The sequence below is a fragment of the Danio rerio genome, chromosome 7, assembly GCF_049306965.1.
Source record: "Danio rerio strain Tuebingen ecotype United States chromosome 7, GRCz12tu, whole genome shotgun sequence".
Lineage (NCBI taxonomy): Eukaryota > Metazoa > Chordata > Actinopteri > Cypriniformes > Danionidae > Danio > Danio rerio.
Window position 1 is genome coordinate 9,695,677 of NC_133182.1, and position 144,179 is coordinate 9,839,855.

Here is a 144,179-nt window from a genome sequence, read left to right on the forward strand (position 1 = left end):
TTGTAAGATTCTGGTGGCAGCTCTGGCACCCATTCAGGGAACTTTGGTGTATCTGACGCCTATTCAGGGATCTGTGGGTGATCTGACACCTTTTCTGAGAACTTGTTGGATCTGGTAACCATTTGGGAAACTCTGGTAAATCTGGCGCCTAGGATCTCAGGCTGGAGTAATGTAGACACATGCTGAAGTTGCTTGAACGCATATGGGAGTCAGAGTTGAGGAGGATAAATGCATCAAGTAAGCTTGGGGAGCTGTAGACAAGAAGCCATGTGGGTGAAGTGGTTTGGTGGTAATTCTATCCAGTCCCGCTCCTCGCGAGTCTCACTGTGACTTGCCTCCTCCCTAATACAATTTAGGAATCTCTTCCTTCTCAACTACTGCTACTGTGAATGGGTATCTGCAGAAATTTAAAACAAAGTCAATATATTGACCTTAAGACCAATAAAGGTTTTCCTCGGGCAGACTTTCTAATGTGAAAGTCAAATTCACTCCAAAGAAAGGTCTTTTATGGCTGTCTTGTCCAGAGGGACGGGAGGCTTAGTTCTTCAAATTTCTCCACATCTTTCTCCACTGGGCGTCTGTCACCATGCATTAGCATTTGGCCAGTTTTTCTGTTACGTCTAAACATGTAGTACTGTATGAATGAAGAGATGAAGAATCCAAATGTAGCAGGAAAAATACGACATTCATGAAATTGTACGAGTTTTCCATGGCTGTGAGATGCTTGAGTTCAGTCGATGAGGAGGTCGCGGTTAAGCCTCGTCAACCCGATCTGACCAATGATCATCTCCTCACTGTTTTGAAAACACTGAAACTTACAATAGTCAGCAGGAGGAAGAGCATAGTTTATTCAGCAGTGTGTTTGTGTTGTATCTGTTGCTACCGAGAGCTGCTTTTAACACATCGCTGCTCTGTTTGCACGCATCACATAATTATGTGTCCTGCATAAAATTATATAATCTGCCAAACCACTCTAAATGTGATATGACCATAACATATGCATGAGACTATTAAAAACATCACTTAGACTCATTAAGTCTTGATTTTTTTATACATATGGAGTCTCGCATTTCTTTTGTCATAACATTTTAGGAGATTTTAAACAGAGACAAAGTTGCTGAGGTGTCTGTTGAAACATATATTGTTTTGAACTGAGAGAGTGTGTCTGAGCCTTGGAGATTACCAGGAAAGCTATTACAGAGTTGAGGAGCCATATATAAGAAGGCTCGACCTCCTTTAGTGGACTTTGCTATGCTTGGTACAACAAGAAGTCCTAGGTTTTGAGATCCAAATTTAAGACACCGTTGGTTGTTTAATTTAATTGGTGATTCCAAAAATGAAATTGAATCCTGTCAGGAAACTTCCTGGATGTTCTTTATCCCTTACAAATGCATGTTGCAGCTGCACGTAGGACATGTCAGAATCCCTCTTTTGCTATTTAAAGGATGGGAATAAAGGTTGGTGGGCCCAGCGCATGGTTTTAAATTGGCTGTCATTATTCTCTTTTAAACTAAATTTAAGAGACTTGTTGTTGCTTAATTTTATTGGTGATTCCAAATATGAAATTTAATCGTACGTTAAGCAAACCGTTTCTGAGAATTGAATGTTTCCCCCTTCAAAAACAATGCCTGAGAGGCGTTTCAAAGATGGTCGCAGAGTAAAAGGACTTGCCTTAAAGAGACAAAAAGTGCCTGGTGTAATAAGACAGGAATAGTGTCCTACTGGTGGTTTGTCAAGCCTACTCACCTGTAGGGAACAAAATCATGCATCATAACATTATGTGATGTATTGAGCGTATGCTTTACTAAAAAGATAGGCCTTTAATCTTGTTTTGAACTGTGAGAGTGTGACTGAGCCTCAAACATTATCAGGAAGGCTATTCCAGAGTTTAGGAGCCATATATGAAAAGGCTCGACCTCCTTTAGTAGACTTTGCTATTATGGGTACTAGAAGAAGTCCTGAGTTTTGAGATCTAAATTTAAGAGACTGTTGTTGTTTAGTTTTATTGTTGATTCTAAAAACGAAATTGAATCGCGTCAGGCTGTTGATAAGCCTGTCGGGGTTTATTCTGCGATAACCCTTTGAATGCACTTTATCCTTTACAAACGCTTATCAGAGCTGCACTTGATGGACATGTCAGAATTTATGTTTTGCGATTTTAAGGATGGGGAAAAAAGGTTGGTGTGCCCAGTACATGCTCTAAAATAGCTGTCATGATTCTGTTTCAAATTAAACTTAAGAGACTTTTGTTGCTTAATTTTATTTGTGATTCCAAATATAAAATTTAACTGTAAATTTAGCAAACCGTTTTTAATAATTACATGTTTCCCCCTTCAAAAACAAAGCCCGAGAGGCGTTTCAAAGATGGCCGCAGAGTGCCTGGTGTAATAAGACAGGAACAGTGTCCTACTGGTGGTTTGTCAAGCCTACTCGCCTGTAGGGAACACAATCATGCCTTATACCGTTATGTGATGTATTGAGTGTATGGTTTACTAAAAAGATAGGCCTTTAATCTTGTTTTGAACTGCGAGAGTGTGTCTGAGCCTTGGACTTTATCAGGAAGGCTATTCCAGAGTGTAGGAGCCATATATGAGAAGGCTCGACCTCCTTTAGTGGACTTTGCTATGCTTAGTACTACAAGAGGTCCTGAGTTTTGAGATCTGAATTTAAGACATTGTTGTTTAGTTTTATGGGTGATTCCAATTCTGAAATTTAATCGTAAGCTTAGCAAACAGTGTCTGAGAATTTGATGTTTCCCCATTCAAAAACAATACCTGAGAGAAATTTCAAAGACGGCTACAGTGAAATGACTTGCCATAAAGAGATTTTAAAAGAACACAGAGTATGTCAACCCCCAGAACTATAGGAAACCAATCAGGCACACCTTAGCAACCAATCAGAAACACCCTAGCAACCAATCAGAAACAACCTGGCAAGCACCCAAACCCTGGCTAAGTAATTGATATCGGTTTGGAGTTATTGTAAATGTGTGTGTGTGTGTGTGTGTGTGTGTGTGAAAAGCTCTTCTTTTGTATCATCTACTCTTTGAAGTGAACTGTGATCCAGACTCTGCTGTCTCTCAGTCTCCAACAGCAGGTTTGCTCCATCACTGCTATAGTGAGAGAAGCGCTTTGTGCACAAGATCACAGCAATTTGCAAGCTCATTGAGGAAAACTGTCCAACAAAAGAACCTTAGATATAACGTCAGTCATCGGCGAGTTTCTCCACTCCAGGCTCGCGTTTCATACTTGATGAAACGACCTGCTTGTGGACGGTTTGCTGAAATTGCAGTATTAGCTTCTCTCTCACGTCTTTTTTACTGTCACAACGTAATAAAAAAAATTTGATGGAAGTTTATGTTATGTTTTGTAAAACTGCACAGCAGTATAATATGCGGTTCAAATCATTTATGATTGAATTGACTTTGTCGGAAGGGGTTTTTAGGGTTATGGTGCACTGACTTGGTCAAAAATAGAATCAGTTTATTAAGCTGATTGGATGTAGTCAAGTACATACCTGTCAACCCTCCCGTTTTTCCCGAGATTCTCCCGTATTTTACTGTTCTATCCCGCTATCATCCCGTAAAGGTATTTTCCCGTATTTCTCCCTCATTTTCAGTCTTTCTCTAAACAGCCGAGCCTCCCTATACGCAACCCATACCGCCAAACCAACAGGGGGCGCCCCATGCTCTAAAACGTGAGTCTTCTGTGCTTTCGCTTTGTTTAGGAATGAAAACACTTATAAATAAATACTAAAAACGGCGCGCTTCCATTTCCTTTTGATTACAGGTGCCGTCACCTCTCCTATACAATCCTCAAAACAGTCATATAATGGTGCGTGACTGTCAGCTGACGTGCTCCAAAGTGATAAACAGACGCTGTTTCCCAAACGGATTCTGTACACGCAATTTGAAGCGGAGAAGGTCTGGCTTTTGGGTGCTTGTTTAAACAGACATACACAAATTATAAATCATAATAATAACATATAAGGATGTCAATCTTGGTGGGTTTTTTTTCCTCAAACACAACTAATTTCATCTTAAATGAGCATAAAATGTAAGGAAAGCAGTCGAATTCTTTCAGTATAATGTTAGATGTGTGCATTTTTAAAGTGACACCTGTTATTTAATGTAATAAAAAAATCTCAATAAATGAGAGATTCATTCTTTTCTCTTTAATCAGAATGTGTAAGTTACAGTGGAGAAACGGCTAATGAGATGTGATAGCTTGATTCTATGTCATTGTAATAGCTATTAATTTTAATAAGCTGAACTGTTTGCTAATGTATTTGCTGCTAATGTATATATTTATTTTTCTTTTGTTAATAATAATTGTAAAACATATTACTGTCTATTTAACTGTTTATTTACTATGAAACAGCTCCAAATTAACATATTTAATAATTTGGGGATTTTTAGGGGGGGGGGGGGGGGGGTTAAATCCCTTATTATGGTGGGCATATTCCTTATTTTCGCATCCCAATGTTGACAGATATGGTCAAGTAGGCATTTCATTCAGAAATATCTGGAAAAGGGTTTGGGAAGAGTTACTAAAGCCTAACAAACTCCTCCTGCTCACCATTTCTGACAGCTGGAGGGGCGTGGCTTAGTATGTTGGCCACTCCCAATACCTCAGACAGACTTCATCTGGGAATTAAACTGAAAACAAACAGGAAGCGCATATTCAGATTTCAATTAAAGATCACAAGAGCAAACTGTTGTTTCTTTTCTTAATGACATGCACAGATGAATTGTTCACCAGAAAACTAGCAATGTGAGCTAACCAAATCAACATGGTTTTGATTTCATGTGTACTTTAACCCTAGTTCTGTGTTAACATCCCGCACCTTACTTTAGTGTTCCCAGTCAAATTTGACCGACTTGTTTTTACTGCTCTTATATTAGCACAAAAATCTATTTTTAACCAGCAATTTTTTTATTTAACATTCTTTAGCTGTGAACAATGTCTCAACATGGTGTTAGCATGAATTTAGAGGAACTAGACATAAAAAAAAACTGCAGGGGAAAAGTACAAACAGGCACTGATAATATATTACAAATAACCAATAGATGACAGAAATGAAAATACTTTGTTTCATTACTAATAGACAGCTCGCTTAAATAACTATCACAGGGTCTGACTAAAGAAATCGAAATTTCAATCCATCTAAATGATTTATGTCACTCCGCTGCTCATCCGTTTGCACTGGCTGCCAGTTGCTGCTCGCATCAAATTCAAAGCTCTGATGTTTGCCTACAAAGTGACTTCTGGCCTAGCACCTTCTTATCTGCTCTCACTTCTGCAGATCTATGTGCCCTCCAGAAACTTGCGTTCTGTGAATGAACGTCGCCTCGTGGTTCCATTCCAAAGAGGGAAGAAATCACTTTCGCGAACGCTCACGCTCAATCTGCCCAGTTGGTGGAATGAACTCCCTAACTGCATCAGAACAGCAGAGTCACTCGCTACTTTCAAGAAACGACTAAAAACTCAACTATTTAGTCTCCACTACACTTCCTAATCTGCAATTGCCTCTCTGAATATCACACTAACTGTACCCCAAAAAAAAAAAAAACTAATACTACTAATACTTCCCTTCTTAGACTTTACAGACCTGAAACTTGCCTATAGCACTTATTCATTGTTGCTCTTAGTTGTGTAAATTGCTTCCTTGTCCTCATTTGTAAGTCGCTTTGGATAAAAGCGTCTGCTAAATGACTAAATGTAAATTTATCAACCACCACACATAGACTGTAAAAGATATGGACGTTGTATCCGTGACGTCACCCATAGGTTTCTAAAGAGCGCAAAAGAAGCCACAAGTAGGCGTGACCAACTGTCGCCATTTTGTTCGCGCGTCATCACACCCACGGCGGGAAACCAAACAAGGGCAAAGAGGCGGAGAGTGAGTGGAGCTACAAACGCATGCTGGCATTTAGCTTGGACCTGGTTAAGACACACTTTACTTTGGGAGAAATGCTTAATACTTTATCACCTGTGACTCGTTTGTATTCTGACCACTTGTGCTTGGTATGTTACCCTGATGAAGGCAGACTTCTGCCGAAACTCGTAGGTTTTTAGAGATTTTGCCATGTGAATAAAGGCTTTTTAATTTTTTCACTTTACTCGAGTGCCTTGGACTGATTCTTGTTGCAATATCAATAAAGTATTTAGACTTGTAAAAACACTGCTGTAATACATTGAGCCACTAAACATTGTTCTTATGACATTTTTCAAAAGGAGGAAAACGTAAATTACTTCCAAACACTTCAGATATAGTCTGTGTTAGTTAATGTAAGACTATTAATGAAATCCAGCAAAACACTGCATGACAACGCTTCAGATGACTGTTCTAGAGCCTACAGCTAATCAATTCGTTTTATTCTGGAGTGCTTTAGCTCTAAATATAAATAGAAACGATAAATGATCTTAAATAAAACAAATACATGTATAGAGATGGTATATAAGTATATAACTTTACTCACATGGGAAACGGAGGCCACGTGAATGGTTTGTGAGCACAATTAAGTGCACTCAGCATGCCATCTAATAATAGTAGGAAACAAGTCCAAAAGGCAGTTGACTGTGTAAAGCCACACAAAACAACACAGAAATACGATAAATATGCCGAGTTCAGTGGCTAATCTGCAGGATTCAGCTGAGGTGACGTGACGGCGACCAACGAGACCAAGCACCTAGCACCTAGCACCTAACACCCTTAATTATGCAAACTTAATATAACTTAATATAAAGGAAACGGATGAGTTATAATAAAATTCACCCCCTCACAGTTGTCATGAAGGGTAATATTAGCTGTATTAACCAAAATCTTTTTTGTACCAGGCTGTAAACACCTTTTTTTCTGCTGTAAAGTTGGCCATTCTAACAGTGGGCTCAATTGAAATTTGCTCTGTTTTGGAGCCAGGAGTGGCCAGGACTAGCGGAATTTCGGATGAATTGCAGTTTTAGTTCCTTCCGTATTGGCTTTCTGAGGGAGAGCGGGAGGTTGCCACTTGCCACCACAGCACAAAACAAAATGATATCATGTGATCTGAGTGTTTAAATTTTCATTCAGTCCTTCAATTGGACTATATTAGTGGACTAATATACAGTAGCGGATAGTGGCGGAGGATATAGATAGTGAGTATGGACACAGAACTAGCACTAGTTATACTTCGGTCATTTTCAAGCGAGATGATATCGGTTTAAGAAAGAAAGACACACTGATGGGTTCACATAACAGACACCTAAAGAAAGACACACTGATGGGTTCACATAACAGACACCTGTTTGTACAACTAGATTGTTTTATCAGGGAGTTGATTCGCAATAGAGGATTCAACACTATCTCATGGCAATTCATAACTTATTGGTTTAGTGGCTAATCTGTATGAATTCGTAAGTTCTCATTCATACAATTTAGCACGATTTGCTTGGAGATGTGTACCTGCAAAAGACGTTGTTCAGTCTGAAATGTGTGTCTGAATGTGAATGTGTGGGTGTGAGTGAGTTGGTTGGTGTGTATAGGGATGTTTTCTGCTTGATGGATGAATGTAGTCTTGTTACCTATTCATTTCCTATGGCGGTCACTTTTGACCCGGAACACCACAGGTGTAACAAAATCGATTAAAACACTCAAATTTCAAAGAAAGAGTTGATCATCACTTTTATATATTCAAATGCATAGTGTGGAGGATACCATAAGGCCTTGAGGCAATCAGATGTAAAACACAATATTCATGAGTGTTTTAAGTTGTAAATCGGTCAGATTTGACCCGAACACGACAGGAAGTTTAAGGTGTTTTATGCGACCAGAGTGTGAAACGTGGCCCGGCTGATGGTGTGTCGCGAGTCAGACGACCTACTGCCTGAGCTGCTTTTGTGACTCCATTAGGACTCCTTGTCAAAAGCAGAAGATTGAATGACCGAACACTGTTTGCATCTCACTTTTGGCCTGTGAGCGAACGACCAAAGTTAGCTATTGTTCGCACGTGTCGTTGCACTTTGAGCTCAATGGTTCCCTGGAGCATAATGAACAGATGAAACTGCTTATTAAAGAGCGAGAGGTAAACAGTGAAAGGACTGCGGTTGCGGTGGATGAAACTCAAGCTCACTTTGGGGTTTTTTAATAAGACACGCAGGCGTTCAGCTAAATCACCTTTATACAGGTGCTGGGTGACAGTCAGACCGCAACACTATGTTTAAAGAAGCATATCGTAGGTTTAATATACAGGTTTGAGCTGACGAGACACTACAGTGTACAGAAGATGCATTATTATATAGTCATGAAGAATTAATTAACATATGTTTTACATATTAATGACAACAGGTGAGTTAAACTGACCTCAGCCAACCTTTAAAGGAATAATGTTGACATATACACTTACCGGCCACTTTATTAGGTACACCTGTCCAACTGCTCGTTAATGCAAATTTCTAACCAGCCAATCGCATGGCAGCAACTCAATGCATGTATGGTCAAGACGATCTGCTGAAGTTCAAACCGAGCATCAGAATTGGGAAGAACGGTGATTTAAGTGACTTTGAACGTGGCATGGTTGTTGGTGCCTGATTCATGTCCATCCCTTTATGACCACAGTGTACTCACCTTCTGGTGGCTACTTCCAGCAGGATAACGAGACATGTCATAAAGCCTGAATCATCTCAGACTGGTTTCCTGAACATGACAATGAGTTCACTGTACTTGAATGGCCTCCACAGTCACCACAGCTCAATCCGATAGAGCAGTGGTTCTCAAAGTGGGGGTCGGGACCCCTTGAGGGGTCGCGGAACAATGAAGGAGGGGCGCCTGGTGATTTCCAAAAATCTACTTATTATTATTATTAGGCCATAAGAATTACCATATTTTATCCATAACCAACTGAAGAGAAAAAAACAGCCGTTTATAGTTACTATAGTAGCTTATTTACTTGTTCTATTGGATTGTGACCCCTGGGGTAAATACATTATGTTAAAGACAGCAATAGCGTCAGATGCAGCAGATTGATTTTACAACACCAGGTTAAACTTCCTGGCCCATTTACAGCACATACATGAAAAAAACTAAACAAAGAATAGACTTTGGTCTATTGGTGTGTGTGTGCGCCATTGCATGCAAGTTTTCTGTATTTATAACCACCTCAGAGGATATTGGGGGTCGCGAGTCACTGGCATTGTTATTTTAGGGGTCGTGTGCTGAAAAGTTTGGGAACCCCTGCGATAGAGCACCTTTGGGATGTGGTGGAACAGGAGATTCACATCATGGATGTGCAAGTACTATTAGGCAAGGTACCAATTTTAAGGTATAGCGTGGTTTGGAAAAGTCAAAGTTTTAAAACTGTCAAAGTTTTCTGTCATACCTTTCCTATGGTATATGTACATTTTGTTTTTTAACAACTGCTTCATTCAGTTTTTTAGCCTTATAACCGCACATCGTTAAGTGATGCACAAACACAAATTGAGTTTTTATTACTTATTAGTTGTATTTTTTATTAATACAACCAAGAATATGAAGTATTTTTAGAAACAAGAGAATTTGCCCATACTTTGTAGCTGCCAGCTTCTTGCATCTGTGTTTTCTTATGCCTAGTTCAGACTGCGTGATTTTAGCCCCGATTTTGGCTCGCCGACAGGTTTTGAGAAATCGCAGACAAATGCCAGAAATCACAGGCAAATTGCTGCTCGTGCACGTGAGTGCCAATCACACAGTATGAACTTTCAAAGACGCGATCTGAGAGAATCGCCGATGAGTCGCCGATGCCTGTGAGATATTTGGCGTGCTGAATATCTGGAGCTGTCGGCGATTCAAATCATGCCGTGTGAATTGAGTTTTGACTGAAAATAACATCAGTGATCGCCTACAGCCAATGAGAGAGCAGCTTTCACTTGTGTGTGCGTGTGTGTATACCTGCTGCAGGCCAGCGGGAGGCTGGGGGAGAAGTTAAAAGCGCTCTTTTTCGGTTTATTTGGACCCACGAAATGGAGGAAAAACTAGTGGAGGTTTGACAGGACTCAGGAGCAACCGTGTCTGTTTGACGTTTCATAAAGAAAGAAATTAGCTTAATATCAACTTAAGTTGAGGCGAAATGGCTAATTCCCTTTAAACCCAGGTGAGCAAACATGTACATTTTCAACCCCATTAAAGGCTTCTTTCTCATTATGTAGTTAATAACAAAAGATATACTACATGTTTTTGGCTGTGAGACGTAGTTTGGACGAAGTTGTCGGCGATTCTTCCTATAGTAAAGTCATGCAATGTGAATGTCCATGTCGCCGAACCATCTTGCAGTGTAAACAAAGCAGCGACGAAACGCTAGCCCAGATAGTCATGCAGTGTGAAAACATCTGAGACACGACTACTTTGAAAATCATGGAGTCTGAACTCGGCATTAGGGTGCACTCACACTATGCTATCCGAACCGTGTCTAGGCCTGCTTCCCAGATCGTTTTAGAAGTGCTCTGAATAAGGCTCAGGCACAGTTCAGTTGGCCGGCCCTGGCCTGGTTGAAAGAGGTGTGCCATAGCGTGGTACGCTTGTAGTGAAAAAGCGTGCCTGACCTGAAACTGAACACGAGACATAACTTTTAAGGGATTGTTTCATATGGATTTATTAATCAATCTTACTGTTCAATGAACGCAAACTGTCGTAGATTATTAAAGACGCAAACCCTTCACTGCATGACAGCTGCACCTACAGCAGACCTCCTAATTCCTGCAGCACGAGGACTTCATGGTTGTTTATGAGTGTCAAAAGTGGCTGATCTGTTCGGCGAAATATTTGACTGTGTCACTGCATATCAAACGACTTAAACGATATAACTAAAGCAATCTCCACTGTGCTGAGCGAGAGCGCTTGAAAGAATTGAAAGGAGATAGAGCCTATGCAGTCGCTGCTCCTCGTTTGTGGAACCAGCTGCCACCGGATATTACGAGTGCTTCTTCTCTCTCTATTTTTAAGTCTAGACTTAAGACACATTTTTATTCTATTGCATTCCCAGGCTTTTAATCTTTATTGTGGTTGTCGCTGTAATAGTTTTATTCCTATTATTACTTTAATTGTTTTTTCTACTCTTTTAGAGTGTGTGCTATGGTTTTGTTCAGCACTTTGGTCAGTGCCAAACTGAAGTAAATGTGCTTTATAAATAAACTTTAATTACTTACTTCTTACTGAATAGCACATCATCAATGATGCAAGTGTGATCAGGTGCGAATGCAATGTGAGTGCGGGCCGTCTGGGGAGACAAGCGTGCTTGGGCCCAGTTCAAGGCAACTGTACATAGTGCGAGTACGCCTTTAGTCCAGGCAGAGAAATCCCTTTCCATGATTGGTCCTTTTTCGTGCTCATTTGTTTTACTGTATTTTGATGTACAGCAAATTAAAAAGACTGTATTTTAATGGCGCATGTTTACTGCTCCAAAATATTTTAAAATGTTTCTAAAAATAAAATATATTTGGTTCAATCAGAGATGGCAAAAGTACAAACATCCGCTAAGTAGAAGTACAGATACTCATGTTTAAAACAACTCTGGTGAAAGTAGAAGTACTGACTACACTTTGGTACTTAAGTAAAAGTAAAGAAGTACTGCCTCAGAAATGTACAAAAGTAAAAAGTACCCGTTTCAACCACAGCTCAAAGACATGCGGTGTAGGGGAATAAAAGGAAACTAAATCAGCAGTAGTGTATAAGTGTGCGTGTATAAGTGTGCACAGTACTGGGTTGCAGCTGGAAGAGTATCCCCTGTGTAAAACATATGCTGGAATATATGGTGGTTCATTCCACTGTGGAATTTAAAAAGTAGCCAAGCAGCATCACACCCTGCAACATTGCTCAAAAAGTTGGCTCATGTATCATCACGCAAACTCACAGCGTTCAGCATGTAGAATTGTAAACTTCAGCTGCCATTCATGTTTATACACTCTAGAAACAATTCTGTAGGCCAGCCTATCTTTATAAATAATGTGTTGCATTTTACACTGAAGCCTGTCCAAAATATATAGCTTTTTTCTTTTGCTAAGATAAATACTTATCATATTGGACAGCAATTTATTTATTTATTTATTTTTTTTTTGCATTAAGCTAAAGCTGCTAATGATTTTCAAAGAGTAGCCTAGCTCTCATACTTAACCCTTATTTCACTGTTTTTTAGGGTATTGTGGTTATTTTATTTAAAGGGTCACGAAACACCAAAAAACATTTTTTGAGCTGTTGACAGTCGTATATGTGTCCCACACTGCTAAAAACACTATTAGGACACCTATATTTCACTAAAAAGTGTAAATTGGTTGTTTTTGCGTTATTTCAAGCAAATTCGTTCTTCCGGTTTGAAATGAATTTTTGAAGCTGCGTCACGGTCATGACATAATAGCGTGTATTCCAGCGTGCAGACTGGACATCTGTGCCAGAGTGTGTCTTATTACGTCTTACAGTGAGCTGCATTAATGCATGAGTAAAGCTTGGTTTAAACCAATCAGCGCGCTCTATTGTGCAACTTCATTAATATTCATTACTGTCACAGTGTTTAGACGACAGAGACGCCACGTTGTGTTGGCAAAACAAGCGTGAAGTGTTGCTTTTATAGTTTGCTGCAGTTAAGTTTTGTTTTCATTTTCTCTCTGTGAGAGTGCAGCTGGAGTCACGTGTGGATTAACAGTGTACGCGACGCTCGACAACAATAACTTACGTGTCTAAGGAGGATTATTGTTTACCTGAGAGCTGTTCTCATCTGCAAACGCTGAGATCCGGATTCGCTTGTAGTCTCCTCTAAATAAAGACGCGGCTCTAGTTGCTGGTGATTGTCCTGTCTCTACAGATTTGGTAAGTGAGCGACCAGTGCTCTTTGTTTATTCAGTTTGTTCGTATCGAACTAAGTTAACTAGTTAACCACAACCAAACTTTAACCTCGTGTAGGATTTTCACCGCATTTTGTGACTGGAATAACACAGGCGGCTTTCTGACGCTACCTGCCGTGTGCATCTAAGTTTTTTTTTCTCTCATTCGCCGTGCGGTATCAAACATTGCATGAAAAATACACGCTTAGAGCAGTTCCTCGAATCAAATATCTCGTTTGTCGCGAGGGGCATGAATGAATTCCCTGAATGAAAGAGCCAAACTGCAGTTAAAGTCCACCATTTAATAATCTGGCAAATAATTCGACTACAGATGTCCATGTAAACACAGTCACTTTCTCCCGTTTGTGTGTGTGTGTGTGTGTGTGTGTGTGTGTATTTTGACTCTGAAACTCGCGCGTGCCCAAATAGACACTCCCACACCATCCCACTTTCCTCCGACACTCCCCCCTAAACAGAGCTGGACACGCCCACTTTTCTGACTTTTTCCAAAGTAGAGGTGTGAAAACACCCTGCTGAAACAAGGGTTTCATGGCCCTTTAATGGATAAACATGAATTCTGTTACAGTTTCAAATTCAAAACAGAATAAATTCTGTAATAGGAAATATGACTAATTAGAAATAAAGGAAATAAATTGCTATGCATACATTTTTTTTTATAAAGTGTTTGATTGTTTTAATGCTATATGTACAAATCTTTGCAAAAAGCACTATTTTTCGCAGTTTTAGGCTGAAAGACCAGAGAAAGCCCGTGCAGCATGATCAGAAGTGGACAAAAGGCTTGAGCATTTAAACGGCATGTTTTTGAACTGGAATGTGTCGCTCTTGTTTTCCTGTGATCCGATCGAGCAAAAGGTGTATTATTACCTTGTAAACAGGACAGCATGTTAAATTCGCCGTCTCCCTTGGTCTTATTTGCATAGTCATCCTCGCCTTTCTCAAAGTAATCTTTATAAAGTAGCCCACGTATGATGCGCAATAGTCTTAGTTGAAAAAGCAATGCGCTGCAGTACGCAGGCACACAAAGACGAAACAGATTGGATTGCAAGAAAAATGCGTTCATATTGCGCAATGACAAGAATTAATATGGATCGATTACGAAGTAACGAGTCCGATTTAAAAATGTAAGAAGTAGAAATGACAGAATGTGTGTAAAAATGTAAGAAGTAAAAGTAAAACGTCAGAAAAATAAGTAGTGGAGTAAAGTACTGATACCAGGTAAAACTACTTAAATACAGTGACAAAGTATTTGTACTTCGTTACTTCCCATCTCTGCGTTCAATAAGAGAAAAGAGAATAAGAGTTTTTTTTTTTTTTTTTTTTTACCCAGACAATTTAAAAAAGAACAGATTTTAGAGCAGTGATTACAATACCGTAAAACCGTGATATTTTTATCCAAGGTTATTATACCAACGCAATCTCATACCAGCCCATGCCTAAGTAATACATTACATATTAAATATCTATTAAATATAAGAATTATTATTATATAAGAATTATTATATATTAAATATAAGAATTAGATTAAATATATATATTTTCGTTAGTTTATTTTTTAGTTTTTGGTGTGGAAAATACAGATAACTTTTATTTATTTTTTTATACAGCAAAATTAAGCACAATGAGAGTTGACCACTGTTTTGTGCAACGAGGCAAGATTTCTACCGTAACGGTTGAATTCCGGCAATCATTGCTGCCTGATTTTTTTGTTTGTTTGTTTTCTTACTGTAATTATTTTAAATGTGAACAAATGGCTGCTCCCTCAAACAGTGCACTATTTAGGGTATGGGGGGCGGCGGGCGATTTGAGATGCAGTTGTAGTCAGAATTATCAGTCCTCCTGAACATTTTTCTCCAATTTCTGTTGAACGGAGATGAGATTTTTCTCAACACATTTCTGAGCAAATTTTTTTAAATAATTCATTCCTAATAGCTACTTTCTTTATCTTTGCCATGATGACGACATAATATTAGACTAGATATTTTTCAGAGATTCTAGTATTCAGCTTAGTATTCAGTAAGATTTAAAGGCTTAACTAGGTTAATTAGGCAAGTCATTGGATAACGATGGTTTGTTCTGTAGACAATTGCAAACTAATATCGCTAAAGGGGGCTAATATCGACCTTAACATGGTTTAAAAATGTTTTAACTGCTTTTATTCTAGCCAAAATAAAACAAATATGAAGAAAAAATATTATAGGAAATACTGTTAAAAATGTCTTGCTCTGTTAAGCATCATGTGGGAAATATTAGGAATTAAATTCACCGGAGGGTGAATCATTTTGACTTTAACTGTACATCAATTTCTTTTCATAGTGTACAAATGGCTGCTCCCTCAAGTAGTGCACTATTAAGGGTATAGAGGATGATTTCAGACACATCCCGAGTCTCCATCAGCCAGTGTTTAGATTGTCCTGTTCTTTCCCACTGAACACTAGCAGACCTCTCCAGCGTTTTATTGAATACTGATCAAATTATGGTGTCAGTGGATATGTTGTCAGCACGTCCTGCGGGACAAAACGCAACAGTGTTCGGGGAAGATGAGGAAACAATCGCTGCCCGTATATATATGCGAGTCTGGCATAAGTGTAATGGCATGCCAGCTCATGGGAAACGCTGGACGTGGGACGCTTTCCAATGGGAAATCATGGTAATTTGCAAAGCAAATGCTTTTAATGTCTGGCACATCAGTGACGAGTGGAAGGCCTTAAACTAAAACACATGCGCTCATCATAGTTTTACTGTTAACCTTGATGAGCTAAACGCTACGAGAGGCCTGGCCTTTTCTGACATAAAGCATTACAGCGAGATCTGTGATGATCTTCTGTATTCACTCTCTCTGTGTGCAAACAAACAGATAAAAAACACTGCTAATATTATTGAGTCACTTCATCATGTTTGGCACATCAGCAATTGCCATTATTGTCTTGGTTTGAAATTCTTGTATAGTTTTTTAGGTGTATAGTTTAGTTTGTGGCCCCTCATTAATCGCAGGAGATATGTTCTAAAAATAGCATGCAAAAGGCGAAATGCTAAGTAGTCAGGTTTATTTTGTCCAATTATTGTAGATGTTTTAAGGCTGTAAAACCGCTCTCTACACACTTTATACTTTCCTCTCTTGTTTAACCTCTTAAACTCCAGCTCTAATTTGGGATTTTCGCTTGGATTTTGCCTACCCAAATTTAAAAGCTTCCCAAATCCACATGCAGAGGCGTAAATGCAAAAATTTGGTATGATTTTAAAGAAAACCCTTTGGATTTCCACAAAACACTATTGAAAGTGTTTAAAATAACTGTACATGTCGTCTGTGTTGTAATAGACACCTAAAAAAAGAGGCGCTTTTTGTATTTTTTTTTTATAAACTCAAATTTGAAAGTGTACCTTTTAGGTTCTGTGTGGTCTAGGGTGCTGTTATTAATTTTGCAGGTTCCTGCACATGTCTGTAATCATAGGAGAAAATAAAAATGTCTCTATCATAATCTATGCAAAAGTTATTGCATTCCAACTGATGAGAGGTGCTGTACAAGCCACAGGGAGTGATCATTGTTTTCATATTTCACTATTCTTTTGTTTGATCAAACATAATTCACTGTGTTTGGACCACATCAGACATATAAAAGGATTACTTATGCACATCACCTCAAAAACAGAGGAGAAATGGCCCTGAAGCACACAGCATTAGGTAAGAGATGACAGCTGTCTGTGCTATCTGGGGCTGCTTATTGATCATAAATGTATTGTTTTCACTTCTGTGTCATGGAAACACCGCGATTCATTCGGCAACTGTTTGATATGTGAATATAATTCAGTAAAAAGAATGCTAGAACTGTATGAGCACCGGCAAGAGCTTTAATTTGAGCTATAACTTGTACATGTGTCATATGAAAAATATGAAAATGAACCAATGTAAAATACCCAGCTCGGGTATCCAAAATACTGTGTATTTAAGTGTAAATAATTTTTGTACAGCAGCATAAAAACCAAAATAATGCATATGTGCATAAAATAAAGATTCTACACTTTCAAACGACACCACTTACGGTGGTCTGGTGCAACGCTAGCCCTTTAAATCTGAAAAACGAATGTCGATGACATCATGGCCCGGTACCCAGTTTAACTGTTTTTAAACACTCTCAAAGTTCAAACTTTCATAGAAAAATAAGTCCAGTATTATAGAATGAAACCAAATATCTAAACCTGTTGTCAGACGTAAACATTCATCACTGTCAGCAATAGGTTCATTTTCCTGCAGTCAGTGATCCACAAAGCTGAAGCAGACTCCATCCTTAAAGGCTGGTTTATACTTCCGCATCAAAAGCATGCGTATGATCCGGCTCAGCCTTCGCGCAGTTGCATAGCCCTCGCTATAGTTGACGCGCACCTCTAAAAAAATTAAACTACACGTCGAAATGATGCGTAGCGCAAACTGTGATTGGCCAGCTTGCTGAGAGCTGCTAGCCTGATAGAGCGATTGTTTACAAGTGTCGAGTCCTGTGAAGGAGCTCCAGATGGAGACTTTTGTTTTGTGTTTACCTTATGATTAAAGTTGTTGCACATCCGCCGGTTCCCGCCTCTGAATGAGCAAGTTTTAGCTGTTTGTACATTAAGGTAGCGTTCAGAATAAAACGAAACACCAGGGAAGACAGAACACAGAGGAATAAAACATAACCCACATCCAGCTAGCGGAAGTGTTATTGCAGAGCAACACAAACAGCATGCAGAAGTATAAATGCATGGCTATGTGCAAGGCGAGCGCCATGGGTCACGCCAATCACTCAACGCAGAAGCATAAGGAGGGTCACACACTGGATGTGCAATGCACATGACAGTTGGAATTAACTCACACCGTACCATACGTTCACATTTAAAATGAAATTATTCAGATGGCGCTCTGCAGCATGGCAGAAATATGAAGTGTCCTGGGTCATGGCTGGACGTCGAAGACAGCCATCGACTTGCGGCACCGGTGTGCGTAACCTGATGTTTACAACTCAGAAATGCATGGCACATCGTGGTGTGGCGCATCTGCTGAGTGACCCCCTTCACGTTGCTCTCGCTGTGGACAGTTACAACCCTTTTTGCATCCTTGTTGGAACACACTGCTAACGATTGTAGATTTATTTAAATTTGGCAAGCTGAACACTTTCTGTGCTGTACAAGAGACACGGAGGAGATTGATTGACAATGGTCTACAATCAATCAGGACCACTGTATTACACAATTTGGAGTCAAATTAGATGTATAATAATTTCTAAAATCAAATTAACAAAAGAAAAAAAGAGATGATTTCTCTAAAATTAAACAAACAAAATTAAACAAACAAAAAAGCCTTACATTGTGTCAAAAAATATTATTTATAATAATAATAATGAAATTACTTTTAGGTTTTAGATTTATAAAAATATAAATAATTCAGTATTATTCAATAGCTGATCAAAACATAATAAGAATGTATTTTTTGTTATAATTAAAATTGCATTTATTTAAATAAGATATTAAAACAACATGGCATCATGGTGCAGCGGGAGTTTGCATGTTCTCCTTTTGTTCGCAAAAGTTCGGGTGCTCCAGTTTCCCCCAGAGTCATCTGGACAATGTGGTACAGGCAGGGGCAGACTTAGGGTGCTTTCACACCTACACTTTTGTTTCGGAACGTATCTTGTTTGCCCAGTTAGCGCGGTTCGATTGGCATATGTGAACAGGGCAATCACGCTCTGTTCCGCGCCAAAGTAATCGCTCCGAGATCGCTTGAATGAGGTGGTCTCGGCTCGATTGAAACGAACCCTGGAGCGGATCGATTGCAGTGAGAAAGCGATTCGATCCGAGCGTGGTTATATCACAGTGTTTTATGGATATGTAATAGGCTTACGGCTATATGAAGAGAGAATTATGAGTATGTCGGGAAGTTTCGCAAGTCTCCGGATGCCCGCAAATGAGTAATGATCTCCCGGTAATCTCGCGTCTCCCTCCCCGTCCTCAAATAGGCATCGTCGCGCACCCTTCTCACCCCTCCCCACCGTGTCTCTCCTCAGACACGTCACGCGCGCGCACCCTGTCAATCACCACCAAACCACCACCTCTCCTGACAGCTGAGCGGGACGCTGCAAAATAAACCCTGACATTCTGACCAATGTGAGGAGAGTTTACTCACACGTGACTTGTTTTAGCTCTTTTGGTCCGATTATAAACTTTGCAGTGTGAAAGCGAACCGCTCCAAGAGCAAGGAGCAACAATGTAACAATTGTAATCTCTGTTTCGGAACAACTGAATCGATTCACAGGTGTGAAAGCACCCTTAGTGATTTGGGGGCCATAAGCAATTCCAGGGATGTGGCCCTAGCATTTAAAAACAATAAACTGCATGTTAAAATGTGTGTATAAATATATACAGGGTTCAAAGCTAAAGATTTTTTCTACTGGTCCGATCGGGCCAGTGGTTCAGATTTTTACTTGCCCTGCTAAAATTTTCACTGGCCCCACCAAAAAAAAAAAAAAAAGGAAAAAAGAGAAGAGAAGTCAATAGCTATTTTTTACCCACATATTTTAAATAATTTGTCAAAAATAATGTCTGTGAATCTAGAGTTTAAATACTTTAAGTTTTGCTCATTATACATTTACTAACACTTTTATAGTGTTATGCTAACAGAAAAAGCAGTGTGGAAAATGTGCAGGTCTTTTATTGCAGTTCGAAATTATCTAACAAAAGGTGGTTGACTTGTCAAACTGACGGCAAATTGTGCAAAACATCACTTACGTATTGTTCCCACGTAAATGTCTGCTTCCAAGACATTAGATACGGACTTTTTCTTTTTAGCTTTATAATTTGATGTTGCCGCCCTGTTGCCGTTTTTCCGCTATACTGGTTGTTACCAGGTTATGGAAAAAAATAACATGATCAAAACATCAAATCAGATAAGAGGAACCGAAAAGCAAGTTGGTGTTTATGATATCACAGAGAAGGCAGCATTTAAAGACTTAAAAGCACAAACTCAAAATGCAAGCAATTGACAAATAGTCGCAAACAAATTAATCTTTAGTGACCCCCAATTGGGCCAGTAATGATTCTGTCTACTGTCCCAGTCCTTATTGTTGAGCCCTGAAATATATTTTTTATTATTACTATTTGCACGTTCTCCTGGTGATCGCGTGGGTTTCCTTCGGGGTGCTCCGGTTTCCGAAGTGCATCTGCTGCGTAAAACAAATGCTGGATAAGTTGGTGGTTCATTCGGCTGTGGCGACCTAAGATTAGTAAAGGGACTAAGCCGAAAAGAAAATGAATGAATGAATTTATGAATGATAATACAAAATAAAAAAAAATCTACACTAAATATTTCTGGGCCATCATAGCCCAAAGTTGGGTCAAGTATGAACAAACCCAACACTGCTTTTATATATTTATTTATATATTTCTTTAGTGCTGGGCAAATTAATAAGTGATTAATTGCAACCAAAATAAAAGTTTGTTTTGACATATTTGAGAAAAAATGTTGATTTTTAGATATACAATATTTGTGGATACGGAACAAACTATGCATAAATTTAAATATCTATAGAAACAAATTTTGTATAGTTTTGTTTTTATGTGTGTATAACATGGTCGCCCATTGAAGGTAAGCAGGGCTGTGCCTGGTCAGAACCTGGATGCGAGACCACATGGAAAAGCCAGGTTGCTGCCGGAAGTGGTGTTAGTAAGACCAGAAGGGGCCGCTCAATCTGGGGTCTGTGTGGGTCCTAATGCCCCAGTATAGTGATGGGCACTCTAAACACGGTCTTTCTAATTAGACATTAAATCGAGATCCTGACTCTCTGGTTGTTAAAAATCCCAGGATGTCATTTGAAAAGAGTAGGGGTTTATTATCATAATTGTTTTTATCACTTTGTCTCCTCTCCACCAATCAGCTGGTGTGTGGTCTGGTGCAATATGGCTGCCGTCATGTCATCCAGGTGGATGCTGCACACTGGTGGTGGATGAGGAGATTCCCTCCAAAAATGCGTAAAGCATTTTGAGTGTCCAGAAAATTGCTATGTAAATGTGAGAAATTGTTTTTATTATTATTATTTTGGATAGGTTAAGTGTGCCGACATTAAGCACCATGGTGCTCACGGTGTCCAAAGTTCGATTCCTGGCTTGAGATCCTATGCTGAACTTTCCCCTTTCTCCGCTCTCAGTGCTTTCCTGTCTGTTCTCCTCTATCCTATCCCAACAAAAGGTAAAACCCTATAAAATAATAGTAATACAAATTCTATTACTGTTTGATAGAATAACAGCTATACCTGAACTGGGCTATAAACCAGCTGGAAAGATTTTCTGAATAAAGAACGAGTCTCTTATCTGCTGAATCAGAGACACAATCGGCCGCATTATGCAAAACCACAAGAGCACAGGGCAGGTTATCTACAAGACAAGCACTGTCAATGTCAATGCAATCGCTGGTAGACTAAATCTGTTAAATAAGTGCCATCACACAATGAGTCGCTCAGCGAGAGCTGAAATAATAGCTGAGACTATAAAACAGCAGTGAGCGAGCCAAGCTTTTTGCATGTTGGGTCATCGGTCTGACTCTTTTATTGCGATTCATCACTGTCGTCTGCATATGCTCATACTTAATATGTCAAACAAGCACGTATTTGATTTTTCTGGGTCGTCTTTTGAGGGCAAAATGTGATTTTTCAAGTGGATCAAAGAGCCAGAGCTATTAAATCCGAACAAGTGTCTGCAAATCAACTTTACATTTTCTTATTCATACAATATGTAAATAATTGTCAAGAGAACTTAAAAGTCTTCTGTGCTCTTTGACTGTTTGTAACTTCATAAATGATTTCAAGGATTCATAAACATATGCAAATCACAATTTTTAATAATTATGTTGCGTGGGTGTTGAGATCCCGATCTTTTGATAATTAATCGTGCAGCTTATACTAAATGCATTAATGCAGGCTGAACAAGTAGTGACAGAAAACACCTTTAATAACCTAAGAAACCCACCACATCCTGAATAACCCACCATGACTTCTTCTGTCATCATACTTTACATTGAATGATGCGAGAGGCAATCTCTATGCGAGCATTACAAATTTAGGATTAATCTACCAGTAAAATAAAATATTAATCCATGCCAGGATACGTGCGTTCCGAACCATGGTTTGTGATCCGTACGAATACCGGATCAACTGTTATCCATTACACCCCTAACAAATATATTATGGAAATATTCAGGATACATTTTTTTTTCTTTTCAACTATTTAAGCATATACACACACCGGCCACTTTATTAGGTACACCTCACTGGTACTGGGTTGGACCCACTTTTGCCCTCAGAACTGCCCTAATCCTTCATGGCATAGATTTACCAAGGTGCTGGAAATATTACTCAGGGATTTTGCTCCATACTGAGATGATAGCATCACACAGTTGCTGCAGATTTGTCGGCTGCACATCCATGATGGGAATCTCCCGTTCCACCACATCCCAAAGCTGCTCTATAGGATTGACATATGATGACTGTGGAGGCCATTTGAGTACAGTGAACTCACTATCATGTTCAAGAAACCCGTCTGACATGATTCACGCTTTATGACATGGCGTGCTATCCTGCTGGAAGTAGCCATCAGAGGATGGGTACACTGTGGTCATAAAGGGATGGACATGGTCAGCAACAATACTCAGGTAGGCTGTGGGGTTGACACGATGCTCAGTTGGTACTAATGGACCCAAAGTGTGCCAAGAAAATATCCCCCCAAACCATTACACCCCCACCACCAGCCTGAACCGTTGATACAAGGCAGGATGGATCCATGCTTTCATGTTGGTGACGCCAAATTCTGACCCAACCATCCAAATGTCGCAGCAGAAATTGAGACTCATCAGATCAGGCAACATATCTCCAATCTTCTATTGTCCAATTTTGGTGAGCCTGTGTGAATTGTAGCCTCAGTTTCCTGTTCTTAGCTGACAGGAGTGGCACCCGGTGTGGTCTTCTGCTGCTGTAGCCCATCCGCCTCAAGGTTGGACGTGTTGTGTGTTCAGAGATGCTCTTCTGCAGACCTCGGATGTAACGAGTGCTTATTTGAGTTACTGTTGCCTTTCTATCAGCTGGAACCAGTCTCCTCTGACCACTGGCATCAACAAGGCATTTGCGCCCATAGAACTGCCGCTCACTGGATATTTTCTCTTTTTCGGACCATCCTCTGTTAACCCTAGATTTGGTTGTGCCTGAAAAATGTCCTCCCCATTGTGATGCTCGGTTTAAACTGCAGCAGATCGTCTTGACCACGTCTACATGCCTAAATGCATTGAGTTGCTGCCATGTGATTGGCTGATTAGAAATTTGCATTAACGAACAGTTGGAGAGGTGTACCTAATAAAGTGGCCGGTTACTGTATGCTTTATCATATATCAGCATGTCTTCAAAGGCATAACGCAGTTTTTTTTTTTTTTTTCATTGAATCTCATTGTGCTTCATGGCATCACACTGCTGTTATTAATCCTCCACATCTGCGGTCCCCTGTCGCCCCCCTCTTTTTTCCTCTCTCTGTTAATGAGAGTCGACCTTCTATAGTCTCATTCCCCCGATGCACCTGTACGCTGCTCTTAAAACGCAGGGCTTTACATTACACCGCTGCTCCAGCACAAAGGCCGGCAGTGTGTGGCGCGGGCGGGTCTCGAGCTCTCCGGTCGCGGCTTTTATTTGCACGGCCCGGAGGGAGGGAACGACTCTCTTCTGGCCTTTCACTCTGTTCTGCACCGCCACGTCCTGCATGAGCTGCAGTCTGGCCTTTCAGCGGCTAAATGAAGACCTGATAAAAAAAAACGGCACCGGAACAGACGGGTGCATGGAGGGGAAAGAAAAACGGGCTTTTGTGCTTCCATGGGCCGAGACGGAAGCACAAATTCGGTGGTGTGTGGCACAAATGCCAATGCTGGACGGTGTATAAGTGTAATCTTTTAACAACTGTATTAATCCTTGTGTATTGTTTAGATTGACTACACTTTCATTATGTTGGTGGCTGTTTTTGCCCCATTGACTTCCATTATAACGGCATGTTTTGATTGCCCGTATTCCTACAGGTGGTTTTGGTATTATTCACCAAGGTTTAGGTGTTCATGGAAAAGATGGGGTTTTAGTTGTCGTTTAAAGGATGCCAGTAAATCCGCAGTCCATATGGGAATGAGAAGATCATTCCACCGGCGAGGAACACGGAATGAAAAGGTTTTGGAAAGTGACTTACAGCCTCAAGTTGGTGCTCCAACCCTGATCAGAGGCTCCTGGAGAGGATGTTAGCCTTCAGGAGCAGGTGGAGGTAAGCAGGTGCAGTGCCAGTAGCTGTCCTGTAAGCAAGCATCAGTGATTTGAACGTGATCAGAGCTCCAACCTGTAACCAATGCAGAGAGATAAAGAGAGATGTTACATTGGCTCCAGTAGACGTATTTCAGCTGTCCCGCCAGTGTTAGAAAGGCTTTTACAGGGCCATGCCAACAGTCCAGAAGCTTGAGTAGTGAGGCCGAAATCATGTCGCATTTTCACTGTCAGGCTAATAGCTTGCAGAGCAGCACACTATCTCTGAACGTGCAAGCTTCATGCACAAACACACCTATTAAACTTGACAAAAACTATGGACAAGTGAAAGTTTGTGGCTGCTGTGTCTTTATTATAGTGTTAAAGATTGTTACGCGTGAAACATCAAGGAGAACACAGCAACGAATTAACACTTATTAAGTTAAATCTACTTTATTAGCCTTACATTTAAAAGGAAACATAAGGGCGATCTTATTCAAAAAAAAAAAAAAAAACGATTTACATATATTGATGACAAAAAAAGGCTTAAAACGTCAGTGTGACATATGCAGTGAGGTGCTCTCACAAGAGAGCATAAAACCTTCTAAACTAAAACGACATTTAGAAAACAAACATCCCAGTTACAAGGACAAACCTGTGGACTATTTTCAAAGACGACTCCAAAAGCTGAGGGCATCCCGAAAGTGCCTGACATCTTCATGTTCAAAACAAGAACAGACAGTCCACGCATCGTAATGTGTAGCTCACCGTTTAGCAAAGGCCAAGAAAGCCCACACAATAGCAGAAGAGCAAATAACTGGTGATTATTATAAAAATGGTTATGATTATTTTAATCTTTTTACTTTCATTTGCTGGTTTGTTCTGTTCAACAGGATCAGTGTTAATGTTTTATTAACAGTTCAGTTTAGTTAATGGTAACTCAACTTTTCCTTACCCTAACCACTGTTTACAGTATTTGACGTTTTTCCTATAATTTTTCTATAATTTGATACATTTTGTTAAATGACAGAGATAAAGTATTGTTTATTTGTAAGTCTTGGTAAATGTCTTATGTTTTATCTGTCACTACTTGTGTATGTTAACAAATAAATACAAATGAATTATAATTCCTAAAAAATTGTATTATAGTTCCTAAAAATTTGGGTCGCGGCATGATGACCAGGTAAAAATGTGGGTCCCATGGCTAAACCAGTTGAGAACCCCTGTTTTACAGCATTGATAATATAGTCGCTTAAATAGAACTGTGCATTCGTTTAGTTGTTCAAGTGAAAAAGGAGCTGAAAACAAGCAATGTACGAGGATCAGAGAGCACAAGTGAAAATGAAAAGTCACACGTTGTTTTGGTTACGTAAAGTGTAATGTAAACAGATGACAGGATATTTCTGTTTTTAGCACTGCTTTATTCTGATCTGATTTTTGTTTAGTTCAATAACGCAACATAAGTAAAGGTGCTCTACCACCTAACCAGCTTTACTGAGGTGCAGTTTGGTTAATATTTAGGGGCCAAGCAACGTAGGTGCGGAGGCACCTATTGGTTTCGTTAGTGTTCCTATTATTATTATTATTCTTCCGCCGGATTTGAATGGCAGCCCATATAGGCATATGCGGGAAAGTTGTAATAACTTGGCACAATGGTAAAGGACTGTGTTAACATTAATCAGACCAAATATGAAGTCTCAAAATCAAACTCTCTATGAGAGTCATGAATTTTTTCGCGCTATTTAAAATTTTTCTAAAAACCTATTTGATCGAACTAGTCCTAGGCCGTTTCTCCAATTTTCACCAAAATTAAATCACATGATCTACAGACCATGTCAACCAAAAGTTATGGAATTCAAGTTGATTAGACCAACCATTTTCGTTTAACTTACGATCAAATTTAACATAGAACTTGCAAAAATGGACTTGAGGCGATATCTCTGTAACGCATTTACCGATTCACACCAAACTTGGTGTGTGTTATGACAACTAGGGTCTGAGGTTATATGCGGAGTTTCGGCGCACTGCCCCCTAGTGGTCCGGAGATACAAAAAAAACATGCTTTTTTTGGTTTATAACGTCTCAACCTTTTGTCTGAAACTCATAAAACTGGTCTTATTACATCTGGCAGAGCATGTCGAGTCAAATGATGTCTGATTTTCACAGGTCAGCCATTTTGGGTGTTGCCCATTTCGATTTTTGGCCAAAAACGCTATATTTTACCAACATATCCACATATCATTACAAAACATGGTATGATTCAACCCCATGCCCTGAAAGTACTCAAAAACTTCTGGAACAGCGCCACCTTGTGGCCAAAAGTGCTTGGCCCCCTTAATTGCTGCTTGCAGCTATATTTACACATTTGTTCATTTTTGAACAGTGACAGTTTGTCTGAGAAAATGTCTTACCGAAATGTGAATATTCCATACAAGCTACAGCTGATCGGTCAATTCTTGTCACGTGACTTGCGGTGCGCTTGCACTAAAGAACCCCGGGCTGCGAGCGCACCGCAAATCACGGCGCGCACCTCCATTGGAAATAGCAAACTTGTGCAAACTCCTGAAATACGCGATATGCGAACGCCCCCTAAAAAGCCGTCATCATTTGAAATCTTTGTTGACAAGTGGGTTGCGGATCTTTTACAGCATTTCGTTGCATTGTACTTGTACATTTGTAATGACAATAAAACTGAATCCATTCCTTGGCAGTTCGCGGGTCGTTCACTCAGCCTTTTCCCCTTAGCAAAGAAACTTTCTAAAGACGTCCTTTTCTTACTCATTTTGCTGCTTGTGGGTAAATTTTTTTTGCGTGCAAGTGACCGAGACGCAAGCAAGATAATATGGTCATTTTTCAAAATAAAAGATCATTCAGACTCAAATAATAATTAAAACGGAAATAATTAATGATTTCTTCTGCGGCCCGGTACCAATTGATCCACGAAGCGGTGGTTAAGGACCACTGAGCTAGGGGATAAAATTAACCAAGGCGACATGATCATTCTCCTAATAGTCCACTGCTAAGATTTTATTTTAATATGACGCGACCCCCTACAAAGCTCGCTGAGGCCCCCGGAGACCCCCCTGTTGGGAAACGCGTTTTTACAGCATTCATAATATAGTCGCTTAAATAGATCTGGGCATTCATAAGGAGCTGAAAACAAGCGATGCACGAGGATCAGTGAACACAATTAAAAATGAGAAGTCACTCGTTTTGGTAACGTAAATGTAAGTGTAATCTAAAAAGATGACCCAATATTTCTGTTTTTAGCTCTGCTTTTTATTCTGATCTGATTTCTATTTAGTTTAATAACACAACTCTTCCGCCTAACCAGCTTTTCTGAGGTGAAATTTGTTTATATTTACACATTGAACAGTGACAGCCTGTGACACAGTTTTGGGAAACTAATTCCTGCACCCGCTGGCCTATCAACAACTATGCTTGATAAAGTGCATGTCTCCATAGAGTTTTCTAACTAGTGAATGACATGATCTAGGGCAGTGATTCTCAAACTGTGGTACGTGTACCACTAGTGGTACGCGGATTTCCTTCTAGTGGTACACGGAGGAATGAAATATGTCATGTACATGCTAGATACATTTCAAAAATTATCAAAAATGATGTATATAATATGCCATATATGACAAATAGCCTATATTTCTGAGGTAATCTGCCACATTTTTTAACTGTGCAGAGTTGTAGCTGCTTTACTGTGCCTACTACGCTTCTGTATTTCAATACTGCTCATTTTGGTGGTACTTGGAGAGAGAATTTTTTTCTGAGACGGTATTTGATGAAAAAAGTTTGAGAACCACTAATCTAGGGTTATATCTAATCGGTGCGCGTTCGCGAGTTCATAACTTAGAGAGGCGTTGCTTTGGACAGAAGGGGAGGGTCGTACAATTTCTAAGCTGTTATGCTAATGCTAGCATTCTGGCAGATCACCTACAGCACCTTTAAGGGGGGGTAATAATATTGACCTGAAAATAGTTTTAAAAAAAATTAAAACTGCTTTTATTCTAGCAAATAAGACTTTCTCCAGAAGAAAAAAATATTAAAGGAAATACTGTTAAACAATTCCTTGCTCGCAACATCATTTGGGATCACAGGAGGGCTAATAATTTTGACTTCAACTGTAATGACACTTATCAGTCTTTGTTCAAATGGCCTTTAGACATCAGCAATGAACTTTACAGTAATCCTACACACTTAGCGATAACGCCAATGGCAGATCAGAGCTGAATTCGCCTTTTGCATACATTTCCCTGTGTCTGTCCATCCGACCCGCACATTCAAATGTCCATCTCTTCCGCCCAGATTGAAACCCACAGACGCGGAGTTTCCCTCAAGGAAGAGCCCAGGACACCAGCCATCCAACAATACACCCATTGTTCTGCGTGTCTGCAAGGAAACGCGGCCTACAGAGAGATGCCATTGTTTTATTGTGTAATGTTACCTGTGATTCGATAAATGATAGCGGCCCTGTGTTTCTTTTTTTTTGTGTGTCGTAGGAATGCACAAATATATCAGTCGCCGGCGCTTTCTTAGGTCAGCGTTCTGGCACAGGCTTCGCTCACACGGGTTCACGAGAAGCAGGAAAGCAGAAACCATCTTATTGAAGGATGACATTCCTGGGAAAGCAGAGAAAGAAAGAGAGAGAGAGAGAGAGAGATCACTTTTCAGCAAAACATCAGCCTTCCTTAAGTAAATAATACATGTGGAATAAGTCGCGAGACGCTGCCAGGTGTTGTCATGTAAGGTGGTGCCGTGTGGAGAAATCTACTGAGGTGATCATGTGCCACTGGATGAGCTTCTCTCTCGGGATTTGCAAGGGCTTGGATTGAATATAGAGAGAAAAAAAAGTGAGCGCAAAGGGGAAATGTAAACCGATAGCCTTGCGGTCATGTGTTTTGCTAACTTTTTACAATAAGCTTGATATTAGTTCATGTATTTAACATTTATTGCAGTATTTCATCATCTTTTTTTCAGCTTAAAGAAATTAACTAAGGATTTTAATAAAGCATTAGTGACTGTTGAACCATGATTAATAAGTGCTGTATGAGTATTCATGATTAGCTTTTCTTACCGATTGAATATACACTCACCGGCCACTTTATTAGGTACAACTATCCAACTGCTCATTAACACAAATTTCTAATCAGCCAATCACATTGCGGCAACTCAATGCATTTAGGCATGTAGACATGCTCAAGACGATCTGCTGCAGTTCAAACCGAGCATCAGAATGGGGAGGAAAGGGGATTTAAGTGACTTTGAATGTGGCATGGTTGTTTGCGCCAGACGGGCTGGTCAGAGTATTTCAGAAACTGCTGATCTACTGGGATTTTCACGCACAACCATCTCTAGGTTTATATTCAGAAATATCCAAATATTAAATGTGTAATCATTAAAATAGTTCAAGTTCTATTTATTTATATAGCACGTTTCCAACTGCCACAGGGCTGCACACAGTGCTTTACAGAGAGAAAATAAACACGATACGAGCATAAAACTGTAAAAACAGCAATAAGCAGATAATAGGGAGGAACCTAGAAAAATTATCAATAAAAGAGCAAAAATAAAAATAAAAAATAGTAATAATAATAATCAAATATTTTTTCCTAATTAAAAGATGCTACAACAGTTGACCAACACTAAACACGATAGAGAAACATGACCGTTTTGATCTCCCTCCCCACTCTCCCCCCCTTCTGAAAGGGAAGGACTTATGCTTCAAAAATACCTAGAAAATAAAAGCGTCTTTAATTAGGACTTAAAAATAGGCAGCGGCGAAGCCTTTTTTTTTTTTAGCTCTAATGGCAGAGAGTTCCAGAGGCGAGGACCTGCTATGGCAAAAGCACGTTCGCCCCTACTTTTGAGGTGGGCCTTTGGAACTATTAATAAAAATAGCCAACTTCACACTATGGAAAGTTGAATAAGCTGGTCAGCTTGTGGTTTGCCTAATAAATGACAGCAGGCAGGCGCAGTTTTTTTAATTTAAAACTTTAACAGATTCCTTTTTTTTCATGATGTATGTGATACATTTGTATTTTAAAAAATATTAAGTATAAATGAGTATATATTTTGTATATTTCTTCATTCTTAATCTTTAGGAAATGTTTTGGTGCATTAAAATTGTAGCTATGATGATCACACAAGCTAATCCAGAAAAAATAGTGCTTAAAATTTCCCCAAAATGCTGCATTTAAAGCTCAAATGAAAAGAAAATGAGGCGAATATCTGCAAAAAGGTCCACTTTTTGAAAAACAAGAACCACCTTTTTCACCAGGCTGGCTATGGGCCTGTAAATATAAAAAACAACCTGTTTAAATCATAAAAAATGTCATTACATACCTGAATAGAAAGTGAGCGTCCATAGCGTCAAGTAATATCAAAGTATTTATGATGACAGCTGAAAAAGAAAAACATTTCAAACACGCAACAAAAAAAAAAGTATGTTACAAAAATTCGAAAGCTTTTATTAAACGTTGCATCTTACCTGAAGAAGAAACCTTTAATAAAAAAAACCCTGAAGCATGTTATTTATTTTTAAACAGCAAGTTTCTTGCATTAGAAGTAAAGACAAAGCAAAACCACGAGTCAATAACAAACAACCAATTCAGCATATTTAGCATACATTTTATTACAAAGTCATCAAACTCTAGAAAAAATGGATGCGAATCGACGAACACGGCACAATTACTGCTTAAAGTACAGCAATAATAAGACTGTGGAAAAATAAAAATAACAAACAGGGACATTATGAGGTCCGTTTATTCGCACAAATGTACATGTGAAACTCGGCAAACAGCAGATTATATACATTCAGTAGTTGAAGCTGTGGAAGACTTCAGTTTAGTGAAGACAGATCTCCAATCAGTCCTGCTTTCTGAATACATTACGGTAACGCGCAGCCATTCGGAGTCTCCCAAAACACAGCAAACGTAACCTGAATCAAAGCTAAATGATGCTGTGGTCGCTTTAATGCACTTGAGTTGTGTTCATGATGTGGTGAAATGCTAGAGTCACGGACGGCAAAATACAGCCTGCTAGTGTTCAACAGTCGAGTTTAGTCTCTCCTACAAAACTGGCTGGAGCTTTCCAGGGGAAAACAATGGATAAAAAAAGGCTGAAAAATGTATAAACTAAGCAAAGTGGTAGATTAAATAGCTAATTTAAAGGGACAGTTCACCCAAAATAGTTCCTACATTATTTATTTTTAAACCTTTTTTGTCTGTTTGAGAAAGAAGACAGTTTAAAAAATGTTGGAAATCTGCAAACATTGACTTCCATAGTATTTTATTATTATTATAGAAATCAATGGTACTAATATTAAGACTGCAAATGTATAAACTGAACAGTGTTAAAGTAACTCATTAATTTAAAGAGATAGTTCACCCACATTATTTAATAACCTATGAGTTTTTCTTCATCTGTTGGACAAAAAAAAAAAAAGATTGTTTGAAAAATGCTGGAAACATGTAACCATTGAATTCCATAGCATTTTTTTATTACAGAAATCAACGGTTCTAATATTAGTATAGTCATTTGTCCTAATAATTTAAAGGGATAGTTGCAAATTCTGTCATTTTTTACTGCACTATTTTCAAACCGCTGAGTTTTGATTTATTCTGCTGGACCAAAAAGAAGATTGTTTGAAGAATGTTGGAATCCTGTAACGATTGACTTCCATAGTATTTGTTTTTATTATAGATATCAGTGGTTTTAATACTTTACAAATATATAGTTGTAAAATCAGTCTCCCCAACAAAACAGGATGGAAAAATGTAGAAATCTAAATGTTATTTGACTGAAAAAACATAAAATAAATAAAGTGGTAAATTAAGTAATTTATTTAAAGGTATAGTTCGCCCAAAGCAGAAATTCAATCATTATTTACTACACTACTTTCAATCTTATGAGTTCTTTTTTATTCTGTTGGACAAAAAAGAGGATTGTTTGAATAATGTTGGAAACCTGTAACCATTGACTTCCATAGTACTTTTTTATGATAGAAATTAATGATTCTAATGTTTTTCCAAATATACTGTGTGTATATATATTCAGACTCCACTACAAAACTGGATTGGCTTCCATAGCATTATTTTTTTAATTATAGCAATCAATAGTTGTGATATTTGACAAATATATAGTTGTGAGTTCAGTCTCTCTTACAAAACTCAATGGAAAAAAGTAAAGATCAAAATGTTATCTGACTGAAAAATTTACAAACTAAAGAAATTGTTAAATTAACTAATTAATTTAAAGGGATAGTTCAGCCATATTATTTACTACATAATTTTGAAAACTATTAAGTTGTTTTTCCTTTTGTTAAAAGAACAAAAAAAAAAAAAAAAAAACAGATTGTTTGAAAAATGTTGGAAATCTGCAACCATTGACTTCCATAGTATTTCTTTAGTTATAGAAGTCATAGTTCTAATGTTTTTCAAAATAAATAAATAAATAAATCAAATGTAAGTGGTAGATTATCTCCCAAAGTTGAAAAGTTTTTTTTTACTTTTTTTTTTTCCTGTTGGACGAAAAAAAATTTTTTTTTTAAATGTTGGAAACCTGTAACCATTGGCTTCCATACTATTTATTTATGTTTTTAATTGCAGAAGTCAATGGTTATAATATATGCATATATACACACATTCTTGTGATTTCAGTATCTCCTGCTAAGATGGATGAAAAGTGTAAAAATTAAGATGTCACCTGACTTAAAAATGTATAAACCGAATAAAGTGTTATATCAGCATTGACTAATATAATGACATTTATATTTTTAAAATTATTTATTCACCCTTTACTTGTTTTAAACCTGGAGTTTTCTTTGTTTGTTAGACATAAGATATTTTAAAGAATGTTGGAAAACTGTGTTTGCTACATTATTTACAAACCTATGAGTTTTTTCCTTCTGTTGAACAAAACGAAGATTGTTTGAAAAACGTTTAAAACCTGTAATCATTGACTTTCATAATATTATTATTTTTTTAAATAAAGAATTTAATGGTTCTAATATTTTTCCAAACATATATTTTAGTGTCCAACAGTATAAACAAACTCATAAAGGGTTGAAACTATTTGAATGTCAGAAAATTTTCTTTTTGGGGGGGGGGGGGGGGGTGGGGGGGGGGAGATTGAGCTTTCCCCTTTAATGCTATGCAGAAGTATTTATCAAATGTTCACATTTTGCAAAAGAAATTAAGTGCATTTCAACTCAACATAAATAAAAAAACAAAAGAAAAAAATATGAAGTTGCTGCTTTTAAGAGATTTTCCATGCCCAAAACTAACAATGTTCTTTCTGTATAATTGAAACAAATGATGTTCAATTAAAATAGCTGTTGTATATACTTATCTGGACGCTGTTTCCACATCAAAGCCCTTGACAGTCACATGAAAAACACAAAACCACTCAACCAAAACACTTTCATAACACAAGCTTGTGGCTTAAATAGTCTAAAAATATCTGCTGTACATATAACACATTATTTACATAAAGTTTAATGATCTCCTGCGTGTGTGTACACCTATGTCTAGAACATTTTAATTTACCTTTTATCATGAAACCTAAAGGTGAGCACCTGTGATACTGAATCTCAACTTTAAAAAAAAAAAAAAAAAGTAGTGTCCAAAACAAATATTTAGTTATTAACTAAGGACAAAATGTTTGCTTTAAAAACAGAGAGCCAGCGGGGATTATTTTTTTTTGGTACGTTTTTTGTTTCTTTTATTTAGGGTTGTCATGTTACTGGAATTCGGTACCAATCAATACTGGAATTTTAAAAACGTCCATTTCCCGCAAACATTTGAGCACGTTCTTAACCATCGCTGATTTGCCATTGTGTTCACATGCTCAACAGAAATGACTGTGATTGGCCTTGAAGGTCATCAGTTCACCAAACTCACCGCATTTTAGGAAGTGTAAACACAGATACAGGGACACTGGAGTGTTTCAAAGTCACGTTGATGAGCTGATTTGTCTATAAGCTGACATACGAGCGATCCTCTGATGAATCCCGGCTTTAAACGCTCCAGTTTTTCCCTCTATCTGTGTTTACACTCAGTAAGCAGCGGTGAGTTTGGTGAACTGATGACCTTCAAGCCCAATCACAGTCATTTCTGTTGAGCATGTGAACTCAACGGCAAATCGGTGTTAAAGAACGCGCTCAACATGTTAGTGGGAAATGGACATTTTAATTTAAGTATCCATTGGTACCGAATTCCAGTATCGTGCCACCCCTTTTTGTAATATGAACAAATTGGATTAAATAACTTAATATGAAGGATGAATAAACGTTAAATCTCCAGCACACACACACAAAAAAATGGCATGCATACAAAAATATGAGTTTAAATGATCAGCAATTAGTCTAAAAGACTTTTTATCAATCGGAGAATTTAGACAATTGAAAATTTAGTTGATTTAAGGACAAAAAAAATGAAAAAAGGAGGTTTTTGGTACAAATCAAACATCATCTCACAGGTCAAGGATTTCTCCAAACATGCACGTTAAGAATTGAATCACCGTTGCCATTACAGTCGTTTCTCTGCATCATTTCCACTGGGCTTGTACAAAACGCTGCGCCTGCTCCCCGAGCTTTTTTGTTTGTGTAGAAGTGAAAAAGAGAGTTTGCATAGAGTCTTAAAGGAACCTACAGGAGGAGTCTTGTGGGCTTGTGTCAAACGTTGTCGAACCTGTGTTTAAGGTAGTCCTTCATGACCTTGGCGATGGGTAGATCTTCCAGGAGCTTCAGGCTCTGCAGGCCGATGCACTGCCGGATCTTTATCCTGCACAGATCCTGCAGTGTCCTGGGCTGCCCTGAAACATAGCAGTTATAAAGTATTATTTCTTACTTGCATAAAGTAGGTTTAGCTAAATTTTTTTCTGTGGTAATTTTGCAATATGAATACGGTTTCAGTAGATAGTTTAAATGGCTCTATTTGACGGTTTTCTGGGGTGTCTAAGAGGAAATGTCAAAGTAAAGCTGTACGCGTTGTTCATATATCATACAGGAAGCACATCTCACAAAACAGATGCTTTATACACATAAATACTCGTGTATAAATTAGGGCTGCTCGATTTTGGGAAAAATCATAATCACGATTATTTTGGTCATAATTGTAATCACGATTGTTCCAAACGATTATAAGTTGAAGTCAAAATTATTAGCGCTCCTGAGAATTAAAAAAAAAAAAACATATTTCCCAAATTATGTTTAACAAAGCAAGGAATTTTAACAGTATTTCCTCTAATATTTGTTTAATATTTGGATTTTTTGTTTTGTTTTGGCTAGAATAAAAGCAAATTTAAATATTTTGAAACCTCTTTTAAGGTCAATATTATTAGCCCCTTTAGGCACAATATATTTTTGATTGTCTGCAGAAGAAACTACTGTTATATAATGACTTGCCTAATTACCCTAATTAAGCCTTTGAATCACACTTTGAATTTGAATGTTTGTATTAAAAAAAAATCTAATAAAATATTATGAGCTGTTATCATAGCAAAGATAAAATTCATCGGTTATTAGAAATGAATGATTAAAACTATTATGTTCAGAAATCTTCTTTCCATTAAACAGAAATTGGGGGGAAAAGGTTGCTAATATTCAGGAGGGCTAATAATTCTGACTTCAACTGCATATTTTATTTTCCTCCCTGCAAAGGAAAGAGAAATAAATACAATAGAATAAAAATATTAAACAAACCGTGCTTTTAGCATCTTCACTGTAAGAAAAACACTTCAGCTACAAAAGTCTTGAGTCAAAAGCAGAGAGGGATTTTCTCGTTGTTTTATTAATCATGATAAAACGGGGCAGATGTGCTCTGTCACTTTAATGGTTTCGCTTTCAGTTGTCTTTTGATTCTCAACTCGTTTGTTTATTACAAAATGAGGGTTAATATGAATAATCACTAAACACAGCGTTTTGACAGCTATTTGAACATTAAAGCGCTCACATTAATGACTTTAGATGTGCGTGCGCTCTGCTAGTCACAATGTGCGAATGAGACCAAGTGCAGACCACATGCTTCTGACTGTCTGCGCGCCGCACACACATAAGCATGCGGTCTTTTGCGCTTTTAAGAGCAACAAGTGAGGACAACTGGACAGGGGGTGATAAATAATGGAATAATCGTTTACCTCGATTAAAGGATTTTCATAATTGTTAGAAGCCATAATCGAAATCGGATTTTCGATTAATTGCACAGCCCTAATATAAATGTTCATCACTAACCTTTCTATGAACATGATTTGATTATAACTGCAGATCAATGATGCGAAATAGCCTACTGTAACGCCTGTGATTATATAAAATAAATAAATAGATAAATACAACATGTATGAACACATACAGCCCCTTACAGTCTTCGATATGTTACCAATTACAAAAGAACTACACACAGCATACATTTAGGCCTTATTTAGGTTCAAAAACAACACGCAACATATAGCCCACAGCCAGTGCAAACCTCTCATCTGTCTCTTTAATCCTCACCAGCACATGTTGCCTCTGTTAGAAAGTAATTCCATCATTCCCAGTTCACAATAGTCCAAAAAGTGTGATAATAGTTAAACGGGGCAGTTTGTTCATGTTCCAAATATAAGTACACCCAAACGAGTATGTTGGAGAAAGAAATGTTTTGTTAAAATGCAGCAAAAAATATGGGCTATATTCGCTGAGAAATACACTTTGAATTACCATGGTTTATGAAATGTGCAATATAAATACACTTCCCTTGCCTATAAAGCAACTTCAGCCTAAAAAAAAAGGATTAAAGCTGTGCAATGCATTCTAGAAAGCCGGTGCACAGAGATGCTCAGTTTTAATGGGCCAGTTCTCAAACAATACGGCACAGACTCACACAAATGGAGCCAGCTGGAAAAAGCCACTACAAAGAGCTGAAAACGGCCATCTGCAAACCCTGTTTTCTGTCAGTCTCTCAGTGACACTTTAGTTTAGGTCAGAATTCATGCTGTATTAATTACTGGCTTATTACCTGCCTACTATTAAAATATTAACTGTTCACTAGTAATTGTAACGTATGATCTTATTCTGCATCCCTAATCCTAATCAAAACCTAAACCCAACTACTACTTTACTAACTATTGATACACAGCTCATTAGTACTTTATAAGAGTCTGCATGAACCAGAAGCTGCGACAGTTTTTTTTTTTTTCTTCATATTTTGATACAGTTCCTAGAGTAACTGAATATATAAATGAGAATACAGTGGGCGTGGCTTGTTTTTTTTTTTCTACTGCGAGCTGATTGGATGTATTAAAGAAGGCATTTCATTCAGAAACATCTGAAAAAGGATTTGGCAAAAGTTTTTACAAACTAACAGACTCCTTCACCTCACCTTTTCTGTTTGTTGTCAACACTGATGGTTGAAGGGACGTGGTTAAGTACGTAAGTAAGTAAGTGTATAAAAAGTTTTCATTTGCATGTCTTTTTTGAGGCCTGTGATGATTTTAAAAGCATAAAAAAATTGTACCATCAAATTATTTTTATTATTCTTATACTGTAGATGAATACTCTTGGGCACAATCCAAATTCTATTTTTAACCCCTATCCCTTGTCGTTGGCCCTTGAAACAGAATGTTAACGGAAAGGGCTTCAAATTTTTTTGCCCAAAAAAGTGGGACAGCACTACAACACCTGCACACGTCATCATACGTCAACGCGATCTCATGCTTCATATGAGATCAGACGATCGCAACTGCTGTAGTTATTCCAGTTGCATTATTTTTGGTATTTATCTTCAGGAAATTACTGAAAGCCACAATATAATTTTGTCATAACAATATAATGTGGAAACAAGCTCATAACTGTACTGTGCATTTACACCATGGCCATACTGAATAAGGTAAACACACAAAAACAACATTAGCGTTATAGCAGACACTGAAAAAAAGGTCATTCCCAGCCACTACACTTTTCTGACAGGGTATTCGAGTGTCAGATGTGAAATTATGTTGTAGGACTGCTATACAGGAGTTATAGATAGCAAAATTTAGTGTTTTATCATAGTTTTTTTAAGCATGGTGACACAAACGTTGTTATGAGTGTATTAAAACATGTTATAGTTTGTTGTAAAAATTCGCTATAATGACAGAAAATACTAATTTGTGAATTTTCTGACTTCCGTGTGCAGCCATTTTGCCGTTGTAGGGGGTGTATTCTGGGAAACTTTTGTACCCCTTGGTTTAAAGCGTGGTCTTGCAAAATCTTAGTTTTAAGGGCTATTTAGCACTTTCCCTTACCCCTTCGCCTTCAAGCTAAATAGAATTAGGCAGGGCCAGATTAACCAATGGGCATTATGGGCACAGGACCATATCTCTTTAGGCTATTTAGGCTAAGTGCAAATAGCGCACTATGTTGGATAAGCTAGTTAAGCGACTCACGCCCATCACTCTTTGATTGACAGACAACATAACTGAAGAGCGCGATAGACAGCAGCTTGAGTGGTGTAGCTCGTAAAGCGCATAGCAAAATATTTTGACACGATCGATCATGAACCCGGTTCGAATCCAGCGTCTGATGAACACGTTCTTTTCTTTCCCCCACTACATATCGGATTTTGCCTACTCTTCATAATGAAGGAAGACAAGTAGAAATCATTAATTAGTGTGTGTATTATAGAAGACTCAGATTCATAGAACTGGATTGGAAAGGTGTTATATCCAAATCTTATGCATTATAAGTTTGTAGAAGTTATACATAAAAAATACCCTTAAATATAACTTTTTAGTACTGCTTCAGTGAACTTGAACAAGTATATTAAAATCCATTAATTCCATTAATTAAATGAGTTTAAAGCATATTAGTAGACTCATAAAGATTATTATTTTAGTATTAATTTATTTTTAAGGTGAAGACTTTACAGTGCCATTTTACATTTGAATACACCTGAATACTGTTGCTCTCTCCAGAAATCCATGAAGCACGGTTTATTTCACTTTATTATTTGCTCCATTGTGTTTATGACTTTATGTATATAATAAATTACTTTAATTTTTATATATATATATATATATATATATATATATATATATATATATATATATATATATATATATATATATATATATATATAAAATATATATATATATATATATATATATATATATATATATATATATATATATATATATATATATATATATATATATATTTATTTATATATATATATATATAAATTAATTTACTCCCCTACAAAATAACCCCAAGTAATGACTTTGCAAATAGAGTTAAGTTATATGGTAAAATTATATCGCAGACAAAACAAATATCGCATTGTAACATTTTTTCAATATTGTGCAGTCCGAATACAGATGAAGTCAGAATTATTAGCACTCCTGTATATTATTTCCCTAATTTCTTTTTAATTTCTTTTTCATCTTGTTTAACACATTTCTAAACATAATAGTTTAAACAAGTAATTTCTAATAACTGATTTATTTAATCTCTGCCATGATGACAGTACATAATATTTGACCAGATATTTTTCAAGATACTTGTATTGTTCTGTAGACAATTGAAACACATATTGCTTAAGGGGGCTAATAATAATGAATTATTGAAAAAATTTAAAACTGCTTTTATTTTAGCTTTTAGAAAAAACATTATTGGAAATACTGTGAAAATTTCCTTGCGCTGTTAAACATCATTTGGGAAATAAAAAAATAAAAAAATTGCAGGAGGGCAAATCATTTTGACTTCAACTATACATCGCAGGACAATAAAATATCGTAATGTTAGATCTTTCCAATACCGTGCATTCCTAGTAAGTAGGTGATTTGGGACTCAAATATTCTGACATAAGTTCATACACATTTTGACTACTAAAATTCAATGCCTTTTCCAAGACTTTTCCAGAACTTTCAAGTACATTTTCATGACGTAATGGTTAATGTAATGTAATGTCTACGTACACATGGTAAATAACAAGAAAAACAATGACGTTCAAATTTAAAACAGCATATCATAGAACACGCAACAATCTATTTAGTTTACATTTGCTTTATGTAAAATTTATTTTGTTAATGCTTACAGCAAGTTTTTGGCCAAGGACGGAAAAGAAGTAAAGACAACAAACTTATATTCAAGCTACGGCTGTACAATATATTGTTTCAGCATCGATATCGTAATGTGTGCATACGCATTTGTCACATTGCAGGATAAACAATGGCATTATAGTTTAATCATAATGGAATAAAAGTTCATCACCTTCACGTATTTTTAAAGAGACAGTTTACCCAAAAATTACTTACCATTTTTATTACACCCTTCACTTGTTTCATTTTTTTTTAATGAACACAAAAAGAATATAATTAAATAACTCCTATAGTATTGAAACAAGTGAAGTGTGAGTAAATAGTGAGTGTATTTTCATCTTTGAGTCAACTGTTCCTTTAAGACCAGTGACTGTGAGAACACTTCAATATTTCAGAGTTTAAAACATCCAGCCACAAGACATTTTTGGTAACTTTGATAAAGGCTAAATAATATACAATGAAGACTCTGCAGCGTTGATTATTCAATATCTGCACCTGAATAGTGAATACTGGAAAACTAGAATTCACTTTTATCTTTACTATGTTTTATTTATCTATGCTTGTAATTTATTTGTTATTTATTATTCGAGATTCACTCCTCTACAAAATACCCCAATCAAGCCAAACAAACCTGTTAAATCATCAGGTGAAATTGTTTTCACATCGCAATATATAACACAGAAATACAAAATATGGTAATGTCAGATTTTTCCAATATCGCGCAGCCCTAATTCAAGTTTACAGATATTTGTTAACCCTCTGGGGTCTGAGGGTGTTTGGCGGCTCTGGAGAAGTTTTGACATGCACTGACATTTGTGTTGTTTTCAGTATCTTAAAAACATATTAATGGCTAAAGTGTGATAACACTGTAAACAGCACAAGTTGGGCTACAATAATACCCAAGCAGAATGTTTGTATGTGTTTGTGTTTTTGAGAAAGAAACTTTTATGCGTGGTTAGTGAAAAACAAAAAATTTAAAGTCATTGAAACAAGGCCATGAAACACACATAGAATATTTATGCACAAGACTTTTGAGAACTGGATCTTGTAGCCTAGTGTTTTTGCTTCAAAGTGATGTGAGAATCATCTTATTTACTTGCTCAAACAAAACAATATAATGAATTAAAATTAATTAAAAGTCACTTTTTGAGTGAAATTGGTTTATGTGAGAAGGCGTGATACTACCATGACTTTTCCAAAACCTTGTGGGTTTTTCTGTTTTTCCCAAAACTCTTCCAGGCCAGGAAAATGCTACGACTTTTCCAGGTTTTCCATGACCGTATTAACCCTGCATTAAAGGCTCAGTAACCTCTACTACTAGGGGTGTAACGATTTATCGATGCAAAAATGTATCGATATGCATCGTGGCGTTATGACGATTTGATTACGATATGACGTTCGTTTTCTCTTATTAGTTGAGCTGTTTGCACGTGAGCTACGTTCCACCTGCTGTCGCACGTGAGTTCAGATTGCAGCAGCAGTAATGTTAGCAGACCAAGATGAGTGGAGCTGAAATAGAGGATGGCTCATCCTCTCAAAATCAGACGTCTGGCAACATTTCGGTTGTACAGTCATTGCTTTAGACTTTTAGTCCGCTTTTTGACACGCATACTGGGTCACACATCCTAAGTTTTAAAGTCTTCACAGTGATTTACATACTTTGCACAGCGACATGGATACCTCCTAATGGTGTTGAAAGAGTCACATACTGTATTTATAAGGTACAATTCACCCTAAAATATCATTCTGTCTTCATATAATGATGTAGGCTATTGGCCGCCGCAAAATCACACAAGACGTGAGCTGTTACTACAGAGGGCGGATGATAGACGCGCGCGTATGGCAAGTCGTTTAGCATTTAAACCTTTGTTCTGACTATCCATAAATATATTTAGAGATATCTCTAATTATATTTTGACTAGTCATAATTATAATTCGACTAGTCAAAATATAATTAGAGATATCTCTAAATGAATTTAATTAAATATGAATTAAATATATTTATGGATAGTCAGAACAAAGGTTTAAATGCTAAAACGGCTTGTCATACGCGCGCGTCTGCTTCAGTGAACAGAACCTGCAGGTTGTGACTAATAAAGTAGTAAACAACATTCAGTTTGTGGAACAGAGTGATCTTTCAGGAGCGGCGTGGGAACAGCACTTAGCAGTGGAAATGAAACCGAAAACGTACACATTATTTAAACAATCATATCGCATTTTAGAGTTATGATTACGACGAGCATTAACCCTTTTGAGTACAGAGGTACACAAAAATGCACGTCAACATGATACACTTGATAGCGCCGACATCAGCGACGCCGAGGAAATAGTAAACCTGCCTAAACTGCTGAAAAGAGTCACGACTGTCCTGTGTAATGAAAAGACGGCCACCCTGTCACTCATCATGCCCAACATGAAGACAGCCATCCATAAAAACCTCTCAGACAGATACACATAAGTTCAGGATTATCTTATAGAACTGCTGATTACCTGGAAATGTGGATTTTTTTTGCACACAGAAAAAACACAAGTGACCAAGCAAAGCCTTAAGCCCCTACTGTTAAATTCAATTGAATAGAAAGCTTATTTTTTTTGCACTTTTACTTATATTGTTCCTTTATTTTGTCTCTGTCATTTCAATAATATTTTTAAGAAGTTTTTAAATTGTTTTATTTTCCAGAGACAAGCCTGTTTAATATATTTTCTTAAAGAAGGTTCAGTTTAACAAGTTGAAACAAAAGAAATACATAAAAAATTGTTTACTTGGTAAAATGTGCATTTCAGTTTATTTTAAATTTTTATTCCAAATATCGTGATACATATCGAATCGTGAACATTATATCGTGATACACATCGTATCGTGAGCTGAGTGTATCGTTACACCCCTATCTACTACACATAAGTTTTAATCTAGTAGTGTTAGTTAATGCTTTGTTAATACTGTAAATGATGACCTAAAGTGTTACCAAACTCTCCACTACAGGTGACTTCAGGAAAAAAAAATCCCAGAGATCGCTCAAGACATGAAGTCATGCCTTTTTAATCAATAATCGAGATGAAACGGGATCGGATTGAGTAAGTCGACAGTGTGCTGCAGCGACAGGTGGCTTTGATATGGTGATATCAAAGTTGAAGGAATGTGGCCATTGTTGCGCTCGATCATTAGTGCTTCAGGTAACACGGCTCGCTTTTGTCAGACGGACGATTGTTCTGCGTGGGGGACGGAGATCATAATGCCGTTCGCCATCGCTCAACTTACAGATCCACAGAGAGCGTTCGCTGATCTCCAACTGATCTGACAGACTTCTGGAGGACAGAGGGAATCTGAGCTCCTTTGATGATCAGACTGTTGTTATCAAGCCAAGGGTTTTGATGATGCGTCGGGTTTGAATTGATTGGAGCCCTTTTATGGGTGTAGTACGCATGCTGGTGTGTAACCCAAAAATGGTAAAGCCTAAAATCTGTGGCGTGCCAAGACTACATTTTTAATTATTGTTGTTAAGATAAATATAATTAATAGGAGTTTTACAGCTTTACATTTGACTTTAAAATAAGAATCTAAAAAAGTTTGGTTTAAAAACAATCATGCTCGAAAAACTAAAATAAATATATATTAGGGCTGCATTATATTGGTAAAATCTGATATTGCAACGTTTTATTTTTCTGTGATAAATATTGCGATATGAACACAGTCTCACAAGATCCAAGAGCACTATCTGACAGTTTTCTGGGGAGTCTAACAATATTCAGGTACAGAGATTGAACAATCACAATGCAATAAATGTTTTTTTTTTACTTTGTCTCGTTTTTAGCACACGTCTAAAATTTCTAACAAGTGAAATGATAAGCCAGTGGGGTAAGTAAAAAAATTTGGCTTTTGCTTGAAAATGTAGGTATTTGGACTAGAACAAGACACAAAATTCAAAGTAAGAAAAACATTTATTTCTATAATTTAGATACAATATTGCATATCTTGCAATGTGACTATTGCGGGTGAGCACACTGCAATATCAATGCTGAAACGATATATTGTGCAGCCCTATATACTGTGTACACACGCACCCTCTCTCCCTGTCTCTTTCTCTCTCTCTCTGTCAAAAGTTTGGGGTCAGTTTTTTTATTATTAATTTTATTAATTATAAAGCGCTTTTACAATGTAGATTGTGTCAAAGCAGCTTCACATAAATGGTCATAGTAACTGGATCAGTGTAGTTCAGTTTTTAGTGTTTAAGTTCAGTGTTTTATTGTTTAATTTATTTTTATTAAATAATTAAAATAAAATTATTCTGTTCATCAAAGCGGCATTTATTAAATGTATAAAAAATTGTTAAATAATTATTTATTAAATGTTTATTTATTACTTATTGTATGTAGTTTCAAATGAAACTATTACTTCTGCCATTATTCCTTTTATTAATAATAATAACATTAATTTTAATAGTAATAATAATAATTATTATTATTAGAGTGATTTCTGAAGGATCATGTGACTCTGAAGACTGGAGTAATGAAGCTGAAAATTCATCATTAAAATCACTGGAATAAATGATTAAATTAGATTATAAACTACTCTTGAACAGTTATTTTATAGTAAATAACATTTCACAATTTTTAGTTTTAGTAATGTATTTTTAATGTAACAAATGCAGCCTTGGTGAGCAGGATAAGCTTATTTCAAAACATTTAAAAATCATACTGACCCCAAACTTTTGACCGGCAGTGTGTGTGTGTGTATATATATATATATATATATATATATATATATATATATATATATATATATATATATATATATATATATTAGGGATGGGAAGATTAACCGATATGTATCGATACGCGGTCATGCGCGTGCACGATGCGAGTGCATCGGTAGAGCAGCAGAGGATGAATGAAATTTTGGAAGCAAATCGAGATGCATCGGTTTTTGCGAGATGCATCGGTTTTTCCGAGATACAGCTTATATTTTTAATATAGAATGTATTTTTTATTTATTAACAAGTGTTGTCAACCTGTTTTTGGCGCATAATTTAATCGACCTACTTAAAGTAAGCCTTAGCAACGGATTTGCGGATGTGTACACTTACACTACAACTGTATCAGGTGTGCGGATGAAGCTAGTGGTGCGCCCTCAGAAAGCGCGAGAAGCAAAACAAACATTTTATTCCCCACTGAGTTTTAAATCTAAAGTATGGCAACATTATGGATTTAAGGATGGACGACATGACAGGACAGATGCAATTTGCAAAAGTGTGCCGCGCATCTGTAAAATACACGGGCAGTACGACTAATCTGAAATCTCACTTGAAGCGGCGCCACGGTGTTGTTGTGAAAGCTCCATCTTCCAGTGGACCTCTATTCTGCCGCCCTATGCGCGGATATAACTGAGGACGCGCGTGTGTCGCGGACCTCTATTCTTCCGCCCTATGCGCGGATATAACTGAGGACGTGGGTGTCGCGGACCTCTATTCTGCCACCCTATGCGCGGATATAACTGAGGACAAGCGGGCGCTGATGTAGGTGTCGCGGACATAACTGAGGATGCGGGTGGTAAGGGGGGGTGTTGCGGACGCCGCCCTCTCTATACTTCCGCCCTAGGCGGTCGCCTAGGTCGCCTCTATGGACGTGCCGGCCCTGTTCATCTGCAAAGATATTCAGCCTAGTGTCACGGAGAACGAAGGTTTTGAACACCTCCTTCTGTTAATTTTTATTTAATTACAATAATAATAATATTAATAATAATAATGATAAAAATAATTGGGTGTCACGGTGGCACAGTGGGTAGTTTGACCACCTCACAGCAAGAAGATTGCTGGTTTGTTATATTTTTATTAGCCTGTTGTTTACAGTGACAGTGATGTTTCAAAGCAGCATAACACTGCTAGTTCACGACCTTAAGTTTTGAATATTCAGTGGCAAAATATATCTTTGTAAAACTTGTTTTCATAGTTGAAAAGTTAAATCACAATTCTTGTTGTGCAATGCTAAACCTTTATGTTGAAAGAGTGCAAATATATATATTTTAATATATATTGCACTTATACATTCTCTTTATCTTGAAAATACTTGAATAATATGTGCTATAGGTTCTAAAATGGCCCTCTACTGTAAACTGACACTCTGGCTCTGAGAGAAAAGCCAGTTTGTAAAAAAAGTCTTGGTTTTGCTTGGTTAATAAATAATCAATCAAACTCATTCAATGGCACAGCATCCTCTTTCACATAATCTCATAAACTTGATCTAATTAGTTAGTGCTGAATTATCGCATCGTATCGTGATATGGGTGTGAATCGTATCGTGTCGCATCGCAATATGTCACAAATGTATCGCTAATATATCGGATCGTATTCTTTGTATCGAGATGCGTATCGGATCGGCATTATAGCTTAGATGCCCAACCCTAATATATATATATATATATATATATATATATATATATATATATATATATATACATATATATATATATATATATATATACACGCACGCACGCACGCACGCACGCACGCACGCACACATATACATATATATATATATATATATATATATATATATATATATATATATACATAAAATATATAATATATATATATATATATATATATATATATATATATATATATATATATATATATATATATATATATATATATATATATTAGATGTGTGTGTATATATATATATATATATATATATATATATATATATATATATATATGTATGTATTATTGTTGTCAAAAGTCACTCTCAGCGGTGTTGAAAAATGCACTCAACACTGCACAAAAATGAGTAGGAAATGGACGTTTTTAAAATGGCTGTCCGATTAGTACCAAAGTTGATACTTTTGACAACAATAATACATTGTTATTGGCTGTTTTCACAAATATGCAAACGTGGATCATTTTTGTAGTTGTAATACCGCAAATTACAATTAGACTAGTGAACTAAAGAACTACAACACCCCAAAAACCTAGCAACAACAACAAAAAGTATTTAAGTGAGCATTAGATGTAACGTTACATGGACATCGCAAAAATAAGACCTGTGCAAAAATATTTAAGACCTAGAACAGCAAATTTAAGACTTTTTAAAGCCATAAATTTCGATTTTTTAATTTAAGACTTTTTAACAGTTTTTAAGACCCCGCGGGGACCCTGCTATAAACTGCCACAGGTCATATTTTCCACTACACAATGAGAGATTACTAATTCTGAAATTGATTATTTAATTGTAATAATTGTTATTTTATTTCAGTCAATGAAAATGTTTTTAACCAATAGATTTAGTCTGTTTTCATTTGATAAAATATCCTTGGCGTGTGCATGTTAACACACAACATTGGAGGAGTATGTTGTAGTGTTGTTGTTGCTCAAGGGTTTGCTAATGCTTCATCAGCAAAAAGTGGAGTTACCTTACAATTCAACCAAATGCAGAGACAGTTCATCCACACACAGCAAACTCTACATACACACCAGAGTCGTGCAAGGATTTTTGTTTTCCACAGGGCAATTGTTGCACGCTTTAACTTTTATTGTAAATTTATTGTTTTGTTAGTATATTATTATATGTTCATAGTTATTATAAAGCATGCTGGATGTGTTTTTTAAATATTCTTTATCATATTGTTTTTGTCACGGTTGCAGGTTTGCGCGCTCTTCCGGAGTGTCTGTTTGATCATGTGGGTTTGTTTTGGTTTTGTTGCCCATGTGTATTTGTTTTGGTCACGTGTTATGACGGCACTCAGTTGGTTTGATTAGTTCGCCAGCTGAGGCTCATTATCGTGCCTATATATGTGCAATGTTTTGTCACAAACAAAGAATGCTCAGATGGATCCAAGTGCAAGTGAAAGATAATATTTATTGACACAGTCAAGATAAATGTAAAGAGTGTGTGCGGTGCTAGGGCTAAGAGAAACCAGAGCAGGGATCAGACGGGAAAACAGGGTCCAGAGGTAACTCTGCACGGTCCTGAGCACAGACAAATGCACACATAACGAACTGACAAGGAAACACAGAAAACGTTGCACATATATAGGCACGATAATGAGCCTCAGCTGGCGAACTAATCAAACCAACTGAGTGCCGTCATAACACGTGACCAAAACAAATACACGTGGGCAACAAAACCAAAACAAACCCACATGATCAAACAGACACTCCGGAAGAGCGCACAAACCTGCAACCGTGACAGTTTTAGTATGTGTTTATTGTGTCAGATTGCTACTGCCCTAATCTAATTGTCCCTGGTGGGATTGAAAAACTTAAACTTCAAGATGAACTTACTTGTGACCTCCTGCAGGAAGTCCAGACAGGGCCGGCTGTTGTCAGACATGCTAACAGAAACGGCGACCGGCGTCTGGCCCTCGTAGTTCCTCATGTTGGTGTCAGCTCCGTACGTGTAGAGCATCTGCGCGCACTGCACATCGTCTCTGAGGGCCGACAGGTGCAGCGGCGTCTGCCCGTCCTCCAGCCGGCCCAGGTTAGTGTCGGCCCCGCGCTGCAAGAACATGCGGCAGTACGAGTGGTTGCCCTTAATGACGGCGTAGCGAAGCAGGAAGCCGTTCTGGATGTCGATGTTAGCGTTGTGATCCAGCAGGATGCGCACGCAGCTGGAGCGCTCGCGAATGATGGCGAGCTGGAGCGGCGTGGTGCCTTTGTCGCTGAGAGGATCCACCTCGGCTTTGAACTCCAGGAGGAGCCGCACAAAGGAGTCGCGGCCGTAATGAGCGGCCACATGCAGAGGTGTCCAGCCGTCGTTGCTCTTGGCGTTGATGATGTCGCTGCGGTACTCAGATTCCAGCATGAGGCGGGCGATGCGGGCGCGGCCATGCATGGCAGCGTAATGCAGAGCGGTGAAGCCTCCAATGAAGTCTTTCACGGTGGGATCCGCTAAGGAGGACAAGAGGAAGATGAACAGAAGACTAGATTGATTAAACTGAACAAAAAGATATAGAATTACATATTTATTAGGCCTAAAAATAGAAATCCTATAATTTATATGACCTTATTTGGTACAATAAAGCATTTTGAGAACATAAAAAAATAGCTCAAATTCTATCAATAAAACGACACGTGAAACTGGATTAGCATTTTATAATTAGTGCTGTTCTTCATATTTATATAATAAGTAGGGGTGTCACGATTTCGATTATCGAATCAAAAAATAGAATCGTTGATGCTGCCACACCCCCATGTCACGTCAGCTTGACTTGCCAAGTGGGAAAAAAAAAACGGCTTGTAGAAGTGCTTGTTAAACTGCAGAAGCAGGAGACCCGTCGACAGAGCTTAAACCCTCTCCTCTTTCAATGAAGTCGCCGGTGTTTAAGCATTTTGTATTTCCAGTGAGTTATGTTGACAGCGTTCGTGTTGTCGACAAAAAAAAACCCACAGTTTTGCAAGCTCTGCTATGTACGTATTACGTACGGTTCGTCCGATAGACAACACCGGCATCGCGATCCTCCGCCCGCCCCCGTTGCAAATCCGCTCGCGAAAAGTACACACTCAGGCCCTGTTTACATTGTCTTTGTTTTTAAATGGCATTTTAGAACGACAACGATTTGACATCCACAGTGGCGTGTAGCATTTCTGAGCAGCCCTCCTTCCTCTCTACCTCTGAAAATGCACATCACGTGACCACACAGACACAGATGCACACACAGCCATGCACTCGAGACAGCAGGTCCAGGCAGTCAGAGGACTGCTTCAATCTTTCACTCACTTGTACTTGGTCATTTTAGCGAACACCTCAGATACTGTTGGCTGGTTCCTGTTGGTTGTGCGTCTTTTTTACCGACGCCATTATAACGACACAGATCACTGCCTATTCACGAGTCCCGCAGAAAAAGTGATTGACAGGTGGTAATTATGTGTGTATCTTGCCTTTATTCATTTACTGTATGATTTGTTTATGGGTAAAACAGACCATGCAGGTCAGGTAGTTTAAACGGTAGGCTACAAATAATTAATTGGTCATTAATTAATTAATTATTCATAATCGAAAATCGAATCGAATCGTGCCTTTAGAATCGAAAATGTAATCGAATCGAGGATTTGGAGGATCGTGACACCTTTAATAATAAGATAATATTTTTCAGATAAAATCAAGTAGCTGAAAGAAAAACAAATCGTATTATATTTTAAATGCAGAGCGGCGAAGCTTCCGATGAAGTCCTTCACTGTGGGATCTTCTGAGGAGGATGAGTGGATGAAACTAATCGCGGATGAACCCGACGAGACTAATATAACTGACTTAAAGCAAGCTTAAATCAGATGATGTAGAATAACATATTTAGTAGGCCTAAAAATGGATAGGTTATGATTTTTATGACTTTTTTGGAAGAGCTTTTGGGACTGTTTCAAATTCTATCATTGTAAATGCCATGTGAAATTGGATCAATTAAATAAGCATATTATAATTACTGATGTTCTTGTTGTTAATATAATAAAGTTATCGGTTTTCTAATCGAAAGAAAAAAACTAATTTATTAAACTCAGGGTTCATACCCATTTTTACTACTATAATTCCAGAACTTTTCCAAGACTTTTCCAAAACTTTCAAGTGAATATTCATGACCTAATGTTTCATGTAATGTCTACGTACAAGTGGTTAATAAGAAAAAAAATTCTAAATTCAAATATATTACAGCATATAAAAAAATAAGTGATACGGTAATATGGTATACCGCGGGATCTAAAAATAGCAACGTGTCAGTTTCAATATCGTTATACCGTCATAAACAATGCATTTATATAGGAGACAAGTATAAAATATTATTTATTTAATGCCTAAAAATGCGCATGCGTGATTGCCATCATGGGACAGTGTGGAGGAAAAGAGAGAGAGAGAGAGAAAGAGAGAGAGAGAGAAAGAGAGAGAGAGAGAGAGAGAGAGAGAGAGAGAGAGAGAGAGAGAGGTGAGATAAGATGGCGAGTCGCACACCAAGTGACCTGCTCTCGAAAAAGAACATAACCTGCAGTTTGGCAGTATTTCGGGCTTCGACCGAACAAGAATTGAGACGTGGTAAATACGAACTAGAGGACTGCATTCCCGCTGCTGTACCGCAGGAGCCACGGGACCCGACCAGATTTCTTGCGGTGCGGGAATAAATGTCCAAATAAAGGGAGCGAGCATGCGCGCTTCCGCGTGGATGCTGTTTGTGTATGTGTGTGAACGAGAGAGCGTGGTGCTGTGTATCCCTTGTTTGGTTGTTTGGTTATGTGTGTGTGTGTGAGAATCAGAAAGAGCGTGGTGCTGTGTGTCTATGTGTGTGTGTGTTATACAGACAGCGCATAGATCTCTAATATGAACGAGACAATTTGCAAATAGTGCAACAAACAGGTGACCGCAAACCTAAGGTCGCTTACAGTGTTGTAAAATGCGTGGGTCTATTAAGGGGCGAGGCTGCAGTTTTCTGTGTCTGTGTGTGTGTGTGAAGCGGAGAGGGAGAGACAGAAAAGAGGAGCGGCTTTTCGCAATGGGGCTGTTTTCAGTGATGTTTCCTCTTTAGTGACTGATTTTGTTGTACCACACAGAGAGTAATAAATGATTGGGCCAAGTCTGAGCCTTACATCATAAATATTTTTATTATGCCTGGTACCACCGTATACTGAGGTAAAGTAGGGAGGAGGTTTGACGGTATCAAAATTTGGATACTGCCCAAGCCTAATATGTGATAATCTCTGTAGTTTATGCTTATTTTATACCTGTAAAATAGTTTTTAGAAAATATCTTGTGTGAACATTTTTAGAAATGTTGGCTTGTGTCTACTCAAGACTTGTTGAATTAGCACAAATGTAGCAACCACATTATCTTACCTCTGTAGCTAGAGATTGTTTCTGGACATGACACTCAAAATGTCTCTTGAATTACGATGAATGCAAGTGAAAGAGGTGAAGCTGAAACTGCAAGTTGCTTTTTGCCCCAAACAGAGAATGTCACGTGAAGGGATAGACATCGCAATTGTTTTTGAAATTTAAAACAGAATTATTATCTCAAATGTATTCAAGATATTAGTTAAACATATTTCCATGACTTTTTCAAAACATTTTGGGTTTATTTATTTTTCCAAAACTTTTCCAGGCCTGGAAAATGCCTTGCCAAAATTCCATAATTTTTCCAGGACCGTATGAACCCTGTATATTTTAAAATAGTGCTGGGCAAAAATGAATCTTGATTCAAAATAATTTATTTTTGACATATTATATGTGTGCATTATATATATTTATAGAATTTTTATCATATTCATATATACTTTGTCTAAATATAAATAAACTTTTTCTCATATACAGTTGAAGTTAAAATTATTAGCCCCCCTATTATTATTTCCCCAATTTCTGTTTAACGGAGAGAAGACGTTTTTCAACAAATTCCTTAACATGAACTTGAGTTTTCATAACTCATTTCTATTAACTGATTTATTTTAACTTTGCCATGATAATGGTACATAATAATTGACTAGATATTTTTCAAGACACTTCTATATAGCTTAAAGTGACATTTAAAGACTTCACTAGATTAATTAGGTTAACTAGGCAGGATAGGGTAATTAAGCAAGTTATTGTATAACTATAGTTTGTTCTGTAGATTATCGGGAAAAAAAATAGGGTCCCACTTTATATTAAATGGCCTTAACTAATATGTAATTACACAGGAATTGATAGTTTGTTACAATGTACTTATTGTGTAAATACATGTATTTACTGTGTACTTATGCTTGATTAAATACATGTATGTAATTACATCTGTAATTAAATTTTGTAATTACATTTGTAAATACACTGACCATCCCTTACACCTTAACCCACCCTTAAACCTACCCATACCACCAAACCTGTCCATAACCCAACCTCTATCCCAACTCAAAAGCACCACAAGTGTTCCCAAATACATTATAAACACAGTAAGTACATCGTATTTATTTATTTTTTTTACATAGTAGTTAAGGCCACTTAATATAAAGCGGGACCAAAAATAGCTTAAAGGGGCTAATAATTTTGACCTTAAATAGTTTTTTGAAAAATAAAATAAATAAATAAATAAGACTTTCTCCTAAAGAAAAAAAAAATATTACCAGACTTACTGTGAAAATTTCCTTGCTCTATTAACACCAATTGGGAAATATTTAAAAAAGAAAAAAAATTTCAAAAGGAGGACTAATAATTCTTCAACTGTATATGCATGCATGCATGCACGTGTGTATTTTTTATATACATAATAAACACACAGCACACACACATACATGTCAAAACAAACTTTTATTTTGGATGCGATTGATTTTTGCCCAGTACTATTTTAAAATATTAAATTTGACTTTTAACGCTTTTAAAATAATAATACTAAATAATTATTGTTATTTACTTTTGAATAATTTTTTGCCACATGACTAGACTGATTAAACTAATTTCATAGCTATATATAATTTAATAAATCGCTTATTTATTAGGGCTAAAAAGGGAAATGCTATGATTTATATGACTTTTTGGGGAAGGTGCAACCACATGAATATTCAGACATTGAATGTTTGGAAAAATAAATCAAATTCTAACATTACAAAATGTTATAATTGCTTTTATTCTTGATATTAAAGATGCAATAGGACAACTGCGATAATGTTAACCGGCAAGCATAAATCTCTGAAACACAGTCCCACCTCTGCCGTCCAAAGCCTTTAGTTGAAATCTGCATTTGCTGACAGTTTGAGCTACTTATTGGAATTATGGGAGATGTCAGCCAGAAACTATTTTAATTGGATGAACATTTTTTAGTTTTATGCCTTACCCAGAAAATAAAAATACATTTAAATACATTTAGATCATTTACTTTAATCAATACTATTGGAATGTGAAGAGACTTTCAACCAGCACAACAAAAAGTGTTGACAATCACCTACTGCACCTTTATTATAATATATTATTTTAAGTATATTTTCCAACAAAGTCAAATAATCAAAAGAAAAGCCAATATTACTTAATATTTGATAGATTTTTATACTTTTATGACAACAATTATAATTATTATTAATTATTTGTTTTTAATTATTTTTAAAATACAGCTAGATCATTAAATAGTTACGCATTTATTATTTTTATTTATTATTAGCTTGGCAATAAATCAGATAACATAGTAATATTTTTATGCTATCTATTTTCACCCTCTGATTTGAACTAAATGTATTCTGAATCTCAGCACAGAAAGCAATGCGACTGCACAGTGGATCATTCTTGACAAAAATAGTCTGTTTTATTGCGCCCCCTAATGTTACGCATGCATTACTACACTCATACATAAGCATTCACTCTCAGAAATAAAGGTACAAAAGCTGCCAATGCGGCAGTACCTTTTAGAAAGGAACACATTTGTACCTAAATGGTCTGCATTGACACCTTTAAAGGATATAGTAGTAGCTAAACAGTAGCTTTCTTATTTTTTAGGCACATATGTGTACCTTTAATGCACAAACATTAACTGTTGGCAGCGTTTGTCTATGAAAGTACCAGTTGAACACCAGTCCGGTATTTTAAAGCATAATAGATGACCAGAAGAGATGCGGAAGCTAATGACATAATAAATCACATCAGGCACAATAATAACCTGGATTATCAGAATTGTTCTACTGAGAAAAAGATCTTGATCATTTCAAAATCATAATTACACAATTACATGAGAAGATTCCCACCTACAATTAAGTAGTGCCTAATCAAAGGGTAATTGAGTTCACTAAAATGTATTTAAAAATTGAACTTGTTTTATTTTAGTTAGATGCCAAAGCAATATTTCTAAAATTCATTAAGTTTACCTTAAACGAGCAAAACTAAAACGAAAAGGCAGAGTGAAAAATAAAAACTGCACATAAAGAAATTAAATAAAATAAGAAGAAAACATTCACACCACCATCCCCTTCACATAAAAAATACAAAACATTAATATAAATATATACAGGGCTTGACGTTAACGCCCGTCACACAGGGCTACATCGTCAACGCTTGACAGAGGGCGTGTCGAAAGTTGGGGCTGATGCGATCGTCGTAGCCGCATCAGTCAATGAAATTAGTCAGCAATAGGCCACTGTCTGAGCTGGTGTATTTGCATACAGCAATCTGATTGGCTTTCCGTCGGCGCTTGAAAAGTTAAACAAGTCTCAACTTCTGCAGTGAGCAACGCCTCTGAAGCAGCGCTGACGGATCCACAATGCAGTTCGGCAACGCCTGACGTCACCCATTAAAAGCAATTGGGAAGAGTTGAAGCTGTGCCCCGTGTGAATGTGTGTGAACATCACTAGCCACTCTCCATTTTCACTAGCCACAATTTTATTGTTAGGAAAACATATTTTATATGCATAAATTTGACTTTAACATGCTAAAATGACTTGATTTTGGGTCATGTCCGCATGCATTTCACTTTGTGTGTTGTGCATGACCTTGCTCAATGTGCATGAGCATATGGGTTGTGGTTTCATAGCAATTAGTTTTTATTTCACATGACTTTTCAGGGTTCAAAATTAAGGATTTACCATTAATTATTTAATTTATCTCTGACCACACCAACAATAAATTATTATTTCTTAGCCATACATTTTAAATAATGTGTCAAAACAAGCAAAATATAGCTCTATACATACACTTTTTTATTAAACAAAACTTTTCTTTTTAAAAATGATATTGTCATGTATCTGAAACAATGCATAGTCTGTGTCCTGGTCAAAGGTCTCAGATCACCAGTTAACTAAACGGGAAGTCAATCTCCTATTAAAGCAATCTTATTGTACAAAATATAGCTAAACCATACATTAACAAAAACAACTAATGCCTAGTTCAGACTGCGTGATTTTAGCCCTGATTTTGGCTCGCCGATAGGTTTTGAGAAATCGTCGACAAATGCCTGAAATCACGGGCAAATCGCTGCTCGTGCACGTGAGTGACAATCACACAGTATGAACTTTCAAAGACGCGATCTGAGAGAATCACCGATGAGTCGCCGATGCCTGTGAGATATTTGTCATGCTAAATATCTGGAGCTGTCGGCAATTCAAATCATGCCGTGTGAATTGAGTTTTGACTGAAAATAACATCAGCGATCGCCTACAGCCAACGAGAGAGCAGCTTTCACTTGTGTGTGCGTGTGTGTATACCTGCTGCAGGCCAGCGGGAGGCTGGGGGAGAAGTTAAAAGCGCTCTTTTTCGGTTTATTTGTACCCATGAAATGGAGGAAAAACTAGTGGAGGTTTGACAGGACTCAGGAGCAACCGTGTCTGTTTGACATTTCATAGAGAAAGAAATTCGCTTAATATCAACTTAAGTTGAGGGGAAATGGCTAATTCCCTTTAAACCCAGATGAGCAAACATGTACATGTTCAACCCCATTAAAGGCTTCTTTCTCATTATGTACTTAATAACAAAAGATATACTACGTGTTTTTGGCTGTGAGACGTAGTTTGGACGAAGTTGTCGGCGATTCTCCCTATAGTAAAGTCATGCAATGTGAAAGCCCCTGTCGCCGATCCATCTTGCAGTGTAAACAAAGCAGCGACGAAACGCAAGCCCAGATAGTCATGCAGTGTGAAAACATCTGTGACACGACTACTTTGAAAATCATGCAGTCTGAACTCGGCATAAGCAAAAGAAAGCAGGTGGAAAACATAGCGCGTGTGATAATTAAAGGATGGTCGCGCTACGTTAGGCCTGTTAATAATCTATTCAAAGAATGGTGAAAGTGAATGGTGGAAGTGACCCCTGCTGCTTACAAAAACACATCTTTTTACAAATTAGGAGCTCTTGAAAGAAGGAGTACTGTGGGTGCACGAGCATCACCTTTTGTCAAGTCTATTTCAAAGAGAACCGATGAATTGCACCAATTGCATTTTCAGGAAAGGAAACGGGAGCACGCACGCTTTTTAAACAGCCAAGCGCATTACCTCACCTGTGCACGTAAGAGTTATCATCCTCTCATTCGCTATTCATCTGCTTTCTTTTGCTCACGCGAACACAATTACTTTTGTCAGTCATGCTGCTTCTCGATTTTAGGATCACATTTGCACGCATACTGGGCCATCTTTATTGTAGAACCCTGCTTTTAAGACAACTACAATTCAAAAATTATTTCCAACAAGTGGCTAGTCGGAGTGTCTGTCTAATCTACCACAGCTGAAATTTGGCGGGTTGGCGGGTGTTAATGAAAATGATTATTAAACATTATGTGTAGATTTTCAAAAATGTTTTTTTTTTATTGTTTATATATTTTATATATCTTTGTGGTCTTTATTGACTGTTGTTAAGGATGATCAAAATAACCGATTAACCGTTAACTGAAAAGTACGAAAAAGTACGAATAGGGACAATAACAAAATGCCTGAGTGACCCTAGGAAGACCTTATGATGATGAATGTTTGAATTAACATAGTTTTAAAAGTCACACTGAATGCTTTAATAAAATAATTTACCTCCATGCTCGAGGAAGACGCGCACGCAGCGCTCCTTGCCCTTTGCTGCAGAGAAGTGCAGCAGCGTCCAGCCGTTGGCGTCTCTGATCTTGGGCGAGTAGCCCTGCTCCAGCATCTTGCGGACGGTGTAAACATCGCCCGCCGCCACCGCTGCCTGGATCTGCAGCTCCTCCTGCAGCTCTGGGTTCCTTCTGCAGTGATGGTTCAGCATCCTGTCACATCGCGCAGTACTGCCGGCAGACGCTGCTGTGTCCCTGCACACACACGGACACGATAAAGTGAAAACAATAGGCAAGCTCATCACTGTGAATCAAGGGACGAATAATTAAACATGCAAAGCTATATTAAAGTGCAAAAAAACTGTTTTCAAAACTTTTAATTCACCATCTGAGTGATCACACAAACAGACAATCGTGTTTTTAGACTCAAGCTAACAATGAGTATTTTCTAATACTGATTAAATCAGTTTAGAATATTTTCTCATTCATTTGCCAACTATATTATAAATGAAGAAAACCAAACAGATAAATTTATTCTATATAAGGTTATATTGATTTCTAAATATTCTAATATTCTTTAAAATAAAATACAATAAAAAATTCAGAAATTATATATATATATATATATATATATATATATGTGTGTGTGTGTTGCAAAAAATATTACAATCTACAACATTTCAAACTAAATATTACATTTTTTTCTCTTGATTTTTGCTATTTTTGAACATTTTATTTAACATTTTGCCAAACATACTAATTTCTGAACCAATATTGTAAGTTATTTTGTTAAAATAGCTTAATGTATATGTACAAATATAATATTGTAAAGCATACACACACACACACACACACACACACACACACACACACACACACACACACACACACACACACACACACACACACACACACACACACACACACACACACACACACACACACACACACACACACACACACACAGTTAGCCAATAACTTGCCAAATTAACCAAACTTGGCTAGTTAAATTGCACTTAAACTGAATACTTGTATCTTGAAAAATATCTAATTAAATACTGTCATCATCAAGACAAATAAATTAGCTATCAAAACTATTGTTTAAAATTGTGTTGAAAAAAACTTGAATATAAGAACTTGGGAAACATCTGAAACAAAAAAAATAAATAAATAAAAATCACAGGAGGGCTAATAATTTGGTCTTCAAATGTATATATAACAAAATTCCAATCATCAGACAATAGCTCTGTAGATAAGAATTATAATTTATTATCATTAAATAAAATGTAGGGATTACTAATATATTACAAAAACAAATAATTTAATTTTTAATTCAATTGTATTACAAACTAGTTACATTTCACCATTGTTAAATTTATTATTTTAAAATTTGACAATATTCAAAATTATTTTACATTTATATGTAAAATATTTGGTCGTTCTTTATATCTAAGAGGACCACATGATGGTTTGACAGACTAAATATAAGCTAAAAACTTTTTATCTTAGATTTTTGAAAAAGGAAACCTCCATACTTCGCTTTTAAAATGATTTTGCATAGGGATGCACCGATCGATCTGCCGGAGATCGATCGATCGATCGGTACTCGCTGACCTGGTCGATCTCATGAACTAATCACAAGTGTTTATGTTAGTTGGACATGAGCAAAATATTTGAATGACCTTACATGCATTTAGGTCTTTTAACATCAAAGAACTGAAAGTTCTGTGTTTTTGACAATATTGCAAGTTTAATAAAACATGGCTGAAAGTATAACATACAATTAATAATAATAAAAAAAACATTAAAATATTTTTTGACATGAATATTTAATAATATAACATCTTGTAATTTACTTATTACAATCAACAGTACTTTATAGACATACTTCCTATTAGTAAAGTAGGATTTATAGGAAATAGATTTATAGGTGTGCATTTTAACTTCCTATGCATCAAATATACGCTTCAAACATTTCTTGATTGAGACATGTTGAATTTTTTTAAATCATTTGCAACGTTTCCAAACTGCATTGTTAGTTTTATAATTACTTATTATAATCTTATAATAAATACCTATTTATAGTGGTTATAAGAGACGTGTTTAGGGGGTTATATGCAGTATCCTTCATTTATTATATTGGCTAAGGAGAGATCTCCACTTAAGTGTTATACCTAGAGGGAAAAGAGGGTTTGAGGGTTTTATGCATTATAAAGCTTAACGCATCCGAATCGGTACTCATTATCAGCCAATCACCATGAAAAGGAATCAGTACTCGGTATCGGCTGCAAAAATCCTGATCAGAGCATCAGTAATCTTGCAATACTTTTGCAGGAAAAGTGAATAGTTAAAATATGGAAATACTGACATACTGGAAATATTATTCTCCGTACAAAGCCACTAAACCCTACACAAACAACATAAGACAACACATCGAAATGCCAGAAATTACTTTAAAATCTATTTAAAGCAAACAAAAAAAAAACCCAGCTATATGTGAAATTACCATTCATTAATGTCTTGTCGATCTGAAACAGCCTGTGTGTTCTGCATCCATATTCACATCCACTTCAGATCTCCATTCTAGACATGAAGAATGCAGAAACATCAGTATTTGAATGCACACACACATATAACTCAATACACACACACACACATCATTTTTACATGCATTAACGCGTATAAATGCAGATGCATCACATTCAATTAGCCAAATCTAAGCGACGACGTCTTATTTACACAATTATCCGTCACATTACATTGAACATTTCTCTAATACTAACCTCAGCATTCAATATTTACAACCACCCATCAGTTCTTAATGTTATTGTCTTTCATTTTGTGAAAAACGAGCATTTGAATACTTACATTCACCTTTAAACACACACAGATTCGCTAACATAAACGACACACACCACAAACGACCCGAGTTTCTCCATCACCACGGTAAATAAAAGGTAAACAATTGATGTTTGCAGCAGCTGCTCCACTGAGAACAATGAATCTGTTAGCTGGTGCGCTAAAGCAGCTAAAATGAGCCTCAAACAAACACCAAACCGGCTCTTTTAAAAGCCAGGAGTAACTAACTTAATCTGAACACCACTCAAACACATAACACGTTAACACTCATATCGAGGACTAAAGTGAGGCAGAATTCGCTAAACTCTCTGACTGACATGCACAGTTACTACATTAGCATTGTTAGCTTTTAGCCAGCGGTTATTGACCATTTTCAGAACAACACCGCTTTTAAAGTTACTCAAACTCTCTTAACCTTCACCTAGAGGAAACGTCAAACAATATCGGCTCAATTAAGGCCATAATGGCACAGGGGACAAATATAGAAAATATATATAACATACATACAGAGTACAAATACAGTCAGGTAGCCATGAACATCTCCAAGGCTTCAAACCGCAACGCCCAATCAGATTCGAGCTGTCAAATACGTCACGCCTACATCATAATGCTGTAAAAGCAGTACGCCGCTTGGCATATTTATTTTTTTGCGACAATTGTGGCTGAATAAAGGCAAACAGCAGTACATGTGGTTCATTTCCGCGGATATTATGATATCGTTCTACACAAATATAAAAATGAGCAGTTTTTATCACGTTACGAGTTCTGCTTATACGCAGCATCTTTCGTAAAGTCACGTAAGTAAGTCACTGGATTTCAGTACGATTTTATGTGTATTGTAACGTTATATCTCTAATTACACTTTAAGAATTTCTAAATATTACTAATATTTCTTTAGGAAATGAATATCTCAGAGACTGAATCAATTAAAAATTTTGATTGGAAATTCGCCATAAAGCTTGTAAGTGATACACTAAGCTATTTATTTCTCTCGTAATATCAACATATAAGATTTCACTTGATATAAGGAGCATTACTTTGGATCTAAATGAAAATATTTATTATTTTAAACTTAAAAATGTCATCAGTAGTTTACAGAACAAAACAAAAATGACCTTTTATGCAAACACTATCAACTATCGAATGTAACTCCAGCAAAATTGATGAATTATAAGTGTTGTTTATATATTAAACAGTCAAATTATTCATCTTTATTGTACTTTAAAAAGTGTTTACCATTACTATGTGATAAATATCAGTTCTGTTGTTGTTCATTATTATAAATAAATTATATAAACGTTGAGATGGTTGGAAAATCGCCATAAAGCTTGTAAGTGATGCACTAAGCTATTTATTTCTCTCGTAATATCAACATATAAGATTTCACTTGATATAAGGAGCATTACTTTGGATCTAAATGACAACATTTATTATTTTAAACTTAAAAATGTCATCAATAGTTAACAGAACGAAACAAAAAAGACTGTTTACGCAAACACTGTGAACTATCAATTGTAACTCCAGCAGAATTGAGTAATTATAAAGTGTGTTGTTTATGTATTAAACAATCAAAGTACATTAAATCCTTAATGCACTTTAAAAAAAGTTTTTTTGATTAATTTGTGAAAAAATATAAGTTCTCCCTACTCAAAAAACAGCCTAAACCAGCCTAAGCTGACTGAGGTAAAGCAGGTTTGATATTCGCACATTCGTTCATTTAATGGCCCATATATTGTTTACCATGCTAAGTTGAATATTGAGTCTGAAAAAGCATGCAGGGATGACTTTAAAGCAACATTAACACTATCTAATGGACATTTTCTGCTAATATGATTTCACTATTTAGAATTAGCAAAGAATACTCATCTGACATTATATTATTAAGTGGAAAGTCAGAATATAAAAAATATAAAACCAACTTTACCTCTGTCCTAAGCTGGTTGGCTGGTTTTTAGCTGGATGACCAGCCTGGTTTTAGAGGGATTTTGGCCACTTCCAGGCTGATTTCCGGCCATTTCCAGCCTGGTCTTAGCTGGTCAGGCTGGAAAATGACCAGCTAAAATCAGCTTGGCCAGCCTGGTTAAAGCTGGACATTGCTAGTTTTGGCTGGGCTCCCAGCCTGGCTAGGCTGGTCAAGATGGTTTTAGCTGGTCATCTCCCAGCCTCTCATAATATCAACATATACGATTTCACTTGATACAAGTACCTATTTTTTGTTCTAAATGACAACATTTCTTATTTTAAACTCAGAAAAGTCATTAGTAGTTTACAGAACAAAACAAAAATGACCTTTTACACAAACACTATCAACTTTAAATTGTAAATCCAGCAAAATTGAGGAATTAAAAGTGTGTTGTTGATGCATTAAACATATGAAACATTAGTGGGATGAAATGAAAATGTACTTACTATTTACTTATCCTCAAACAGATCCAAACATGTATGTTTTTCTTTCTTCTGTTGAACACAAAAGAAGATATTTTGAGGAATGTTGAAACCATGTAACCATTGACTTCCATCATAGTAAAAACAAATACTGTACTATGGAAGTCATGGGTTAACGGTTTTCAGCTTTCTTCACAATATCTTTTTATGTATTTAACGAAAAAAAGAAGTTTGAAATAAGTAAAAAATTAGTTAATGATGACTTTTCAAAGGCCCTCTAAAAGTTGAAATGATAAATAATTTGAAATAGTTTGAAACAAGTAAAGTGTGAGTAAATGATGCAGAATTTTTATTGTTTTTATTTTTGGGTGAACTATCCCTTTAAGACTTACTGATGATCACTCTTATGATTGTTTTTTCACAGTATGTCATGATGGAGGCTTTAGGACTGGACTTCCACACTTTTTTTTTTGTCTGATAAATCGGTTCTGAGATTTTAAAAATGTATTGTTATATTGAAATGAAAATTTATTTACTATTTACTCATCCTCAAGCGGTTCCAAACATTTTTGCGTCTCTTTATTCTGTTGATATTACGCCCCAAGTCTAGGGGGAAACAACATAGTCTCAATAAACGAAAAAGTCTGTGGGTGTTGGATTTTCAAAAAAAAAAAAAAAAAAAAAGTTAAATTGAAATTCAAAGCGTTTTTTGATTTTCGTTTTTAAATTTTAAAACGAAAATCAAAAAATAGCTCGTTTTTCTTTTTTCATGGTGAAAAACGGAAAACCTAAATTCAAAAATGATTTAATTTTCATTTTTTATTTCGAATAACAAAAAAAAAAATCACCAGAAAACTAAAACGGTCTTTTGATCATTGGATATTCATTTTAGAAACAGATATTGAAAATCAAAAAACGAGTCGTTTTTTTGATTTTCATTTTAAAATTAAAAAACTAAAATTTAAATACAATGCGTTTTTGATTTTCGTTTTTTAATAAAAAAAAAAAAAAAAACGACTCGTTTTTTGATTTTCAATATCTATTTCTAAAATGAATATCCAATGATCAAAAGATACACTGACCTGCAGGCCACCCCTACAAGCTTAAACTCTCAAAATGTTGCTAGTATACATGGGCATTTGTACAAGACTAAAGCTTGGCCGGAGGGGTAGGAAAATCCAGGAGCTCCCCGAACTCTGCTGGAAGTTCCCTTTTATAGACCTCCATGACCAGCAGCCAATCAGAGCCTGGACCATTTTAAAATCGGAGCCTATGGGGTAACAGGAAACAACACAAGGCAGGACAAAGAAAAAGACACATGTAATGCTCAGCAAAAATAAATAAACTAGTCGTAACAGTTAAACAAAAAAGAAGATATTTTGAAAAATGTTGGAACCCTGTAACCATTGACTTCCATCGTAGAAAAAACAAATACTATGGTTGTCAATAGTTACCTGTTTCCAGCTTTCTTCACAATATCTTCTTATGTATTTAACGGAAGAAAGAAATGCATAATGGTTAGAAACAAGTAATAAATGATGACTTTTTTGGGGGTTGAGCTATGCTTTTTAAGACTTATTTTTATATATTTGAACTATTTTCACCTGCTGTGATGAACAGCCACTTCTAAAAGGCACTCGAAAAGTTGAAATGATAAATATTTTGAAATGGTTTGAAAAGGTTTAAACAAGTAAATGATGACACAATTGTCATTTTTTGGATTAACTATCCATTTAAGACATGGGTCTCGAACTCAATTCCTGGAGGGTCACGACTCTGCACAGTTTTTGTTCCAATTCTAATCAAACACAGCTGATCCAATTAATGAAGGTGTTCAAGACTACTAGAGATTATTAAAGGGTCATGAAACACCAAGACACATTTTTTGAGCTGTTGACAGTCGTATATGTGTCCCACACTGCTAAAAACACTATTAGGACACTATATTTCACTAAAAAGTGTAAATTGGTTGTTTTTGCGTTATTTCAAGCAAATCTATACTTTTGGTTTGAAACAAATTTTTGAAGCTGAGTCACGGCCATGAGACAATAGCGTGTATTCCAGCGTGCAGACTGGACGTCTGTGCCAGAGTGTGTCTTATTACGTCTTACAGTGTGATGCATTAATGCATGAGTAAAGCTTGGTTCAAACCAATCAGCGCGCTCTATTGTGCAACTTCATTAATATTCATTACTGTCACAGTGTTTAGACGGCAGAGACGCCACGTTGTGTTGGCAAAACAAGCGTGAAGTGTTGCTTTTATAGTTTGCTGCAGTTAAGTTTTGTTTTCATTTTCTCTCTGTGAGAGCGCAGCTGGGGTCACGCGTGGATTAACAGTGTACGCGACGCTCAACAACAATAACTTACATGTCTAAGGAGGATTATTGTTTACCTGAGAGCTGTTCTCATCTGCAAACGCTGAGATCCGGATTCGCTTGTAGTCTCCTCTTAATAAAGATGCGGCTCTAGTTGCTGGTGATTGTCCTGTCTCTACAGATTTGGTAAGTGAGCGACCAGTGCTCTTTGTTTATTCAGTTTGTTCGTATCGAATTAAGTTAACTATTGCACCGAGTGTAAACATGTTAGCACCACAACCAAACTTTAACCTCGTGTAGGATTTTCACCACATTTTGTGACCGGAATAACACATGTGGCTTTCTGACACTACCTGCCTTTGCATCTAAGTTTCCGGGAAATGCGGTGGTTTTTTTTCTCTCATTCGCCGTGCGGTATCAAACATTGCATGAAAAATACACGCTTAGAGCAGTTCCTCGAATCAAATATCTCGTTTGTTGCGAGGGACATGAATGAATTCCCTGAATGAAAGAGCCAAACTGCAATTAAAGTCCACCATTTAATAATTTGGCAAATAATTCTACTACAGATGTCCATGTAAACACACTCCCTTTCTCCCCTGTGTGTGTGTGTTTTGACTCTAAAACTCAGCGTGCCCAAATAGACACTCCCACACCCTCCCACTTTAGTTCCTCCGACACTCCCCCCTAAACAGAGCTGGACACGCCCACTTTTCTGACTTTTTCCAAAGTAGAGGTGTGAAAACACCCTGCTGAAACGAGGGGGTTTCATGGCCCTTTAAGCAGGTGTGAGTTAAAGGTGGTTGGAGCTGAACTGTGCAGAGCTGTGGCCCTCCAGGAATAGAGTTTGAGACCACTGCTTTAAGACTCACTGATGATCACTCTCATGGATGCTTTATTCACAGTATGTCATTATGGAGGTCTCAGAGCTGGATTTCCACAGTGTTTTTGGCCTGTTGCATGCTGGATCGGCTCCAGGTTTGAGCAGTGAAGATCTCGCCAGCAGAATCTCCTCCTGTGTTCAGACTGTCACAAACACAGATGATACGTGTTTGAGTCTCAGTCTCATTGAGAGCGTCATTAGCAGACTCGCAGCACACAGTTTTACAGCGGACGCCGCTGTATATTATCAAGATGTCATCAGGAGATTGTTCACTGAGAGGAATCTCATGGCTAAACTGGTATGTTTTAAATGAAAGAAGTAATGATATTTTGATGATTATAAAATATAATGTATTTAATAAAGTCAAACCTATATCTGCAGGTTTCTCTCCTCAGCTGTCAGGATAAGCTCGTGTCTCATTTTTCTGCTAAGTGCATGTCTGTCTACGTCATCAAAGAGCTTGGCATTGCTGTGAGTATCACATACCTGTCAACCCTCCTATTTTTCCTGGGATTTTTACAGTTCTATCCCGCTATGATCATGTAATGATATTTTCCCGTATTTTTCCTGTATTTTCAGTGTTTCTCTGAAGGGTGGCAAATAAACATTAAAGAGCTGAGCCTCCCTATATGCAACCCATACCGCCGAACCGCAAGGGGTCGCCCTTTGCTCTTAAATGCGAGTCTGTTCTGTGCTTTCGCTTTGTTTAGGCATGAAAAGACTGTAGCCCCTTTCACACAGTGATACCGGTAAATTTCTGGAAAATTTCCGGAACAACTTTAACGGTATATTGAAAAAAGCGCTGTTTACACAGACAAGGACGTTACGGAAATTTTCCGGAAAAGAGCATTCTCACATCCATTCCAAAATACCGGTAAATTCTGACATCATTCACCACAAATAAGCTTTAAACGGCTGCGCTTGTATTTGTAAACATTTGACTAAATTACAAACTCTGTGGATGATCAATATTGTGAACAACTTTCGCTGGATCACTTTCGCATGTCGAGATGTTCATAGTATGTGCGTGTGCGGCGCTCATAGGCGCACGCAAAGCTTGAAGGTAAACAAACAACGGCTTATCATAAGCATTTCATCGATGATTATTTACACAGTTGGCATTAAGAAAAACATATAAACGTGATCTGACTAACTTCTAGCAGCTAAATGTGTCTGGAAAAATATTCAAAGGCTTTTATCCTCACAAACCGCGCGGACGTAAATGCGTCTGACTGTTGTGATTGGCTAAAGCAGGTGTCTCACGTCAGCACGTTCTAGACGTGCACGCGCTTATTACGGCAATCTTCCTTCTGCATTCACACAGCGCAGCATTGCGGCAAATTGCCGGTAATGTTACAACTTCTCTTTCCGGAAAATAGCCAGAACGAATTTACCGGTATTTTCAAAAAGGACCTGTTCACACATACAACCAAAGGTCTGTATGTGTGAAAGGGGCTTGTGAAATAAACATAAAAACGGCTCGATTCCCTTCCTTTTCACATCCCTTCCGTCTCCCGTTCATATGCAATCCTCAAAACAGTCACATAGAGGTGCATGACTGTCAACTGACGCTGTCACGTACAAAGAATGTTCAGATGGATCCAAGTGCAAGTGAAAAGAGTATTTATTGACACAGTCAAGATAAATGTAAAGAGTGTGTGCGGTGCTAGGACAAGGAGAAACCAGAGCAGGGATCAGACGGGAAAACAGGGTCCAGTGGTAACTCTGCACGGTCCTGAGCACAGACAAACGAACACATAAGCACTTGTAAGGAACTGACAAGGAAACACAGAAAATGTCGCATATATATAGACGTGATAATGAGCCTCAGCTGGCGAACTAATCAAACCAACTGAGTGCCGTCATAACACGTGACCAAAACAAATACACATGGGCAACAAAACAAACTCACATGATCAAACAGACACTCCGGAAGAGCGCACAAACCTGCAACCGTGACAGACGCGCTCCATTGGTAAACAGACGCTGTTTCCTTAACGGATTCTGTCCTCGTGATTTGAAGCTGCTGAAAAAAAAAAATCCCAGAAAAATCCAGCTTAAACCAGCCTAGGCTGGTTTTAGCTGGTTGACATCTCCCAGCCTGACCAGCTTAGACCAGGCTGGAAATGGCTGGAAACCAGCCTGGAAATGGCCAAAACCACTCTAAAACCAGCCTGGTCGACAAGCTAAAACCAGCCAACCAGCCTAGACTGGTTAAAGCTGTTTTTTTCAGTAGGGATAGCTATTAATTTTAATAATTGATTTGCTGCTGATGTTTGCTATTTATTTTTTCTTTTGTAAATAATAATAATAATAAAATGTATTACTGACCATTAACTGTTTATTTACAATAAAACGGCGGTCGGGGGCATCCCTTATTATGGTGGGCATATCATTTATTTTCACATGCCAATGTTGACAGGTATGGAGTATCAGTGTTAAACTTTCATGGGCTTTATGCACAGGGAATTCTTAGGCACGTCTAGTGAATTGTCATGCCATTATAAACTCACCGCGTTTAAAGGTCCAGTGAAATGAAAATTAAGTTTTGTATAGAAGTTTATTATCAGTATGTCTGTCTTTAGGATACCTATAAGCTAGTGTGCTACAAAAAAGTGACAGAATTTGCATTTAAAAGATATAAACAATAAAAGCCTTCAGTTTGTCACTTCCACCTAAATGGATCAATGATTTTTTTGAGGTCACCTCATATTTTAGTTTCTCATCAACTCTTCTGAACAATCAAATACTTTCTAGTGTCTGACATGCCCCGCACCCTTCAAGAAGCTTCTCATTAAGACAAGAAGGACAAGAAGCTTGACATTAAATAAAAATTGTTCCAAAACATGATTTTAAAATATGGAAAATATGAGTGCTTTCACACTTGGGTCGATTACCTGGTCCGCCCCTTCTGCTACGTGAGCAAACCTGCGGTCGTTGAGTGCGTGAAGTGTCCATCATCACACACTTCATTTTACCATCTGAATGAGTGCATCATCATCCGGGTAATTAAAGTGGACTTATTATTTTTAGGCTGTGTCCGAAACCTACTAGTACTCAGTAGGTACTGCATTTGAATTTAAACGTACTACTCGGCCGTTATAAAAGTACGTTCTATACAGTATTAATGTAAAAAGTATGAATGGAATTCAGACGTACTACATCCACCATTTTGACATAGTCATGTGACGTACATGCATCAGTTGCGTCGCTTTACTCCCATTCATGAATTAGCTCGCGGGGCATCATGGGATAGCGCAGCATGCATGGGATGGGCACTCCAGAATCTCGCCAGAAGTAGTAAGTCATCCGGGTACTTCTCGCAAGACTGGCAAACTGTTTTTCGAATTCTAAAGCTCTCAAATGGCACAACATGCACTCATGCACTATGTACTTATGCACTTACACACTCAACAGGGTAGTATACGTATGTAGTGTTGTCCCAAATGGCACACTAATGTTTTTTACTCAGGGAAAATTCAAACCGTTTCCCTGATGACGTTTGACGGTCACCAAATCAGTAAAATAAATGACCAAACTATCAAATAATACCTGCCACGAGTATAACCACATTCACCATCGGGAGGTGCTATAATCACTCTATTGGCGTAGAATAGTGCATAAATATGCGATTTGAGACGCAGCTTTTGAATTCGGACATACTACTTGGCTCACATACTGATTTTAGCATACTGTATAGTATGGAAGTATGCGGTTTCGGACGCAGCCTTAGAGTTTTCAGTGTAAACACACTACTTGCACTGTTTATACTACAAAATGGCGTAGAATAGTGCATAAATATGCTATTTGGGACGCAGCTACTGTCTTTTTGTTCTTCTGAACCCCGGTACACTTGCATCATCGAGCTGCTGTTGTGTGTACAGCTGTTGCTTGGTGACGGCTATAAAAGCCAAAGCGTCAAAATGGAAAGACATACGCACATCAGGGTCGTTCTGCTTTTACTGAATCTTTTGATTTTAGAAACGTATAGAGAGCCACTTGCGTCTCTCTTCCGCAAAAATATAAAGACTGTTCAGAAGGTCAAGGTAAAATTTATTGTCTCCCGTAGGAGAAATTTGCTTTAGAAAAAAGGTTCTGCTGTACATAGACAACAACAAGACAACATGTAACATACATACACATTAAAATCTAATCCTAAAATCATTTAAAGTCATTTAAAACATTTTTATAAAAATAAAATACAATGTGCCCCCACTGCCCTCTGTTGTGCCAACCAATCCCGTTATCTTAATCTTTGGCCGTCCTTGCCTATTTGCTCATTGATCAATTTAATTGAAAAAGGAACAAAAGAATGTTTATATCTATTGTATGTGCATAACGGGACCCTGTATCTTCTGCCAGAATTCATCAGCTCATACTCCAAAGGCAGCACATGTGAATAATCAGATAAAATCTTGTTGGCTTGTTGGATTGTGCACAGCGCAATAATATAATTTAGCGAACCAAGTGTCTTAATTCCCATGATTTCTCCTGGCACTCTCATCAGGTTATTTACTTGGGTTTTCATTTTTACTGTCAGATTCCAAAACCAAACAATAATCCCATATCTTAAAAAAAACTCTATTGTTGCTTTATAAAAAGTCAGCATTATTCTGCTACTCACTCCAAATAATCTTAGTCTACGTAAAAAGTGTAATCGCTGATGAATTCTTGCACAAAGACTTGACACCTGAGAGTGCCAATTAAGTTCACAATCAATATTCACCTCTAAATATTTATATGCATCAACCTGCTTAATGTCTTTATGATAAGCTCAACTCCTTGTTCAAGCTCTTGTTCTCTCCAGACTGGATTATTGCAACTTTCTACTAGCCGGGCTTCCAGCTAACTCTATCAAACCTCTTCAGATGATTCAGAACGCAGCAGCACGAGTGGTCTTTAATGAACCTAAAAGAGCACATGTCACTCCGCTACTCATCCGTTTGCACTGGCTGCCAGTTGCTGCTCGCATCAAATTCAAAGCTCTGATGTTTGCTTACAAAGCGACCTCTGGCTTTGCTCCTTTTTATCTGCTCTCACTTCTGCAGATCTATGTGCCCTCCAGAAACTTGCGTTCTGTGAATAAACATCACCTCGTGGTTCCATCCCAAGGAGGGAAGAAATCACTTTCCCGAACTCTCGCATTCAATCTGCCCAGTTGGTGGAATGAACTCCCTAACTGCATCAGAACAGCAGAGTCACTCGCTGTCTTCAAGAAACAACTAAAAACTCAACTATTTAGTCTCCACTTTCCTTACTAATCTGCAATTGCCTCTCTGGTTTCACCGCTAACTGTACTCAAAAAAAAAAAAAAAAATAATAATAAGTACATTACTAATGCTTTGCTTCTTACACTTTACACACCTGAAACTTGCCTACAGCACTTATTCTTTGTTGCTCTTATAGTTGTGTAAATTGCTTCCTTGTTCTCATTTGTAAGTTGCTTTGGATGAAAGCGTCTGCTAAATGTAAATGTAAACCACAACAGAGCTCCTAACGCTCACTGTCCTGGGGTCTGTGATGACATCCTCCGTTTTTTTTAACATTAATTTCCAAATTGTGGTCATCACATTAGCTGACAAACCATTTTACAGCGGCTCTGTATTCCATGATGCTAGCATCTTTTGTGAAAAGGTGCAGTAGTACAGTGTCATCAGAAAAAGTAAGAATATATTGATTTGTCTGCTGCCTAACGCAGTCGTTTGTATAAAGGGTGAACAAAAATGGTTTTGTGGCGCCCCTGTACTGCTTGTTGCTACGTCAGATATTATAACCCTGAATTAAATTTTACTTGATGTGTCCTGTCTGTTAAAAAAAGAATAAAACCATAAAAACATAACGAAGAAACGGTTTTTAGAGCAGACAAGGAATCATTACCACTGTGTTTGCCCTGGATCAGTCCCACCTGTCAGCAAGTTAATGTTAGGTGACTTAAGTTTGTTGTTTAACCCAGTGGTTCCCAACCTGGGGTCCGCGCCCCCCTAAGGGGGGCGCCAGAGTTCACAAGGGGGGAGAGGATAAGTGTTGAGGTAGAAAAAGGCATAAAAATGCTCCACTATAATACAGGGCTGTACAATTAATCCAAAATGCGATTTCGATTTCAAACAATTATAAAAAAGCATTAATCAAGATAAACGATTATATGCATCATATACCGCCCCCTTTCCAGTTGTACACGTGTTGCGAAAGACCGCGTGCCTATGTGTGTGTGTGCTACACGCACACGCAGTCAGAAGCATGCGGCCGGTCAGCATTCGCACACTGAGACGAGCAGAGGAGCGCAGACATCTAAAGTCATCTTAACGTGAGCGCTTTAATGGTCAAATAGGTGTCAAAACGCGGTGTTTAGTGATTATTTATATTAACCCTCATTTGTGTAATAAACAAACGAGTTGAGGTTTAAAAGACGTGAAAGAGAAACCATTAAAGAGACAGCGCAAAATATTCCTGCTGCCGCCTGTTTTTATGATTAATCAAACAAGGAGAAAATGTTTCTCTGCTCTTGACTTAAGGATTTTTGTAGCTAATGTGTTTTTCTTACAGTGAAGATGCTTAAAGCACAGTTTGTTTTATATTTTTATTCTATTGTATTTATTTCTCTTTCCTTTGCAGGGTGGAAAATAACTGAGTGTATACACTTGAAGTCAGAATTATTAGCCCTCTTGAATATTAGCAACCCTTTTCCTGCCCAATTTCTGTTTAATGGAAAGAAGTTTTTTTAAACTTATTTCTGAACATAATAGTTTTGATATCTCATGTCTAATTACAGATTTCTTTTATCTTTGCTATGATGACAGCACATAATATTTTACTAGATATTTTTTCAAAATACAACCATTCAAATTAAAGTGCAATTCAAAGCCTTATTAGGGTAATTAGGCAAGTCATTGTATAACAGTAGTTTCTTCTGCAGACAAATCAAAAATATATATTGCTTAAGGGGGCTAATAATATTGACCTTAAAATAGGTTTCAAAATATTTAAACCTGCTTTTATTCTAGCTAAAATAAAACAAATAAGCCTAGAAGAAAAAAAAAATATTAGAGAAAATACTGTTAAATTCCTTGTTCTGTTAAACACAATTTGGGAAATATTTATAAAAAAATTCTCAGCAGCGCTAATAATTTTGACTTTAACTGATAATCGTTTTGAATAATTGTGATTACAATTATGACCAAAGTAATTGTGATTATGATTTTTCCCAAAATCAGCCCTACTATTATATATGTATTTTTAAGTACCAAAAAAAAAAAAAAATCAACACACATGCTTAAAATTCCAACATAATAGTAAAAATAATTAAAATAAATAACTTTAAATTATTTGTTACATTTTGCTCACTTGCGCAATGTGCTTGTCCAACTTCTCGTAAAGGCAAAATCAAAACAAAAATGGCAGAGAAACGTCAATGCAATGATTCTTCAGAGGCGAAGAAAAGCCAAGAAAAGATAAGAAAAAGCCTATATAAATACACATAAACACACACATACAGTAAATATATATATATATATATATATATATATATATATATATATATATATATATATATATATATATATATATATATATATATACGGCACATATGTGTGTGTGTGCGTGTGTATTTATATGGTGGGGGGGCTCCAATGTTTGTATTTGTTCATGGGGGGGGCCCGAGAGAAAAAGGTTGGGAACCACTGGTTTAACCTTTCAATTCTGTTATTGGGTACGATTGCATTCATTAGAAGTGAACCGAACCAGATTTCACATGGTTCTCAGGTGCGCACCCAAGTTCAGAAAACATCATTCACACTAGCTAAACATATCGTAAACAGACCAAAAGTGCTCGTGTTTTACCACAGTATGATGGCTTTTCATGTTGTTTTACACTTAAGCAACTAGATTTAGGCTAAAGTGTATGTATTTTATTTAATTATATTTAATTTAAATTGCATTATCAATGGTGTTAAAAGAACCTTATTAAACTGTAAATAGTCACATAAACCTTTTGCTGGACGTTTATCAGTTGATCCGTTTGTTACGTCGTGACATGAAATACAGTTTCCGGGTACAAGCCGCTACTCATTTGAATTGAGACAAGGGTTGGTTGTTTATGATGACTAAAAAATGGTCATAAACAACCATTTTCTTAATTCAAATGAGTAGCTTCATCACAGGACCATTATTTTAACAATTAATAAAAAAAAAATTAATTGCTTTCTTGGTATATATATATATATATATATATATATATATATAGGCGAGGCAGTGGTACAGTAGGTAGTGCTGTCGCCTCACAGCAAGAAGGTCGCTAGTTCGAACCTCGGCTCAGTTGGCGTTTCTTTGTGGAGTTTGCATGTTCTCCCTGCCTTCGCGTGAGTTTCCTCCGGGTGCTCCGGTTTCCCCCACAGTCCAAAGACATGTGGTACATTGTCCGTAGTGTATGAATGTGTGTGTGGATGTTTCCCAGAGATGGGTTGCGGCTGGAAGGGCATCCGCTGCGTAAAAACTTGCTGGATAAGTTGGCGGTTCATTCCGCTGTGGCGACCCCGGATTATTAAAGGGATTAAGCCGACAAGAAAATGAATGAATACACACACACACACACACACACACACACATATATATATATATAGTATATTGAGGTCATGATTTTCTAAAGTATTCCAGCACTTTGTAAACACTTATTATTATCATTTGTTGAGCCTCTCTGTAAAGTTTAATAGGGCACGTTGACCTGGAAGCTGCGTCGTGTGATGTCAGACTTAACAAGCAGATTGCCCATTTTACTAGTAACTCATCTATACGGTTGTGATGCATTGTGATTATTGTCTGGTTGGCTGTAGGGATTGAGCAGTTGTATGTGGACAGATGCGTGTGCTGCAGTGCTTGAGCGGTCAGTGTCTGGCTGTGAACTGGACTCGTGTCTGTGGTCAGTGACGGCTGTTATTAAAGGAGTGCTGAAAGCAGACATGGGCCAGAATAAAAGAGGTACCGAAGAGTCTTCACATACACTTACACACTTTATAATACCCTCATGTACACAGATACACTTGATTGAACATCTTTCATACGCAATAAATGGTTTGAGACTAAAGTTGTAATATATAACACATGAACATTTAATTTCTCGTTTTTCTTTTTCTTCTCCACACAAGTCTTGACTCGTCTTCTTTCAGCACTGGACTCCTCCATCACACACTTGTACAGGAATCTCCTGCCTCTGTCCACTAAAGATCCTCACAGCACAGACATGAAGTGTGTTTGTAAAAGCATGAGTGAGTTTATTGAACTCCTGGAAGCTCTAAACGCCGCTCGCCTCAGACACGGCCTCAGCTCTTCAGCTCAGAGACTCTCTTTTACTCTATGTTCATCACTCCTGCACGTCATCAGGACAGATGTGGAGTACGTGGTGAAAAAGCGAGTTCTGCTGCTGCTCAAGAAAAGTGTCTTGCGGAGGGCCGGAGATGACTGGGCTTTAGGTAGTGCTTTTATTTATTTCCTTATTTAACATGGACGATATACCGCTAGGCACTAGCTATGTTTACATTCAAAGATGCGAATGAAACTTTTATAAAAAACTGGAATAATCACATTATAAAACCAATATTATATCACAGCATCTCAATTGGATTCAGGCCAGGACTTTGACTTGGCCACTCCAAAGTAGATCTAATACAAATAACATTGATATTTGGGTAACACTTACTAGCTACTAGCTATGTTTCCATCCAAAGTTGGGAATTATGCACAAAACTGGAATATAGCAAATGAAGCAGCGTTTCCATTCAATGAGTCAAAGAGAACAAAATAGCCTCTTCCTGATAATCTGATCACAAATATATCAAATAAAGTTTTAATTTGAGGAATTTCGGCCCACTCAACTTTGCAGAATTGTTGTGATTTAGCCACATTGTGGAGTTTTCTAGCATGAACTGCCTTTTTAAAGTCGTACCACAGCATCTCAATTAGATTCAGGTCAGGACTTTGACTAGGCCAGTCCAAAGTAGATACAAATAATATTGATATTTTGGTAACATGTACTAGACACTAGCTATGTTTCCATCCAAAGATATGAATTATGTGCAACATGGGAATATCGCATGATAAAACATACGCAAATAAAGCAGTGTTTCCGTACAATGAGCCAAAGAGCAAATATTTTCATGACAAAAACTGATAACAAATATCAAAAAAGAAAATGCACTTTGAGGTATTTTGGCCCACTCATCTTTGCAGATTTGTTGTGATTTAGCAACATTGGGGAGGTTTATAGCATGAACCAACTTTTTAAGATTATGCCACAGCATCTCAATTAGATTCAGATCAGGACTTTGACTAGGCCATTCCAAAGTAGATGTAATATAAATAACATTGACATTTGGGTAACGCTTACTAGGCGCTAGCTATGTTTCCATCCAAAGATATGAATTATGCACAAAACTGTAATATCAAATAATAAAACATTTGCTAATAAAGCAGCGTTTCCATCCGATGAGCCAGGGAAGAACAAACTAGTTTCTTCCTGATTAAATGATGACAAATATCAAAAAGAAAAATGTACTTTGAGGTATTATGGCCCACTCATCTTTGCAGATTTGTTGTGATTCAGCAACATTGGGGGCTTTTCTAGCATGAACCACCATCAATTGGATTCAGGTCAGGACTTTGACTAGGCCACTCCAAAGTAGATGTAACACAAATAATATTGATATTTAGGTACCACTTACTAGGCACTAGCTATGTTTTCACACAAAGATGTTAATTATTTGCAAAACATCATATAATAAAAAATTTGCGAATAAAGCAGCGCTTTCATCCAATCAGTCAAAGAGAACAAAACATTCTCTTTCGGATAAACTGATAACAAATTTAAAAAAAGAAAGGAATTTTGGCTTACGCATCTTTGCAGAATTGTTGTGATTCAGCAACATTGGGGGGGTTTCTAGCATGAACCACCTTTTTAAGGTGGTTTCAATTAGATTCAGGTCAGGACTTTGTCTAGGCCATTCCAAAGTAGATGTAATACAAATAATATTGATATTTGGGTAATCTTATTTGGCACTAGCTATGTTTCCATCCAAAGATGTGAATTATGCGCAATCTGTAATATCGCAGAAAACATTTCTGAAAAAAGCAAAGTTTCCTTCCAGTGAGTCAACGAGAGCAAAACAGTCTTTTCCTGATGAACTGATGACAAATATCAAAAAGAAAAATGTTGGCCCACATTTGGCTACGAATTTTGTCCCACTCATCTTTGCAGCATTGTTGTGATTCAGCCACATTGTGGAGTTTTCTAGCATGCACTGCCTTTTTAAAATTCATACCACAGCATCTCAATTGGATTCAGGTCAGGACTTTGACTAGGCCACTTCAAAGTAGATGTAATGCAAATAATATTGATACAGTGTTTCCTCTAGGATTTTTTTCAGCTGTGGCGGCAGGCCTTTTTTTTTTTAAACAGATCTACTAACTACCTGTGATGTTATTTTTAAATGATAAATGTCGTGAGCGCAGTATTACAAGTCGAGATTGCATTTATGTAATAGCCTACGAGCATGCGGATCTCTTTGCTTGCGCCGTTTTTCTTCTGCTCGTGCACAAAACGTCTTGCACGCCCCTTGAAATATAAGCCGCTTCAAAAGCGCGCAGATCTTCTTGTGCGCTCTCAAATAAATGCTGCTGAAGTGCGATTTAGTGCGTTTATGTAACGAGTATGTCTCCAGCATTTATTAGATTTGCTAGGAATATTTATGAATGTCTTCAATACCTACAAAGCGGTATTATTGCATCCTAAAGTAAGATAAAACGACTATACGTCGTGTTTGCTGGCCTCATGCATCACCTGTCAATCAGCCAGTCAGTCAGTCAGCACGTAACCTTGAAGGTTTAAACAAATAACGCACAGCACTACTACGGTTACAGAAAATGTTATGAATGAGAAGCTGTAGTGTAGCCATGGCGGGATCAATTTTGGCGTGGCGCCCCGCCATGGAAGAATGAATGTAGCGGAAACCATGTGATATTTGGGTAACACTTACGAGGCACTAGCTATGTTGCTATCCTAAGATGTGAAAAAGGGGAGAAGCTACTATATGTCCCACACTCTCTTTAGGTTTCAGTTCAGATTATTGTCAAACAGCCAATAAAAATGCACATTTCCAAACCGTTTACGGGACATTTACAGTGATTTCTTGAGATACCGGAAGTCATCATTTGAAATGCAGCAGACTTCTGCAGGAAAAATGAAATGGGAAATAAAAAAAATAATAATTAAATAAATTTTTTTAATAAAGTAATAATTGAAATTTTTTAATTAAGTAATATTGAATTGATTGATTGATATCTGGATTTCAGGTGATGTTCGGTCGGCATCAGGTGAAGATCTTAGTCTGACGGAGGATCTGCTGAGCATGGCGGACACTGTGCTACAGGAAGTGAACGCAGGCTGGCTAAAAGAAGTTCCTGTTAAAGCTCAGGCCAGCTTTTTTGGTGGAAACTGCGATGTTGATGGAACGATGAAAAAGGATGACGTGATTCTGAGAGCCGTGAGCTTGATTTTACTGAAGTCACTGGAGATAAAAATGAAGTCTCTGGGTCAGCAAGGTTAGTTTTCACTGCGTATATTAGCATCTAGAAAATTACAGTCTTTCTTTTAAGGCATTTTTAAGAAATAAGTACTGTTGTAAGTATACTTTTTCCCCAATTTCTGTTTAAAGGAAATAAGATTTTTTTTTTACCACATTTCTAAACACAATAGTTTTAATAACTCATCTCTAATAACTGATTTATTTTATCTTTGCCATGATGGCAGTAAATAATATTTAACTAGATATTTTTCAAAACACTAGTATTCAGCTTAAAGTGACATTCAAAGGCTAAACTAGGTTAATTAGGCAAGTTAGGGTAATTAGGCAAATCATTGTATAACAGTGGTTTGCTCTGTAGACAATCGAAACTATTGCCTTAAGGGGCTAACAATATGGAGCTTAAAACAGTTTTAAAAAATTAAAAACTGCTTTTATTCTAGCCAAAATAAAACAAATAAAACTTTCTCCAACAGAAAAAATATTTTAGGAAATACTGTGAAAAATCCCTTGCTCTGTTAATATATATGTTATGTATATGATTGATTGCTAAGGGGGTGGTGTGGTGACGCAGAGGGTAGCAATGTCGCCTCTCATCAAGAAGGTTGCTTCCCCATCTCTTCTAGTCATCTATGCTTCTTTTAAATACTGGACTGGTGTTAAACTGGTACTACCATAGACACAAGCTACCAATGGGGCCAAGGGTTCAAATGTGTACATTAAAGATACATATATATGCCTAGAAAAATTAAAAATGTACATTGTTGTTTTGTTTAGCTACTAATATATAACTTTAAGGTGTCAATATGAACCATTTAGGTAAAAATGTGTTCCTTTTGAAAAGGTACTGCCCCAGTGGCATCTTATGTACCTTTGTGTTGGCTCATGTGTTTGTGTGGGTTTCCTCCGGGTGCTCTGGTTTCCCCCACAGTCAAGACATGCACTATAGGTGAATTGGGTAGGCTAAATTGTCCGTAGTGTATGAGTGCGAATGAGAGTGTATGGGTGTTTCCCAGTCATGGGTTGCAGCTGGAAGGGCATCTGCTGTGTAAAACAAATGCTGGATAAGTTGGCGGTTCATTCCGCTGTGGCGACCACGTATAATAAAGGGACTAAGCCAAAAAGAAAATGAATGGATGACTATATATATATATATATATATATATATATATATATATATATATATATATATATATATATATATATATATATATATATATATATATATATATAGTTAAAGTCAGAATTATTAGCTCCCCTTTTGATTTTCTTTTTTAAATATTTCCCAAATGATGTTTAACAGAGCAGGGAATTTTTCACAGTATGTCTGATAATATTTTTCCTTCTGGAGAAATTCTTATTTGTTTTATTTTGGCTAGAATAAAAGTAGTTTTTAATTTTTTAAACACCATTTTAGGGTCAAATTAGCCCCTTTAAGCTATATATTTTTTCAATAGTCTACAGAACAAACCATCGCTATATAATAACTTAATAAAAAAATTAATTAAATAAAAGCTTAATAATTAATTGAAGCCTAATTACCCTAACCTGCCTAGTTAACCTAATTAACCTAGCCTTTAAATGTCACTTTAAGCTGTATAGAAGTGTCTTGAAAAATATTATTTACTGTCATCATAGCACTGTGTTAAAAAGAGGGCGTGAAAACTGGTTTATTAAAATTAATGAACATTTGCTAATAATAATAATACTAATAAAATATTGTTTATTCTTTTATTTCTCTTTTATTTTGAAAAACAAGTCCAGATATCAAACTCAATTTTGTGGAGTAAATAATTCACTAAAACTATTATAAATGCATAATCTTGCCGTAATGCTAAAATAAAATATACATATTATATATATATATATATATATATATATATATATATATATATATATATATATATATATATATATATATATATATATATATATATATATATATATATATATTAGCATTTGATGTTGGATGGTTTGAAAAATGGTGACTATAAAAATTATTTCAATGAAACAATACAATATGCTATTAGCTTATATAATTCTTTACATAAATCTAAAACAATACTAATTATGAAAACAAATGTGAGCTTATATACAGTATATTCAATTAAAAAAATCTTTTTTGATGTCACAATAATAATGAGAACAACAATAATATTATTAATAACAACAATAATATTAATAAATAGGGCTTCCGCTGTGTAAAACATATGCTGGAAAAGTTAGTGGTTCATTCCACTGTGGCCACCCCAGATTAATAAAGGGACTGAGCCGAAAAGGAAATGAATAAATGAATAATAATAAATTTAGATATACATATGATTCTCGATCCATTTATAAATCTGGAGGCACTCATTTAGAATGAAATATGTCAATGAATCATGTCCAACAGCAGAGGGCGCTGTATCTTTACATGTTATCTGTCTCTTTCAGGATCTGCGGGTGAGATTGAAGCGCAGCAGTATTTAACAGAGCTCATGTTATTCCTCCAGCGTCACGTCTCCCTGGACTCTCACCGCTGCTGCTGGGTTTCTGCACTGTTTGCTGAACAGGATGACGACATGATGGAAGCAACCAACACTCTGATGGCCTTGTATTTATATCAGAAAAGGTTTGGATCTATTTAATGTCAAGTTAAATGCTGTTTCTGTTGATTCTGATATTGCCCAGGTCCAAAAATTATCCAACTTTTTAAAAAAATGTATAAAATATCCAAGAAATAGGGTGACTGGCTCAGTGGTTAGCACAACACTGTGGCTTAGTGGGTCGCCTGACAGTAACAAGGTCACTAATTCGAGTCCCGGCTAGGTCAGTTGGCTTTCAGTGTGGAGTTTGCATGTTCTCCTTGTGTTTACCAGTGTTGGGTTGCGGCTGGAAGGGCATCCGCTGCGTAAAACAGGCTGGATAAGTTGGCGGTTCATTCAGCTGTGACGACGGCTGATGAATAAAGAGACAAGGCCGAAAAGAAAATGAATGATTGAGACAATAATTAGAAGGATTTCTGCTTCATATCCTTCCCCTGGAATCAGGGCCGGAGCAAGCTGAACTGCCGCTCTAGGCAAAGGACGGTCACGCCGCCCTCAAACCTACAGTGTAAAGGGGGGGGGGGGGGGGGGTCTATTCTGCCGCCCTAGACGAGGCTATGACTGAGGCGCGGGTGGCGAAGGTAGTTTAGGGGACGCCACCCTCTCTATTCTGCCGCGCTAGACGCGGACAATAACTGAGGCGCGGGTGACGAGGGTAGTTTCGGGGACGCTGCTCTCTCTATTCTGCCACCCTAGACGCGGATATAATTGTGGGCGTGGGTGGCGAGGATAGTTTCTGGGACGCCGCTCTCTCTATTCTGCCACCCTAGACGCGGATATAATTGTGGGCGCGGGTGGCGAGGATAGTTTCTGGGACGCCGCTCTCTCTATTCTGCCACCCTAGACGCGGATATAATTGTGGGCGTGGGTGGCGAGGATAGTTTCTGGGACGCCGCTCTCTCTATTCTGCCACCCTAGACGCGGATATAATTGTGGGCGCGGGTGGCGAGGATAGTTTCTGGGACGCCGCTCTCTCTATTCTGCCACCCTAGACGCGGATATAATTGTGGGCGTGGGTGGCGAGGATAGTTTTGGGGACGCCTCTCTTTTCTGCAGCCCTAGGCGGCCGCCTAGGTCGCCTCTATGGAAGCGCCGGCCCTGCCTGGAATGAATAGTTTTACTGATATTAGCCCCTTTCACACATACAGACCTTTATGTGTGAACAGGTCCTTTTTGAAAATACCGGTAAATTTGTTCTGGCTATTTTCCGGAAAGAGAAGTTGTAACATTACCGGTAATTTGCCGGAATGCTGCGCTGTGTGAATGCAGAAGGAAGATTGCCGTAATAAGCGCGTGCACGTCTAGAACGGGCTGACGTGAGACACCTGCTTTAGCCAATCAGAACAGTCAGACGCATTCACGTGCGCGCGGTTTATGAGAATAAAAGCCTCTGAATATTTTTTCCAGACACCTTTAGCTGCTAGACGTTAGTCAGATAATGTTTCTATGTTCCTTCTTAATGCTGTGTAAATAATTATCGATAAAATGTTTATGATAATCCGTTGTTTGTTTACCTTCAAGCTTTGCGTGTGCCCGTGAGCGCCCATATCGCCAGCACACACACATATCATGAACATCTCGACATGCGAAAGTGTTACCCTATGTTTTCATTAGAGTTGTACTCAATACTGATCCATCTGAAGAGTTTGTAATTTAGTCAAATGTTTACAAACACAAGCGCAGCCGTTTAGAGGTCATTTCTGGTTAATAATGTCAGAATTTACCGGCATTTTGCGATGGATGTGTGAATGCTCTTTTCCGGAAAAATTCCGTAACGTCCTCGCCTGTGTGAACAGCGTTTTTTTGAATATACCGATAAAGTAGTTCCGGAAATGTTCCGGATATTTATCGGTATCACTGTGTGAAAGGGGCTATTGTATGTGTTAGAATGTGTTTTTGATTTTAGGTTGCCTTTTTTGAAATCTGGCATATATAAATAAATAAAAATCTCTCTTATTCTCCTTCCCTATAGGAGCTGTTCGGACTCTGGTGTGTGCGTCTGGGGTTTTAACCCTCACTGCCTCTTCATCCTCCTGCTGCGTTCGCTCTCGTTTGACCACAGTGTCCTGCTGGACTTCCTCATCTCCTCAGAGACCTGCTTTCTGGAGTACTTCGTTCGATACCTCAAACTGCTCTGGCAGGACTGGACAGGCCTGTGCAGATCCTCTCAACACATTGAAGACGGTGGCGGAGATGCTAAAAGAGGATCTGATCTCTCCATTCCAGCTTCATCTGCTGCTGCTGCTGTTCCCTGTGGTGAATCAGCAACAGGTAACCAAGTGGAAACCGCTTTAGTTTCTCGACTGGTTGATTATGGCAGTTCAGACGAGTCGGAGGAAGCTGACGCTGTCGATTGTGGAGCTTCTGTAATGCTGGTGGAAGAGTCCCTGTTAGGTAAAGTGCTTGCGTGTTTAATGGACTTGAGGACGGCGGTGAGCAGACTTTATAACAGAGGTTTGTTTCCCTACAACCCTTCCTCGCTTCTGAAACTGTTGAACGGTGTAGAGTCACAGAGGAACAGGCTTCGGTAGCTGTGATTAACACAAATGGATTCAACTTCAATTTAATTATGATTAGGAATGAACAGAAGTGTATTGATCGTATAATGCAGTCAATAAACATACATAAAATCAAGTTATTTTTGCATCTAGGTTAATGTTGTGGAGCGATTTTAATAAAAAAAGTTTTTTGTTACTACAAAAAAATCAGAAAAGGTTGGGACAGTATGGAAAAGGCAAATAAAAAAAGAGAGTAGTGATTTCTCAATTTACTTTGACTTGTATTTCGCTGCAAACAAACATTATTTAATGTGTTCCTCGTGATTTTATGTTGTTTTTTTTTGTCACTAATTTTGGTTCTTGCAGCACATTTAAAAAAAAGTTGGATCAGTAAAGCATTTAGCACTTTGTAATGTTGCCATTCCTGTTCACAACACTTAAAAGACGTTTAGGGACTGAAGACACCAAGTGATGAAGTGTTTCAGATGTAATTTGGTCTCATTCTTCCTGCAAACAAGTCTTCAGGTGGGCAACAGTACAGGGTCTTCAAAATGCACCACATATTCTCTATTGTAGACAGGTCGGGACTGCAGGCAGGCCAGTCAAGTACCTTTATCCTCTTCCTCCGCAGCCAGGACTTTGTAATGTGTGCAGAATGTGCTTTTGCATTGTCTTGTTGAAGTATGCATGGAAACGAAGGCAGCATACTGTGCTCCAAAACCTCTATGTACTCTTCAGCATTAATGGTGCATCACATTTACATTTACATTTACATTTACATTTAGTCATTTAGCAGACGCTTTTATCCAAAGCGACTTACAAATGAGGACAAGGAGGCAATTTACACAACTAAGAGCAACAATGAATAAGTACTAAAGGCAAGTTTCAGGTCTGTAAAGTCTAAGAAGGGAAGTATTAGTAGTTTTTTTTTTTTTTTTGTACAGTTAGTGTGATATTCAAAGAGGCAATTGCAGATTAGGAAGTGAAGTGGAGACTAAATAGTTGAGTTTTTAGTCGTTTCTTGAAAATAGCGAGTAACTCTGCTGTTCTGATGCAGTTAGGGAGTTCATTCCACCAACTGGGCAGATTGAACGTGAGCGTTCGCGAAAGTGATTTTTTCCCTCTTTGGGATGGAACAGAAGAACAAGTTACCTTTGCCAAGGGCACTGACACAACCCTATACCATGACAGACCCTGGATTTAGGACTTGTTGCTGGTAACAGTCGGGATGATCGTTTTCTTCTTTGGTCTGGAGCACATGGAATGACCACAGTACACGTTTCCACTGTGTTATGGTTCATCCCAGATGCCTCCTAGCCCAGAGAAGTCGATGGCGCTTCTGGACACTGTTAACATAGGGCTTCCTTTTGGCACAGTACAGTTTTCACTGGCATTTGTGGATGTAAGTTTGTATTGTGGTACTTGGTAAAGGTTTTCCAAAGTAGTCCTGAGCCCATGTGGTGAAATCACTTATAGATTCCATTATTCCAAATGCCTTTTATCATCTGTACGCTGATGATACAGTGATTTATTAATTTTCTCTCCTTCATTTTCTCAGGCCATTCAATTTTTACAGTCTGCTTTTAATATTGTTCAGTCTCGTCTTAAGGATCTTAAATTGGTTTTAAATGTAGACAAATCTAAATGAATGATTTTCACAAATTGTTCCACTCCTGTGCAGAATCAACCATTAATTACCACTGCCCAAGGTCAACAAATAAACTTAGTGGCCAGCTATAAGTATTTAGGCTTTCTACTCGATCAGGAGCTTTCTTTCAAAGAACACATAGCAAATTTGGTTAGGAAATTGAGAGTTAAGCTCAGATTTTACTATCGAAATGCATCCTGCTTTTCTCTTAAAAGGTCACGAAACACCAAAACACATTTTTTGAGCTGTTGACAGTCGTATATGTGTCCCACACTGCTAAAAACACTATTAGGACACCTATATTTCACTAAAAAGTGTAAATTGGTTGTTTTTGCGTTATTTCAAGCTAATTCGTACTTCCGGTTTGAAACAAATTTTTGAAGCTGCGTCACGGTCATGACATAATAGCGTGTATTCCAGCGTGCAGACTGGGCGTCTGTGCCAGAGTGTGTCTTATTACGTCTTACAGTGTGATGCATTAATGCATGAGTAAAGCTTGGTTCAAACCAATCAGCGCGCTCTATTGTGCAACTTCATTAATATTCATTACTGTTACAGTGTTTAGACGGCAGAGACACCACGTTGTGTTGGCAAAACAAGCGTGAAGTGTTGCTTTTATAGTTTGCTGCAGTTAAGTTTTGTTTTCATTTTCTCTCTGTGAGAGCTCATCTGGAGTCACGTGTGGATTAACAGTGTACGCGATGCTCGACAACAATAACTTACATGTCTAAGGAGGATTATTGTTTACCTGAGAGCTGTTCTCATCTGCAAACGCTGAGATCCGGATTCGCTTGTAGTCTCCTCTTAATAAAGACGCGGCTCTAGTTGCTGGTGATTGTCCTGTCTCTACAGATTTGGTAAGTGAGCGTCCAGTGCTCTTTGTTTATTCAGTTTGTTCGTATCGAACTAAGTTAACTATTGCACCGAGTGTAAACATGTTAGCACCACAACCAAACTTTAACCTCGTGTAGGATTTTCACCGCATTTAGTGACCGGAATAACACACGCGGCTTTCTGACGCTACCTGCCGTGTGCATCTAAGTTTTTTTTTCTCTCATTCGCCGTGCGGTATCAAACATTGCATGAAAAATACACGCTTAGAGCAGTTCCTCGAATCAAATATCTCGTTTGTCGCGAGGGGCATGAATGAATTCCCTGAATGAAAGAGCCAAACTGCAGTTAAAGTCCACCATTTAATAATTTGGCAAATAATTCGACTACAGATGTCCATGTAGGTTAAACACCATCACTTTCTACTGTGTGTGTGTGTGTGTGTGTGTGTGTGTGTGTGTGTATTTTGACTGAAACTAGCGCGTGCCCAAATAGACACTCCCACACCATCCCACTTTTCTTCCTCTGACACTCCCCCTAAACTGCGCTGGACACGCCCACTTTTCTGACTTTTTCCAAAGTAGAGGTGTGAAAACACCCTGCTGAAACGAGGGGGTTTCATGGCCCTTTAAGGCTCGCAAACATTTGGTGTCTGCAACATTTTTACCCTTGATTGACTATGGTGATGTTTTATATATGCATGCTTCAAACAAATGTCTTCAGCCTTTAAACTCCATCTATCACAGTGCTCTAAGGTTTCTTACAGGCTGTCAAAGACTTACTCATCATTGTGAACTGTATGCTGAGTGGCCTTCTCTGAATGTAAGTAGGTACACACACTGGATGACTCTGGTCTACAAGGCTCTTCTGGAACTGGTGCCTTCATACCTGTTCCCTTCTCCATAAGTCTAAAAGCCAGTATGCCCTACGCTCAAGTGAAGCTTATCATTTGACTGTTCCCCTGGTTCGAACTGAAATAGGGAAGAAATAGGGATCCTCATCCTGGAATACTTTTCAGTCTGAACTAAAGATATCTGAGCTCATCCCAATGACATCGTTTCGCTCTATCCTTTTTAACAAACAACCACAGTCCATTTCTCAATGTGTGTGTTTTTAATATATTGAAATGGGGTAAAGCTGGAAAACTGAACTGTATTTTTATATTATATCAATTTTATATTTATTACTAATATTATTACATTTTTATTATTTTTTTTATTTTATTTTTTTTCGATAAATCGTGTGTTGCAGACCTCTTGGCCAGGTCAGCCTTGTAAATGAGATCTTGATCTCAATGGGTTAAATAAAGAAACAAATATAGATGAATGAGGATTCTTGGTGCAGTGCTGCCTGAGGGATCAGAGGTTAAGGTACTTCAGCTTAAATTCCTGAACTAATTCCTCCAGATTCCTTGAATCTTTTAATGATGTTCTGCACTGTTGAAGGTGAAATATCCAAATGTCTTCCTATCTTTCTTTGAGGAACATTGTAAACATTTTAAGAAACATTTCAATCAATGGCTGTTTCTCAATTCCAAGAACGCAGAGAACGGACTTGTGTTCTTGTGGAGAGCGGTCTTGCCAGGTGTCCTCGGAAGAACGAACTCAGGAGACCGCGAGGGCAGAGAACGCGTCCTTTGAGAATTGAGATGCTACGTTCTTCCTGATGGTCACGTGACCTTCACGCGTTTTAAATGGTAAATTATTTAAACATTACAGCATTCATACAACCATTTATTGTTTTTCCCTTTTTCAAAATACGAATTTCAGCAAACAAACACCCTTAATGTGTTTATCCCTTTATTAAGATGTCCATGGTAATGTTTACTTTCACCATTTCATTTAGAGAAACTCCTGAGGTAAATAATTCATATCTATGAACTTTAATAATAATTCTAGATAAAATGCTGCGCTTCCCACCTTTAGTCGCAATGACTTCTGGGACTTCCAGAGCGAGTTCGGTGCTCAAGTCTGCATCGGTGCGTCCTCGATATCAAGGTCACATTCAGGTAGTTTCACGCGTCCTCCGTACTTGCGGTCTTGAGTATTGGAACTGAACTTAGGCAGCTGATGATGACATTTCACGAGAACACGAGGACGCAAGACCGCTGAAGAACGCATATTGAGAAACAGCCATTGTCTCCTATATTTGTTATTTGTTGGCAAACGGGTGATCATCAGCCCATCTTTGCTCCTAAAGGACTAGACCTTCCTTGGATGCTGCTTTTGTACCAAGTCATAATTAAAATCACATGTTGACTTCACCTGTTTCAAATCAGATCATTATTTAACCAGCTGACCTGATTATTAGCCCTAAGTGAAGTTTATTCATAAACTAATTTCGAGAGGAGCACGTGATTATGATTGAACACGGCTGGTTCTGCATTAGCATGCTTGATCCACCAATCAGGCCATTCCTAACCACTATAAAGAGCCAGGGTTTTCTCACTACAGTCATCTTCGATTTGAAGAATCCCCCCTTCCACCCCTACCTTTTCACCTTTCCCTCCATAGGGCAGCACGGTGGCTCAGTGACTAGCACTGTCGCCTCACAGCAAGAACGTCACCGGTTCTAGTTCCTTAACAGGCCGGTGGTCGTTTCTGTGTGTAGTTTGCATGTTCTTCCCGTGCTTGCGTGGGTTTTCCCCGGGTTCTCCGGTTTCCTCCCACATTCCAAAAACATGTACAAGTTAATCGTTAAATCTAAATTTCAATACAGGTAATCTCATAATGCAGCATATCTTTTAATAGCCTTCAATCTTAATCTTTAGCTATTATAAAAAGGGGAGTTGTCGAGATCTACCTGAGCTCGAGGCTCCCCTCTCTACCTCCAAACGGGAGGGAGCCCAGGGCTCAAGAACCTTCGAGCTCAGGGCTCTCTCCCGGGACAGCATGCCAAACTTGCTTATAATCAATCATCAGCTAAGTGTGAACTCTTGAAACTGCTCCTGTCCCAACTTTGTTTTGTAATGTGTTGCAGTTCTGACAGGAAAGAAGTTGAAAAATGAAGTTGACCTGACAAAACATAAAACATTTTGTGTCCATATTGTCTGCAATGAAATACAAGTCAAAGTGCATTTGGAAATCACTGATTTTTATTTTTTATTTGTGTTCTATACTGTCCCAACATGTTCTGATTTGGGGTTGTAGTAAGTCAGAATTGTCAAGGTATAAGTGCACGATATCTGAGGTGAAGAAAATGCTGATTAGTGGGATTAAATGTCTCAATTTCCTCTTTTGTATTTATGTATTTATTTAATTCAGTGGCTTCCATAGCCGCTTTTATCACTCAGAAGTGTAAAAGGTTTGTGATGTATATCCACATCACTGCAGGTTTATTCCTCTGACTGGGAGCAGGTCCAACACCATCATCATTAGCATTTCAATTACATCAGCGACTAATGAGAGCCAGTCATTGCCATCAGTTTATATGCTAATGTCCAGAATCAACAATTGATCCTGTCGCCAACAGCTTTTCAGACCGTAATGCATCAGTAGAGAAGATCACACAGCTGTGACTAGCATTAATGTCATTATTAGGCTTGTTAGATGACTACTAGATAATGTTAATTAATACAATTAATTCAAAATCCCAGACAAATGAAAAACAGTTTTGGTTTTGCTCCTTAATATAAGTAAACCAATTGAATTATATCTGTGGCACAATTTAATCAGAGCACAAATTGCCAAATGTTAAATAAACGTTTTCAAACTGTTTCCTGTATCAGAATAAATCATTTCTTGACCATCAAATCAGCATATTAGAAAGGTTACTCAAGCATTATGTAACACTGGGGTAATGAAACTAAGAAATTAACAATACACGAGAGAAATTAATTATGATTAAAAATGTTAATACATTGATGTGAAAAACGTCTTGTCAATCCAATTTCAAAATATTTTTAAAATTCTTTAAAAATGTCTGTCAAATGGGTTATTTGTCACTAGATGTGGGGGATGTTGACTAATTTGGCATTGTACGATGTCTAATGTGAAACATCGCAAGCAATAGACAATGGCATAGTCGTCGTAGGTGGGGGTGGTGGTTGTTAACTATAAATGATCAATAAATAAAATGATAAATCTAAATGGATAGGTGGATATTTTGTTGATCATCATGAATTGTTTTATTTGAGGGATTGATTTAGGTGTATGATATTCTGTTCAAAATAAACCAATCAAATCAGAATAGTCTTCTTTTAAAAACTTCACTATTAGTACCTAAAGGGTCAATATCGATATCTTAAAAGTGCATATTAATATTTAATGGGTCGATATTGGTACCTAAAAAGTGCGTATTAGTATGTAAAAGGTCAATATTGATACCCTAAAGGTGAGTATTATTACAAAATATTCAATATTGATACCGTGAAAGTAGTGTATTAGTACCTAAAGGTTCGATATTGTACTGTAAATGTGCATAGTTTTACCTAAAAGTGCATATTAGTACGTAATGGGTCAATATTGGTACTTTAAAGGTGCATATATAGGTAAATAAAGTACCTAAAGGTTCGATATTGATAACTTTAAAAGTGCATTAAATTCTAAAGGGTGATATTGTACCTTAAATGTGCATAGTTTTACCTAAAAGTGCATAATGGGTCAATATTGGTACTTTAAAGGTGCATATAAAGGTAAATAGTCCATATTGGTACCTTAAAAGGTCATATTAGTGCCTAAAGTGTCGATATTGGTACCTAAAAAGTCCATATTAGTATGTGAAGGGTCAATATTGGTACCCTAAAGGTGAGTATTATTACAAAATATTCAATATTGATACCTTGAAAGTAGTGTATTAGTACCTAAAGGTTTAATATTGTACCTTAAATGTGCATAGTTTTACCTAAAAGTGCATATTAGTACCTAATGGGTCAATATTGGTACTTTAAAGGTGCATATAAAGGTAAATAGTCCATATTAATACCTTAAAAGGTCTTATTAGTGCCTAAAGTGTCGATATTGGTACCTAAAAAGTGCATATTAGTATGTAAAGAGTCAATATTGGTACCTTAAGGGTGCTTATTAGTACAAAATATTCAATATTGATACCTTGAAAGTAGCTTTTTAGTACCTAAAGGTTTGATATTGATACCTTTAAAAGTGCATTAATTTCTAAAGGGTCCTTAAGGTGCATATCAGTACCTAAAGGGTCGATGTTGTACCTTTTTAATATGCATAGTTTTACCTAAAAGTGCATATTAGTAATAGGTCAATATTGGAACTTTGAAGGTGCATATAAAGGTAAATAGTCCATATTGGTACCTTAAAATGTCATATTAGTGCCTAAAGTGTCGATATTGGTACCTTAAAAGTGCATATTAGTATGTAAAAAGTCAATATCGATATGTTAAAAGTGCATATTAATATTTAATGGGTCGATATTGGTACCTAAAAAGTGCATACTAGTATGTAAAGAGTCAATATTGGTACCTTAAAGGTGAGTATTAGTAGAAATTATTCAATATTGATACCTTGAAAGTAGCTTTTTAGTACCTAAAGGTTCGATATTGATACCTTTAAACGTGCATTAATTTCTAAAGGGTCCATAAGGTGCATATCAGTACCTAAAGGGTCGGTATCTTACCTTTTTAATATGCATAGGTTTAGCTAAAAGTGCATATTAGTACCTAATGGGTCAATATTGGTACTTTGAAGGTGCATATAAAGGTAAATAGTCCATATTGGTACCTTAATAGATCATATTAGTGCCTAAAGTGTCGATATTGGTACCTAAAAAGTGCATATTATTATGTAAAGAGTCAATATTGGTTCCTTAAAGGTGCGTATTAGTAGAATATAATTAATATTGATACCTTGAAAGTAGTGTATTAGTACCTAAAGAGTCAATATTGTACCTTGAATGTGCATAGTTTTACCTAAAAGTGCATATTAGTACCTAATGGGTCAATATTGGTACTTTAAGGTGCTAATAAAGGTAAATAAAGTATCTAAAGGTTCGATATTGATAACTTTAAAAGTGCATTAATTTCGAAAGGGTCGATATTGTACCTTAAATGTGCATAGTTTTACCTAAAAGTGCATAATGGGTCAATATTGGTACTTTAAAGGTGCATATAAAGGTAAATAGTCCATATTGGTACCTTAAAAGGTCATATTAGTGCCTAAAGTGTCGATATTGGTACCTAAAAAGTCCATATTAGTATGTGAAGGGTCAATATTGGTACCCTAAAGGTGAGTATTATTACAAAATATTCAATATTGATACCTTGAAAGTAGTGTATTAGTACCTAAAGAGTCAATATTGTACCTTGAATGTGCATAGTTTTACCTAAAAGGGCATATTAGTACCTAATGGGTCAATATTGGTACTTTAAGGTGCTAATAAAGGTAAATAAAGTATCTAAAGGTTCGATATTGATAACTTTAAAAGTGCATTAATTTCGAAAGGGTCCATATTGTACCTTAAATGTGCATAGTTTTACCTAAAAGTGCATAATGGGTCAATATTGGTACTTTAAAGGTGCATATAAAGGTAAATAGTCCATATTGGTACCTTAAAAGGTCATATTAGTGCCTAAAGTGTCGATATTGGTACCTAAAAAATGCATATTAGTATGTAAAGAGTCAATATTGGTACTTTAAAGGTGCGTATTAGTACAGAATATTCAATATTGATACCTTGAAAGTAGCTTTTTAGTACCTAAAGGTTTGATATTGAGACATTTAAAAATGCATTAATTTCTAAAGGGTCCATAAGGTGCATATCAGTACCTAAAGGGTCGATATTGTACCTTTTTAATATGCATAGTTTTAGCTAAAAGTGCATATTAGTACCTAGTGGGTCAATATTGGTACTTTGAAGGTGCATATAAAGGTAAATAGTCCATGGTACCTTAAAAGGTCATATTAGTGCCTAAAGCGTCGATATTGGTACCTAAAAAGTGCATAAGAGTCAATATTGTTACTTTGAAGGTGTGTATTCGTATGTAAATATTCAATATTTATATCTTAAAAGGTCATATTAGTGCCAAAAGGGTCGATATTGATGTCTTTAGAGCTGCATATTAGTTTCTAAAGTGTCAATAAAGTGTATATCAGTACCTAAAGGGTCAAACGTGTACCTTAAAGATGCATATTAAGTAACAGGCAGAACAGTCTTTTTTTAAAACTTTACAAAATCTGATCCAAAACATTTGATCTGTATTTGAGTGTATAGTATGTAAATAATACCTTGAACGATTAATAAAAACTACAGCAATAACTTAATCCTCCAATAACCTCAAAGTTAATGAATAACCACATCACTGGATCCGTGAAGTCTGAGGTAACATGCCGCGTATCAATGTTTAATTCCCAACATGCTTTTGTTTACTTTTTATACACCAATTCTTGAAGTTGAGTCGCGCCGGTTGGCATTCCGAGTGGAATCTGTGTCCTGAAGTAAAACAAGCAGCTATAAATAACCAAAGGTGTTTCTTGAATTCCAGGTAACGAATAGGAGCGAGTACAGACAGCGAGTCCTGCCCAAAAACACACCCCGTTGGACCGAGTCACCGTCTGTCCTTTGTCTTATCAGGCCGCTTGTCGCCATTGTGTTCATTATCATGACCCTCGCCTTGCTCTCTATCAGTTGCACAATGCAAACTAGTGAGTCCTGAGGGCGCAGTTTTTTTCTGTGTGGGTGTGTGTGTGTGTGTGTGTGTGTGTGTGAATGAACCCGCCGAATGCCTGTTAACCTGCGAACGGTGAGGAGGAGGAAAGCAGGGAGGGGAAAATAACTGCTCAATCGCTAGTAATGCAGGCAGGGTGTGACTGGACTATTTGAAACAAGAGCGTTCCTATGGGCCGCCAGTGCAACAGTGCTGTCATGTTACACACGTCTTACCGGAGAGAGATTAGACCATAACAAAAGGTAAACTGGAGCTTTCTTGACCTTGGCTTTCATGCAGTGTAAATGGAGAGATTTAGAGACAAAGAACACATTTGAAGCATGATTTTTATTTTTTGGATGATGTTAATGAACAGTAAACAAGCTTATTTGGCTGTTTTTTTGGTTACACTTTACAATAAGGTTTAATCAGTTCATGTATTTACTAACATTAACTACAAACAATACTAATTTTAAAAGTGCTTATTACCTAAAGGGTCGATATCGGTATCCTAAAAGTGCATATTAATACCTAAAGGTCAATATTTGTATCTTAAACATGCACATTAGTATGTAAAGGGTCAATATTGGTACCTTAAAAGGTGCATATTAGTATGTTAAGGGTGGATATTGTATCTTAAAAGGGCATATTAGTACTTAAAGTGTTAATTTTGGTACCTTAAAAGTGCGTATTAGTGCATACTGTAAACCTTCGATATGTAGATACCACAAAAGTGCATAATTGTACCTAAAGGGTCGATATTGGTATCTTAAAAGTGCATATTAGTACCTAAAGGGTTAATATTGGTATCTTAAAAGTGCATATTAATACTTAAAGGTCAATATTTGTATCTTAAACATGCACATTAGCATGTAAAGGGTCAATATTGGTACCTTGAAAGTGCATATTAGTATGTTAAGAGTGCATATTGTATCTTAAAAGGGGCATATCAGTACTTAAAGGATCGATATTGTTACCTTAAAAGTTTCTATTAGTACCTAAAGGGTCAATATTGATATCTTAAATGTGCATATTCGTATTTAAAGGGTTAATGTTGGTACCTTGAACGTGCATATTAGTATGTAAATATTCAATATTGATACATTAAAAGGGCATATTAGTACCTAAGGGATAATACTATCTTAAAAGTACATATTAGTACCTAAAGTGTCGATATTGGTACCTAAAGGGTTGATGTTTGTACTCTAAAAGTGCATACTAGTTCCTAAAATGAAATCTTAATTGTGCACATTAGTATGTAAAGGGTAAATATTGGTACCTTGAACATGCATATTAGTATGTAAAGGGTGGATATTATACTTTAAAGGTGCTTATTTTTAGTGCATCTTAGTACCTAAAGGATCAATATTGGTATTTTAAAAGTGCATATTATAAACCTACAGTAAAGCATCGATATTGGTATACCATAAAAGTGCATAATTGTAACTAAAGGGTCGATATTAGAGCCTTAAAAGTGCATAGTAGTAAATAAAAATGGTCAACGTTGGTATCTTAAAAGTGCCTATTACAGTACCTACTGTAAAGCCTTAATATTGGTATACCAAAAAAAAAAAAGCATTTTAGTACCTTAAATGTCGATTTTGGTGCCTTAAAAGTGCAAATTAGTACCTAAAAGGTTAATATTGATATCTTAAATGTGCATATTAGTACCTAAAATTTTAATATTGGTGCTCTAAAAATGCATATTAATACCTATAAGGTCAATATTAATGTCTAAAAGGTGCATATTAGAACCTAAAATTTCAATATTGGTGCCTTAAAAGGGCATATTAGTACCTAAAGGCTTGATATTGGCAGCTTAAAAGGGCATATTAGTAACTAAAGGGTCGATATTGGTGCCTTAAAAGGGCATATGAGTAACTAGGGGATCAATATTGGTATCTTCAAAGTGCATATTAACACCTAAAAGGTCAATATTGATGCCTTAAAGGTGCATATTAGAACCTAAAATTTCAGTATTGGTGCCTTAAAAGTGCATATTAGTACCTAAAGGGTTGATATTGGCAGTTTAAAAGGGCATATTAGTAACTTAAGGGTCGATATTGGTGCCTTAAAAGAGCATATTAAAACCTAAAGCATTAATATTGGTACTTTAAAAGTTTGTTTAATCCCGCCTCTTTGACAGAATTTCGCACACACAAACTCTAGTGTGACCACAGCTTAAGTGTGTTGGAGGAGGTTTGGGATTAAACTGTGCAGGGCTGCGGCCCTCCAGGAATTGTGTTTGACATCCCTGTTCTAAAGGGTCCATAAGGTGCATATCAGTACCTAAAGGGTCGACATTGTACCTTAAATGTGCATAGTTTTTCCTAAAAGTGCATATTAGTACCTAATGGGTCAATATTGGTACCTTAAAGGTGCATATACAGGTAAATAGTCCAAATTGGTTCCTTAAAAGGTCATATTAGTGTGGATATTGTAACTTAAAAGTGCATATTAGTATGAAAAGGCTCAATATTGTTACCTTGAAGGTGTGTATTAGTATGTACATATTTAATAATTATATCTCTATATCTTAATAGGTGATATTAAGACCTAAAGGGTCGATAGTGATACCTTTAGAGGTGCATATTAGTGCATATAAGGTGTATATCAGTACCTAAAGGGTCAAACGTGTACCTTAAATATGCATATTAGCACCTAAAAGTAACAAAAATCTACCTTTTTATAAAGGTTACCCCAGTACCCCATAGTGGCTTTATTTCTGAGATTGTATTGAATTAAAGCTAATAATGAGGAATTACTGTTAAGTGTTATCATTAGTTCTCTTTGCTGCTACTGAGAACACTTATTTGGTGCTTATTAAACATTTAATTAAAAAATTTCTTGAGCAGCTTTAATGTGGCCACCGAAAAAAAGCAAGGCTCCAATGGAAGATTGAAGGCTGATTAAAGCCAGCAGACAATGTAAATCGCTTGAACTTTAGCTGTCGTATAACATCATTATGGTTCTGAGTGTTGAAATGTGTTCTTGTTGAAATGTGTATCTCACAAACGACAACCTCTGACCTGAAACCTGCTTAAAAGTCTGAAACTTTATGTGCTGAAGTTCTTGAATTTGTCCTAGTTTCTTGTTCTCAGAAAAGGTTTACAATGTTTTGTGATAACAGAGAGTGATTTATAGCTAAAGGGACGCAGGATAATAATTTAGTGTGATCTGTACATGTGCTTTATTTACACACCGTCTTAGTCAAACAGACCGTGAGCTCTTTGTTATGTTCAGTTGACATGCTGCTGTGCTCCTGCTTTGTGGTTGTACTGTCATGGAGAAAGAGCTGATAAATTAAAAGAGGCTAAATTAAATAAAGGAAATAATATTATATAATGCTTAAAGGAATGAGCAGGTACACGATAGGATTATCATACTCCAAAGGTCAAAATATCAGCTACAAGGTAGGATGTGTATGCGTGTGTGTTTAAATGAAGATGCTTCTGTTCACCAAGGCTGCATTTATCTGCTGTAAACTAGGGTAAAGCTGAAATATGGTGAAATATTATTACAATTTAATATGTTATAATCAGGGCTTTACATTAACTTTTTTGATCACCAGCCATAGTGGCTAGTAGTTTTCCAACGTTAGACACTCTGCATTTTCACTAGCCACAATTTTGTTGTAGGGAAAATATTTTTATATGCATAAATATGACTTTGACATGCTAAAATGACTTGATTTAGATTTTGTGTTATGTCCACATGCCTCCTCATTCATTTCACATTTTGTGTGTCGTGTATGAGCAAATGGGTCATGGTTTCATAGTCTTATACTGCAGTTGGTTTTTATTTCACAGCACTTTTCAGAACTCAAAATTAGGGATTTACCAAATTTATCTCTGACCACACCAAACAAAAATGATTTCTCAGCCACAAATTTTAAAAGTATCAACACAATATAAATATAGCTGTATACTTTTTATTTAACAAAACATTTATTATAAAAAACCAAAGAAAAACAATTGACTTGTAGGGTGCTTTCACACCTACACTTTTGTTTCGGAACGTGTCTCGTTTGCCCAGTTAGCGCGGTTCGATTGGCATATGTGAACAGGGCAATCGCGATCTGTTCCGTGCCAAACTAATCGCTCCGAGATCGCTTGAATGAGGTGGTCTCGGCTCGATTGAAACGAACCCTGGAGCGGTTCGATTGCAGTGAGAAAGCGATCCAATCCGAGCGCGGTTATATCACAGTGTTTTATGGATATGTAATAGGCTTACGGCTATATGAAGAGAGAATTATGAGTAGGGCGGGAAGTTTCGCGAGTCTCCGGATGCCCGCAAACGAGTGTTGATCTCCCGGTAATCTTGCATCTCTCTCCCGGTCCTAAAATAGGCATCGTCGCGCACCCTTCTCACCCCTCCCCACCGTGTCTCTCCTCAGACACGTCACGCGCGCGCACCCTGTCAATCACCACCAAACCACCACCTCTCCTGACATCTTAGCGGGACGCTGCAAAATAAACCCTGACACTCTGACCAATGTAGGGAGAGTTTACTCGCACGTGACTTGTTTTAGCTCTTTTGGTCCGATTAGAAACTTTGCAGTGTGAAAGCGAACCGCTCCAAGAGCAAAGAGCAACATTGTAACATTTGTAATCTCTGTTTCGGAACAACTGAATCGATTCACAGGTGTGAAAGCACCCTTAAAAACAATTATTGTCATGTATCAAAAATATGCACAGTGATCTGTCCTCGCTAAAGGTCTCTCAGATCAGTTAACTACACATAAATAAAGAGTTAATCTCATATTAAAGCAAATGTTGTTGTAAAAAATGATAATAAAGCCATAAAAACAAAAATAACCGTAAGCAAAAGAAAGCAGGTGAAAAACATACTGTGTGATAATGGAAGGATGATCACAAGGTTAAGGCCAATTAATAATTTGTTTAAAGCGAAAGCAACCGGTGCTGCTTACAAAAAGACATATTTGGAGCTCTTGAATGCATCAAGACTGTGTCTGTGTGTGCATTAGCATTACTTTTTTGCCTGACTATTTGAAAGAGATCCGATCACAGTTGAGTTCCAGGCACGTGTGCCTCGAGGAAGGAAACAGGAGTGCGCCTGCTTTTAAGAAAACCACAATTGAAAAATTATTTTCAACCAGCCAAAGTGGCTAGATGTTTGTCTAACCCAGGGGTGTCAAACTCAATTCCTGGAGGGCCGAAGCCTTGCACAGTTTAGTTCCAACCCTGCTCCAACACACTTACCTGTAGGTTTCAAACAAGCCTGAAGGACTCAATTAGTTTGATCAGGTGTGTTTAATTAGGGTTGGAACTAAACTGTGCAGAGCTGCGGCCCTTTTGGAACTGAGTTTGACACCTGTGGTCTAACCCGTCAAAGCTGAAATCTATCCGCATTTGGCGAGTGTTAATGCAATATATGTTATGTTTTATTATGTTAATAATACAATATATGTTATGTATATATTATGTTAATTATAATTTATTTGAATGTGACAGAAAGCTGTGTTTTCATTATCATTACTCTACACTTTCAGAAATACACATATGTGAGCTGTCACTGGGGTGGTACCTTTTCAAAAGGTACAAATTTGTACTTAAAGGGTCCATATTGGTATCTCAAAAGTATTTATTAGCACCTAAAAATTTTAAGAGAAACACTTTTGTACTTTTTAAGTACCTTTGAGGTAATAATATGGACCCTTTAGGTACAAATTTGTACCTTTTGAAAAGGTACCACCTCAGTGACAGCTCAGTGAGCTCACGTACTTTTATTTCTGAGAGTGTAGTCTTCAAGTGTTAGATCATCCCTCATAAATCAGTGAGGATTTGATGCTCAAGAAACATATTTATTTATGCGATGGACTTGCAGACAAACAGACGCTAGCATGATTTAGCACATTACTACTAGCATGTTATTAGAATGATTTTGCACACTCTTTGTAGGGTTTAGTAGACAGATAAACAGATGGACAGACTAACAGACAGATTATTGCATGACTTAGCACAATACTAGCATGGTTTTATAGTGCTTGCCTGATTAAACATATGGCATGATTTAAAAGCTTGATAGATAGATAGATAGATAGATAGATAGACAGACAGACAGACAGACAGACAGATAGATAGATAGATAATTTTTTAGCATAATGTTAGCATGCTGCTAGCATGATTTTCCACACTTCCTATAAGAAGTGTAGAAACCCTGCTGAAAAATCCAGCTTAAACCAGCCTAGGCTGGTTGGCTGGTTTTAGCTGGTTTTAGAGGGGTTTTGGCCATTTCCAGGCTGGTTTCCAGCCATTTCTAGCCTGGTCTTAGCTGGTTAGGCTGGAAAATGACCAGCTAAATCCAGCTAAAACCAGCTTGACCAGCCTGGTTTAAGCTGGACATAGCTGGTTTTGGCTAGGCTCCCAGCCTGGCTAAGCTGGTCAAGCTGGTTTTAGATGGTCATCTCCAAGCCTGACCAGCTGAGACCAGGCTGAAAATGGCTGGAAACCAGCCTGGAAATGGCCAAAACCCCTCTAAAACCAGCCTGGTCGACCAGCTAAAACCAGCCAACCAGCCTAGGCTGGTTTAAGCTGTTTTTTTCAGCAGGGAAATCATGCTAGTAACATGCTAACAAAAATGCTAAATCTTGCTACTATCGAACTATCCATCTATCCACCTATTCATCTAGCTATCTAGCTCAGCGGTGTCCAAACTCAGTGCTGGAGGGCCAGTGTCTTGCAGATTTTAGCTCCATCTTGCCTCAACACACATGTAATGATGTTTCTAAAAAGCCTAGCTTGATTTGCTAGCCCTGGTGTGTCTGACTGGGGTTGGAACTAAACTTTGTAGGACACTGGCCCTCCAGGACCGAGTTTGCCCCCTGATCTAGCTGTTAAATCAAGTAAGTGCGAAAAAATCAAGCTAACAGCATGCTAACATTATGCTAAATTGTTATATTTATCTGTCTGTCTGTCGGTCTGTCTCTGTTTATCCATCCATCCATCCATCCATCCATCCATCCATCCATCCATCCATCCATCCATCCATCCATCCATCCATCCATCCATCCATCCATCCATCCATCCATCCATCCATCCATCCATCCATCCATCCATCCATCCATCCATCTATCTATCTATCTATCTATCTATCTATCTATCTATCTATCTATCTATCTATCTATCTATCTATCTATCTATCTATCTATCTATCTATCATGCTTTTAAATCATTTAAGTGTGGAAATTCCTGCAAGCAACATTATAACAATATGCTACATTGTGCTAACATCAATAGATAGATTAATTTAGCAAAATGTTAGCATGCTGCTTGCATGATTTTCCACAGCTCTTTAACGGCTAGCTAGCAAGCTAGGCAGATGGATAGAGGAATAGATTGAAAGTAGCAAGCTTTAATAATAATGTTAGCATGTTAGTAGCATGATTTTCCACACTTCTTACAATATTTAAGAGCATGACAGATAGCATCTATCTATCTATCTATCTATCTATCTATCTATCTATCTATCTATCTATCTATCTATCTATCTATCTATCTATCTATCTATCTATCTATCTATCTATCTATCTATCTATCTATCTGTCTGTCTGTCTGTCTGTCTGTCTGTCTGTCTGTCTGTCTGTCTATCTCTGTCTGTCTGTCTGTCTGTCTGTCTGTCTGTCTGTCTGTCTGTCTGTCTGTCTATCTATCTATCTATCTATCTATCTATCTATCATGAATTGCCATATTTTTAGTATGCTTCCCCTGCTGAAAAAACAGCTTAAACCAGCTTAAGCAGCTAAGCTAATTTTAGCTGGTCGACCAGCCATTTCCAGCCTGGTCTTAGCCTGTCATCTCCCAGCTAAGTCCAGGCTGGAAAGTGCTGGAAACCAGCCTGGAAGTGGCCAAAACCTCTCTAAAACCAGCTATCCAGCCTAGGCTGGTTTAAGCTGTTTATTTCAATAGGGTCTATCATAATTTTACACTCCTTGCATGATTTAGCAGTATGATAGACAGATAGACCGACTGATGGATAGATGGATGGATGGCAGCATTATTTTCCACACTGTTAGCATGATTGCAGTAGCATGATGGCAGCTTAATGTCTCTAAACCTGCTGCCAGGATTAATCACTAACCCAGTCTGAGGAGTGTGAACTAAAGTAACCCAAGACTGCGTTATTATTCAGTCTCCGTGACCGACTTTCACTTGTGATTTATACCTCTGCAGCTAATAATTATTTAACTTTGGGTGTGAGGTGTTGTGGTAATTGACTGAAGGGCTGTGAACTTTAAATGCACACACAATTCGAGCTCTACTCGTCTTCCCAGATTAGCTGTGGTTAGTTGTTTTGCCGCAGGTCAGCAGGGCCCCTATAAACACTGTTTACAGTAGAAGCACGGCTGTTTACCGTCAACACATTTGGAAAATCTTTTAATAAGGCTCAAAAAACTGGATTTGCAGAATCTGTGGTTAAATTTGGAAAGTGACACAAGAATCACAACATCCACAGCTAATGCAGCTTAAATGTACAGTTGAAGTTAGAGTTATGAGCCCTCCTGTATATTTTTCCCCCAATTTCTGTTTAGGTGAGATGTTTCAACACATTTCTAAACATAATAGATTTAATAACTCATTTCTAATAACTGATTTCTTTTATCTCTGTCATGATAACAGTACATAATGTTTTACTAGATATTTTCCAAGATACTAGTATTCAACTTAAAGTGACGTAAAACACAGGTGTCAAAGCCAGTTCCTGGAGAGCCGGAGCCCTGCTCAGTTTAGCTCCAACCCTACTTCAACACACTTACACTAAGGCCGTACTCACACTAGCTACAGTTGCCTCGAACCGGGTCAAAGCACGCTTGTCCTCCCTCCTGTCTCCCCCAACGGCCCGCACTCACACCACAAACGGGCCTCGGCACGCTTACGTCATCGCTGGTGCACTGTTCAGTGAGAAGCGCTCTCTCACTCAGCAGCACAGATGAGATTTCTCTAGTTATATCGTGTCAGTTGTTTGATATGCAGTGACATGCAGTCAAATATTTCGCCAAACAGTCCTTAGGGATGCGGTGACACGCAGTCAGATATTCCCATCCTCCCCTTTCCTCGACATCTTTGTCATAAATGGTATTACTTTTATTTTTTATTATCATTATTATTATTACTGTTCTGACTTGTCCTGTTATCTTTTCATTATCATTATTAAAAGTATTTATACCATTATCATTAGTAAGGTTGCAGTTGTTGTAGTTGTAACGGTAGTAGTAGTAGTAGTAGTAGTAGTAGTAGTTGAAGTAGTAGTCATTGTAATAGTATAGATTGTTATTGAGTAATTGTTACGGAGATTATAGAAGTTGTAGTTCATGTAGTAGTAGATGTCATTGGTATAGTAGTAGCAGAAGTAGTAATGGTGTGGTTGTTACAGTAGTAGTAGTAGTCGTTGTTGGTGTAGTAATATCAGTAGTAGATGTTGTTGATGTAGATGTAGTAGAAGTGATGGTAGTAGTAGTAGTAGTAGTAGTAGTAGTAGTCGCAGTAGACATTGTTGTATTAGTTGTAGCAAACGCTATAGTAGTATCAGTAGTGGTAGTCGTTGTAGTAGTCGTGGTTGTGGCTGTAGTAGAAGCAGTAGTAGTTGTAATATAAGTAACTTTCTGTAGTAGTAGTTGGTGTAGCACTTGTGATTTATTATTATTGTTGTCAGTTATTACTGTTGTCCTTTCTCTCTTTTTACTTTCATTTTTACCATCATACATTAATAAGCATTGTTGTTACTCCCTACCTCTGACTGGTTTCTTTCTATATGTTGTATTTATATCTGTGACACTTGCTTCATTTATTGACTGTTATTGTTTCTTATGTATGTACTCTGACCTGTCCACCAAGTTACCTTTACATGCATACACACACTCACACGCACACACTCACGCACATACCAATACATGACTATATTGTTGATGTTTTTGTTTTGTTTTCGTTTTGTTGCTTTGTATTTGTTATCTGTTGATGTTTCTTGTATTTGTATGATTTTTGCATATTCTAATTAAAAAAAAAAAAGATATTTCGCCGAACAGATCCGCCACTTTTGGCGATCAAAAACAAACATAAAGCTCTCGTGCTGCAGGAATGAGGAGGTCTGCTGAAGGCGCGCAGCTGTCGTGCAGTGAGGAGTTCTCGTCTTTAATAAACTACTGCAATTTGCGTTCACTGAAAAGTAAGAATAATTAATAAATCTATATGAAACAGTCCCTTAAAAGTCACGTCTCGCTTTCAGTTTCGGGCTTTGGTGCGTTTTGCACTCACACACAAGCGTACCATGCCAAAGCCCAAGTGAACCGTGCTCAGGCACACCTCTTCCAACCGGGCCAGGGCCGGCCAAGTGAACCGGGCTTGAGCCCGATTCAGCGCACTCACACTTCTCAAACGGAAGGAAAACGGGCCTGATCATTGTATTGTAAGCAAATCATTGTATAGACCTTTTTCTTCGTTGCTGCATGGAGAACGCCATAGCCAACGCCGTCTTCCGGTAGGATGTTAAAAACTTCTGTTTACAACTAGTAAATCTTGATCCAAAAATGGTTAACAATCCCATTTTGAGTGTTTTTGTGATGCACAATTTTGATTTTGAAAGACGTGTATCAAAGCAGTTCTAATTCTGTCAGATGTGGTTTAAGTGCAAGCGAAAACCATTCTCTTAATTCAGTGTCTTCCATCAGATCAGATGCCTGCAAGGGCATCCGCTGCGTAAAACATATGGTGGATAAGTTGGCAGTTCATCCCGCTGTGGCGACCCCTAAATTAATAAAGGGACTAAGTCAAAAAGAAAACAAATGAATGAATGCTAGAGCATAAACTTTAAAAGTTCAAGTGGTCTTTCTACAATGTGTGAGTGTTTGTACATATATTCCTGATTTACAGAAAAATATACAGTCTGTACATTATAAACAAAACCTATTTAAAACCTATGCATGACTAACATATCTGAGCGATAATCTAACTATACTACTAACTACACATATACTGTAAACCAGGCGTGTCCAAACTACGGCCCGCGGGCCATCTGCGGCCCGCAATCAGTTTTGTGGTGGCCCGCGAGACTTTTTATAAATAGTAATAGAATCTGGCCCGCTATACAAAAATGAACGTAATTCAATAAATAACCACCGGGTGTCGCTATTACATGCATTCAATTAAGCAGTAGTTCTTGTTATGATCTATCTATCTATCTGTCTGTCTGTCTGTCTGTCTGTCTGTCTGTCTGTCTACACACAGTTGAAGTCTGAATTATTAGCCCCTCTTTGATTTATTTCTTCTTTTTTAAATATTTCCCAAACGATGTTTAACAGAGCAAGGACATTTTTACAGTATGTCTGATAATATTTTTTCTTTTGGAGAAAGACTTTTGTTTTATTTCGACTAGAATAAAAAGCGGTTTAAATTTTTTTATGAACCATTTTAAGGTCAAAATTATTAACCCCTTAAGTCTTCAGAACAAACCATTGTTATAAAATAACTTGCCTAATTACCTTAACTTGACTAGTTAACTTTATTAACCTAGTTAAGCCTTTAAATGACACTTTAAGCTGTATAAAAGTGTCTTACAAATATCTAGTCAAATATTATTTACTGTCATCATGGCAAAGATAAAATAAATCAGTTATTAGAAATGAGTTACTAAAACTAATATGTTTAGAAATGTGTGGAAAAAAATCTTCTCTCCGTTAAACAGAAATTGGGGACAAAATAAATGGGGGCTAATAATTTAGGGGGGCTAACAATTCTGACTTCAACTGTATATATATATATATATATATATATATATATATATATATATATATATATATATATATATATATGCGTGTCTGTGTGATGTGTGTAAAATTTGGCCCGCAACAACGTTTGTTTTTTTGCATCTGGCCCTCGGCCTAAAAAGTTTGGACACCCCTGCTGTAAACTATAGAAATAACCTAAGACTGACTATACAGGTACTTTTACATAAGACAGAATAATATTGGGCAAGATATTGAGCAAAAGAGGTATTTAAGATTGAAGAAAACAAGTAGTGCAACATGATTTGTGGTAAATTCTCAGGTAACATTGTTTTCCTTATTGAGTCCTTGTAAGATGGAGTTTAGGTCAAGTGAACACACTCTCAGAAATAAAGGTATGTGAGCTGTCACTGGGGTGGTACCTTTTTTAGAAGGTACAAATGTGTACCTAAAAGATCCATATTAATATCTCAAGGGTATATATTAGTACCTAATAAGTACAAAAGTGTTTCTCTTAATATTTTTTAGGTAATATACTTTTAAGGTACCAATATGGACCCTTTAAGTACAAATGTGTACCTTTTAAAAAGGTACCACCCCAGTGACAGCCTGCGTATCTTAATTTCTGAGAGTGTACAGGTGGTTTGTCAACCCCACTCACCTATGTGAGGCTCACTCAGAAATGCACAATGTTTTATAGAGATATAGATTGATTTTAGGAAAGGAGCAAATGAGCAAACTGGTGCAAGTGTCAGATAAAGTGTCATGCTGTGTTCACACTAGATGCGGAAGGCGTGTCAAGCGCGAGTGATTTACCTGTTAAGTCAATGCAAACGCGCAAATAGACATCCTGTGGCGCGATACACGTAAATAATGCTTCGTAAATTGATCGTTTTGCGCGTTTGACGCACTTAACACGCCTTTCGTGCATCGCTAGATCCATTTAGCAATGAAGCTAGAGTCACCGGGCAGACAGAAGTCCTGCCCATCACACGAATCCGCGTCTGTTCTAAAGTGAATTTGATGCACGAATGAAGCGGGGTTTGACGTGTTAATAAAGCGAGTAAACTTAAATGTTCAAGCGGCTATTTACGCGTGAATAGCGTGATTTATCCGTGCGTTCCGTGTCTGGTGTGAACACAGCATTAGAGAAATGAAAGTATGTGTTTTCTACAGGTGGTTTGTCAAGCCCACTCACCTGCATGAGGCACGTCCAGAATCGTGTAATGTTTTCAGGTTTTCGTGTATTGTGTTGGGGAGAAGTGAGTGTCCTGGTCTTGGGAGCTGGGATTGTGGATGATATTTTAGAGGAAAGTGAGGTGATTGGAGTTGAAGTCTATTATGCTGTGTTCACACCAGACGCGGAACGCGTGGATAAATCGCGCTATTCGCGCGTAAATAGCCGCGTGAACATTTGAGTTTACACGCATCATTCGCGCGTCAACCCCCGCTTCATTCGCGAATCAAATCCGCTTCAATCGCATGTCAAATTCACTTTAAAACAGACGCGGATTCGCGTGATGGGCAGGGCTTCTGTCTGCCCGGTGACTCTAGCTTCATAGCTAAATGGCTAACATGGATTTTATTAAGAAAATAACAGTGTTGTTAATGTGCATTATGGAGACAGAAAAACAGCGTCGATACGTTTAGGGTCCTGTCTGAGTCCACTGCATCCTTTCAGAGGTGCATCCAGCTCTGTGAGCTCATAAACTCCTCCAGAAACTGAACCTGGATGACGGAGGCTTTCAATGGTGCTTCTGACTGAGCCGAGCCCAGTTTGATGATTTGTTGGTGTCGCTTGGAGGATTTCCCCGGGACATCATCAACAGGTTCTACGTCACAATCACGCCCCCAAAAGAGCAAGCTTCTGATTAGTTAATGTGGCGCGAATGTCCACTGAAGTTCAGATTTTCAAACTCGGGAGATTCGGGCGAAACGCTCATTAACGCTCGCGCGCATCTCGCTATTTGCACCGCGCCATTGGCGCCATTCGCGCTTATCGCGCCGCAGGATGTCTATTCGCGCGTTTGCATTGACTCAACATGTAAATCACTCGCGCTTGACGTGCGTTCCGCGTCTGGTCTGAACGCAGCATTACAGCTTGTGGAAAAAAACTGTTGAGTAATCAGAAGTATAGACCTTTTCTCAAGACTGCTATGATGTGTTTAACGGTCATCAGCATCTTAAATCCTTGAAAGTTTTTAATATTTGGATTTAAAAAACAAAACATATGTACAAATATGTGTATTTATGTTTGTATTATATCATCTTTGCATCAAAATAGAAAAAAACAAATTACCGATTGTGCGAGGGGTTTTTAATGCAGCGTTTACGGGGACAGGACAGTAAATGTGAAGTTTTTTTTCTCTTCCGGCTGCCGTTATCAGTCTCTGACTTTTTTGTTTCCTTTTTCTTAAAAGTCTTAATAAAGCCATCATGGAGTTTTTCTTTAATTGTTGTACTCTCCCATTCATTGCGCTCCAAGTTTACACAACTATGACAACTTCCGCTACTGAGAAACCCGCAAATGTGAAAAAGCTCCATTATTTGAAGGTTTTTTGTTGCTCCAGTCATAACGTCAATGTGTGTTGTATGGTTTTTATTCTCTTTTCTACGAGTATGTTAAGCTGCTATGACACGTTATAATATACATTGTAAAAAGAACTATTGAAATAAAGCTTTGAATTGAATTGGACGCGTGTCTGTGGGTTTTTGTCTCTAGATGTTGGTGATCGGGACGCTGGGTGAGTGGTTTTGGTGGGATCGTCTCTGGCTGCCGGGGAACCTGACGTGGGCTGATCTGAAAGATGAAGACGGTCTCGTCTATGCCAGACCTTCACACCTTTACATCACACTGCCATACGCTCTCATCTTCCTGATGGTCAGATACTTGTTTGAGCGGTAAGATTCACAATCTTGTGTTGCAGGAAATAAATTATTGGAAAAACACTATCTAGTCTTTTAGCTTACAAATAGATTACAAAGTAAAATGATTTTAAATACAATTCATGTGTGGGATGTACAACAACCAAACTTGCGTCAAACCATCTGGCTATTCAGAGGTGCTATGCTATCTCTTTCCTTTACTAATTCATGTTAGCGATATGCTAATTCTTTACTTTTTTTTTTTTTGCTGTTGTAAGAAATAGATTAGGAACATGCTGATTTAATGCTAGCAACATATTAAAATAATTTTAAATGTGTGTTAGCAACATGCATGTCGACAACATTAATGTTTGAGTATTAAGATGCTTCTGACATTCCTGAGTTGCAGGAAATTTGTTATTAAAAAAAACATCACAATTTTTTTCACCTTAAACAGCCTAACTTTTGTGTCCTTGATTTAAATGGGAAATTATTTTTAATATAATTAATGTGTGGGATGTACAAAAACCAAACTTTTACTAGGATAATATGAAGTGTTATGCTATCCCTTTTCTTACTAATTCATGCTAGCGATACACTAATTTTTGCTGGCAACATCCTAATTCTGTTTCATATAAATTTATTAATAATATAAATAATATAAATAATAAATAATATATAATAATATAAATTTATATAAAAAAAAATATATATATATATATATATATATATATATATATATATATATATATATATATATATATATATATATATATATATATATATTGTAAGAAATAGATTAACAACATGCTGATTTTAATGCTAGCTACATTTTAATTCGTTTCAAGAGTTCACACTAAGCTGATGATTGTTTATAAAGAATGTTTGGCATGCTGTCCTGGTAGAGAGCCCTGAGCTCATAAGATCCTCGAACCTGGGGCTCCCTCCCGTTTGCAAAGCGAGAAGGGAGTTTAAGCTCAGGTAGATCTCGAGAACTTCCCTGCTGTAGTAGCTAATGAACAGATAGTGATTGCTCTTAAAAGGTAACTGCTTACTAGGAGCATGTCTAGGATGTTGATTTGAATTAGTCTATTAACTAAGTTGCGTGATTTTGGATGTTGGGAGGAAACCAGGGAATCCGGGGAAAACCCTCGTGATCACAAGGAGAACGTGTAAATTCCGCACAGAAAAGTCAGCTGGCTTGGTAAGGACTAGAACCAGTGACGTTCTTGCTGCGGGGCAACAGTGCTAACCACTGAGCCACTGTGTCACCCATCTAGGAAAGAAGGAGGAGTAGAGGTGGAAGGGGGGATTCTTCAAAACGAAGATGTCTGGGATATGGAACTTACGGTTATTTATAGAGGCTTAAGAATCGTTTGATTGGTGAATCATAAGTTTGATAATGCGGGACCGGCTGCAAGCAATTATAAGCATGTGATCCTTTCTAAATTATTTATAAATAAACTTCACTTTAAACATTTGTTAGTAACATGTTAATTTATGTCAGCTACATTCTTAATTATGCTAACCCTAAATACCCTAACAACTGTTGGGGAATTCATTGTGTCTTGATGAATTTCTGATAAATGTACTACTCTCATTTATATGCTTATTTGAGTGATTTCAGTATTATTATTATTATTATCTATTGTATTATTACCCATACCTGCGGCATTATTATCAGGTATGTGTGCTTTGGCAAATGAAAAAGTCATTCTGTGTAAATGCAGTCAGAGATGAGAAGATAAATTAGAAGAGCAGCATTAATGTCACAAAGAGGGTTAATTTATGGAAGCAAGGCTAAAAGGACACCTGCGTTCTGTTCTGTAACTCATGATAAAGCACACCTGCATGTGCGCCCACACTCACTTGTACTGACATCTAAAGAATTATGAGTACCTATGAACTTCAGCTGAACTTACAGTTGACAGCTCAGTGGACAGTGAACAAGATATATTGTTGAGCATTGTTTTTTGGCTGAGTCATCACTTTGAAGCAGGAAGGAAAGACCTTAACTGGACATGGGTAAGACCCCTGAAAGACCCTGAGATTCTATTGGTGGCTGGCACCTGAGAGATTTAGGATCACATTAGCAGAGAAGCTAATGGAGGTGTGTCATGTAAAAATTTGGGTGGAGCATTAAGACACAGAAATGTATTTAAACTGTGTGTAAGCCTATGTTCGGCAGACACTCGAACGACCTGTCGTATAAATATTGTGAATGAACTTGACTGTGGCTGTCTTAAATAATAATCTCAAATAACCTTCATTTCTCAAAATGGATAGATCTCATTTTGCAATGAAACTCTTCAAATGGCATACTGCGGGAAAACCGTGCTGTAAGGCGATTTCGAAATCGTGCAAGTTCAAATCGCGATTTTGATACGATTTCAATTAATCGCACATCCCTACTACCAACATGCTAATTATTGTTAGCAAAGTGCTAATTCATGTAAAAACACGAAAGCACCATGTAAGTTCATGCTAACAATATGCTAATGTACTAGAAAATTCTACCAAACATGTTTAAGTCTGCATGAAATCAATATTTGCCATGTTTATTTTGCTAGCTCACATTGTTATTCTTAAAACTATTGATTAATCTGTGAAAGTTAATCCACTGAGGGGAAAAAAAGTTTGTTTTGGTAATCTTAAATTAATGTCTGAGCATTTGATTTCTTCGTTAGGAGTGGCGGTCCTTCAGTTGACGTCAACCTGAGGGCTTCCGTAGCAACTGTATATTAATATCCTTAACCACACCCCTCATACAATTAGTTTGCTATGACTGAATGATATTCAAAAGAAAGCCCCGCCCCCTACTTAGTTTTTCAATTCAAGTTGGAAGTACATCAACACTGAATAAAAGTCAGCATTTATGTTTGTCAACAAACTTTACTCATCTAGTTCCACGAATGTGTGTCTGTTTAGGTTAATAGCGACACCTCTCGCAGCTTCACTGGGCATTACAGAGAAAACCAGACACAGAGTGGAGCACAACACTGTTCTTGAACAACACTTCAGAACCAAGTCAAAAAACCCAGGACAGGTAAAGTTTTCTACCTCATCACCTTCAGATTCCTGTCTATATACAGTATGTGCTGGAAAAGTGCATTTAGGCATGATTTAGGCATCAAATAATTACATTACAACTTGCTGATAGAAGTGGTAAGTCTTAGTAGTGGCAAAATACTAGCAATACAGGTACCATAGATATATACATTAGATGTCGCCTGCCCTATTGTTGTCTATTAGAAGGAATACGTCAATAGAGCCGCCATTTTAGTACAGGGTAGTGCTCCTTTGAAATGAATGCGGGAACAAGCTTCAGTGGAAGACTGTGGCCATCCAGAGCCAGAGAATTACACATATACACACATATCTAAGATCAGGAGCTTTCCCGGAGGTCAGTATGCAATTTTTTTTTATATTACAAAACTTATAATTTTACATCACTTTTCCACATTGATGGATCAGCGATCGCACTGCCATTCCTGACAAAAAGCTTGTGTTTGTGTGTATGGAAATGTACTATTCACCCTCCCTGTTAAATTTGATCTAATCATGTCCTGAAACACACCTCCTCTCCTGCTTTCACTTCTCATACTGACGGAGGGAGCGATTCGTTTGTGAATGAATCTCCGTTATGAACGACTCGTTCACTAGTCGACAATAATACAAGTTTCTGGCACCTCAGCATCTCGTCATATTTCTTTTGCATTGTTTGCTGATTTTATTCAACAAAACTAGCATAAGCCGAGTGTTTAGTGCGAGTTGGAGCTGCTTTGCCGTATGGTGAATGCAGTAAGTGACTGTTATCATCAATAACGGGACCTGTTTAGCACAAAAGTTCAGAACATACAAAAACGTAAAAAACTAAATCTTACCTATAAAATGTTCTTTCTTTGTGCTTTGTTTTCTTTGTTTGCTCGTTACTACACCCGTACACAGCGCTAAAGTCCAGCATCTTCACGTAATAACACTGTGTTGACTAGTGCGGTTGAATGACACTTGTCCTGGGGGCACTGTACAAATATGGCGGTGCTGCTGACGCATGCTCAGGGTCCCTATGCAATATCTTGAGTATATATCTATGTACAGGTACTAATAAATGTATCTACTAGTTTGTATTTATTATAAAATGCGCATTGGATTCCCCTCCAGCTACAACCCAGTACTGGGAAACATCCGTACACACTCATTCACACACACATATACACTATGGCCAATTTAGTTGATTAAATTCACCTATAGGCAGTAACCTTCTTGCTTTGAGGCGACAGTGCTAACCACTGAGCCACTGTATCACCCCTTTATTAACACTATTTTATATAAATGAGATATTTATTAAATACATACTTGCTAATTATTTAACGAACATTTAGCAAAATAAATAAATGCCATAATTATAAAGCACAAACATTTGATGTAAAAAATTTGAGTCCAGTATTTCACAGCTTGCTAGTGAATTGTTTGGACTTTACTACCAGTATGGCTCATGTCTCTGTTCTTTCCCTCTTGTTTTTCCTTTGCTATCAGGCAGATATTGATGGCCTGTGTAAAAAATGCGGCTGGTCGAGTAGACAAGTGGAGCGCTGGTTCAGGAGGAGACGAAACCAGGACCGGCCCGGGGTTCTCAAAAAATTCAGAGAGGCCAGGTATGAAAAACACATGAACTAATCGCACACGGCTGCCAGAACTAATTGACTCTGATTGCTCAAATGCTCAATTTTGTAGTCAGAAATGTGTGTATTATGATGAAAGGGGACCTATCATGAAAAAGTCACCTTTGTGAGGGGTTTAAACACAATTGTGTGGGAACAGTGTGTGAATATAGCCAGCCTCTAATGGTAAAAGTTAATTGAGTCTCTTTTTTTAATGACACTTGATAAAAACAGTCTGCAGAAACACTTTGATTGACATTTTCTCTTTGTATGTGTCATCAGAGGCTGAAAGCCCCGCCCATTAGTGACAATCTCCCTCTAATTAGCATAGACAGCCCTGAGTGAGAAGCAGCTGTCTGCTATTAGAGTAATACGAGTAGAGTAGAATCTGCCACTATGCTGATGCACAGGCATTTGTAGCTCCGCCCTCCTCTGAAAAAGAGCGTCTCATTTGAATTTAAAGCGACAGTTACTAAAAATGATGATCAATTAAGGTCAAAGCCTAAAAGGGTCAGTTTTAAAGAGTTATAAACATCATTTGTGTGGTATTTTGAGCTTAAACTTCACACACACACTCTAGGGACATCAGATACTTATTTTATATCTTGTATAAAGGGGCATAATAGGTCCACTTTAAACTAGTATTACCCATTTATTTTTTTTCCATGGAGAAACAGACATTTAACTAAGTCAGGGATGCCCAAACTTTTTCGCACGAAAGGACAAAAAACAAATACCATTGAGACCTGTGGGCCGAAGGTAAATGTACCAAACTATATTACTTTAAAGTTGCCAGGTAATTTCCTAATTAATTCATAATATTTTCAATTAATCAAAAACATCACTTTAAATAGTATAAACTAATGCAGTATAGCTTTTTAAATGATAACTTATTGCAATAAACACATTTATAACAAAGTGGAGTCAATTGCTGAATACACTAGTCAAGCAAAATTTGCCTTTGCCTTGATTTGCTCACCAAAGCCTGTGCATTGTCAGATGACAGGATGTACATGTAAACAAAATCTGATTAATTTAAATGAAACATTTATTTTTAGTTAGCTTTTAACAATAAATCAAACAAAGAGTTACATTATATTTTAACTGACAATCTCTAAAACCATCCCCATCATTCTTCCTTTCTTCTCAGATGGGATGGCGGGCTCAATCAAAGTTTACCACGGGCCACCAGCCCATACCTATCAACATTGAGATGTGAAAATAAGGGATGTGCCCACCATAATAAGCGATTAAAAAATCCCCAAATTACTAAATATGCTCATTTTGGAGGAGTTTCATTATAAATAAACAGTTAAATGGTCAGTAATATATTCTATTATTATTAATTACAAAAGAAAGAAAGAAATATTATACATTAGCAGCAAATAAATTAGCAAACTTTTCAGCTTATTAAAATTAATAGCTATTATAAACAGAATCAAGCTATCAAATCTCATAAGCCGTTTCTTCACTGTTTAACTTACACATTCTGATTAAAAAGCAGCAAATGAATCTTACTTATTTGGATTTCTCATCTGATTACATTAAATAACAGAAGTGTCACTTTAAAAATGCACACAGGTAAAGTTATAATAAAAGCATTTGGTTGCTTTCCTAACTTTTTATGCTCATTTAGGATGAAATTAGTTGTGTTTGAAAGAAAAACCCACCACGATCGACATCTTTAGATATAATTATTATTAATTATGTGTATATGTCTGTTTGAACCTCGCAAAAACGGAAATGCTTGTAGTTTCTGCCAACCCGACTCTACACCATAACTTTTCAATCCAGATGGATGGGGCAACCATTACTGCATCCAAAATGGTGAAAAGCCTTGGAGTAACGATTGATGACCAACTAAACTTCTCTGACCACATTTCTAGAACTGCTCGATCGTGCAGATTCACACTCTATAACATCAGAAAGATCCGACCCTTCTTATCTGAACATGCAGCTCAACTCCTTGTTCAAGCTCTTGTTCTCTCCAAACTGGATTACTGCAACTCTCTACTAGCGGGGCTTCCAGCTAACTCTATCAAACCTCTTCAGCTGCTCCAGAATGCAGCAGCACGAGTGGTCTTTAATGAACCTAAACGAGCACATGTCACTCCGCTGCTAGTCCGTTTGCACTGGCTGCCAGTTGCTGCTCGCATCAAATTCAAAACTCTGATGTTTGCCTACAAAGTGACTTCTGGCCTAGCACCTTCTTATCTGCTCTCACTTCTGCAGATCTATGTGCCCTCCAGAAACTTGCGTTCTGTGAATGAACGTCGCCTCGTGGTTCCATCCCAAAGAGGGAAGAAATCACTTTCGCGAACGCTCACGCTCAATCTGCCCAGTTGGTGGAATGAACTCCCTAACTGCATCAGAACAGCAGAGTCACTCGCTACTTTCAAGAAACGACTAAAAACTCAACTATTTAGTCTCCACTTCACTTCCTAATCTGCAATTGCCTCTTTGAATATCACACTAACTGTACAAAAAAAAAAAATAATTAAAAAAACTACTAATACTTCCCTTCTTAGACTTTACAGACCTGAAACTTGCCTTTAGTACTTATTCATTGTTGCTCTTAGTTGTGTAAATTGCTTCCTTGTCCTCATTTGTAAGTCGCTTTGGATAAAAGCGTCTGCTAAATGACTAAATGTAAATGTAAATGTAAACGCTCCCAAACCCCAGACTTTCGCTCTGCTTCAAATGGCTTGTACAGAATGCATTTGGGAAACAGCCTCTATTAATCACTATGGAGCGCCTCAGCTGACAGTCACGCACCGCTACAAGGCTGTTTTAAGGATTGCATAGGAGGGGTGACGGCACCTGTAATAAAAAGGAAAGGGAATCCCGCTGCTCTTCTATTTATTTCAAAGTGTTTTCATGCCTAAACAAAGTGAAAGCACAGAACAGATACACATTTAGGAGCAAGGGGCGTCCCCTGGTGGTTTGGTGGTATGGGTTACATATAGGAAGGTTTGGCTCTTCAATGTTTATTGCCACCCTTCAGAGAAAGACTGAAAATACGGGAAAACACCTTTACAGCATGATAGCAGGATGGAACTGTAAAATACAGGCGAATCCCGGGAAAACGGTAGGGTTGGCAGGTATGCACCAGCCCTAGCTTGGGCATCATTGAACAAACTGATAAACCCTAAATCAGTAGTTCTCAAACTTTTTTCACCAAGTACCACCTCAGGAAAAATAAAAATGTTTCTCCAAATACCACCATAATGACCTGTCAACATTGGGATATAAAAATATGGGATATGCCCCAAACAACCATTACAAATATGAAGAGGAAATTAGCTTCAAATGATAGAATGCATAACAAACATTAGAAAAATTGAAAATAAAATAGAAGGTTTAGCCCAGAGGTGTCCAAACTCGGTCCTGGAAGGGCCGGTGTCCTGCTGAATTTAGCTCCAACTTGCTTCAACACACCTGCTAGGATGTTTCTAGTATATCTAGTAAGAGATTAGTTGATTAGTTGCTTCAGATGTTTGATCAGGGTTGGGGCTAAACTCTTCAGGACAACGGCCCTCCAGGACACTCTCTAGGACACCGGCCCTCCAGGACACTCTCCAGGACACCGGCCCACCAGGACTGAGTGTGGACACCCCTGGTTAAGCCTATTAAAATTAATTTACTTATCACATTGGTGTAATTGTACACGTTAAAGGGTTAAAAGTGTAATATTTTTGTTACTTCAATTATTCAGCGATTCCTCCGCATATCACTAGAAGGAAGCCTGTGTACCATTAGTGGTACGTGTACCACAGTTTAAGAGCCACTGCCCTAAATGATCTAATGAGCTCTGAGGTTGTTAATCGAAGACAAAATCTCATCAGTCTTTCATTTAACTAATTTTAAAATAATCTTGCTAAATAGCAGAATTTGTGCAGAAAAAAAAAAAAACTACGATACCCATGATGCTGTGCAAGAAAAGCCAGTAATCTTGCAATGGTTTGGAGTAAATTTGAAATGTACTGTTTCAGTAGATACAACCGACAACTTTCAATTAATATTATTGTGTTTTACATCGTTTTAAATGTAATTATGTCATTCCCAATGCTTCATGGGATTGTAGTTTTACCCGTATTAACCCTTATAAATGCTGTTAAGTTCGCAGTCTTGCATCGTTGTCTTTTTGTCAGATTTTCATATACTTCTGTGTTTCAAATCAAAGTTAGTAATATAGTGATTCTCCTTGATTGATGCTTTAATTAAGACTTTAAAAAATCACTATGGGGGAAATGTACAAAATACTTGTCTACACTCTCAAGACTTCTGTTTTTAGCTTGTTTCATTTAAAATGTAGTTTCTGATCATCGGCTTTTCTCTTATAGTTGGCGAATGATCTTTTATCTGTTGGCATTCATTGGAGGAATCATAGCTTTGTATGATGTAAGTTTGTTTTCCTTCTCTTCTCAAGCTTACCTATAAAAAGTGGTCTGTTAACATAAATACTCTTGCATTTCTGAAGTAAGAGATCTGTAGAAAATGGTCTGTTTTCTGGCCTGTTGTTATCATTGTTGCCATTTAAAATCCGGGTAAAGTCATATTAAAATATGAGTTCTGAGTTTGTCACACAACAACAACAACGACGATGACGATGACGACGACAACAACAACAACAACAACAACAACAACAAAAAGTGTTATTAATCATCCAACCCCATCATACCATCCAAATTGAAATCATAAAAACATTGCAATAAACTAAAATAAGCTATCAAAATCAGAACCAGAACATGATCATAGTTGTATAAATATTTTAAAAAAATATCAATGTTTAATTATATATTTATTAGCACTGTCACTTCACAGCTGGATGGTCACTGGTTCGAGCATCGGCTGGGCCAGTTTGCATTTCTGTGTGGAGTTTGCATGCTTTCCTCATGTTGGCGTGGGTTTCGCCCGGGTGCTTAGGTTTCCCTCACAGTCCAAAAACCTGCGCTATAAGTGAATTGAATAACTTAAATTGGCCGTAGTGTATGAGTGTGTATGAGTGTGTATGGATGTTTCCTAGCACTGGGTTGCAACTGAAAGGGCATCTGCTGTGTAAAACATATGTTGGATAAGTTGGCGGTTCTTTCCACTGTGGCAACCCGAGGTATCTTTCAAATGCTTTTGAGAAAGAAAATTAAGCTGTAGAATGGCCCAGCCAATCACCTGATTTAAACCCAATAGAGAATACAAAATTAAGCTCAGATTTGATAGACGAGCCCCACAGAACCATCAACATCAAGATTTTTTTGTTTTGTTTCATTTTTATGTTTGTATTGTTTGGGTTTTAACCAAAATCTGGTTTAATTCTATGTTAACAGCTCCTTTACAAATATTATTCCCAGAAAAAAAAATTATGTTTAATACTTATTTTTCTGTATTGTCTGCCCCATTTAGAGGCCAAAATGAGCATATTGACATAGATTTAATTATATTGACTTATCTGTTTTTCACAGAAACCCTGGTTTTACAATGTGCCTGAAGTGTGGAGTGACTATCCGAAACAGGTATGACCCAGTTCTTTCAGATCTCGCATGTGTTCCAAGAAGTGTTTGTATTTTATGGCTCATATCACCTGCACTAATAAGAACACTTTGACCTGGTCCTGATAAAGGTTTAACGCAGTGCCCAAATTGACATCACAGCTAATAAATAATGCAGATAATAAGTCTCACACATGTGCCAAATCAAACACGGCCATATTTAGAACAAAAATGCCTTTTTTTTGGCCAAGCTGAAATGTGTCTGGAGTTCCAGGTTGCAATCAAAAATGATGTCATTCAGATTGGCGTTAAAAACACTTGAGTTTCCTAAAATAACCCCCCCCCCCCCCCCCCCCCAAATGTCTGCAACTCAAGCTCAGTGCAATGTAAATATGTGCTTCAGCCTACATTTTCGTGAACCAACAAAATGTGCTTAAACTTACAAAATGTACTTAAACATAAAAAAAAATCACAAAAATGTGCTTGAACATACATTTAACTACAGTTTCTGGGTAAAATGAATGCTATGGGGAAGTATGACGCCAACAACTTGTATTCCTTTTCACACTAATGATATTCACAGGACCGTATTATCAATGAATAAAGGATTATTTTAGTGCAATTCTTTGCACAACACCAAACAAATGCCCCAAAACAACTTAACAATGTCTATGATTTGCAATCAAATATGTTTGCATATGTACAAAAAGTACAATAATCTGAAACATACAACAAAACATACCTCAAGTAACATATTTCAGATTCGCAAAAAATGTAGACAGCGCCCTCTTGTGGATTTGTCATCTGAAACGTACAACAAAACATACCCTAAGTATTTCAGATTCGCAAAAATGTAGACAGCGCCCTCTTGTGGATTTGTCATCTAATACGTAAAACAAAACACCCTAAGTAATGTATTTCAGATTCAAAAAAATGTAGACAGCGCCCTCTAGTGGATGTGTCATCTGAAACGTACAACAATATACACCCTAAGTAACGTATTTCAGATTAGAAAAATGTGGACAGCGCCCTCTAGTGGATTTGTCATCTGAAATGTACAACAAAACATATACTAAGTAACGCATTTCATTAAAAAAAAATGTAGACAGCGCCATCTAGTGGATGTGTAATCTGAAACGTACAACAATATACACCCTAAGTAACGTATTTCAGATTAGAAAAATGTAGACAGCGCCCTCTAGTGGATTTGTCATCTGAAATGTACAACAAAACATATACTAAGTAACGCATTTCATTTAAAAAAATGTAGACAGCGCCATCTAGTGGATTTGTCATCTGAAACGTACAACAAAACCTACACTAAGTAACGTATTTCAGATTTGCAAAACTGTAGACAGCGCCATCTAGTGGATTTGTCATCTGAAACGTACAACAAAACCTACACTAAGTAACGTATTTCAGATTTGCAAAACTGTAGACAGCGCCCTCTAGTGGATTTGTCATCCAAAATGTACGACAAAACAAATACCAAGTAATGTATTTCAGATTCGCAAAAATGTAGACAGCGCCCTCTAGTGGATTTGTCATCTGAAGCGTGCAATAAAACAAACCTTGAGTATTGCATTTCACATTTCTCAAATGTAAGGCACTTATTTCCAATGGGCCTGAGCTAAAAATCAAAGCTAAATAAACTGTATAGTCATAGATTTTCTATCATAAAAATGTTCAAGCCTTGCTATTGTGGATGTTTCTGAAAGTTTATTGTTATGCTTTTTTTTTCTTTGCAGTCCATGTTAGACTCACAGTATTGGTATTATACTGTGGAGATGAGTTTCTATTTATCGCTTGTTCTTAGAATAACCTTCGATGTCAAACGAAAGGTCAGTATTGCTGCATAACACCATGTACTAGAAGCTTTTTTAATTAAATCTGTTTCCATTGAACCTAATTGTTTATCACATTACTTATTAGCCCCCAGGTAATACATGTATTTCAGAGGTGTATGACTTTTGTAGACTTTTAATTCCAGGCAAACAGTTTTTTTTTTAAAACCTTTATTTGAATATGGCTACATAATATTAACCTTTACAATGTTTTCAAGAATAAATCTATGACAGAGGCCCTCCACTTTCAGCCGATCAGGTTGTGCATACCTAATGAACAAAATGATCTATAGCAATATCTATTACCCATAGTTAATTCTTATTCTCATATTCTCTGCATTCCTAAGTAAAAGTTTGTCTCCGCAGCTTTGTGAATAGGTTTTAAGATAAAACTTGCAGCTTAAAACACTGTAAAAATAATTTAGTTGGCTGTACTTTAAAAAAGTTAAGTAAATCCATTGCTTTTTAAACCGATTAGTTTGTTTTACTTTAAAAACTGAGTAAACTCATGGCCTTAACTTAAAAGACACCTATGATGAATATTAATGAATATTGATTGAATATGTTTGGAAGCTGTTTGGACAGAACTGTGTGTAGGTATGGTGTGTCCACGATCACACTGGTGTGATATAAGCACAATAAGTCTCTTTTTTTTAAATTACCTGATGTTTAAAAAGGATCCAAATCCCTCCTATTTTGAGGCCCACTGCAATGTGACGCATGAGTGTGTTCCCCGCCCACTAAATTGATTGACAGCCTATTTACAGGTCTCCATAATAATGCATATTCTCATATTTACAAGACAGGACATGCGCAAAGCAACTGAGATGAAAAGATCTGTTCGGCTCTCTGTGATCATCTGCACCTCAAGAATGAGTTTTACAAGTTTAAAAAGTTTCCAAAACAGTGTATGTTTGTAATAAAGACAGTAAAATAGCTGTAATTCATCACCACTGCGGCATGTCAGTACTATTGTAAAAGAAGACGCCTCAATCCCGGCTTGTGGACCTTAAATGAGTTTATTTTGTACATTAACACAACGGATATCCATACAGCAGTGGATATTATTGTGTATCCTGTCATATTTGTTGTGAAAAAACAGTGCTAAGCTAAAAGTATGTGTGTGTGTGTGTGTGTGTGTGCTTGTGCGTGCTAACTTTATAACAACATTGTGTGTGACTCATTGTTGCAGAAAGGCTTGACTTAACTCCACAACAAATACATCAAGTAACCATTGTGAAAGTTCTTACTGTAGTAAGAGAGATCTGCTTCATTCTTGTCTGTCACTGTGCTGTTTATCTAGGTGAAGGCTGCTCTCTATGGCTCTGCATGTGGGAATGTTTTTAAATTCCTAATAAATAATAAATATAAAATTTCGTTTTTAAATACATTGTCTCATTATTTATTTATTTATTTATATGATTAATATATAATAGAATACGTGTTAGCTTTTGTACGTGATGTTTTAGAGTAGAATATGCAATCTTCTTAATAATATTTTTAAAGGAAACATAGGCCCTATATATGCCATTTACATATATTTCAATTAATATGAAAAGCGTTTGCATGTTTTAGCAAATCTAATATTGATTAGATATTATTAGATAATATTAAATAAATGCATGTGCGTTTAAAACAGTATAATTTGTACAAACAAATTATGGGGTTCTTCTCTAAAGAAGTTGTTTCTCCACCCCTGGTCAGGAAGGCTCACCTGCGCCTATTTTTCTTAAGGCAGCTTAAGAAGAACCAGCTTTCATCAGCCCTCTTGGTGAACTTCTAGTGCTGCACAATAGAAAGCATCCTGACCCACTGCGTCACAGTCTGGTATGGAAGCTGCTCTGTTGCTGAGCGTAAGGCACTGCAGCGGGTGTGAAAACTGCCCAATGCATCACAGGGACCACACTGCCAGCCACAGGGGACATTCAGAAGAAACACTGTCTGCGCCGAGCACGCAGTATTCTTCTGGACACCTCTCACCCTGCTCACAGACTGTTTTCTCTCTGCCTTCCGGCAGGTGCTTCAAGCTTCCCCGGACAAAAACCAGCAGACTGAAGAACAGCTTTTTCCCCAGAGCTGTCTCCCTTCTGAACTCTGCCCCACACTGACTCTTTTGCCCTTCATATACACCCCCCACTCTACTCTAACTTATACTCCTCACAATCACTGCACTGTTTAACATTTGCACATTTAAAATTTGCACATATTCATTGCACTACATTGCACTGATTCACTTATTTGAACTGTACATACCCACTGCACATATACATTTGTAATTGTTTATCTATCTGCACACTTCTGATTATTAATAGCATCCTTTACATATATTCATTTATTGTAAATCTCTGTTCATAGCTAATACAACCTGTATATATTGTTCATAGTACATCCATGTGTAAATATCACTATAGTTTTTTAATAACTGCACTTTATAACTTATACCTGTATCCTGCACTTGCTGCTATTGCACTGCTGGTTAGACCTGAACTGCATTTCGGTGCCTTGTACTTGTAAATGTGTAATGACAATAAAGTTGAATCTAATCTAATCATTATGGGGGTTTTACTTAGTCCGGAACATAGTTCAAACGATTGATCTGCGACCGAGAAACTGTGGGTTTTGGGAAACACTGGTCACTACATCGTTCTTTTCCCAAACGATGCATCGTACTATGATAGTTCAGCCATGAGTTACGTCATTGTTTGGGAAACGCACCCCTGGAGGACTTCAGATAAAATGCTTTAGAATCCAATCTCCGATCATGAAAAACAACAACAAAAACTAAGATGTAAGATAATGACTGAACTCTATATATTTAACCTATATATTAATTTGGTGTTTTCATTATTTAGATTCAGATCTCATCTGTTATTCAAGAACTGGTTAAAGTCTTTCCACTGCAACTTAAGCCAAATAAACACATTCAAATTCAAATGTTATCTGAAGCTAAAATGTAAGAGCTGATTAAATCTATTATTCAACAATTGATGAAATGAGAAATGTGCATGGCTTCACTGCGATGTAAATTGATTTGGATAAAAGCATCTGATCAATGCAATGCTGTTTGTTTTCTGCGACAGAATAAGTGTGAAAATAATACTGCAAGCGATTCTGTTTTCAGGACTTTAAAGAGCAGATCATCCATCATTGGGCCACACTGACACTCTTGGCTTTCTCCTGGTGTGGAAACTACATCCGCGTCGGGACATTGGTCCTGCTCATTCACGACTCCTCAGACATCCTTCTGGAGGTGAATAATATGCCAACATTTTGTTTTATTTATTTGATTGTTCATCATTCTTCTCTTAATATGAATAGATGGCAGTGCAATGGGATCAGGGAACATTCCAGGAACTATATTATTATGATTGGCTTCTTTACATCCAAGAAAAACAAGCAAGAATATTAACTAATGTTTTAAAATAATTGGTACTACTTTATATTAAGTGGTTTTAAAGAAATAGTTCACCCAAAAATAGAAATTTCCTGTTAATTTTCTCAGCCACAGGTTACCTTTCTTTCTTTCTTTCTTTCTTTCATTCTTTCTTTCTTTCTTTCTTTCTTTCTTTCTTTCTCTTTTCGGCTTAGTCCCTTTATTAATCTGGGTTTGCGGAATGAACCAACTTATCCAGCATAGTTGATGCCCTTCTAGCTGCAACCCTTCTCTGTTAAACATTCATACACACTCATACACTACGGACAATTTAGTCTACCCAATTCACCTGCACCACATGTCTTTGGACTGTGGGGGAAACCGGAGCACCCGGAGAAAACCCAGACGAACGCAGGGAGAACATGCAAACTCCACACAGAAACGAACCAGCGACCTTACTACCTACTTTACTACCTACCTTACTACCACACTACCTACTGCGCCACTGCGTCGCCCCTTTCTTTCTTCATTAGAACATAAAGAAGATTTTGAGCTGAATCTGTTGTCCTTGATGATACTTGGCAATGGTGACAGTCTTTTTTCAAATCTTAATTGCATTCTAACTTTACAATCAGATAATACAGAAGAAGAAGAAAATCTGCTATATCTATGTACTCTCTATTCTTATTCATCAATCAATTCCAATTTCCAACTCCATCACATTTGAGGAACGATTTGAATTGTCTTTAAACTCCCTCAAAAACCTTGTATTTATCTCTTAATATGTAGGTTGGTGACAGTCTTTTCAGATTAAAAATAAACACATATAAAACGAATCCAAATTAATAATCGTGGCACTTGATGACACACTGAGGTCTAGAGAAGCAAACTGATCGGTCTGTTTACGAAATTGAACATTATTTGCAATGTTATTGGATTTAATCCACAGTCTATTGCAGGGGCCTCAAACTCAATTTACCTGGGGGCCGCAGGAGGCAAAGTCTGGGTGAGGCTGGGCCGCATAAGGGATTTCACAAAAAAAAGTCCTCAAATGTCATTATTAACAGTTTTAATTATTTCTTCTGAACATGAAGTGTCCTGAACATTAATAGAACATTGAGTGAAGATTATGAACAGTTCTTCTGAACATGGCATCTTTTGCCTACTCCTTGCTGCCAGAGACTTGACAGCGCTTCTTCTCACAAATCTGAACCACATTTGGCTTTAGAGGGGAAGCAGTTGAGACGCTCAGTATGGCTTGAAGATGATCATCATTAAGTCTAGACTTTGACTTATTGAAGTCCTAGAGAAAAAAAGTGGGGGAACTCACTCAAAACTTCCATTCCCTCACCTAAAAAAGGCGTATATTTGTATAAATAAAACACCCCCACCCCACTCCAGTCACATCAGTCTGTACCAGTATGTATCTACCTATAATATATATAAGATGCAGGGCGGGCACGTGCACACATAGGGCTCAACCTGTGCAGTGCACATGCCTTTTTTAGTCTTGCATAGAAAGTGCCCTTCCAAAATGATCAAAAGTGCCCCCGCGACGCGACACACCCTCGGTCCCGCCCTTCAGTAGGCGCGCGATAACACCGCTCTTGAGTACGCGCGCGACAACACAGCTGATCAGAACGCGCGCGACAACACGGCGGGCGGGGAATGCCAGTGACCGCTGTGTACGGATAGAATCAGCGGAGCGGGGAGCGCTCTCTCTCCCCGCTCCGCTGATTCTGTCAGTGTACAGCGGTTGGCGCGGACCACAAAATATTGCACTGAGGGCCGCAAATGGCCCGCGGGCCGCGAGTTTGAGACCCCTGGTCTATTGGTTCTGATTTGTTTATAAGTGTTGACTTTTAATCTCAAAAAGACTGTCATTATATGTATCACCAAGCTTTAATAACTTTTTTAATGTTTTACTGAAGAAAGAAAACTACCTACAATAAAAAAAAGATTTTTGCTACTTGTTTAAACTACTTATTTTAAAGTTGAATCAACACAACTATTGAGTTTTTTTGGGGGGGGCAACTTGAGTGTTTTATGTCCAATCCACTTATATTTGTAAAAAACAATTAAGTTAACTTGATTGATTTGGTTTGGGAAAACATGAAGCAATTCTGAAGCATTTTTATATCTTGTATATCTTGGAAGAGCTGTGGGCGAGTAAATAAACAGGAAATTTTCGTTTTTTTTTTTTTTTTTCGGATGAACTGTCCCTTTAACTACATTGCACTTGCATATAAATGACCTATTAGGTAGAATGCACTTATTGTGTACATGTTTTTACACTATACTTATATGCTTACATCTGCAGTTCATTTCATTACACTGTTGACCCATCCCTTACTTCTTAACCCACTGTTAAACCCTACCTGTCAAGATTCGGATGTGAAAATAAGGGATATGCCCACCATAATAAGGGATAGCCAACCACCCCTTCCGTGCACTTCTATTACAAGTAATGTCACTGGGGGTTGGGGTTAGGAGTGGGGTGGGTGTACGCATTAAAACAGCTTAAAGGAGGAGCAGTTAGAGCTCAAGCTCCCCCTCATTGAAGCCCAAGTGGCTCTGCAGCAAGCAGTGTCTCAATAAATTAGCAAACAGTTCAGCTTATTAAAATGAATAGCTATAATGAAATAGAATCAAGCTATCAAATCTCATTAGCCGTTTCTTCAATGTATAACTTTTTCAATTGATTACATTAAATAACAGAAGTGTCACTTTAAAAATGCACACAAATAACGTTATAATGAAAGCATTAGATTTCTTTCCTAACTGTTTATGCTTATTTAGGACAAAATTAGCTGTGTTTGGGAAAAAAAAACACCATGATCGATATCTTTAGATGTTATTATTATTATTAATTATATGTAATTGTCTGTTCAAACGCACCCAAAACCCAGACTTTCGCTGTGCTTCAAAACGCTTGTACAGAATGCGTTTGGGAAACAGCGTCTATTTATCACTATGGAGCGCCTCAGCTGACAGTCACGCACCGCTACATGACTGTTTTGAGGATTGCATAGGAGGGGTGACGGCACCTGTAATGAAAAGGAAAGGGAATCCCGCTGCTCTTCTATTTATTTCAAAGTGTTTTCATGCCAAAACAAAGCTTAAGCAAAGAACAGACTCACATTTAAGAGCAAGGGGCGTCCCCTGGTGATTCTGCGATATGGGTTACATATAGGGAGGATCGGCTCTTTAATGTGTATTGCCACCCTTCAGAGACTGAAAATACGGGAGAAATACAGGAAAATACATTACGGCATGATAGTGGGATAAAACTGTAAAATACGGGAGAATCCCGGAAAAAACAGGAGGGTTGACAGGTATGCGTTTAACACACCCATACCACCAAACCTGTAACTACTATAATAATAGCAATATTATCGATTGTCTACAGAACAAAACACTGACTTGCCTAGTTGATCTAATTATCCTAGTTAAGCCTTTGAGCTGAATACTAATATCTTGCAAAATAACTATTAAAGTATAATGTACTGTCATCATGGCACAGACAAATTAAATTAGATATTAAACATTTCTTATTAAACAATTGTTTAAATATGTGTGAAAATAATAGGTACTAATTGAATATTCACATGTATATGTAGAGTTATGTTTAATAGTACAATGTAAAAATCATTTCATACATTGTAACTTACACACATCCAGTGGCACCTAGTTATGTAACACGAGGAGTGACACAGACAACTGAAATTTGGATCCAAATGCAGGTTTAATCAGTGGTCAGGCAAGCAATGGTCAATGCAGGTGCAAACTAGGGATGGCTGACGTGAAACTGACGTTTCGACAAAGTGTCGAGATCCTGAAGTGCAAAGTGTTTCGAAACACCTGGTCATGTGACTAAAGCGATTCAAAGCATGGATCAGCTTAAAGCGTTTCGAGACCTCGCAAATCTTCATTTGGCTGCCAAGGTCAAGAAAAATTATATGGCCTAGTGCAGGGTTTTTCAAAGTCTAAGACAGTGGGCCTCCCTTTTGACACAACTTATCCATTGGTGCCCCCCTCCTCCTAAACATGCACGCACGCACGCACACACGCACGCACACACACACACACACACACACAACACACACACATATATATATATATATATATATATATATATATATATATATATATATATATATATATATATATATATATATATACAGTTGAAGTCAGAATTATTAGCCCCCTTCGATTTTTTTTCTTCTTTTTGAAATATTTTCCAAATTATGTTTAACAGAGCAAGGAAATATTCACAGTATGTCTGATAATATTTTTTCTTCTGGAGAAAGTCTTATTTGTTTTATTTCGACAAGAATAAAAGCAGTTTTTAATTTTTTATGAACCATTTTAGGGACAAAATTATTAGCCCCTTTAAGCTATTTTTTTCTCGATAATCTACAGAACAAACCACTGTTATACAATAACGTGCCTAATTCCCCAAACCTGCCTAGTTAACTGTATAGAAGTGTCTTGAAAAAAATCTAGTAAAATATTATTTACAGTCATCATGGTAAAGATAAAATAAATCAGTTATTAGAAATGAGTTATTAATATTATTATGTTTAGAAATGTGTTGAAAAAATCTTCTCTCTGTTAAACAGAAATTGGGGACAAAATAAACAAGCGGTCAAAAAATTTAGGGGTGCTAATAATTCTGACTTCAACTGTATATATATATATACACAGCATATATATATAAAGACACAGACAGATGTCAGACTCTTAACTCACTTTTATCATCATTTGCATGAAAGTGCAATTATTTACAGAGTAATAACAAGTATTTTAATATAACGTTTTTAAAACTAGGATGATGGTTCAATATGAATAGAACAGATCCAAGAACTGTCCATCCCAGTCAAAACAGTCGAAGTTTAGCGGGTCTCATGCTGTCATTAGCCAAAATATCTTGACAAACCACACATAAAGGTTGTGGTTCATCAGCTGGTCCTGTCCACGTAAATCCTAAACTCAAATACTGATCATCATATCGTCGTCTTTTGGGTTTAAGCCCTGAACTTGAAGGCTTTGAATCAGGGGGGGTCTCAGAAACCGATCCATTGTATTAGCAGGCATATACCTGTATTGGCGGGCTTGCCAAACAGAAGCGAATTCACAGCTATGGCCTTCTGGGTTTTCTTATTTTCGACGTATTATTTTTTTTAGCTTTGTTTAATTGAAACGTTTAAATATAATAAAATATATATAATAATTAAACTTAATAATTATATTTTTATTATATAATATTTTTTCCCGCGCCTCCCCTGACATGCTCTGGCGCCCCCCAGGGGAGGCACGCCTTACACTTTGAAAACCCCTGGCCTAGTGGACTGTGCATGTGCACGCTGATACTGTGCTTCGATTAACGTTTTGGGTTTGAATCCCGACTTGTACAAATACTCTGAAATCATGTTTTCATGTATTTTAATCATGTTTCTGTTTTATGTAGCCTAAATAGGATACAGCTGCAGTCACGTCATCAATATAGCATCATTTTTGTAACACTGTAAAACTATAATTAATTATTTTACAGTACTTTGATTGTTGGGTTTAGGGTTTGAGTAGACATTAATTAAATACAATAAATGGGAAATTTAATGAATAATATAAATAGTTCTTCAGGCCACAGTTTCTGATCTAGCAACAACCCTGTTTTAAGACCAAAACAAGACATATTTATTCACAAATTGTTTATTCGGATATCAGACCAATGTTGAAACAAAACGATACAAGAGCAAAGCATTACCAACTGGTATTAAAGCATTTCAAAACAACAATATCAGCCTGGATTCGAACCCACTATCGCCGCATGGTAGTCAAATACCTTTACCACTCCACTATATTATTTGAAGGTTCAAACATACAAAGTGGGCTCTAATGCCTCAATTTGCTCAATTGTTCGTTGCTGAAGCTGTTTCAGTGCAATACATAAAAAATGACCATTAGGTGTCACTGTAGAGTGGGGTTTCGAAACGTTTCGAAGCTTCGACACATTTGCTTCGACTGTTTCAGTGTTTCACGAAGCCTCGCTTTGCCCACCACTAGTGCAAACAGGTATATGAAGACAGTCCAGAATCGTAGTCGAAGTAACAGGCAAGGCAGGCGGCAGACAGAGACAAAAGGTAAACAAGGCTGAGGTCAAAACACGGAGAAACAAGACAAGGAAAACTCGTTGTGGTGTAGCTATACAGTTAAACAAGACTGGGCAAACTGAATGAGTGAGTTTGTGGCTTAAATAGTGTGTGCAATCAGTCTCTGACAATCCTCAGGTGGTGTGAGTGTAATCAGTCTAGATGAGGAAGCATGTGTTTCTGGGCGAAGTGCATGTATGAATATGTAGTCCAGAAATGGCGGAATTGTAGTCCATAAGTTATGGTGAGTGAGATCCAGCGATCTATGAAGTTATGATAGCTGGTGATTGTGACAAGTAACTAAACAATAGTATATTCCTTAAAAATTATGTTTCTATAAGGAATACGCATTGTCAGCTCATTTAATAGGGCCTTTAAAATTGTTTATGAATGTCTCAGCAGTTTAGAGTCACTATTAAACTGTTATTGGATTCATATGGCTGATTTTGTGCATCACCTGTTTGAACATATTGTCATGTGCTATCTCTTTGCAGTCTGCCAAGATTTTTAACTACGCCAAATGGTTCAAAACTTGCAACGGCATCTTTGTAGTGTTTGCCGCCGTCTTTATAGTCACCAGACTCATCATCTTTCCCTTTTGGTGAGAACTGTGCACTTTTCAGCTGTATTTTTTCATAATGCTTATGTGCATTAACATATCCTAAACCATCTCATGCGTTTTAATTGCAGGATCATTCACTGCACGTGGGTTTACCCGCCTTTGTATTACCCACCGTTCTTTGGATATTACTTTTTTAACTTCATGCTCATCGTCCTCTTGATGCTTCACATATTCTGGGCGTATCTGATTCTACGTATGGTCAAGATGTTCCTTTTTGGAAGTGTAAGTAGTAGTGTTGTATTTATATTTCTGAATATTTATTTATTTGTTTAATACATACAGTTGAAGTCAAAATTATTAATATTTTTTTTTTTCTCAAATATTTCATCATGATGTTTAACAGAGCAAGACATTTTTTTTCTTCTGGAGAAAGTCTTATTTTTTTTATTTCAGCTAGAATAAAACAAGTTTTTAGGTTTTTAAAACTATTTTAAGGTCAATATTATTAGACCTTTTAAGCAGTATTTTTTTTTCGGTACATAATGACTTGCCTAATAACCCTAACTTGCCTAATGAACCTAGTTAAACCTTTAAATGTCACTTTAAGCTGTATAGAAGTGTCTTGAAAAATATCCAGTCAAATATTCTTTACTGTCATCATGACAAAGATAAAAAAAAACAGTTATTAGAAGTGAGTTATTAAAACTACTATGTTTAGAAATGTCTATTATGATTAGAAATGTCTCACTGTTTGTTTTGTAAACACTTAAGTTATTTTCAAAAAGTATAACATTAGTTGCACGGTGGAATTATCTGTTAATTAGTAGTCATCTATAGTTCATGACACATGGGTGTTTTGCAGTTATTTACGCTTTAGAATTGCATTTTTGATGGGGTGACACGGTGGCTCAGTGGTTAGCACTGTCGCCTCACAGCAAGAAAGTTGCTGATTCGAGGTCCCTGGTGGGCAAGTTGTTGTTTTTGTGTGGAGTTTGCATGTTCTCCCAGTGTTGGCGTGGGTTTCCTCTGGGTGCTCCGGTTTACCCCACAGTCCAAGCACATTCAATTCAATTTAGCTTTATTTGTATAGCGCTTTTACAATGTAGATTGTGTCAAAGCAGCTTCCCATAAATGGTCATAGTAACTGGAACAGTGTGGTTCAGGTTTTAGTGTTTAAGTTCAGTTCAGTTCAGTTTAGCTCAGTTCAGTGTGATTTAATCATTACTGAGAGTTCAAACACTGAAGAGCAAATTTATCGATGCGTAGCTCTACCAATCCTGAACCATGCGAGGCAGTGGCGACAGCGGAGAGGGAAAAAAAACTTCACCTGATGGGAGTGAAGAAAAAAAAACCTTGAGGGAACCAGACTCAGTTGGGCACGACCATTTTAATTTCTCCGCTGGCCAAAAGTCTTGTGCAGAGCTTCAGTCGCCGTGGTGGAGGCTGGAAGCACATGCGCTTTAGGTGAATTGGATGAACTAAATTGGCCGTAGTGTATTAGTGTGTTTGTGAATGTGGGAGTATATGCGTGTTTCCCAGTACTGGGTTGTGGCTGAAAGGGCATCCACTGAGTAAAACATGTGCCAGAATAATTGGCGGTTCATTGCACTGTGGCAACCCCTGATAAATAAGAGACTAAGCTGAAGAAAAATGAATGAATTTTTGTATTAAAAGAAAAACTAACCCTGCAGTTTACCACAGTGAAAAAAGTTTAGTAGTTCAAAGCAGTACATTGTATAATATAAATGATTTGTGCTCCTAGTTACTTTTTATTATTTGCTCCAAACTACTTATTTAAAATTAGTTCAATCAACATAATTCTTGATATTTTTTTGGGGGGACAACTTAAATGTTTTTATGTTCAATCCCCTTAAATTGGTTAAGTTAACTTAATCGATTTGTGTTGGGACAACATGAAGGAATTGTGTGGAACCCAGCAGTTTTTTTTGTACACTGAAAAAAAAATTATTCATAGATGATTCCTTGGATTTACTCAATTTTTTTTTATGTTAAGTGGTTGCAAACAATTTAATTGTGTTGAATTTAAACAAACAAATTAAGTTGAACATTATTAAATTTATTTTGTTTGTTTAAATTCAACACAAATAAATTGTTTGCAACAGTTCTGCAAGCAACACTTTTTTTAGTGTAGTGTATGGGTGACTCTAGGATTAAAAGTAGATTTTGCGTCCAGGATAAACCTATTATTACTCAAAAACAAAAACTTAAATTAAATGATTTTGAATATTAACTAGTGCTGGGCCATTATCGGAATTAATGTGCTCCTATCGGGCGATAAATAAAATATCGCTGTTAATCTATTCTCAAAGTTGGGTTGGGAGCTGGGTCGTTTCTGCGCAAGCTTTGATGACTTTAACCTTAATATTTTACTGGTGTGTATACCTGACCGGTGAGCCGTCTGACATAAAAGTACTCTTCTGAATCAAATCAGCAGGACGCCCTTCTGGATCTTTCACTTACCTCGAAGACACTACTGACTACGCTTACATGTACACCTGTGATCTAGTTATTTGCCTTAATAGACAATGATATAATTAAGGTGTTTACGTAAAGTGCTTTCATTTAAGAGTTTCCTGTAATTTTGGGTGACTTTAACTGCAGTTTGGCAGTTTTTTCCACTTATACACATTTCATTCATGCCGCTGTGACAAACTGGGGTATTAGACGCAAACAAGGAGTAAGGACTGGTGAGAGTGTTAAGGAATTTAATAACCTAACCCTAACCCTAACCAGGCTACATTCATTCATTCATTTTCTTGTCGGCTTAGTCCCTTTATTAATCCGGGGTCGCCACAGCGGAATGAACTGCCAACTTATCCAGCAAGTTTTTACCCAACGGATGCCCTTCCAGCCGGGAAAGGGAAACATTCACACACATTCACACATACACTACGGACAATTTAGCCTATACCCAATTCACCTGTACCGCATGTCTTTGGACTGTGGGGGAAACCGGAGCACCCGGAGGAAACCCATGCGAACACAGGGAGAACATGCAAACTCCACACAGAAACGCCAACTGAGCCGAGGTTCGAACTAGCGACCCAGCGACCTTCTTGCTGTGAGGCGACAGCACTACCTACTGCGCTACTGCCTCGCCCTAGGCTACATTATTTAAAGAAATAAAGAATAACAAATAACCTTTGGGGTGGAGTGCTTAAGTCTGCTATATGCTTCAGCACAAAAACATTAGATACCGTGAGATTGTGTTGGTTTGTTAAATTAATAATGATCTAGCCTAAATAAAATGAAAGTGAAATATTCAGTTTCATAAAAGCCTATATTTACTGAAAGGATATTTCTGGTCACAAGTTCGACACAGAGGAGTTGACAAACCAGCGCTGATGCTGATCGCCTCTGTGTATTACATCTCATGTTTGTCTCTACATTCTGGTCAACTGTTAAGCCATGGTCACATTATAATTTAAGCATGTTGAAACTATGTCGTAAGGCGCTGCGAAAAGCGTTGGGATAAAAGAAGATGATAGATCATCATAAAGCAGGGTTAAAAGCAAAAACACTTTCAAACTTACAACTGTGAAACGTTGCTATGCCGGGGGTTAAAAAGACACTATCCTAGGGTCAAGCAATCTGTTAAAGCTCTAAATACATTATAAAACTAGGTCCCACTTTATATTAAGTGGCCTTAACTAATATGTACTTACACAGGAACTAATAGTTTGTTACAATGTTCTTATTGTGTAAATACATGTATTTACTGTATGCTTGATTAATTACATGTATGTAATTACATCTGTAATTAACTTTTGTAACTACATTTGTAAATACATTGTTGACCATTCCTTACACCTTAACCCACCCTTAAACCTACCCATACAACCAAACCTGTCCATAACCCAACCCCTATCCCAACTCAAAAGCACAACGTGTTCTCAAATACATCATAAACACAGTAAGTACATTGTATTTATTTTTTTGATGTAAGTACATAGTAGTTAAGGACTCTTAATATAAAGTGGGACCTAAAACTATTTATAAAATGGTTTCAGGCTCAGAATATCTCAGTATAATAAGAGAAGTATAACAAGACTCAAACAAGTAATGAGGTCAATCTGTGCAGCCTGTAGGTCATGTATTACTAACAAATACCATTAATATTGTTCCCCACACTGCATGATTATAACAAGTCATACCTTTGTGGAGTCGAAAAGTTAATTTGAATTGCAGACTAAAGTAGTTCAGCAGTAATATTGTCTGTTTGGGGTAATATGAGCCGTTGGAGATTCAGTTATTGTCAAACTTAAATGTCCTTTAGTGAGTATTACCGCATCAACACTGGCTTTACTGTTCTAGTTGACCATCCCATAATGCAGGCTATACCAGTGTGGGTTGGTTCAGTTCGTAAACACATTAGTAATAATGCTTTTTTAAGTGCTGTATTAAAGATTAAACCCTCTGAATGCTCGTTTTGTGTGTGTGTGAAATGAAGACGTCTCTGCCAAACCTGCTCTAAGCACTATAATATTGCATAAGCAGTAAAAAACACCTTTAAAGTTGTCAGATTAAGCTCTTAGCAGTGCATAATGCTAATCTAAATTTACATTCTGATGCATTTATTGACGAAAATGTACAAAATCTCTTCTTGGAACATGATAATAACTTAATATTATAAACATTGTGGGCCATAAAGGAACAATATATCATTTTGAAGCATATAATGTATTGTTGATAATCCTGCAAATACACTGGTGTAGTTTAAGACTCCAGGACCACATATGACAATGATATATTAATAATAGTTATTTTGTGAGACTTTTATAAGTATTATTGCGTCAAAACTGGCTTTACTAGTCCAGTTAACCATCCCATAATTCTGCTTATACCCGTGTAGGTTGGTACAGTTCATTTACATTTGTAATAATGCTTTGTTAAAGTGCTGTATTAAAGATTAAATACTCCAAATTATTATTTTGTGTGTGTGGAATGAAGACGTCTCTGCCAAACCTGCTCTAAGCACTATAATATTGCATAAGCAGTAAAAAACACCTTTAAAGTTGTCAGATTAAGCTCTTAGCAATGCATAATGCTAATCTAAATTTACATTCAGATGCATTTATTGAAGAAAATGTACAAAATCTCTTCTTGGAACATGATAATATCTTAATATTATAAACATCGTGGGCCATAAAGAAAAAATATATCATTTTGAAGCATTTAATGTATTGTTGATAATCCTGCAAATACTGGTGCAGTTTAAGACTCCAGGATCACATATGACAATGATATATTAATAATAGTTATTTTGTGAGACTTTTATAAGTATTATTGCATCAAAACTGGCTTTACTAGTCCAGTTAACCATCCCATAATTCTGCTTATACCAGTGTGGGTTGGTACAGTTTATTTACATTTGTAATAATGCTTTGTTAAAGTGCTGTATTAAAGATTAAATCCTTTAAATGATCATATTGTGTGTGTGAAATGAAGACGTCTCTGCCAAACCTGTTCTATGCACTAAAATATTGCATAAGCAGTAAAAAACACCTTTAAAGTTGTCAGATTAAGCTCTTAGCAATGCATAATGCTAATCTAAAATTACATTCTGATGCATTTATTGATGAAAATGTACAAAATCTCTTCTTGGAACATGATAACTTAATATTAAAAACATCGTGGGCCATAAAGAAAAAATATATCATTTTGAAGCATATAATGTATTGCTGACTAATTGTAACAACGGGGTGGGGTGGGGGGGGGGGAGTGACAGACAACTGGAGGTAAGATCCACAAAGGTTTATTCAGCGTCAGGCAAGCAATGATCAAACAGGTGCAAACGGGTATATTCAGGCAGTCCAGAATCGTAGTCGTATAAACAGGCAACAGGTCAAAAGGCAGGCGGCTAAACAGGAGAACAAAGGTAAACAAGTCTAGGGTCTAACACGGAGAAACAAGACAGGGAGAAACACGTTGTAGTGTCACTAGTAGTAAACAAGACTCGGCAACCTGGATGGGTGAATAAGTGGTTTATGTAGGGTGTGTAATCAGTCTCTGACAAGGCTCAGCTGTTGAGAATGTAATCAATCATGATGAGTGAGCAGACGTGAGTGTGACCGGAGAGCATGTATGCATATGTAGTCCAGAGGAAGGCGGAAGTGTAGTCCATAGTGTTCGTGTGAGAACCAGCGATCTCTGGAGAGCGATCGCTGGTTCTGTGACACTAATCCTGCAAATACACTGGTGTAGTTTAAGACTCCAGGATCACATATGACAATGATATATTAATAATAGTTATTTTGTGGGACTTTTATAAGTATTATTGCATCAAAACTGGCTTTACTAGTACAGTTAACCATCCCATAATTTTGGTACCAGTGTGGGTTGGTACAGCTCATTTACATTTGTAATAATGCTTTGTTAAAGAGCTGTATTAAAGTTTAAATACTCTGAATTATTATTTTGTGTGTGTGGAATGAAGACGTCTCTACCAAACCTGCTCTAAGCACTATAATATTGCATAAGCAGTAAAAAACACTTTTAAAAATTAAATTTTTATGCATTTATTGTAGAAAATGTACAAAATCTCTTCTTGGAACATGATATTAACTTAATATTATGAAGATCGTGGGCTATAAAGGAACAATATATGATGTTGAAGCATACAATGTATTGCTGACTTTTCCTGCAAATACACTGGTGCAGTTTAAGACTCCAGGACCACATATGACAATGATCTATTAATAATAGTTAAGTAATAGTTTGTAAGACTTTTGTAAGTATTATTGCATCAACACTGGCTAGGCTGTTCTAGGCCAGTGGTTCTCAAAGTGGGGGTCGGGACTCCTTGAGGGGTCGCGGAACAATGAAAGGGGGCTGTTGATTTCCAAAAATCTACTTATTATTATTAGGCCATAAGAATGACCATATTTTATCCATAACCAACTGAAGAGGAAAAAAACAGTCGTTTATAGTTACTATAGTAGCTTATTTACTTGTTCTATTGGATTGTGACCCCTGGGGTAAATACATTATATTAAAGACAGCAATAGCGTCAGATGCAGCAGATTGATTTTATAACACCAGGTTAAATGTTCTGGCCCATTTGCAGCACTGACATACATAAAAAAATAAACGAAAAATAGACTTGGGTCTATTGGTGTGTGTGTGTGTGCACCATTGCATGCAGGTTTTCTGTATTTATAACCACCTCAGAGGATATTGGGGGTTGCGAGTCACTGGCATTGTTATTTTAGGGGTCGTGTGCTGAAAAGTTTGGGAACCCCTGTTCTAGGCAACCTTCCCATAATGCAGATTATACAAGTGTGGTTTAGTACAATTCATATTCAGTTGTGATAATGCTTTTTTAAGTGCTATATTGAAGATTACAACTGCAGCTCAGTTTGGTAATGATAATAATTGCGTTTACAAGCAAATTCACACCTGAAAAATCAATTATATCAAAAATATGTTTGACTGTTGAGCTTGGTGCCTATAGCAAGTTTGGGAGTGACATTCATTTCACAGACATACAAGTAATAATTCAGAGGATTTAACCCTGTCATTAAATCTGGTGGAGTACCAGTTCTTAAGATAATAAGATATGATCTGCATTTGACAATAATACAATGGTAATGTGTTTATGAGTCACATTTTCTACTCTGCAGAGGAAATCCCAGCATTTTTTTAAAGACATTAGTCATGTCTTAAAATGTAAATGATGCAATTTATTAAATTGATTTTCAAGATGGCCATTGTAAAAAAAAAGTGTTTAGCACAATTCAGTGATCATTATACACACTGCTGTTGAAAAGCCTTGGATTAATTTGATTTATTTAAAGTCTCTTATGATTACTCTTATACATTAATTAGACCAAAATTCCATAAAAATAACAATATAGGAAACTGTAAAATATTTATACAAAGTAAAATAATTTTTTTAAGTAACATATTTTAAAATGCATGATTTGTCTGAAATTATTATATGTTATTATGCTAAATGCTCATTATTATTGCAAATGTTAAAAAACAAATTCATTCATTTTCTTGTCGGCTTAGTCCCTTTATTAATCCGGGGTCGCCACAGCGGAATGAACCGCCAACTTATCCAGCAAGTTTTTACGCAGCGGATGCCCTTCCAGCCGCAACCCATCTCTGGGAAATTGAAAACAAATGTGCGGCTTAAAATCTTTGTAAAACTGATACTTTATTTCCAATTTTAGACATTTCAAATCTGTATGTTATATAAAAGCCTTTGGCATCACTTTTGATCAGCTTTTAACTTGCCAGAATAATGTGTCAACAGTATATGTGACAGAGGACCGTAAAGTAGTGCTGCATAATATATTATTAATAGTTATTATTATATATATTGGCGAGGCAGTGGCGCAGTAGGTAGAGCTGTCGCCTCACAGCAAGAAGGTCGCTGGTTCAAACCTCAGTTGGCGTTTCTGTGTGGAGTTTGCATGTTCTCCCTGCCTTCGCGTGGGTTTCCTCCGGGTGCTCTGGTTTCCCCCACAGTCCAAAGACATGCGGTACAGGTGAATTGGGTAGGCTAAATTGTCCGTAGTGTATGAGTGTGTGTGTGAATGTGTGTGTGGATGTTTCCCAGAGATGGGTTGCGGCTGGAAGGGCATCCGCTGTGTAAAAACTTGCTGGATAAGTTGGCGGTTCATTCCACTGTGGCGACCCCGGATTAATAAAGGGACTAAGCCGACAAGAAAATGAATGAATTATTATATATATTTTTAAGTCAGAGCTCCCTGTTCCAATAGCAAAACTGTGTAGGAAATAGTGTTTTAAAGGGGACCTTTTATGCCCCTTTTTTACAAGATGTAAAATAAATCTTTGATGTCCCTACAGTGTGTGTATGTGACGTTTCAGCTCAAAATATAACTCTTTGAAACTGACCCTATAAGGCTTTGATCCTAATTGTGCCGTTTTGGTGACTGTCGCTTTAAATTCAAATGGGATTGTGCTCTTTTCAAAAGGAGGCGGAGCTACAAACACCTGTGCATTAGCATAGTGGCAGATGGCAGCTTATCACTCAGGGCTGTTTATGCTAATGAGGTTGAGATGGTCACTAATGGGCGGAGCTTTCCCCCTCTGATGACACGTACAAAGGGAGAATGTCAATCAAGTTGTGTTTCTTCTGACTGTTTTTTATTAAGGGTGGTTACAAAAAATAGAATTAACACATTTTTACCATTAGAGGCTGGCTATATGCATTTTTGCACAATAGGTCTCCTTTAATTCATGTTAATAACACTAAAACAAAGCCTGTGATGCAATTACTTGCAGTTACAAGCAAAGCCATCCTGCATGAATTATACTCCAAACAGAAACCATGACAAGAGCTTGTAACAGTGACTGAGTTATCCAAGTCTGTGCTGTTGTTCTGTTATTTCCCATTACGCCCTCGTTCTGATTAAAATGAGCCCTGCCAGGCTGTATTTATTGGCCCATTGTTTGGACTCCAGCTCGCTCTATTGAAAAGGTGAGTCATAATTTAAGAGTGATTGCGCTGGCAGCGTACATGACTCTCACAACTGCAGAGCGCACGAGGGGTGCCAGATTCAATCACTCCGTACCTGCCGCCTGTTGCTCAAAGGGAAATAATTAGTCGTCATTTAGTGCACATCAGACTGCTCGCATTCATTTGCTAGGGATGATGGATTGTGTACTTGCGCATCTGGTTTCTTCAAATGCCTCGTTAGGCTAAGTTTGTAAAAAGGCTGGCTGTAATTTTAGATTTTAGATGTAGAGGTTTTGATTTTGGTTTTCTGTAGCATTGGGAGTTCAAAGATTGGCTTACTGTTTTATTGCCTGATTTTCAAAGGTTTACTGAGGATCAATAAATGCACTGCTTAAATGCATCCTAATTTGTCACACTAGGGTTACCCACATGAAAGGCTGGGTGCTCATTCGATATCGATAATTATCACGATATTTTTAACTGGACATTTGCTGTCTAATCGGCCTTAGATAGATGCTTAGGTTACCCTTTTCATCTTTTATATCACAGTTATTTGAAGTATTGTTTACTGATAATGCCGTTGTGTGCCCTGATTTATTTTAGTTTCTAAATTATTGTTAATAATATTTCATTTTGTTTTATATATATAAGATACTAAGAGATACTAAGTCAGTTTATGACTATGGGGCCAATGTTGGTGATTCAGTATTGTGCAGGTTATGTTGACGCCACGGATCATATTAAGGGGGGTAGGCAGACCAAGGTTTGTTCTGGACTTGATCTGCTATAGTTCATGGGAATGTGTTTATGTTTAATATTGTTTCCTGAAAAACTCAATAAACAGTTGTTAACAAAAAAGATAATTATCACGATATATATATATTTTTTCGATAAAATAATAATGACAATTCAGTAATTGCTCGAGAATATTTACACACTAACTGTAACTTACAGTAACTGCGCAGGCATTTTGCAGCCTGCCCTTTCGGATGTCGCGTGCAGTATACAAGTGTACAGCCATACAGTGTTAGTTGCACTTGGAGGGGTAAGAAAAAAATAAGGTAAAAAGGTCACAGTCACAAACATTGTTGACAAGAAACGTTACTAAACATCAGTAGTCTGGAGGCAACACCACAAACCTGTTTCATCATTTAAAGCAGGGGTCACCAAACTTGTTCCTGGAGTGCCGGTCTCCTGCAGATTTTAGCTCCAACCCTAATAAAACACACCTGAACAAGCTAATCAAGCTCTTACTAGGTAGACTGGAATCATCCAGGCAGGTGTGTTGAGGCAAGTTGGAGCTAACCCCTGCAGAGACACCGGCCATCCTTGGTGACCTCTGATTTAGAACAACGTCACCCTTATGAAGATGCTAAGAAATGACAGACCTAAACAAGTGCTGGTTAACCCGTGCAACTACCCAGCAGAGTTTCATGTCATCCTTTTCGAAAGCCGTGCCTTACGAGAAAAACCCCCCAGAAAAGACAGACGAAAGATATGACAGACAACACAGTCTCAAACACATCTCAATGAACACTTGATGCTAGCTGTAAACTACAGGCTGCATTATTTAAGGGCATATGTTACGACGTTGATAGGAACTTTTATTGTCAAGCTTACGTTTCCTTTTTAATATTAAGATATTTTCTTTGAAATTTTTTATACATATTGTCCCTCAGTGGTGTAGATTTAGGGTGGACGGAGGGGACGTGTCCCCACCAATATCCGCCAATTACTGAAACGTCTCCACCAATAATTGAATTCACTTAAAAACATCGCGCTGTCAGTATATAACCCTAGACACATCGAAAGGGTTAAATTACGTTCTCTCCTCAATTCGCACCGCCCCCAAACACATATGAACATTGTGATTGGCTGTGCCTTTCCCTGCTGTCATGTGAGAGGCTGCTTTTAGATACAAGCAGCGCCAAAACAACTGCGCGGGGGGAATGTCCCGATGTGTGTGAGGTGTGTGACATGCACAAGGATGGCGGTAGCAAAAATATTTGGAGATAAAGAGCTTTTTTCAAAGAAAAGTGTAAGTCAGATAAAACTCAAGTCCATAACTGAATGAGTCTATCATGATAATGCCGCTATTGCTAGTGTTTTACCGCTTTTACGGTCAGTCTAACGTTAAAGCAGACTGATATAATCTGTGAACAATATTCCCTGAAAACTAACAGCAGAATAAACACCTCTAAACATATATGACCCTGCCAGTTCTCCTAATCCCTTAGAGTAATTTCGGTTGAAACTATTTGTTAGAAAAACTAAAGCCCATGCTCCAAATTATACTATGAGACATGTTTAATTTGCACGAAAAATAAACTTAAGTCTTTATTATTCTCTTTCTTAATCAGTTTAATAAAACATTATTTTAACGTTACACTATCAGGCTTGTAGCCAGCTTATTGAAAGTAGGGGTTATATGTTTTCTGAAAAACTGAACGTTTTTTGCAGTTATTCACCTGATTAACTATTCATTCTGTTTAACTGAGGAATAAATATGACATTTTAGTGACATATTAATAACAGTTTTTGACTATACAAGTAAAATCACACACAGGAGTTGGAGAAAAATGCTAATTTTAGAAGAAAATATTAAATGGCATTAAGAGGTTTTTGCATCTAAACTCTTCAATTATGAAAATATACTTAAAAAAATACAATTTATTTTATCATAATTTTCTTAGGGAAATCTGTTAAAACTTAATTTAAATTAAAAACTGAAGCCTAGGCAAATAACAAACCGGCCAGCACATTCAACCTTCCTTGGTTGGCTATTTGAATAATAAGATAAATTCAAACATAATAATAATAATCCAACTTTTGGTCTTTCAAACCACCTGAACCCCCTTGGCCACTCGTCTGACTATTTAATTTAACTTAATAAATTGTATGAAGAGAGGATTAATTAATAATATATTTTAATAGCAGTTAAATAGTTAATGGCAATATAGAAGATATATAAAAAACAATATGCATTCTTGGCGGGGGTGTGGGGGGATTGTATTCACTCATTCCCAGTCCCTACCAATGTCAAGTGCAAACCTACGCCCTTGTTTTCCCTCATCGACGGTAAAAGAACCAGCCTTCATGGAGGACACAATCACCGAGGAGAAATGCTCAAGACACAATCTTTAAAAGAATGACCTATTAAAAATGCAGCAAATATGTTACAGCCGTTTACAACATCAGTGGATCGTTAATTAAATCCTTATTTTCCACACAGTGGAATATCATCCACCGCAGTTGTTTAAGGCAGGCACGAACTAAAAACATATACACTTTATATATTTTTCTTTGAAAATGTTTCTATTTGCAATTAATTTCGTTATGTAAAATGTGTAACTTAATACTAATGCTCAAGAAGAACGAATAACATCTGAGGTGAAGTGCTTTAAAACAAGTCCGCTATAGCATATGCTTTAGCGCCAAAACAATCCATTAAACTGTTTTCATGGTTTCATTTTAATTCATAAACAAAGCGCAGTTTGAGCAGCATGAGCTGGACAGTATTTAAAAGCTGTTCGCAGCACTGATAGATTTCTTAGGTTACCTCGGAAGAGTAAACCCAGTGTGAAGTATGAGAAAGTGCTCAGAAACCCTTATAGAGTGAATGGAGAGGCTCCCTGCATGTCTCGCCGTGATGCGCGATTTATAAAATGAGAGTCTGCATTAACCTATTCATGTCAGTATGTGAGGTAAAATTAAAACATCCTCGAATATAACCGAGATCTGCGCATACGTTTTTTTAATGCGTCCCACAATATGCGATGTCAAGAGGGTGACTGCATACGTTTTTTTATATATTTTTTTATTGAATACAAGAATAATAACATCACTGCATTGAAGAAAAAATACAATAACAAAAAAAGAAAAAAAAACACAAAGCAATATAAACTTTACAAAGCCTCAATCATTAAGAAAAAAAGATTATCATAAGCTTTAAGAAACGTATTATTATTAGGGTGACTGCAAAAGTAAGCTAAACTGCACACACTTGATGATGTAATGCGTGGACGCGTCTCACAGCGCAAAGCGTAACTAAACTTTTAAATGTCCATGCTTAATCAGTCATCGATAAGGTCTATCGATTAAAGCATTTTCGACGATCAATAGATCAAGTAATCGTTAGTATGCCTAAATTAAATAGCCTATACATTAAAAGATATTTCACCCTAAATTCACCATACTTGCCATTAAAAGAAGAGTTCGTCCAAAATGTTATATTCTGTGACCATTAACTCACCTTT

The 144,179-nt window shown here is 37.2% G+C and overlaps 4 protein-coding genes and 1 long non-coding RNA gene across 21 annotated transcripts in view; 3 read left to right on the top strand and 2 right to left on the bottom strand.

Moving 5' to 3' along the window:
- LOC141375297 (uncharacterized) overlaps window positions 1-487 on the top strand; it is a 15,900-nt gene extending 15,413 nt beyond the window's left edge. The window contains exon 3 of the mRNA XM_073908073.1: window positions 1-487. This exon is cut by the window's left edge and continues 2,710 nt beyond it. Coding sequence (XP_073764174.1) covers window positions 1-6 — 6 coding nt within the window. The 3' untranslated portion in view covers window positions 7-487.
- A 30,090-nt stretch (window positions 488-30,577) lies between these two features.
- On the bottom strand, window positions 30,578-61,035 carry asb7 (ankyrin repeat and SOCS box containing 7). Its single transcript, NM_214730.2, is given in 6 exon segments — window positions 30,578-34,225; window positions 34,262-34,942; window positions 48,463-49,068; window positions 57,615-57,868; window positions 60,120-60,196; window positions 60,980-61,035. Coding segments are annotated over 3 exon segments (957 nt in total). The 5' UTR covers window positions 57,826-57,868; window positions 60,120-60,196; window positions 60,980-61,035; the 3' UTR covers window positions 30,578-34,225; window positions 34,262-34,802.
- A 101-nt stretch (window positions 61,036-61,136) lies between these two features.
- lins1 (lines homolog 1) lies at window positions 61,137-83,927 on the top strand. Of its 12 annotated transcripts, none has more exons than XR_012383121.1 (9): window positions 61,137-61,273; window positions 61,371-61,433; window positions 66,078-66,353; window positions 66,437-66,526; window positions 74,881-75,025; window positions 75,193-75,516; window positions 78,392-78,640; window positions 81,114-81,232; window positions 83,179-83,927. XR_012383121.1 is itself a non-coding variant. In XM_073908061.1 (9 exons), exons 2-9 carry the CDS (start codon window positions 61,374-61,376, stop codon window positions 83,735-83,737), a joined length of 1,881 nt encoding a protein of 626 aa, XP_073764162.1. In that variant the 5' UTR covers window positions 61,137-61,273; window positions 61,371-61,373; the 3' UTR covers window positions 83,738-83,927. The 12 variants fall into 12 exon arrangements, 8 of the variants coding, with proteins under 8 accessions (XP_073764162.1, XP_073764161.1, XP_073764163.1 ...); XR_012383120.1 differs by having other exon boundaries at window positions 61,137-61,269; XM_073908061.1 differs by having other exon boundaries at window positions 81,055-81,232.
- Window positions 83,928-93,993: 10,066 nt separating this feature from the next.
- cers3a (ceramide synthase 3a) overlaps window positions 93,994-144,179 on the top strand; it is a 55,602-nt gene continuing 5,416 nt past the window's right edge. The window contains exons 1-11 of one of the 6 annotated variants that reach the window (XM_073908068.1): window positions 93,994-95,743; window positions 95,829-97,205; window positions 108,252-108,430; window positions 111,323-111,440; window positions 112,931-113,049; window positions 117,399-117,456; window positions 118,515-118,565; window positions 120,290-120,382; window positions 123,507-123,635; window positions 130,405-130,511; window positions 130,601-130,754. In XM_073908068.1, coding sequence (XP_073764169.1) covers window positions 97,137-97,205; window positions 108,252-108,430; window positions 111,323-111,440; window positions 112,931-113,049; window positions 117,399-117,456; window positions 118,515-118,565; window positions 120,290-120,382; window positions 123,507-123,635; window positions 130,405-130,511; window positions 130,601-130,754 — 1,077 coding nt within the window. In that variant the 5' untranslated portion in view covers window positions 93,994-95,743; window positions 95,829-97,136. Of the gene's footprint in view, window positions 95,744-95,828; window positions 97,206-108,251; window positions 108,431-111,322; window positions 111,441-112,930; window positions 113,050-117,398; window positions 117,457-118,514; window positions 118,566-120,289; window positions 120,383-121,187; window positions 121,772-122,089; window positions 122,932-123,506; window positions 123,636-130,404; window positions 130,512-130,600; window positions 130,755-144,179 lie in introns of those variants that run through there. The other 5 variants (XM_002662744.8, XM_073908069.1, XM_073908070.1 and 2 more) reach the window with 5 other exon arrangements.
- Window positions 119,284-144,179, bottom strand: part of LOC141375302 (uncharacterized) — a 48,547-nt gene continuing 23,651 nt past the window's right edge. Inside the window, exon 3 of the long non-coding RNA XR_012383134.1 lies at window positions 119,284-119,345. This is a non-coding gene — a long non-coding RNA (uncharacterized lncRNA). The remainder of the gene's footprint in view (window positions 119,346-144,179) is intronic.

Bases quoted from the DNA above. Each gene is read 5' to 3' on its own strand.
- lins1 (XM_073908061.1), top strand. From the start codon at position 61,374: ATGAATATCTCAGAGACTGAATCAATTAAAAATTTTGATTGGAAATTC. The intron at 61,434-66,077 runs GTAAGTGATACA...CTTTATTCACAG, and splicing joins GGAAATTCGCCATAAAGCTT to TATGTCATTATGGAGGTCTC. The intron at 78,641-81,054 runs GTTAGTTTTCAC...TGTCTCTTTCAG, and splicing joins GAAGTCTCTGGGTCAGCAAG to GATCTGCGGGTGAGATTGAA.